The 119,432-nt window shown below is 40.3% G+C and overlaps 6 protein-coding genes across 6 annotated transcripts; 1 reads left to right on the top strand and 5 right to left on the bottom strand.

The window, feature by feature from the left end:
- Window positions 1–31,676: 31,676 nt before the first annotated feature.
- Window positions 31,677–41,036, bottom strand: LOC135627934 (uncharacterized). The gene is made up of 8 exons (XM_065134397.1): window positions 40,802–41,036; window positions 39,500–40,503; window positions 35,979–37,317; window positions 35,404–35,683; window positions 34,292–34,399; window positions 33,917–34,195; window positions 32,572–32,715; window positions 31,677–32,150 (listed from the first exon to the last, which is right to left on the bottom strand). The coding sequence occupies exons 2-8, from the start codon at window positions 40,449–40,451 to the stop codon at window positions 31,962–31,964; spliced, it is 3,291 nt and encodes a 1,096-aa protein (XP_064990469.1). The 5' UTR covers window positions 40,452–40,503; window positions 40,802–41,036; the 3' UTR covers window positions 31,677–31,961.
- Window positions 41,037–41,931: 895 nt separating this feature from the next.
- LOC135627228 (protein GID8 homolog) lies at window positions 41,932–45,454 on the bottom strand. The gene is made up of 5 exons (XM_065133242.1): window positions 45,022–45,454; window positions 44,777–44,883; window positions 44,118–44,249; window positions 43,598–43,754; window positions 41,932–42,304 (listed from the first exon to the last, which is right to left on the bottom strand). The coding sequence occupies exons 1-5, from the start codon at window positions 45,176–45,178 to the stop codon at window positions 42,183–42,185; spliced, it is 675 nt and encodes a 224-aa protein (XP_064989314.1). The 5' UTR covers window positions 45,179–45,454; the 3' UTR covers window positions 41,932–42,182.
- A 3,612-nt stretch (window positions 45,455–49,066) lies between these two features.
- LOC135627933 (metal tolerance protein 4-like) lies at window positions 49,067–78,501 on the top strand. Its single transcript, XM_065134396.1, has 7 exons — window positions 49,067–49,349; window positions 49,890–50,062; window positions 50,243–50,441; window positions 75,592–75,770; window positions 75,870–76,020; window positions 77,101–77,234; window positions 78,168–78,501. The coding sequence occupies exons 1-7, from the start codon at window positions 49,124–49,126 to the stop codon at window positions 78,345–78,347; spliced, it is 1,242 nt and encodes a 413-aa protein (XP_064990468.1). The 5' UTR covers window positions 49,067–49,123; the 3' UTR covers window positions 78,348–78,501.
- Window positions 78,502–79,127: 626 nt separating this feature from the next.
- Window positions 79,128–90,823, bottom strand: LOC135627932 (casein kinase 1-like protein HD16). The gene is made up of 17 exons (XM_065134395.1): window positions 90,667–90,823; window positions 90,009–90,548; window positions 87,962–88,090; window positions 87,750–87,823; window positions 87,582–87,651; window positions 87,371–87,426; window positions 86,817–86,888; window positions 86,618–86,712; window positions 86,374–86,440; window positions 86,141–86,270; window positions 85,827–86,045; window positions 85,617–85,747; window positions 82,725–82,899; window positions 82,562–82,652; window positions 79,853–80,010; window positions 79,534–79,722; window positions 79,128–79,383 (listed from the first exon to the last, which is right to left on the bottom strand). The coding sequence occupies exons 2-17, from the start codon at window positions 90,453–90,455 to the stop codon at window positions 79,324–79,326; spliced, it is 2,163 nt and encodes a 720-aa protein (XP_064990467.1). The 5' UTR covers window positions 90,456–90,548; window positions 90,667–90,823; the 3' UTR covers window positions 79,128–79,323.
- A 6,041-nt stretch (window positions 90,824–96,864) lies between these two features.
- Window positions 96,865–104,299, bottom strand: LOC135626640 (peroxisome biogenesis factor 10-like). Its single transcript, XM_065132085.1, has 11 exons — window positions 104,062–104,299; window positions 103,934–103,965; window positions 102,322–102,411; window positions 101,174–101,268; window positions 100,850–101,054; window positions 100,569–100,638; window positions 100,327–100,405; window positions 100,039–100,172; window positions 98,841–98,938; window positions 98,455–98,546; window positions 96,865–97,365 (listed from the first exon to the last, which is right to left on the bottom strand). The coding sequence occupies exons 1-11, from the start codon at window positions 104,246–104,248 to the stop codon at window positions 97,263–97,265; spliced, it is 1,185 nt and encodes a 394-aa protein (XP_064988157.1). The 5' UTR covers window positions 104,249–104,299; the 3' UTR covers window positions 96,865–97,262.
- Window positions 104,300–105,642: 1,343 nt separating this feature from the next.
- LOC135626386 (uncharacterized) lies at window positions 105,643–106,656 on the bottom strand. Its single transcript, XM_065131628.1, has one exon. It carries the CDS (start codon window positions 106,654–106,656, stop codon window positions 105,643–105,645), a length of 1,014 nt encoding a protein of 337 aa, XP_064987700.1.
- Window positions 106,657–119,432: the final 12,776 nt, after the last annotated feature.

The following is a 119,432-nucleotide window of genomic DNA, read 5'->3' as shown; positions in this document are numbered from 1 at the left end:
AAAACCTAAGGAAGCCAGTGGAAAGTGAGCAAAGCATCTTATCAGGAAATAAGATGGGCTCACATGTGGAAGCAATTGAAACATGCATTTTAACTTTAAGTAGTAGTTTTATTTTAAAATTGGAAAGGACCTTTTATGTACCAAGTTTCTCACAAAACTTAATTTCTGTTTCCAAACTCGTACCATTTGGGTATTCCTTTAATTTTAAAGACACATCATTTCATTTATTATATAAGTCTGATTGTGTTGGGAATGGTATTTTGTCTGACGGTCTTTACCGTATTTTATTACAAAATGATAATACTCAAGGTTCAATGCATGTTCACGCTGGCATTAAGAGGTAATATTAATGAGGACTCCTCTATATTATGACATCGGAGATTAGGACATATCTCCATAGAGAGAATTAAAAGATTAGTTAAAGATGGGGTACTTAGTACTCTTGATTTTACTAATTTTAAGACTTATATGGACTGTATTAAAGGAAAACAGACCAATAAGTCCAAAAGGGGTGCTAATAGGAGTTCAGACTCATTAGAAATAATTCATACTGATATATGTTGTCCAGACATGGACATATATGGTCAGAAATACTTCATCTCATTTATAGATGATTACTCACGATATATGTATATATATTTGCTTCATAATAAAAATGAAGCATTGGATGCCTTCAAAGTCTTTAAGGCTGAAGTTGAGAACCAATGTGGTAAGCAAATTAAAATTGTGAGATCAGATAGGGGTGGAGAATATTATGGTAGATATACTGAAAATGGACAAGCACCTGGTCCTTTTGCTAAGTTTCTTCAAGAACATGGGATAGTTGCCCAATACACTATGCCTGGTTCTCCAGACCAGAATGGTGTTGCAGAAAGAAGAAACCGAACATTATTAGACATGGTGCGGAGTATGCTTAGCAACTCCAATCTTCCTAAATATTTGTGGACTGAAGCACTAAAGACGGCTGTGTATATATTAAACCGAGTTCCAACCAAGGCTGTCCAAAAGACACCATTTGAATTATGGAAAGTTTGGAAACCGAGTTTGCAACATATGCGTATTTGGGGATGTCCGTCTGAAGTTAGGATATATAATCCACAAGAGAAGAAACTGGACCCGAGGACTATTAGTGAGTATTTCATTGGATATGCCGAAAAGTCCAAAGGTTACAAGTTCTATTGTCCATCTCACACAACTAGGATTGTGGAATCAAGAAACGCTAAATTTCTTGAGGATGATATGATTAGTGGGAGCGATCATTTCAGGAATATAGTTTCCGCACATGATCATATAGAATCTCAACCTTCCACATCAAATGATAGATTGGTTATAGTTTATAGCACTCCTCAAGTACAAACTAGTGCTAAACAATCAATCATTGAAATTCCACAAGTTATTGATAGTATTCTAATATATCAAGCAGTTCAGGAATTACAACAAGCTCCTGAACAACTAGTTGAACCACAAGTTCCTCAAGGAACCATTGGTACAACATTAAGAAGATCTACTAGAAATAAAAGATCAGCAATTCCTAGTGATTATGTTGTATATCTACAAGAATCTGACTATAATATTGGAGCCAAAAATGATCCTGAAACATTTTCACAAGCCATGAGTTGCAAAAAGTCAAATTTGTGGCATGATGCTATGAAAGAAGAGATGAATTCCATGATGAGCAATGGAGTCTGGGATCTTGTAGAGTTGCCTAATGAAGCAAAGACCATTGGTTGCAAATGAGTCTTTAAAACTAAGAAAGATTCGTTAGGCAACATTGAGAGATACAAGGCAAGACTCGTTGCAAAGGGATTTACTCAAAAAGAGGGAATCGATTATATGGAGACATTTTCTCCTGTATCTAAGAAAGATTCTCTGCGTATTATTTTAGCATTAGTTGCTCATTTTGACCTTGAGTTGCAACAAATGGATATGAAAACAGTATTTCTTAATGGAGATCTAGAGGAAGAAGTTCATATGAAACAACCTGAAGGTTTCTCCTCTAGTGTTGGTGAGCACTTGGTTTGCAAGCTTAGGAAGTCTATATACGGCTTAAAACAAGCCTCCCACCAATGGTATTTTAAATTTCATGAAGTGATTTCTTCATTCGGATTTGTTGAAAATCTCATGGATCAATGCATATACCAGAAGGTTAGTGGGAGTAAAATATGTTTCCTTGTTTTATACGTAGATAATATTTTGCTTGCAACCAATGATAAGGATTTGCTGCATGAGGTGAAACAATTTCTTTCTAAAAATTTTGACATGAAGGATATGGGTGAAGCATCTTATGTCATTAGCATTAAGATCTATAGAGATAGACCTCGAGGCATTTTAGGTCTATCACAAGAAACCTATATTGATAAACTTTTAGAAAGATTTCGGATGAAGGATTGTTCACCAAGTGTTGCTCCCATTGTGAAAGGTGATAGGTTCAATTTGAACCAATGCCCAAAGAACAATTTTGAAAGGGAATCAATGAAAAACATCCCATATGCTTCTGTCGTAGGAAGCCTTATGTATGCTCAGGTCTGTACTAGACCTGATATTGCATTTATTGTGGGGATGCTAGGTCGATATCAGAGTAATCCAGGTATGGACCACTGGAGAGCTGCAAAGAAAGTGATGAGGTATCTACAAGGAACCAAAGATTACATGCTTATGTATAGACATACAGACAATCTGGATGTGATTGGTTACTCAGATTCAGACTTCGCCGGTTGTGTTGATGCTCGTAAATCAACATCAGGATATATTTTTATGATGGTCGATGGAGCTATTTCTTGGAGAAGCGCTAAGCAGACCTTGACTGCTACTTCTACCATGGAAGCTGAGTTTGTCTCCTGTTTTGAGGCTACTTCACATGGTGTATGGCTTAAGAGTTTTATTTCTGGGCTTAGAATCATGGATTCTATTTCTAGGCCATTAAGAATTTTCTGTGACAATTCAGCTGCTGTCTTTATGGCTAAAAACAATAAAAGTGGAAGTCGAAGTAAACACATCGACATTAAGTATTTAGCCATAATAGAACGTGTAAAAGAAAAGAAAGTGGTCATTGAGCACATTAGCACTGAATTGATGATTGCTGATCCTTTGACTAAAGGCATGCCACCTCTAAAATTCAAGGATCATGTAAAGAAAATGGGACTTAGTTCCATTTTGTAATGATATTGAAACTCTTATATATTGTGAAATTTTTTCATTTATGTGCACATTATTTTGAGAAAATATATTGTTGTTGGACCAAGAATAAACATAAGGTTTATTCATAAAGTAATATTACCACATTAAGATTAAGAAACTAAATACATCGTGATACATGGATGATAATACTCGCTCTTAGAGGACTTATCGCTATGATTCATATATTTATTTCTTAATAAAGTTGTTCAAGAAAGATTAATTCAAATTATTAAGATAAACGTATGGACCAAGTGGGAGAATGTAACAGTTATTATTAAATATCTTATTTAATAATAACGTAACCGTTCTCATTAAGATTCATAATTCATTATCATGAATTTCTTCATTTATTATGGTTTAAATGATTTCAATTTTTTATTCATTATGCATGAAACCGTTATTATTAAATTAAATATTTAATATCATTAAGTTCTTCATTATGGTCCAAACGTTACAAATTTGAATTAATTCTTGAACGTTATGAGTTGGTGATGATAAATGTTCTTGATGGGAGAATATTTATATATACATGAGGATTTTGGTCCCTTGGCTCAATAATCTCTTTGAAGCGAAAGGGTTTCCTACACCATCTAAAGCGAGAGTTTAGAGCCAAGAAGTGCTAAAGTTTAAGAAGAAATATCTGTAGAAATTCTTGGCGATAATGGCTTGAGGTACGCTATTTTGTTTCCGCATTAGTTTTATTGTGTTTCTATTATAATGATTTAGAAACATAAGTTGGCTTCATTAAAATTTCTTACATCTCCTCTTCGTCCAACTCCCAACTACAGTATCTTCAGGTTCTCCATCATTCTCTTCTCGTTGAAGCTCTTAACCAGCATACAGTCTCCTTGCTCATGCACCCACCTCAAGCAGATCTGTGTACATTGCAGTGCATTGTTTGTAGATGTTTGTATTTGATTCATGCTGCTGTTCTTCTTACCTGAGCAACAGTCTTCCTGTCACATCTTCATTTTGTTATTCATACTTTACAAATAAAAAATATTTTAAATTTAATTTTTTTATCTTTATAATAATAAATATTTTTAATTAAAAATTTTATATTTTCGTAGCAGGATTTCAAATAACGAAAAGGTTTCCTCTACCGAAACCACAAATTTATTATAAAATAATAGATTATTTTAAAAATAAATATAGTATAAAAACATATCAATAACTATACAACAGAAACCTTCAAAAGTCATAAAAATAATTTTAAATATTCGTGAAACATATATAAATATTAATAATTTAATATAAAATAATAATATATTAATTTATTATAAAATTTATATATTATAAAAATAATGATAATTATTATACAGTAAACAAAATCATATATCAATCAGATTCAACACATACGTAACAATAAGATAATAAAGACATACATCATACTCGATGATGCACTCTTCTAATAGCGAATGGAGTAATATAATTTGCAGGATAAATTACTCCCAACAACAAATAGAGATAATCTATATCGCACTTCCAATAGTTGATGAAGTGATATCTCTTACTCTCCTAAGCACTGACATGTTCCTCCTAATAATAGATGGATGAACCGTCTAACCATCATGTCTAATAACCTACTAATCCTCAAAGAAGATTGCCCTACCTACTCTCGATAGAGATATAGAGTCAACAATGATTATTCATTTGTATTCATCCATTTATTCATACATGCATCAAAGAAGTAATATTATAAAATATTATAAGAAACTATATTTGATGTATGACTAGCTCATATTATGTTCATTAGTGACTCTACGTTGCGATGGACCGTAGCTACTTTCACATGTTATACTTCTAATATTGACCACTTGGTAATAATCATATTAATTTTATTAATTTAATCTTTAAAAAATTAATAATTATTTTTAAATGATACTCTCATATAAAATTTATAAGTTCATCAAATTATAAAGATAAAAGATATTGATCTCTCAATAGTCCTCCATGATTCCTATTTGAAATAGCTCAATTAACTTTAACCAAACTCAATTCAATCAAAACATAATAGAACTAATATCAAATCCTTATAGAACCAGTCTAGAATCACCCTAGACTGGTCTAATTTAGAGTTATTTTATTTTAATTAAGTTAAATAGACTTGAATCGGTCAAGTTGGTTTGGAATTACCTTTGAACCTGTTAGGATCGGAGCGGCACTAAGAGGGGGGATGAATTAGTGCAACGGATTAAAACTTCAGTTTTGATAAATCTTTCGTACGATGAAAAGCAATATCAATGGAAACCGATTTTAGAAGCTTGATAACTTAGAAACGTATGGAAGCGTAGTAACTAAGTAGAGAAGTTTGCAGTATGTAAATGGCAAGAGTAGGATGCAAACCAGATAACACAGCAGTTTTTAAAGTGGTTCGGTCAAAATGACCTACATCCACTTGCGAAGCCTTCTTCGAAGAGGCTTCCAACTTCCACTAGCAAATTTATTGTAGGGGAAGGACTAATACCCCTTTTACAACCTTTACAAGTGGTTCACACTCTTACAATTCTTTTCAACAAGATGGGAGGAGGTGAACACTTAAGCAATATGAAAAACAAGGCTTGCAAAGACTATTCTAAGGCTCTTAACTCAAACTATTGCTTTTCAAAAGGTTGTATTCTTTGCTGAGAATTGGGGGGTATTTATAGACCCCAAGAGGATTCAAATTTGATCTCCAAAATTTGAATTCCCTTGAGTTCCCGAGGCTGGCGGTGCCACCGCCTGTCGACTGTTGCACTGGCGGTGCCACCGCCCGACTTCTAGGGTGCTGGGCGGTGCCACCGCCCAGCTCTCGGGTGCTAGGCGGTGCCACCGCCAGACCCTTACAGCTTACTAGTTTGGGCTCCAAACTTGGCCCAAACCAGTCCAAACTCGGACCCAATTGGCCCATACTTGGGTTATAGGATTAACACCTAATCCTAACCATAAATAACATGCTAACTACGAATTTAAAGACATTTTCTAAGCTATTACAAAGTCTGCAAGTCAAGACTTCTTTCGACGAGCTTCCGGCGAACTTCCGGCGGTCTTCCGACAAACTCTCGGAAACCATTCTGCGGACTCCCGACAAGCTCGTAGACTTCACAATTTGATCTCGGCGAGTTCCAATGAGCTTCTTTGGCAAGCTCCGATCTTTCTCGGTGAGCTCCGTGAACTTCCGATGAACCTTTGGACTTCCGTCGAACTCTCGAACTCGCAATGAATCCTTCGTGCTTGACTCCGGCACTTTGTTTCGCTTTATGTCTTCATCGTTATCATAGTTAATCCTGCACACACAAGCAAAAACTCTACTCCGATCTAGACAATTATTATAAAGCGAATTGACATTCTATTGCTCGGCACGTCATTGGTTGGCGCTTCGTTCGATTCTTCAGCGCATCGTCCTCTCTTGCGGCTTGTTGCCCAATCGGCGGTTGACCTCCGCAACGCCGATATCCTTGGCGCAATTTCGCTCTTCTTGGTCCGATGCCCGACATCCGAAGCATTCAGCCATCCAATATCCTGACGTGATCTCTTCCAGCGCAACGTCAATTCCTCCTGCGTTAATTGTCTAATCCTGATCGAGTAGACCTACATCACTCAAAATGCAATTTAAATCATAAACACATATCAAGTGGTTTCATCATCAAAATACGAGATTCAACAGAACCAAGTTAAACCGATCATGTATGTTTGATTTAGTCAACTAACGAGCTCAAACCAATAAAGAGAGAGGAAATTAGATTATGTCGCATAGTACTAATCTAAATCGAACCAACCCACTTGAGTCTAAATGGGTCAAGTGTGTCATATATATTTGTCCCAAGTAATAGGTTGGGTTGAGATACAATAGGCTAGATAGAGAGGCATCAATATGTCTAACACCAATCGCATAACTAGGCGAGCCTAGCTCACGGACTGGGCTGAACCTCACTCACGAGTTGGGTTAAACTTTATCATTGAATAGAGTCATGCTTGGCTCATGAATTACATTGTGTCTAGCCACGTTGGGTCATGCTGGACTGCATGAGCAAGGTTATTCTTGGTCACATGAGATGAATCATACTTAACCACATGAGTTGGGTTATACTTGGATATATAAGTTACGTCATACCATGTCACATGTATTGCATCGTACCTTAATACATAGGTTGGGTCGTACTTGACCACATAGATTGGGTCATGCCTAACCACATAAGTTGTACATTGTACCTGGCTACATGGGTTGGCTTATGCCTAACTACACGGGTTAAATCATACCTAGCTACTAGTCATAGGTGTCCTGCAAGTCAATCACATATGTGTGTATGCAATGGGAATCGAATCATGATAAGATCACGATAACGAGATCGATTCATCTTTAAACACAGATCTTAAATAATCCCCATCATAGGTTACTCGATAGAGACATCGAGATAACCGAACATACTTATGTACTATATACTCATCTATATAATTGAGGCAGTTGGTCTCATAACTATTCGTGTGGGGACACTAGGGATACAATGTAGATTCTCATTGGAGAATGAGTTCACTAATTGATTTGCTCACAAAATGTTGGATGGTTGATGATGCCTTATTATCAAACAGCGATTTCGTCATCTTAGTGGTATATCTAGTCCTTAAACTTGAGACACCAAGGATGTCCTATATGAGTACTCCACTCTTTGATACTAGATTTATAAGTCTGAAAATTTTAAATATAATACAATTGGTCATCAAGAGTGGCAATCAACCTTACGAGGGCTATTAAGTGTCGATAGAGGATCATTCGCTTTCAGTGTCATGAGAAAAATATTATATATACTCTTGCTCAAACAAATCCTAGGCTATGGTCATTCAGATTGAGAGAGAAAGAGTTCTCTGGGAGAATCCAATTAGAGCAAGACTTGAGTAGAAACTATATGAGTCTGACAGCATCATGTCGGGTATATGATCTCTAAGATATTAGATAGATGAGGAACTATATATATACAGTAACCGAGGAGAGACAAGTCCAAAGGATTAGATTCCCCTGTATCATCTCGGGATTACGGCGTAGATGCATAGTACATCTGCAATCGATGAGTCGAGTGAATTATTATGAAGATAATAATTCACTGAGCCAAAAGGAGTTTTGATAAGTACAACTCATAGCCATCTCGATATTAGGCCTAGAGGGTCATACACATATGGTAAGTGTTGCGACGAGTAAAAGTTAGGATATGAGATATTCATTGGAGTCCCTATCTTATTGGATATCCAATAAGCCCTTGAATTATTGAATCATATGGATCAGATTCAATAAGAACCAATGAGATATTATTGGGTAGAGACCCACTAATCTAAGAAGCATGAGTAATTGGATGGATATCTAGTACCTACTATGGTATGATCCATTATGGTTAAGTTGACAGGAGACCTCTATAAATATGAGGGAACCAAAGGGCCAAGGGCTAGGTTTTTTTGGCTACCACCTCCTGTTCTTTTCTCTCTCTCTCCTCCCCAACCTACAGCTCCTATTTGGGGTGTGTAGATAGCAAAAAGGGGCAACCCCTTCTTGATTGTCTGGTGCATGCTGTAAGAAGGATTATGCAGCGATTTGAGGAGCATCTTTACAGCCTCTACCGTGTGAATCACCATTAGACAGGAGGACAGTTGACCTATTTCATCTTTTCCCATAGATCTACAAGAATTCAGGGATATACGATCTTCTTAGATAATATAATCTCTCCCTTGTATGTGTAGTTTTTTGATTTTATGGGTTTTTACGCACTAATTTTTGCATGATGATGAAACCTTATTTTCTACGAGAAATTATGAGATTTTGTTTTATGTTCTTTCATTGCGCATGTGATGTCATCCTAGATTTTTCTATACTAACCACATGAGTTACGTCGTACATAACCACATAGGTTAGGTCATACCTAACAATACAAGTTGGATTATACCTAATCATAAAAGATGTGTCATGCCTAAGCACATGGGTTAGGTCATGCATAACCACACAAGTTAGACTATACTAACCACATAAACTATATCATGCCTAATCAATGAGATGAACTATATTTGGCCATATAGGTTAGGTCATGTTTGACTACATAAGTTACGTCGTATCTAGTCATATAGACTGAGTCATGTCCAATCATATGGGATGAACTATACTTGACCACTTAAGCTAGGTTATATTTGACCATATGTGTTAGATCTGACTATATGGATTGATTTGATCAATCAACTTAACTCAGGTCAAACTATCGATTTGATCTTTCTTATTAAATTAAATTTTAATATTTTAAAAATATTTTTAAATATGCGCTTGACCTCTGATCTCAGCATCACCTCTAACAAAGTAACCATGTTGTTGTGGTTTGTGGATGGACATATATATATATATATATATATATATATATATATATATATATATATATATATATATATATATATATATATATATATATATACACCTCACGCCTCGATCGGCGTGACTACACCCGGTCAAACGAACCGGAACATCGGCCGAGGCGCGTTAATGCCTACTCAGGCTCGGTTCTTCACGCCACGCCAACGCCCATGTCAGACGCTACCAGCCTGCCTCCTATAGGCGGGCACATCAAACAACAGTAAACTTCTCTATAAATATCCTCTTGTTCATCAGAGAGAGGGAGAGAAAGGGACAGAGACACAAAAATACTTCTTCTCCTGAAACCCCCTCCACATCTGCTAACTTGATCGTCGGAGGGGTCGGCCCGTGTCCCCCGGCCCGACCTTTGTGCAGGTGCGAGGCCGAAGGTCCCCGCCGAACGTGCAGGCGAGGAGTTCCTGCCCGGAGGAGACGGCTACACCGTCCCGATCGGACGCCGCACCCGACTGCCTCAACGGGCTCAAGGGACGTCCCAGGGAGATCCCCGTCGTCCGGACCCGAACTGAGCCGCGTCGTGTTGGGAAATCTTGGAGGCGACATCATATGTGCAGCGGAAGAACAAGAAAATAAAATCCCAGATTCCCAAAGAGATGTTCGTCGTCGTGCGAAGATTGGTGCGCAAAATCCGTGAAACTTAAAACTGCATATAGAGTAGATTATGTTACCTAGGGAGATCGTATATCCCTATTTCCTTACAGATCCTTAGGAGAGGGTGAAGGAGGTCAAGCATCCTCCTCTCTAGCGGTGATCCACACAGCAGGGTTGCGACGACGCTCCTCAAAACTCCAGGCCTTCTCTGAGGTGGAGAGGGAGAGGAGAATAGGAAAAGCAAGCAAAGGCTCTAGCCTATGAGACTCTGAATCCCTCCTATTTATAGAGGTCCCTTGTCAAACCCTAATGGGTCCTCCCCTAGTGGGTATTGGATCTGCATCCAATAAGACAAGGGCTCCGTCGGATATCTCATATCCGAACCTCTACTCATCGCAATGCCTACCATATGTGTGTGACCCTCTAGGCCTAATATTGAGCTGGCCGTGAGTCATACCTATCAGAACTCTTTCTAACTCAGTGAATTATTATCTCTGTAAAAATTCACTTGACTCATCGACTACGGATGTACTAGGCCACTATGCCGTAGTTCCCAGACGATACAGGGGAATCCAATCCATTGGACCTGTCTGCCCTCAGTTATCGTGTACCTATAGTCTCTCATCTATCTAATATCCCAGAGACCGTATATCGAGCATGGTGCTGTCAGACCCATACGGTTTTTACTCAGGTCTCGCTCTAATCGGATTCTCCCGGAGAACTCTTTCTCTCTCAACCCGAATGACCCTGGCCAGGGATTTGTTTGAGCAAAAACACATGGGATATTCCTCTCATGACGTCGAGAGTGGATGATCCTCTATCGACACTCAATAGCCCTCGTAAGGTCGACTACCACTCCCAATGACCAGTTGTACTAGATCTGGGATAGCCAAACCTATAAGTCTGGTATCAAAGAGTGGAGCACTCATACAGGACATCCTTGGTATCTCAAGTCTAAGGACCAGATACACCACTAGGACTACGGAATCGTTGTCTGACAATAAGGCATCATCAACCATCCAGCATTCCGTAAGCGGATCAATCAGTGAACTCATTCTCCAATGAGCACTTGTACTGTATCCCTAGTGTCCCTACATGAGCAGCTATGAGACGAGTTGCATCCATCATATGGACGGGTATACAGCACACCAGTCTGTCCGGTTATCACGATGTCCCTCTCGAGTAACCTATGACCGGGATTATTTAGGATATGTGTTTAAAGGTGAATCGATCTCATTATCGTGATCTCATCACGATCCGATTCCCATTGCACAAATCCAAGGACATCACAATATATATATATATATATGCATATATACAATAGTTATAAAGTGATATATGCCAAAATATAATAAGCAAAAAGATTCTGTATCAAGTCACACGTGCCATCACTCACGTAATTGGCTTGCTGGGCACCTATGACTAGCAATCTCCCACTTGACCTAAAGCCAATCACCTATGTGTCTGATCCCTATCAGACCCCTATGACGCTCAAAGACAAAATGAGATAACGACTTTGTCAGTGGATCTGCAATGTTATATTCGGATGGAACTCTTTCCACTACTATATCTCCTCGGGTTACGATCTCTTTGATAAGCTGGAACCTCCTCAGAACACTTCTAATGAGACCCGGGTTCCCTTATTTGAGTAATCGCCCTATAATTATCGCAATATAAGGAAGTCGGCTCCTCGCTACTTGGCACGACTCCCAAATCTGTGATGAACTTCTTCACCCAGACTCCCTCCTTTGCTGCATTTGATGTAGCAATGTACTCCGCCTTTGTGATCGAGTCAGCAGTAGTATCTTGGTTGGAACTCTTCCAGCACACTACTCCTCCATTCAAGGTGTACACATACCTTGAATTTGACTTGCTATTATCGACATCAGACTGAAAACTAGAGTCAGTGTAGCCTTCAACCTTAAGGCTATTACCTCCATAGTAAAAGATCATTAGTCCTTCTCAAGTACTTAAGGATACACTTTATTGCTTTCCAATGCTCCAAGCCTGGATCCGCCTGATACCTGCTCGTGACATTTAGAGCATGCGCTATATCAGGCTTAGTACATAGCATGACATACATGATAAACCCTATTGCTGAGGCATAAGGTATCATATTCATGTTCGCCCTTTCTTGTGGAGTCTTTGGGGACATACTCGTAGAAAGCGATATCCCATGTCTCATCGGTATGAGACATCTCTTAGAATTTTCCATGCCAAACCTTTTGACAATGGTTTCTATGTACCTGGACTAGGATAAGCCAAGCATCCTCTTGGATCTATCTCTATAGATTTTAATCCCCAAGATATAGGATGCTTCCCCTAAGTCCTTCATGGAGAAGTGTCTAGATAATCAAGCTTTTACTGTGGATAACATTCCTACGTCATTCCCAATGATCAGGATGTCATCCACATATAACACCAAAAAGGTGATAGCACTCCCACTTACCTTCCTGTACACACAAGGCTCATCTTCGTTCTTAACGAAGTCATAAGATCTGATTGCCTCATCAAATCTTATGTTCCAACTTCGGGAAGCTTGCTTTAGTCCATAAATGGATCTAAGCAACCTACACACCTTATCTGGGCAGTTCTTGGACACGAATCCCTCAGGTTGCATCATATACACCTCCTCCTCGAGGTTCCCATTGAGGAATGCAGTTTTCACATCCATTTGCCAGATCTTATAATCATAGTGTGCTACAATAGCCAATATAATTCTGATGGATTTTAGCATTGCTACGGGTGAGAAGGTTTCGTCGTAGTCAACACCTTGTCTTTGACAATACCCCTTAGCCACTAGCCTTACTTTATAGGTCTCTACCTTTCCATCTACTCCGATCTTTTTTTTAAAGATCCACTTGCAACCGATGGGTACAATACCTTTGGGCGCATCAACTAGGTTCCAAACCTTATTGGAGTACATAGAATCCATCTCAGAATTCATGGCTTCTTGCCATTTCCCAGAGTCTATACTCATAATAGCCTCCTCGTAGGTCTAAGGATCAATATCCTCAACATCCTCTCCTCTGATATGTCCCACATATCTCTCAGGAGGATGTGATACTCTATCAGACCTGCGTAAAGTTGAAACTTGGGTATTAGGTACCTAAACAGACTCCGGCTGTAGAGTGGTGCTTGAGCTTGGTTCTCCAACCTCGCTCAACTCTATCATTCTCTCACTGTCTCCGCCAAAAACGTGTTCCTTCTTAAGGAACACTGCTCTCTTAGCTACAAAGACTTTTGGTCCTCGAGATGATAGAAATAATACCCACAAGTTTCCTTGGGGTATCCCACAAATTTGCATCGCTTTGTCCTTGATTCTAACTTATCGGGGTTGTGTCTTTTAAGGTGGGCAGGGCAGCCCCAAATCTTAACAACCTTAAGATCAGGCTTCTTCCATTTCCGTATCTCATATGGTGTAGATACTACCGACTTAGTTGGAACTCTGTTCAGAAGGTAAGCTACGGTCTCTAGGGCATATCCCTAGAATAAGATGGGTAGGTCAGCGAAACTCATCATGGACCGTACCATATCTAACAGCGTACGATTCCTCCTTCCAAAGACACCATTGAGCTGAGATGTATAAAGAGGTATCCATTGGGATAATATCCCATGGTCCTTGAGGAACTGAGTAAACTCTGTACTTAAGTACTCACCTCCTCGATCTGATCGAAGAGTTTTGATACTCTTTCCAGTCTGGTTCTCCACCTCATTCTTATACTCTCTGAATTTCTCAAAAGCCTCGGACTTGTACTTTATTAAGTACACATATCCATACCTTGAGAAATCATCAGTAAAGGTAATGAAGTAGGAGTAACCACCAATTGCATGAGTTAACATGGGTCCACATACATCACTATGTATGAGTTCCAACAGCTCAGTGGCTCTCTCTCCAGTTCCACTAAATGGAGAGTTAGTCAGTTTTTCACGAAGGCAAGGCTCGAAAGTTGCATATGACACATAGTCGAATGGATCTAGATATCCATCATTTCGTAACTTTTGAATCCTTCTTTCATGGATGTGACCTAGCCTACAATGCCATAGGTATGTACTGTTCATCTCATCTCGTTTCCTCTTGGACACATTTACATTCATGATATGTGGAGTAGTTTGTAACATAAATAAACCTTTATGCAATATTCTGCTCGTCAATCACCCCTCGGCTTTGCTAGAATTTATAATAAATTATAGATGTGATAAACAATAATGGTATTCAATACCAATGCACTATCACAAAAATCTGACAATTGGAGATTGATCATGAATGTACCTAAAGCTTCTCCAAGCTTCTATTTCGCCCTCTCTGCAAGGTACTATTTGCAGTTCCTCTTCCAATGCCCATCTTTGCTAGTCATAGGTGCCCAGCAAGCCAATCACGTGAGTGATGGCACGTGTGACTTGATACAGAATCTTTTTGCTTATTATATTTTGGTGTATATCACTTTATAACTATTGCATAAATGCATACATATATTGTGATGTCATTGGATTTGTGTAATGGGAATCGGATCATGATGAGATCACGATAATGAGATCGATTCACCTTTAAACACATATCCTAAATGATCCCGGTCATAGGTTACTCGAGAGGGACATCGTGATAACCGGATAGACTGGTGTGCTGTATACCCGTCCATATGATGGATGCAGCTGGTCTCATAGCTGCTCGTGTAGGGACACTAGGGATACAGTACAGGTGCTCATTGGAGAATGAGTTCATTGATTGATCCGCTTACGGAATGCTGGATGGTTGATGATGCCTTATTGTCATACAGCGATTCCGTAGTCCTAGTGGTGTATCTGGTCCTTAGACTTGAGACACTAAGGATGTCCTGTACGAGTGCTCCACTCTTTGATACCAGACTTATAGGTTTGGCTGTCCCAGATCTAGTACAACTGGTCATTGGGAGTGGTAGTCGACCTTACGAGGGCTATTGAGTGTCGATAGAGGATCATCGACTCTCGGCGTCATGAGAGGAATATCCCATGTGTTCTTGCTCAGACAAATCCCTGGCCAGGGTCATTCGGGTTGAGAGAGAAAGAGTTCTCTGGGAGAATCCGATTAGAGCGAGACTCGAGTAGAAACCGTATGGGTCTGACAACACCATGCTCGATATACGGTCTCTGGGATATTAGATGGATGAGGGATTATAGGTATACGGTAACTGAGGACAGACAGGTCCAATGGATTGGATTCCCCTGTATCATCTGGGGACCACAGCGTAGTGGCCTAGTACATCCGTAGTCGATGAGTCGAGTGAATTATTACAGAGATAATAATTCACTGAGTTAGAAGGAGTTCTGACAGATATGACTCACGGCCAGCTCGATATTGGGCCTAGAGGGTCACACACATATGGTAGGGATTGCGATAAGTAGAGGTTCGGATATGAGATATCCGACGGAGCCCTTGTCTTATTGGATGCAGATCCAATACCCACTAGGGGAGGACCCATTAGGGTTTGACAGGGGACCTCTATAAATAGGAGGGATTCAGAGCCTCATAGGCTAGAGCCTTTGCTTGCCTTTCCTATTCTCCTCTTCCTCTCCACCTCAGATCAGGCCTGGAGTTTTTGAAGAGCGTCGTCGCAACCCTGCTGTGTGGATCACCGCTAGAGAGGAGGACGTTTGACCTCCTTTACCCTCTCCTAAGGATCTGCAAGGAAACAGGGATATACGATCTCCTTAGGTAACACAATTTACTCTATACGCAGTTTCATGTTTCGCGGATTTTTTGCGCACCAATCTTCGCACGACGACGAACATCTTTTTGGGAATCGAGGATTTTGTTTTCTTGTTCTTTCGCTGCGCATGTGATGTCGCCCCCATGATTTCCCAACAGTGGTATCAGAGCCAGGTTGTTCGTGCGAATGATTGGTTTTGAACTGCGTGTGTTGTGTTTAGGAAGAATTTTGACGTTAAAATCGTTGACGCAAAAGCGAGAAAGGGCAGCAACAGTTGTTGCCCTCGATCTGCGTGCGTGAAGCGCAGTCGAAGGCGGGCAGCACAGGGGCTGTGTCTGCAGCAGCCGGCCGGCGGCCTGCTTGCAGCAGGCTTGCTGCCGGCGGGGCTGGCAGCCCACGGGCAGAGGCGCCGCAGGGCAGCGGCGCGAGCCGCCGCAAGGAAGCAGCGCCTACAGCCGCAGGGCGGCGGCGCCTACCGCCGCTGCTCCCGCGGGCGAAACCCCCCCCACAGGGGCGGCCGCCCGGCGGGACAGCACCCCCTGCGGAGGCAGCGGCAGTGCCGCCAGCGGGCGTGCCGCCTGCAGGCGAGGGTAGTGCCATCATTCGCCGCACAGGCCGTCGCCGGCTAGGTGGCGGCGGCGGTGGCGGCACCAGCGAAAGGGGGAAAGGGCATTAGGGTTTTCTGGGCAAAAGATAGTTTTGCCCCTCGGAATTTGAGAAATTCCAGTTTCTGTCTTTTGTCCAAATTATGAAAATACCCCTAAAATTCAGAAATTCCCTATATGTCCCTGATTTCAGAAAATATTAATTAATTAAAAGGTTTAGTTGATTATTATTTTTATTATTATCTAGTAGTCCTACATGATGATGATTATTTATACATGTGATGTATGAAGTGTGGACGGATGATCATGGACCGTGTGATGTGTGTACTTGTGATTATTATTATTGAGGTCTGCGAGCCTCCATTATATTTCTCGTTTATTGTCGGGCCTGCGTGCCTATGATTAAGTTGTAATCACATGAGGAGGCGCAGCGGGAGCGTGGATGCGATAGCGGGACCCACGAGACGGACGATCGTGATGCATGGATATGCATCAAGATGTCGACGGAACCGACGAGGACGAGATGGACGATCACAGGGCATGGAGATGCACCATTGCACACATAGATCTTGATGTGAGTGATTAGGCCTACTGGCTCGGGCCTAATCATATTAGGTTGTGGTCCATGATCATCTGGTGTGATTGCTTATACACATACTAGATAAGTATATATATTTGCATGCGATGTAGATATATATTAAATATGTATATGTGTGACATGTCATATTAGGAGAACAAATCATAGAAACATCTCTCGATAATATTAAGTCGGTAAACGTGAGGCAATTAGATTGACCCACGTGGCCTTCCATCGTTATAAGTAGGAACCGATTCCCGGTGTAAGTTGAGTTGGTCGAGTCCCTCGAGACTCACCTATATTGCGATTCGCTATCTTGCTTACGACATAGAGATGTCACCGGTGACCTGAGGGCATGGTATACTTGGTCGAGGCCCTCGAGGGTATATCATCAAATCAGACTCATCTTGTAACGATGGTGTTGACTTAACCGAGCATCATGGTTGGTCGAGTCCCTCGAGGCCATGGTGATTCGGAGGCCGAACAGGACGGGAATCACAAGGAGTTGTGATTGGTAAGAGTTACCTACCTTTTAGGCTTAGTGTGATTGGTCGAGTCCCTCGAGGTTACACTAAGACGCTGATTGGATCCTGATCCCCACTAGAAGTCTGCCGGAGACTTCCGTTTCACGTGCTGAGGGTGTCACGTGACTCGTTAGTAAAATAGTGGGAGCATATTAAGATAGAAGTTCATATCTTGATAGTTTATTTCTTGCAAAATCTGCATGTTTTTAATTTCTGCTGCATCTTTATTTTCAGAAAATGTCGCTTTCAAATCCCTTACGTGGCATACTTGATGTCAACCGCCTCACTGGTCCAAATTATACGGATTGGCTCCGTAACTTGAGAATTGTTCTCACAGCGGAGAAAATCGTGTACGTCCTTGATTCAGTGATGCCTACGCCCGAAGAAGGGGCAAACGAGGATGAGATCGCTCGCTACGTGAAGTACATTGATGACTCCACTCTTGCTCAGTGCTAAATGTTGGGCTCTATGACTCCTGAGTTATAGAGACAACATGAAAAGATGGATGCCAGATCCATTCTCCTACATGTCCACAAATTGTTTGAGGAACAGGGAAGGACTCAACGATATGAGATATCCAAGAGCCTTTTCCGCGCTAAGATGACTGAGGGGACACCGGTTCAGAACCATGTCCTAAAGATGATTGAGTGGATAGAGAAACTCACAGGTCTAGGAATGGTCCTAGAGGATAACTTGTGTGTGGACATTGTGCTTCAGTCCCTACCAGATTCCTTTTCACAGTTCATAATGAATTTTAATATGAACAAGCTTGAGGTGACTCTCCCAGAGCTCCTCAATATGTTGAGGAAGGCAGAGAGTACTATTAAGAAAGAGAAGCCAGTTCTCTACACTGGTGAGACCAGAAAGAAAAGGAAAGCAAAAAGGTCCCTTAAGAAGGGAAAGGGCAAGGGCAGACCAGGTAAAGCAAAGGTTGCTAAGAAAGACCCAGTAAAGGACAAAGGCCAATGCTTCCACTGTGGTAAAGATGGGCACTGGAAGAGGAACTGCAAAGAGTACCTTGCAGAAAGGGCGAAACAAAAGCTTGATGAAGCTTCAGGTACATTCATGATCAGTCTCCATTTGTCAGACTCTTATGATAACACATGGGTATTGGATACCGGTAGTGCTTATCATATATGCAATTCGTTGCAGGTTCTAGCAAGGCCTAGGAGACTAGAGAGAGGTGAGATGGACCTCAAGATGGGTAATGGAGCAAAAGTTACTGTATTAGCTGTTGGCGAGGTCTCCCTACATCTGCCTAGTGGAGCTTTTATTGCATTAGATGCATGTTATTTTGTTCCTTCTATTATCAAAAACATTATCTCCATTTCATGTTTAACAGTTAGTGGATATAAATTTGTTTTTAAGAATAATGGTTGTTCGATACTATTAGATGATAAGATCATCATGAAAGGAACATTGCATAATGGTTTATTTATGTTAGACACTACTCCACATATCATGAATGTAAATGTGTCTAAGAGGAAACGAGATAAAGTGAACAGTGCATACCTGTGGCATTGTAGGCTAGGTCACATCAATGAAAGAAGGATTCAAAAGTTACTAAATGATGGATATCTAGATCCATTCGACTACGTGTCATATGCAACTTGTGAACCTTGCATTCGTGGAAAATTGACCAACTCTCCATTTAGTGGAACTGGAGAGAGAGCCACTGAGTTGTTGGAACTCATACATAGTGATGTATGTGGACCCATGTCAACTCATGCCATTGGAGGTTACTCCTACTTCATTACATTTACTGATGATTTCTCAAGGTATGGATATGTGTACTTAATGAAGTACAAGTCCGAGGCCTTTGAGAAATTCAGAAAGTATAGGAATGAGGTGGAGAACCAAATTGGAAAGAGTATCAAAACACTTCGATCAGATCGAGGAGGTGAGTACTTAAGTACAGAGTTTACTCAATTCCTCAAGGACCATGGGATATTATCCCAATCGACACCTCCTTATACACCTCAGCTCAATGGTGTCTTTGGAAGGAGGAATCGTACGCTATTAGATATGGTACGGTCCATGATAAGTTTCGCTGACCTACCCATCTTATTCTAGGGATATGCCCTAGAAATCGTAGCTTACCTTCTGAACAGAGTTCCAACTAAGTCGGTAGTGTCTACACCATATGAGATATGGAAAGGGAAGAAGCCTGATCTTAAGGTTGTTAAGATTTGGGGCTGCCCTGCCCACATTAAAAGACACAACCCCGATAAGTTAGAATCAAGGACAGAGCGATGCAAATTTGTGGGACACCCCAAGGAAACTTGTGGGTATTATTTCTATCATCTCGAGGACCAAAAGGTCTTTGTAGCTAAGAGAGTAGTGTTCCTTGATAAGGAACACATTCTTGGCGGAGACAGTGGGAGAATGATAGAGTTGAGCGAGGTTGGAGAACCAAGCTCAAGCACCACTCTACAGCCCGAGTCTGTTCAGGTACCTAATACACAAGTTTCAACTTTACGCAGGTCTGATAGAGTATCCCATCCTCCTGAGAGATATGTGGGACATATTAGAGGAGAGGATATAGAGGATATTGATCCTCAGACCTACGAGGAGGCTATTATGAGTATAGACTCCTACGTCATTCCCAATGATGAGGATGTCATCCACATATAACACCAAAAAGGTGATAGCGCTCCCACTTACCTTCTTGTACACACAAGGCTAATCTTCGTTCTTAACGAAGTCATAAGATCTGATTGCCTCATCAAATCTTATGTTCCAACTTCGGGAAGCTTGCTTTAGTCCATAAATGGATCTAAGCAACCTACACACCTTATCTGGGCAGTTCTTGGACACGAATCCCTCAGGTTGCATCATATACACCTCCTCCTCGAGGTTCCCATTGAGGAATACAGTTTTCACATCCATCTGCCAGATCTCATAATCATAGTATGCTGCAATAGCCAATAGAATTCTGATGGATTTTAGCATTGCTACGGGTGAGAAGGTTTCGTCGTAATCAACACCTTGCCTTTGACGATACCCCTTAGCCACTAGCCTTGCTTTATAAGTCTCTACCTTTCCATCTACTCCGATCTTTTTCTTAAAGATCCACTTGCAACCGATAGGTACAATACCTTCGGGCGCATCAACTAGGTTCCAAACCTTAGTAGAGTACATAAAATCCATCTCAGAATTCATGGCTTCTTGCTACTTCCCGGTATCCACAGTAAAGGCTTGGTTATCTAGACAGTTCTCCATGAAGGACTTAGGAGAAGTATCCTATATCTTGGGGATTAGAATCTATAGAGATAGATCCAAAAGGATGCTTGGCTTGTCCCAGTCCAGGTACATAGAAACTATTGTCAAAATTTTTGGCATGGAATATTCCAAGAAAGGGCGAACATGGATATGATACCTTATGCCTCAGCAATAGGATCTATCATGTATGCTATGCTATGTACTAGGCCTGATATATCGCATGCTCTGAGTGTCACGAGCAGGTATCAGGCGGATCCAGGCTTGGAGCACTGGAAAGCAGTAAAGTGTATCCTTAAGTACTTGAGAAGGACTAAGGATCTTTTACTAGTATATGGAGGTAATAGCCTTAAGGTTGAAGGCTACACAGACTCAAGTTTTCAGTCTGATGTCGATGATAGCAAGTCGAATTCAGGGTATGTGTACACCTTGAATGGAGGAGCAGTGTGCTGGAAGAGTTCCAAGCAAGATACCACTGCTGACTCGACCACAGAGGCGGAGTACATTGCTGCATCAGATGCAGCAAAGGAGGGAGTCTGGGTGAAGAAGTTCATCACAGATTTGGGAGTCGTGCCGGGTAGCGAGGAGCTGATCTCCTTATATTGCGACAACTATGGGACGATTATTCAAATAAGGGAACCCGGGTCTCATCAGAAGTGTTCTGAGGAGGTTCCAGCTTATCAGAGAGATCGTAACCCGAGGAGATGTAGCAGTGGAAAGAGTTCCATCCGAAGATAACATTGCAGATCCACTGACAAAGCCGTTGTCTCAGATTGTCTTTGAGCGTCACAAGGGTCTGATGGGGATCAGACACAAAGGTGATTGGCTTTAGGTCAAGTGGGAGATTGCTAGTCATAGGTGCCCAGCAAGCCAATCACGTAAGTGATGGCACGTGTGACTTGATACAGAATCTTTTTGCTTATTATATTTTGGCGTATATCACTTTATAACTATTGCATAAATGCATACATATATTGTGATGTCCTTGGATTTGTGCAATGGGAATCGGATCGTGATGAGATCACGATAATGAGATCGATTCACCTTTAAACACATATCCTAAATGATCCCGGTCATAGGTTACTCGAGAGGGACATCGTGATAACCGGACAGACTGGTGTGCTGTATACCCGTCCATATGATGGATGCAGCTGGTCTCATAGCTGCTCGTGTAGGGACACTAGGGATACAGTACAGGTGCTCATTGGAGAATGAGTTCACTGATTGATCCGCTTACGGAATGCTGGATGATTGATGATGCCTTATTGTCAGACAGCAATTCCGTAGTCCTAGTGGTGTATTTGGTCCTTAGACTTGAGACACCAAGGATGTCCTGTATGAGTGCTCCACTCTTTGATACCAGACTTATAGGTTTGGATGTCCCAGATCTAGTACAACTGGTCATTGGGAGTGGTAGTCGACCTTACGAGGGCTATTGAGTGTTGATAGAGGATCATCCACTCTCGGCGTCATGAGAGGAATATCCCATGTGTTCTTGCTCAGACAAATCCCTGGCCAAGGTCATTCGGGTTGAGAGAGAAAGAGTTCTCCGGAAGAATCCGATTAGAGCGAGACTCGAGTAGAAACCGTATGGGTCTGACAACACCATGCTCGATATACGGTCTCTGGGATATTAGATGGATGAGGGATTATAGGTACACGGTAACTGAGGACAGACAGGTCCAATGGATTGGATTCCCCTGTATCGTCTGGGGACTACGGCGTAGTGGCCTAGTACGTCCGTAGTCGATGAGTCGAGTGAATTATTACAGAGATAATAATTCACTGAGTTAGAAGGAGTTCTGACAGGTATGACTCACGGCCAGCTCGATATTGCGCCTAGAGGGTCACACACATATGGTAGGGATTGCGATGAGTAGAGGTTCAGATATGAGATATCCGACGGAGCCCTTGTCTTATTGGATGCAGATCCAATACCCACTAGGGGAGGACCCATTAGGGTTTGACAGGGGACCTCTATAAATAGGAGGGATTCAGAGCCTCATAGGCTAGAGCCTTTGCTTGCCTTTCCTATTCTCCTCTTCCTCTCCACCTCAGATCAGGCCTGGAGTTTTTGAGGAGCGTCGTCGCAACCCTACTGTGTGGATCACCGCTAGAGAGGAGGACGCTTGACCTCCTTTACCCTCTCCTAAGGATCTGCAAGGAAACAGGGATATACGATCTCCCTAGGTAACACAATTTACTCTATACGTAGTTTCATGTTTCGTGGATTTTTTGCGCACCAATCTTCGCACGACGATGAACATCTTTTTGGGAATCGTGGATTTTGTTTTCTTGTTCTTCCGCTGCGCATGTGATGTCGCCCCCATGATTTCCCAACAATCTTTACCACAGTGGAAGCACTAGCCTTTGTCTTTTGTTGGGTCTTTCTTAGCAACCTTTGCTTTACCTGGTCTGCCCTTGTCATTTCCCTTCTTAAGGGACCTTTCTGCTTTCCTTTTCTTTCTAGTCTCACCAGTATAAAGAACTGGCTTCTCTTTCTTAATAGTACTCTTTGCCTCCCTTAACATATTGAGGAGCTTTGGGAGAGTCACCTTAAGCTTGTTCATATTAAAATTCATTATGAACTGTGAAAAGGAATCTGGTAGGGACTGAAGCACAATGTCCACACACAAGTTATCCTCTAGGACCATTCCTAGACCTATGAGTTTCTCTATCCACTCAATCATCTTTAGGACATGGTTCTGAACCGGTGTCCCCTCAGTGATCCTAGCTCAGAAGAGGCTCTTGGATATCTTATATCGCTGAGTCCTTCCCTATTCCTCAAACAATTTGCGGACATGTAGGAGAATGGATCTGGCATCCATCTTTTCATGTTGTCTCTGTAACTCAGGAGTTATAGAGCCCAACATATAACACTGAGCAAGAGTGGAGTCATCAATGTACTTCACGTAACGAGCGATCTCATCCTCGCTTGCCCCTTCTTCGGGCGTAGGCATCACTGTATCAAGGACGTACACGATTTTCTCCGCTGTGAGAACAATTCTCAAGTTACGGAGCCAATCCGTATAAAGCGATTTGAAAGCGACATTTTCTGAAAATAAAGATGCAGCAGAAATGAATAACATGCAGATTTTACAATAAATAAACTATCAAGATATGGACTTCTATCTTAATATGCTCCCACTATTTTACTAACGAGTCACGTGACACCCTCAACACGTGACACCTTCTAGTGGGGATCAGGATCCAATCAGCGTCTTAGTGTAACCTCGAGGGACTCGACCAATCACACTAAGCCTAAAAGGTAGGCAGCTCTTACTGATCACAACTCCTTGTGATTCCCGTCCTGTTCGGCCTCCGAATCACCATGGTCTCGAGGGACTCGACCAACTATGATGCTCGGTTAAGTCAACACCTTCGTTACAAGATGAGTCTGATTTGATGATATACCCTCGAGGGACTCGACCAAGCATACTATGCCCTCAGGTCACCGGTGACATCTCTATGTCGTAAGCAAGATAGCGAATCGCGATATAGGTGAGTCTCGAGGGACTCGACCAACTCAACCTACACCGGGAATCGGTTCCTACTTATAACGATGGAAGGCCACGTGGGTCAATCTAATTGCCTCAAGTTTACCAACTTAATATTATCGAGATAGATGTTTCTATGATTTGGTCTCCTAATATGACATGTCACATATATACATATTTAATATATATCTACATCGCATGCAAATATATATACATATCTAGTATGTGTATAAGTAATCACACTAGATGATCATAGACCACAACCTAATGTGATTAGGCCCGAGCCAGTAGGCCTAATCACTCACATCAAGATCTATGTGTGCAACGGTGCATCTCCATGCCCTGTGATCGTCCATCTCGTCCTCGTCGGTTTCGTCGACATCTTGATGCATCTTCATGCATCACGATCGTCCGTCTCGTGGGTCCCGCTATCGTATCCACGCTACCGCTGCACCTCCTCATGTGATTACAACTTAATCATAGGCACGCAGGCCCGACAATAAACGAGAAATATAATGGAGGCTCGCAGACCTCAATAATAATAATCACAAGTACACACATCACACGGTCCATGATCATCCGTCCACACATCATACATCACATGTATAAATAATCATCATCATGTAGGACTACTAGATAATAATAAAAATAATAATAAACTAAACTTTTTAATTAATTAATATTTTCTAAAATCAGGGACATATAGGGAATTTCTCAATTCCTAAGGGTATTTTCATAATTTGGATAAAAGATAGAAACTGAAATTTCTCAAATTTACAGGGGCAAAACTATCTTTTTGCCCAAAACCCTAATTCTCTCTTACTACTGGCGGCGGCCTGTGCGGCGGGGCGAGGGCGCTGCCCTCGCCTGCAGGCGGCACACCCGCTGGCGGTGCTGCCGCTGCAGGTGGGGGACCCCGCGGGCGGCGCCGCCTCTGCGGGCGGTTCTACCCACGGGGCTACGCCCGCAGGCGGTGTTGACCCGCCGGGCAGCCGCCCCTATGGGGGGTTTTCGCCCGCGGGAGCAGCGGCCGCAATCGCCTCTACCCGCGGGCTGCTAGCCCCGCCGGACGCAAACCTGCTGCAAGCAAGCCGCCGGCCGGCTGTTGCAGACGCAGCCCCTGTGCTGCCCGCCTTCGGCTACGCTGCACGCACGTAGATCGCGGGCAGCAACTGTTGCTGCCCTTCCTTGTTTTTGCGTCAACGATTTTGACGTCAAAATTCTTCCTAAACACAACACACGCAGTTCAAAACCAATTATTCGCACGAACAACCTGGCTCTGATACCACTGTTGGGAAATCTTGGAGGCGACATCACATGCGTAGCGAAAGAACAAGAAAACAAAATCCCCAATTCCCAAAGAGATGTTCGTCGTCGTGCGAAGATTGGTGCGCAAAATCCGCGAAACTTAAAACTACGTATAGAGTAGATTGTGTTACCTAGGGAGATCGTATATCCCTGTTTCCTTGCAGATCCTTAGGAGAGGGTGAAGGAGGTCAAGCGTCCTCCTCTCTAGCGGTGATCCACATAGCAGGGTTGTGACGACGCTCCTCAAAACTCCAGGCCTGCTCCGATGTGGAGAGGGAGAGGAGAATAGGAAAAGCAAGCAAAGGCTCTAGCCTATGAGGCTCTGAATCCCTCCTATTTATAGAGGTCCCCTGTCAAACCCTAATGGGTCCTCCCCTAGTAGGTATTGGATCTACATCCAATAAGACAAGGGCTCCGTCGGATATCTCATATCCGAACCTCTACTCATCGCAATGCCTACCATATGTGTGTGACCCTCTAGGCCCAATATCGAGCTGGTCGTGAGTCATACCTGTCAGAACTCTTTCTAACTCAGTGAATTATTATCTCTGTAATAATTCACTTGACTCATCGACTACGGACGTACTAGGCCACTACGCCGTAGTCCCCAGACGATACAGGGGAATCCAATTCATTGGACCTGTCTGTCCTCAGTTACCGTGTACCTATAGTCCCTCATCTATCTAATATCCCAGAGACCGTATATCGAGTATGGTGCTGTCAGACCCATACGTTTTCTACTCGGGTCTCGCTCTAATCGGATTCTCCCGGAGAACTCTTTCTCTCTCAACCCGAATGACCCTGGCCATGGATTTGTCTGAGCAAGAACACATGGGATATTCCTCTCGTGACGCCGAGAGTGGATGATCCTCTATTAACACTCAATAGCCCTCGTAAGGTCGACTACCACTCCCAATGACCAGCTGTACTAGATCTGGGACAGTCAAACCTATAAGTCTGGTATCAAAGAGTGGAGCACTCATACAGGATATCCTTGGTATCTCAAGTCTAAGGACCAGATACACCACTAGGACTACGGAATCGCTGTCTGACAATAAGGCATCATCAACTATCCAGCATTCCGTAAGTGGATCAATCAGTGAACTCATTCTCCAATGAGCACCTGTACTGTATCCCTAGTGTCCCTACACGAGCAGCTATGAGACCAGCTGCATCCATCATATGGACGGGTATACATCACACCAGTCTGTCCGGTTATCATGATGTCCCTCTCGAGTAACCTATGACCGGGATTATTTAGGATATGTGTTTAAAGGTGAATCGATCTCATTATCGTGATCTCATCACGATCTGATTCCCATTGCACAAATCCAAGGACATCACAATATATATATATATGCATATATGCAATAGTTATAAAGTGATATATGCCAAAATATAATAAGCAAAAAGATTCTGTATCAAGTCACACGTGTCATCACTCACGTGATTGGCTTGCTGGGCACATATGACTAACACGTCGGCCCCGAGGCCATGGCTCAAAGTTGTTTATACTAATATTTTTGGCGCTAGAAGGAGGGCTCGGGATGCCGGGTGATCACCCGAGTGACTCAGATGAGCCCACGGCTGAGATGTCACACCCGACCGAAGCCTCGGGAGAACATCACCCGCACGGAGACCATCGTGACGAACACCCCGCCATGACCTCCGAACAATATTGGCGAATATTCAACGACCCGGGCTTGTCGCCGCCTGATGACGCCCCAACCGACTCAACGCCTGTGTCACCCGAGGCCTTTCAGGACCTCGCCCGTCAAGTCCGAGCTCTGATGGAAATGGCGCAAACCATTATCCCGCTCGTTTCTCATCCGGCACATCCGCATGCGATCGAACCACTGCGATAATGCAAGGCGCCCGTTCGGGCCCACATGACACTACCGGAACCCCCCACTTCGCCTCGGGTCCGACCGGCCCCACTCGGGGATCCAGTGATGACAAACCCGAGCGACCGCCCGGAACCCGAGGTACTCTCTTCGGACTCCCTGCGGGCCTAGTTGCGCTTCGTCAGCCAGCGACTCGACGAGGTGCAGGAAGAGGTTCGCAGGTCCAAGGGAGTGCTCGGGGAGGACGCACACTGAGGGTCTCCCTTCACACCCGAGATACGGGATCTGACAGTCCCCTCGGACTTCCAGCTCCCCTCTCTGGACGCTTACGATGGCTCCATGACCCAACGGACCATGTAGCTGCTTTTCGTGCCCAAATGACGCTATACGAAACCTCTGATGCCCTGATGTGCAGAGCGTTTCCTACCACTCTGAGAGGGTCAGCCCACACATGGTATGGCGACTTAAAGACTGGGACTATCACTTCCTTCGACCAGCTCGCCAATGACTTCGAGCTCCACTTCGTAGCCTGTGCACGACCAAAGCCTTCCGCGGCACTACTTCTCGGACTCAAACAAAGGGAGGACGAGCCCCTCCCACATTTTGTGGATCACTTTGCCACGCAAATCCAGGGTTTGCCGGACACTCACCCCTCTCTGTTAGTGCAAGCGTTTATAATAGGCCTGCGACCTTCCAGATTCCTCTGGTTCCTCGCGGAGCGACCTCCCACCACGGTGCCAGAGATGCTCCAGCGGGCTAACCGGTACATCGTAGCGGAGGCCTGGGCGGCCGTGAGGAGAAGGGATGACTTCCGGCCGTGGGCTCCATAAGAGAGGTCAGGCACCCGCGGTGGCTACCCGATGTAGTCCTCGTGAAAAGAAATCTAAGTCCTGCCTCAGTCTCTTCCGAGCGAAGGTTCAGTATCTACCTGACTACCTCCCGACTCACGGTTAGCCCCGGCCTAAACCCTTTTGAATCTACACGACTCGGCCGTAGACTTCCGAGTCCACCTCAGCGCGGCCTGCACGCCTGAGTCATGTCCCTCGGACTGCCCGAGTTCTACCTCAGCGCAGCCTGCCCGCTTGAGTCGTGTCCCTCGGTCGTAGACTGCTGAGTCCACCTTAGGGCGGCCTGCTCGCCTGAGTCGTGTCCCTCGGCCCGAGCCACATCCCTCGGTCGCATGATGCCCGAGACCACACCTGCGCGATCTGTCCGCCTACGTCGTGCTACTCGGTCGCATGATGCCCGAGACCACACCTGTGTGGTCTGTCCGCTTGCGTCGTGCTATTCGGTCGCATGATGCCCGAGACCACACCTGCGCGACCTGTTCGCCTGCGTCGTGCTCCTCGGTCGCATGATGCCCGAGACCACACCTGCACTGCCTACCCGCCTGCGTCGTGCTCCTCGGCCGCATGATACCCGAGACACACCTGCGCAGCCAGCCCGCCTACGTCATGCTCCTCGGCTCCATGCTCCCTAAGACACACCTGCGCGGCCAGCCCGCCTGCGTCGTGCACCTCGGCTCCATGCTCCCCGAGACACACCTGCGCGGTCAACCCGCCTGCGTCGTGCACCTCGACTCCATGCTCCCCGAGACACGCTTGCAGCCCGCTTGCGTCGTGCTCCTCGGCTCCATGCTCCCCAAGACACACTTGCGCGGCCAGCCCGCCTGCATCGTGCACCTCGGCTCCATGCTCCCCGAGACATGCCTGCAGCCCGCCTGCGTCGTGCTCCTCGGCTCCATGCTCCCCGAGACACACTTGCACGGCCAGCCCGCCTACATCGTGCTCCTTGGCTCCTCGGCCCCTTGACCCGAGACATGCCTGCAGCCCGCTTGTGTCGTGCTCCTCGGCTCCATGCTCCCCGAGACACACCTACGCGGCCAGCCCGCCTGCGTCGTGCTCCTCGGCTCCATGCTCCCCGAGACCGCGCTTGCGCGGCCAGCCCACCTGAAAGCTGAAGCCATACCTCGGACTCCCGTTACAACGACCGATGCATAGCTTCTTTCCGTGGGGGAATATGATGAGGATAGTAATTATGATAAGACTCGGTTGATGTCAGCCGATACCTTACGCCTCAATCGGCGCGACTACACCCGATCAAACGAACCGGAACACCGGCCGAGGTGCGTTAACGCCTACTCAGGCTCGGTTCTTCATGCCACACCAACACCCATGTCATACGCTACCAGCCTGCCTCCTACAGGCGGGCATATCAAACAACAGTAAGCTTCCCTATAAATACCCTCTCGTTCATCAGAGAGAGGGAGAGAAAGGGACAGAGACACAAAAACACTTCTTCTCCTGAAACCCCCTCCATATCTGCTAACTTGATCGTCGGAGGGGTCGGGCCGTGTCCCCCGACCCAACCTTTGTGCAGGTGCGAGGCCGAAGGTCCCCGCCGGACGCGCAGGCGAGGAGTTCCTACCCGGAGGAGACGACTACACCGTCCCGATCGGACGCCGCACCCGACCGCCTCAGCGGGCTCAAGGGACGCCCTAGGGAGATCCCCGTCATCCAGACCCGAACCGAGCCGCGTCGGCCCCGAGGCCACGGCTCAAAGTTGTTTACACTAATAGTCGTATCTAGTCATATAGACTGAGTCATGTCCAATCATATGGGGTGGACTATACTTGACCACTTAAGCTAGGTTATATTTGACCATATGTGTTAGATCTGATTTTATGGATTGATATGATCAATAAACTTAACTCAAGTCAAACTATCGATTTGATCTTTCTTATTAAATTAAATTTTAATATTTTAAAAATATTTTTAAATATGCGCTTTGACCTCTGATCTCAGCATCACCTCTAACAAAGTAACCATGTTGTTGTGGTTTGTGGATGGACATCTCTCTCTCTCTCTCTCTCTCTCTCTCTCTCTCTCTCAATATATATATATATACATATATATATATATACATATATACATACATATATATATATATATATACATACATATATACATATATACATACATATATACACATATATATATATATATATATATCCTCACTTTCCAAGTATTTAATGCTGCAATTCACGTTAAACTAACGTGTTACAATCTCAGTAATCACTTCATGAGTTCCTTCTCCACCAAAAGCATTGTTCCGTGTTAAGATCCCTACTCTGCCGCACTCTCTGACATGTACTTGGCAGAGATTGCGACAGTCCATTTATTTATGGCCATCATCACTTGTGCTATTGAGAAAGAAAAGGATCGACACCCGATGCTGAAATCGCACCATAGGAAGTTTGGCACGTCGTCGATCTGAATGAGGTTGAGGATGATAAAGAAAAGAGTTGACGGCCAAATTTGCAGAGATCTTAAATGTCACGTCGGGCACGTCTAGTAGATTTTGGTTGGTCTTGTCGGCGCAATCACGTGATGGGAAATCCCGATGAACATAAGCCAATTCGAACACATCCACCCTTATCTGTGAGGAACACCAAGCAATTTGGGCACATCCACCGTCGTTTCGGGTATCAGATGCCTAAACGATACCAGTTAGTATGTCGTGCACGCCTGGAAGAATTTAAGCAAGCCCTGATCCACAAGTTACACCACCTTGGAATCTACTCGGAATCTCATCAACTCCATGAACACCCCTAACCACACTCACTGGAGTCTTCACCCTTCTGTTTTGCACATTCAACTAATAGTTTTCCAGCTGAATGTGATCTTGTTTACACACTTTGATCAATCTTTAACCTTGCTATCCATAGGGTTGTCAATTTTTGTAAGGCGCAAGGCCAACCCGGTTTTTGGTTCTCTGGGGGATTTCCGCTCCTTTAATTCTGACTAGCTTGATTTAATATTTTTAGTATGTGGATGTATATCATGATACTAATAAAAGAAGAAAAAAGAATGAGATGAGGAAAAAGATAAAAACAACATAACTTTAAATTATGAGAATTTTCAAATCACTTGATAAATTCCTTCATAATTTCTAAGAGCGAGATATTAGCCAAATCAAAACCGAAACCTTGTGTCTAGTTAACAGTGTGCAATCTTTGTTAGTCTTTCAATAAATTCTCACACAAACAGATCAATGTGACAGTACTCATCAAATGATTTCTGAGAGATACGAGTAACAAATGTGAACAAACAAAGGTAAAAGAGACTTAAAAGTTATAGTTTCATAAATTAATATTGGTGGAACAGTAAGTACATCGATGAGAAAACAGGCTAACGACTACTCTTTACACAAAATCTTCAAAGATTGTTGTTAATTTAAACTTTGGCATGAATTTTGAGACTGGTGCAGAACCAAACATTTCATAGGGCCTCAATAATAATCGCATCATATACAACAAGGCATGGTCCTTTTCACAGATGAGGCATCACAGAGTGTGCATGACAATTACATTGTGGCTTAAGACGCAAAACAAATTATATTACAATGGAACTCCACTCCGAAGTGCTGTTGGCCACTTGGAATGAGATTTCAAGCTTCTCGAGTGCACCACGGTTTATTTCCGTATGCTAATCTAGCTGCTCAGTGTGCTAGATGGCCACCCGGCAGATTAGGAGGCGCGAATCGAATAGAACTCAAGATGATATTGGTTCATAAGGATAGGAAAGCCATGGATGCTTCAGTGCTTCTGAGGCACTCGGCCGCTTCTTTGGATTTGTTTCAAGAATATAAGCAACAAAATCAATAAAGCCTTGATCACCCATTGGCAGCCGGTGACTTAATGATGTCTTCTTTGGAATCAAGTACTCTAGCCTATTGGTTTCCTGGAAAGAAGGTGTAGTTGAAATAGTACACCGTCATATTATGTCATAGAGCAAGCAGCAGAATTATAGAGAAAAGTCATCTTAAACATGGTTAATGACATTGAGCTAATGATCATGGCATCCAGTTATTTCTTGTATGCTAACTGTACAAGTTCATATAATCAATGACCCTGAATCAAAGTTCAATTACAACTATCCATCAGATTCCAGAGGAATCTTCCCAAGATGCATCAAACTATGCTGTCTTTATATACTTCCATACAGGGATACCGAACACGGTAGACTCTCACAGGGTCTTGTTTGTCCTAGACTAGGATGTTTTTTTATCTATTTAAAAAGATAGCAATGGACCATAGAAATGCAAAATATCATCAGTGGCTTAAACTTAGTCATAAAATATAAAATATCAGAGATCTCAAACCTGATTCCTTTCATATAACCTGTGGTTTTTTGTAAAATATTTGTATGTATCATGTCCCTTTGAAAGCATCCCTTGGTCAATGGGACCAATGATTCCAATCACACGTGCCAGAAGCGTTGCAGGAGAGTCATTTAGGAAAAGAACCTGCAGAAAATTGAACACAAATTGATATGACATGATAAATATTTCGGTGGCTAAAAAATCTAGGGTTTTATCATTAAAAACCTAGTTAAATTCAGAACAACATACAGAAGTTCTGTTTAAAGTGAATATAAACTTCCAAAACATAATAAACAACTATGTTAAGTAAGATGGAAGGCCAGGAGAAAAGATGCATATCTTTTATTCGATGCCATAATTTAGGCATGCAACCCAATATGACATTAGCACATTAAGCAGATGGAGTATTTCTTTGAGAAACAATTGCCTTGTTTTGCAGATGAAAGGAAGAAGTACAGAATATGGTGTTATACTTCGAACACAATCACTTGCAATGAATTTGCCCCAATAATGAATTATTTCTATAATATTACAATTCTTAGCTTTGAACCAACTTTCTTTTGCTTGAAGAAAGGTTGCATATCTGTTCCCTAACACTTATTATCATAGCTTTAGTCTATTTTGGACTTAAAACAATGCCATATGCATAGGAAATAAAAACCACATTCAGGCATATTAGAGTATCTCAGGAGGAGATAAAGAAGATGCAAACAGACATGAAAATGGATAAACCTTAATAGGCAACAGAGAGGCATGGTTCAATGTTATGAGAATGATAAAACTAGCAGTCATGGTAACAGGGAGCCCAAAGAAAATATATAGGTACCACATTTCTGTCACTTGATATTGAAAGTATATAATCAAAGTGTTTTATGAATGCACAGCTCAACAAAACATGACTAACACAATTCAGGATTGTTTGTCTGTCTCAAAAGGCAAGCATGCAACAAATTCTTTATAAATACACTGTTATGATGACTGAGAGGCATAAGTTTTTAGAAATTTCATTTAGCAATAGAAAGCTCCTTATGAAAGACTGACGATGTTAGTTAACCTCAGACAATGATACACTAATATTTACTAGAACCATTCTATATTTTCAGACCTCCTAGAATTAAGCAAAAAACAAAAGGAAAAAGATAATCAACACAGAGCACAAAGATAAATAACTTGATTACAAGACAAATATATATGTCGCAAGAAAAGCCACATAGTAGTTATTGCACAAACTTAAGTTTAATTGAAGGAAAAAAAATGCAGAATATCATTTTCTGGGTGCAAAGTGAAACAATTGAAACTCAATGTTTGATGTGCAAGACAGAGAAACGGTCCCATAGAAACATACATTTCCGGTGCAAAGTTCAGCCAAGATGCATCCCAGCGACCATATGTCTATCTTTTTATCATATGGGAGCCCCAAAATAACCTCAGGGGCGCGATAGGATCGTGACTGCACATAGGAACATAAATGATCTGTCTCAAAGCAGCTACTACCAAGGTCAATGACTTTAACTTCACACCTACTGTAGCTCTTTATTAATATATTCTCAGGTTTCAGATCACAATGAATAAGACCAAGGCCATGCAAAAACTGAAGTGCCTCCAGACATTGAATTGTAATTGACTGCAGAAGGAATGTAAATTGTAAATTAGAAATTTTATCGAGATGAAGAAACAGTAACATTATGATCATGAGCAATGAGATATCTTGGCATGCAACCTGCAGCCTCGGCATTGTGAAATAAACCTCCCCTCCAGATTCCCTATTAAACTTGTGAAATTCATATAAGTTGGCCTTGAGAAGTTCACAAACTATCAACAAGTGTTCCTGCATAAGTCAGAAGTATCAATCAGCAGTAACCAACTAATGTGTTGTTCAATCATCGATATAATACCAGTCGGCAGAATCCAAAAGCAATTGATGACATTTTCTTATAAATTTGTTTCCCTAGTTCAAAAAATTACTCTGAAACAGAATCTCATGAAGTCTAAGGCCTTTTTAGGCTTAGGGTTGATTTAGTTAATTAAGAAATGCCTGACTTTGTCTGATTAGATTTATTATTGTTTTGGTCACTTTCATATTGCCATTTGAAGGATCCTAGAAAGGCATAATGACAGATGAAAGAAATGCTAATTTAATTTGTCAGGGCATTATGCAAGCTGAGATTGGCAGCAGAGATTCAACAAATTCAGGCCAGCCAATAATCAGGAACATAATTCCTCAACTCTGAGCTCAAATTTAGAAATTTTACACTCAAACTAAATTAGTAAATTTAACCTTACAGCATCATGGAATATCTATGCCTATAGAAAGATTTGTATGCACTTTTTCAGCCATACTATTCCAAGTTAGATTCATACAAAAAATAATTTTTAGACTTTTAAATGTTAAGAAAGACCATTTTTGGCTGCTATCATGATTATATAAAAATAACTTAGTGTGAAGAAAGCAGAGGAAAGAAATTTAACTTTTAAAAATGCAATGCTATTATCTAAGAGAGGATGGTCTTTTCAAATTTCAAGCCATTATCTCAACCTACAAACTAGCTGTTTTACATCAGATTTTAAAACCTTATGACCTTATCTTGGTCTTATAATTAATGATTCAGCTTCATGGTGGCACAGAAATTTCTAAACCTTCTACAACAACCTCAAGCATGGTACCAAAATGACTATTCTTTTAACAAACAGCTAGAAGGAAAACTTCTTTCCCACAAAGTAGATTTAATTTGTTAAAGATACATGCAAAAGATGAGGAAAACTGAAAATTAACTATGGAAATCAAAATTAGAATAGCAATTAAGAATGAATAGTCAAAACAAAATTACTCACCCGACAATAGAAATAATCATACAGGCGTAGAATATGATACTTGTCAGCAGGATCGTTCTTATTGACAAATTTCAGAAGCTTGATTTCATCCAGACTCTGATCAAAGAAATCTTTGTTATTCTTGATAATTTTCACGCACACGTCCATGCCAGTTTGCAAGTCATGTGCTTGAATAGCTTTGCTAAATGCAGCGGAACCTAGGTACTCGGTAACATGATAGCGTCCAGCAATGACAGAGTTCAGAACCACCTGGAAATTTTTGTCTTCTTCAAAGCCAGTTCTGGTATGTGATATAAAGAGGAAAATGCAATGTCAGAACAAAAAGAAAAATCTGAGAAGAACAAACAGAACACAAAGCTCTCTCTTTCCTGACAAAAAAGAAAGAGCCAAATAAAGCATATGAACAGACACAGGATATAATTAGAAAAAGAAAAGTGGAAGGAGGGAGAAAAACACATGAACAAAACCTGGTTGTACTTTGGTCAAGTTCTTAAGATATAATTAGAACAAAACACATCAATATGATATAATTAGAACAAAACCGCTGAAAAAAGAAACGATGAAGATAAACATGCCTGTTTTTTCGATGCACTATCTTAAGATGGAAGGTCTCAAATTCTTCCTCTTGAGCTTTTATCTGTCTTACTTGTTCCTGCAATGCAGCTATTTCTTCGTCTTCTGGTGTTGCCTCAGGGTCTTCTTCCCTCGTTTCACCTGCTCTAGTGTGCCCTTTACCAGTCCGCTCTCTATCTATATAACCATAGTTTAAGGCTGATGATGGACTTGAGTTTCTTGATCTAGCAGCATCAGATGTTTTCTCATATGTGGAACTCCTTACAGGAGAAGAATCACTGCTTTTTTTCCTCCAAGTGGGGAGCATGTCCTCTGTAACTGTACCATTCGCACATTCATCAGCACTATTACCAGCTACAGCACTGGCTTTGCTTGACCACAATGATTTGCCCAGATCAGCATCCAGCATGCCCCCATTTTTCAGAGAAGGTGAGAAGGAAAAGCCCCCATCAGAGATTGCTCCAGCATGGCTTGCATTCTTTTTATATGCAATAATGTAACTGTCCTCTTTATTTTGTTTCATCTTTTCCCTCTTTCTCCTATTCAAATCACTACCAGTGGAACCATTTTGAGGATACCTTCTGCCGCTTGCACTGACATCACGATCAGGGAAGTATTTTATGTCCACTTCACTACTTCCTCTGATGAAATGCTCATCAACTTCACTGCCAAATTCAGCAGCATCACTATTTATGCCCACGCCAATTGACCTGACTGAGACATGCTGACCATCTTCTACAAGAGGATTCTCCTGTGAACTTGATTCAACCCCAGGTGAGCCTTTCCCATTTGCTGACATCAATATTTCATTGTGTTGTCCAACAAAACCCTGCCAAACAGGTTTTGAATGCATCAAACTTGGTTCTTCAGCATCTATCAATTGCTCATCATAATGACCTATTAGACTGTTCTCATCTGTTCTCCTATGCATTTTTGGCATCCTATCACACATGGGGCCCTCGAAAATAGAAACTTGTTCAGCAATTTTTGTCTGGAAATACTGCTCGCCAGACAAGTATGAGTCAGCAAAAGAATGACCATCATCTTCATCCTTTTTGGAAGCCTGGTCCTGATGATCAGGCACACTTCCACAACCTGTCCCTTTTTCGTTATCACTTGGATAATCAACTTCATGTGATAGAAACCAGGTTTCATCTTCGATGGGCTGCCTTGTGTATCCAACATCATCATCATCGTCATACTCATCAGAATCCCAATATTCATTTGGATAGTCAATAGATTCATCACCAACAGTAGCAAAACCAGATACCAAATCAGAAGTGTCCTCAGCAATACCTTGACTTACAGACAACCAACTACTTCCAATGTTTCGCCTGCCACCTGTTATAAAAACTTATATTATGAATAAATATTGGCTTACCATTACAAAAAAAATAACATCACATGTATCAATGAACTACGTATCTTAAAAGTGTGGGAACAAGACACCTTATAGTTGACAAATAAAATATTGAAATTAGTTCACAGAAAGGTGAAGAGTGCCAACAAACTTCAATTGACAGAAATCATGTGACCAGGCAATGCAAACCAAGGTTTAAGGTTTGTTGCTAAAACTTCTATTTCAGCCAAAACAGAGACCAAATGGCTCATTCTTAATCCAAAAAAATAGAGTTTTAGACTGTTTCAGCCTCTTGTCCATCCTTGCAATGGTGCCTAAAAATTCAGGCATTGTCTTAGACTTATTAATTTTAACAATTAGCTCATCAACACCACAGGGGGATATGTCATGGAGGCAGTTGTGCATGACTTTGAATTGATAGTCTCTCCATTCAATTGACTCCAAAAGGCAGCCTGAGGAAGCCAACATGGAGCTTAGAAGGGGAGAAAAAATGCAAAACAAAACCATTATTATTAAGTTATAGGCCTATTCCAGACCACGTCCTACATGACTTTAACTTATTTGGATCAGACCAAGCTATGCTTGTATAGGTTGGCTTGAGCCAAGCGAAGCAATATTTGGTAGTTGGTTCAGGCCATACATATATTTAGAGCGAGTCAACTCTTATATCAAACAGGCTTGGTTTCATCCATTCCCAACCTCACCGTGTTTGAGGCATGATATGATACATTTCTCAATATGCAATACAATGGGGTAGTTTTAGTAGTCATTACTTTGGATTGTGTTTGCTTAGGTTGCTGTATATATAACTTTAATTAAATTTAGAACTATTTCAAAACAAAAAACAATTTGTCATTTTTTTTCCTCTTCAAAATCATCTTCTCTTTCCATTTTTCTTCTTTTTTTCATTTTTTTCTATTCTTTTCTCTAATTTTTCTATTTATCTTCTTCTCTTCCTCCTCTTATCATCCTTCCTCTCCAGCAACAAGAGGGTCGCCATCAGCAACTTCCCCTCTTTCCTCACCAAGCACATGCCACAGCATGTCTTTTTTTCTAAAGCGCACACAGTTTCCACGATGTGGATTGCATGATTTAGAATGGAATTTCCAGGGTGACAATCAATCCTGATAACTATGATCTGCAGAATAAAAAAACAATTTATTTTCTAATTAAAAATAAAAAAATACAACCGTTCAGGTCCTGTACACAAAGACCTATCCTACTATGAAAAGGAAGCTAGAGAAAGAAAAGGGAAAGGCATACAGACTTCCTCAAGCATCCAAAGAAGTCTTTAGATACAATCCCTTAGGGCATCAACAGTTCTTTTTGTTTTAATCATTTCTCTTCTCTTTATTCATGTAGAACCCAGTTCACAAATAGCTTAGGTTACAACCACCTAAGACCAGAATAAGCTCCAACTGACTACAATGTTGCTCAATCTTATCTAAATTCAACAGCACATAAATAAAAGCCTAAAGACAACACATCTCCTGGAGAATAAGCTCCAATTTATTTTCAAAGAAAAAAAGGAGAGAGAATAGAGGCAAAGAAGTAAGAACTGAAAAATTATCCATAGGTACAACAAAATTTTGCAAACCGACCACCACCCACTCCTGGTCTTCCTTCTTCATTCTTTAGTTAGTAATTCATTGAAGGAACTCTGAGCTTCAAAAATATTTTAACAGAAAGTATAGGGTAATACCCAAAATCAGAAAATGAAATGCATATTGATTGATTATGCTTTCACGGGATGATAATTTTTTTTTGAGATTTAAAAAACTATAAATACAAGTTCTGCTTGTTCTTAAGCACATCAAACCATATGCTTATAGACCAAAGTGATAGGCATACTACCCATACTTATATTTTTTCTTATCCTATCATTAGTCTATTATTCATCAAAGAAATATGATTCTCAAAATTTCTGAAGTCCAAAGATTAAACTAGATAAAACTTCAAGCATGATAACAGTAAAGAATGATAGAGAAAAAGCACAGACAAAAGGGCAGATGCAATGCAACAACCATGCCATGCTTCATGGTCAGTTAAGCAGACAGCTAATGTACACTTTTCTACCACAGAATATAATGTCCTACTGAGCTAACCTTGTTTACAAACAACCCAACATAACAGCAATAACTAAATCGCTTAGCTATGACATACCTGAAGAGTTAATCTCCTGCCCAACTGGCACATCAAGGTAAGACCCATTCATAAAGGCATTATTGCCATTGTGTAGCTTAATTTCAGATCCATGGCAATTAGGCTTTTCATCCCACTGAATATTAATTAACTTGTCTTCAGACTTAAGCCGTACAGGAGGCAGTCTTGGTAGTTCCTCCCTGTAATTTTCACTAGTTACCTGTAGATCAAAGTTCTGTTCTGCACTTTCTTGAGACTTCCCTGACTTTCTGGAGGCTGCATTATCCAAGGGATATGGAAAAACCGTCTCCGCGGTGCATCCCTTCAATGGGTCCTCATTTTTCACCCACAGGTCATTGAGAAAATGGTCTCGAGAATATGCATTTTTATCCTCACAATCGCTATCTAGGTTAATATCAGGCGTCACTTCAACTGCAGCTTTGTCTTTGCCCTTAGCACAAGAAACCCTTTGCTCCAATGGCTGATCAGGCTCAGTTCCAACAGCACGATCTCTCTTCTCTAATGCAAAAGAACTGTGTCGATGCATTGGTTGTTCTGGTATCAGGAGGTGAGCAAAATTGTTGACAGTGGCACCAACCTCTTTTGAAGCTGAATTAGAAATGCTGCTAGTGGAACTAAAATTCCATGGGTACAGATCTACCGAGCCCGTGTCCCTACCCTGAGAAGAACCAAAACTCTTCTTGCTGTCGAACCCATTCCCGATGCCGCCTACTTCAATCTCCTTGACAATGAACTCTTTCGAACTCTCCGCATTCCGTGTGCTCGCGCTTTGCTGCCATACACTGCTAACCTCTTCAACGGCTCTTCCCGCTTCTTTCTCGTCGGCTAGGTGCTTCTGAAGAAACCCGTTCAAATCTGACCGCGCGTTGAGCTCCCCTCGCAGAGCAGCCTCAGCCTTCGCAAACCGATTCTTCCTAAAGAATTCCAACACCACATCCACCGAGTCCACCATCTCCTGAAAAGAAGAGTCCCCTACGACGCTAGAAAATGGAACCCAGAAAAGCCTGCATATCAACCAAACAAGAGAGAAAAAAAAAATAAAAAGAGTTCTTTCCCCCTGCATATCAACCCAGAACGAAATAAAAGGCAAACATTTGCACCGCAGAACACATAGAGACACAATAATTTGCAGACAAAATCCTAGCCCTAGCTCCATACGCCTAAAGAATACATCAAAGGCCGGCAAATCCAGAAGCCAATCCACCCCGAAGCAAAACCTAATAGGCCCCATCCGAAACCTGGCGCACGAAATCAAACGACCCAATCTTGAACAGAGGGAGGTAGAAGGAAGAGGAGACTCACGGATCGAGCGACCTTCGGCGGCGATTTCCCGCGGCGGAGGGCGGCACATTCCGTGGACATCAGGAGCCGGCGGAGGACGGCAATCCGGGGTGGGGTTGGAATCCACCCGATTCGAGGGGAGCTGCAGCACCACCAATGCCGATCCACCTACCGGCAGCAGCGGCAACGGAATATTCGCCCAAAGAATAGTAGATGTCTCATGGGAAGCATGTAGGAAACAAACAACGACTAGTTTTCAGACGGATGGATATATGCGCGTGTGGATTTGCTCAAAGATGCATGACGTTATCTCACAAGTCACATGTCAAGGCCTCAAGATGAAAATATTGTACCATCAGGGTTTGATTCCACTACCTAAAATTGTACATCATATTTATTTTCTGTTTTTAATTGGGTAATGACTTGTTCACTTGTCAAAGTAATGAACCATTGACTTTTTGAATATTATTGTAATGTCATTTTCAAACGTGATTTTGCCTTTTTTTTATATATATGTGCATCCCAACCTGTGATTCCAACGGTGCGGTTAACGTCTTGTTGTTCTTATCTTATTAGCCACGTCAGCATTAGTTGATTCACTCAATGCTTAGTAAATTATTTTAAATTTTGTTTTTAAGTATTTTAACCAAGACATGTCTTCAAGGGCCTGTATAATGAATGGATCACAATGAGTGAGGAAATGGTTTTACTTGTGATTTGAATGGGCAATTAAAATTAGGTGTTGCCACCCAATTTAAATGGCATTGATGTGAGAGAAGAATAACCAACACATAAGATTTCATGGTTGTCAAGTACAAATTACAGGGTGGGGCTTAAATGCAGTAAGTACCATGTCGCATTTTGATGGTTTAGGATCTTCTCATCCATGTGACAGTGCTATATATATCATGAACACAAAAAGGAGAACATAACATGCACAACTAACATAGCATAGCTACAGTTCATGTGCCCACCTAATTTAGACACACCACATATATGGAAGACAGAAGCTAGATTCCACAAGACAGACTCCTAAAAGAGAAAACCAGAACCAGAGAAAAGGAACCATGGAGATGGAGAATGGCAAGAACAGAGACCATAGCAACATGGAGTGGGGTGGAAGAAACACAGATTGGATGAACCCAAAGAAATTGGCAAAAGGTCAGTCCATCTAATATAACCAAATAAGATGACAATCAAAATGAGCTTCCCAGTGTTTACACACATCCACGATCTACAAAGCTAAACTTTGCCAAGCAACCAAAGGCATTGCATATTGAAGCTATTCATATGATACCTGAGTCAGTCTCTTACAACATGAAACAACAGAAGTTGGCCTATTCTCTAACAACATGAAACCACAGAAATTGACCTAGTAATAAATGTGAAATTCTATTAGTATTTAGACCGCTGGGTCTTCCAAGACTGCTGCTGTTATATCATTGATTCTTGGATAAACAGCCTTCTCATCCAGCTGGTTCTGAGCCAATATCAGCATCTTCAGCAAAGTTGGAAGCTTTGGATCTGCCAAAATTGTAAATCTTATCCACATCAATCGACAACAGTATCTTGAGTGTTTAGAGTGTAGAACAAATGGGAAGTGGACAGGAACCAGACATCATAAGATCTGAAACGGCACTGAAGATTATAAGGTTGAATTTGCTAGATATCAGGATGGTTATGTTTGGACCCTCAAAATAACAGGAAAGTTCAAAGAATTTTGACTGCATATATACCATCTCATAAGAATCTTATCTAAAATTTGCTTTTATATTTAAAACTCCTTGACAAGACTTTCTTGTTCGTGCAAGCCTCGTTTACTTGTTAAAAACAGATTTGATACCTAGAATCAAATATAAAATCAACTTTAATTATAGGAAATAATTATTAAACTAGCTTAGAGTTACAATGGAACAAAAGAAGCAGAACCATACCAACTGGGGCAAACTGAGGATCCTGAGTTGGACGTGCTGTAAAGTTGAGAGAATAATAAAAAAAAATGATAGCAGCACCAATGACAGGAAAATTCACAGGGGGAAGTTATAAGAAATGAGCTTGGGATTACAACCATAAAGCAAGATACACATTGAAAGCTAATAGCTCATAGTTCATATACAAAGGATTAGAAAGGAAAGAGTAGAAGATGACAAAAGATAATAGCAATGAATTTCTTGGAGACCTGGAATTGTAACATATGAAGTCTTTGAAAGAGCCAACAAAACTACTAGCCTAAGAGGCAATGGTTGCAGAAATTCAAGGATTGCATTTGTGGTTACACAAGATTGAGAAAAAAAAAGAGCCAAACCAGTGGAATGAGGTATAGATGAAGATCGACTCAAACTAAGATATCTTTGGACTTATATTCAGAAACCACGCTTAAATATTGACCGCAACAGGATTCTGTCATAATTACTACTATACTACACAGACCTGTCATGTTAAAATATCAATGACACATTTGATTTACAAATTCTGGTAGACCTCGGCCTATTTTGGATTTCTAGTTGAAGCCATCTCTGAAAGAAAGAATAAAAAGAAGAGAAAATAATAAAGAAGTGAAGCTCAATTTACTCTGAAGGGAAAATTAACTATACTAGAAACAATGCAAGTCTTCATTTAGAGATTAGCAATATGGTAAATACACAGTGGAGCACCAATTTGAACCTGTTTTACCCATGCATCTGGAGCTCCCCATCAATTCACAGATACACTACTCTTTTGACTCTTGAATTGCACTTAATAATATTTTGAGTGCTTATAAGCCATAACTTTAACTCCTAGAAATCAAGAAGGCATGAATTCAAAATTATCACCAACCTTTCTCATGACTTTGGCTTGTTAGTATGGCAGCATTAAGCTCACTTGCAGTTTTCAAGCGTTGTGAAACATCTAGAAGTTCTCCATAAGGACAATTCTTTACATCATCAAACGCCAGAAGCGCAACTGTCCTCTCCAATTCTTCAAGAAAATTTTGCTGCCAAGTCCAGAATTTAGTTCCATTAGGTCATGGGTTAGCACATTGAAATCTCTATTTAACTAAGGAACCTCAAATTTAAAAGAAAACCTCATCTCAAATTCCAACTTATGAATCATCACATTCTACTTCCAACCAAACCCCTACATACAGGAAGGCTATTCATCTGACACTTGACACCCACCAGGTTGAGTTGAAGCAACCTCAACATGGCACCAACACATGCAGTCACAGGCTACTTCAGGTACAGGTAGGGTATATGCAAGCCAGATAAGAAAACATGCCATCCTAGCTGACAATTGGGAACAAAATGATTGGCCAATACCGGTAGATGTCTATGAAAATATGACAAGGAGGGATTACATTTTCTTCTCCCCTTGGCGCAAGCTCCTCCTGGGCAAACTCTAGAGCTTCTTCTACATTGCCAGTGCGGATCAACTCAATCAATCGCTGTTGCTGTAGATGGAAATAGAGTTGGGGATTGGTATCTAGAATCTGCAAATTGAAAAACACAGAGTCAGGAATGTGGCAAAGATTTTTGTTTCAGGGTCAAAAGGTTTCTTTTATTAATAAATAGCCTTCATAGACATATTAAAACACAACAATATTGAACAATAATGTCAACATACACACTGCCAAAGCCCACAGATGAAAATCAGATTGCACTTATTGTTTAGATTGGATTAAGTCAAGCCACATCATAACAAAAAACTGAATTATTTCCGGAGATCATTTCCAAGTGCTCATTGTTTCAAATGACCAATATTACATTCTTGATAACGAAATGAGAACATAAAGAACTTTAATTCATACTCTAATATCCCACTAAAGTTTCAGCCAAGGTTGTGCCCCGTACGTTACCTGGGACCCTGGTAATTTCATCAGCTACAAAACCCTTTTCTGACCTAATTCACAAAGTCATTAAGCATCATGTTTAGCTATCATTAGAACATGCCGAACACAAGCCTAAAAGAGAAGTGCCATGGTTTCACCTATTGCAGCGTGATGAGATTCTATCTTACCGTAGGGTTCAAATCATTAACTTTCTCGATAGCATCTTCGACGTTGCCAGACTGCAGAGCCTTCTTGACAGCCATGCGATCAGTTATCGTGGCGAGGTCAATGTCCGCTAATCACTCATAAGGAGAAGCAATTCACACGCTACCAAATCAAGATTTTCCATCAAAAAGAACTCAAGAGATCAAGAAAAGCCTGAAAAAAATCCCAAGAAATCTTCTCTTCTTGGGGAAAAAGAAGGGAAGGATACGCTCGGTGCCGGACTCAATCCGGAACTTCTCGGCAGCATCTACATAGCCTTCAGTGACAAGAAAGTTCATTACGAGCTTGTTCATGTCCTTCTTACTAATCTTGACATCCTTGAGCTTCCTCTCCCACTCCTCTCTCGTAATTACCTTCTTCGACATTGGCTCCAAACCACAAGAACGGGAACGACAAAATCCAGCAATCAAACCCTAATCGGCCTCCGAGGAGCGAAAAGAGCGAGGGAAGGGAAGATCACCAGGGGTTCGATGGGATCGAATCGGCCGAGAAGGTAGTGCAAATGGGTCATCACCAAATCACTGCGGCCCAGTCGAGCCCATCGGTAGTGGGAGAAAACGACGACGACGACGACGACGACGACGGTGGGCTTCCAAGACGGCGACGGAGGAGGAAGATTAGAACAGAGCGAAGACGCTAACTCGGCGAGCCATATAAATGCAAGCACCATCAGTCCCATTCATCTTCTAAGTCTTACATCTCGGCCGTTCAATCCACAGACACGCTTTTTAGCGTCGTCTCATCTCACTCAATTGACGACCGTGATATGATTTGGTTGGTGAACATGTGTCGATGATTGTGATCCAGTTTATGGAATCAAACCCACCCTCATCACTTGCACTAATCCGATCTCGCATCTGATTGAGCATTTCTTCGTCCAATGATTAGGCAGGTGGATCAACTGGTACATCAAATATGATTCTTGAATTATGTCCTTCAGTTTCATTTTCACCAAAATATTTTTATTTATTTTAATCTTTTATTTTTTACTATTAAGTTTAAAATGAAAAGATGATCAGAAAAATATCCCTGAGAACGAAAACTGAGTATGGGTAATTATGGGCTAATTATAGATTTTTTTTTATTTTTAGTATGTTAATTTTTATATTTTTAAAAATTATATTAAGATCTTTATATTTATAAAAATAAAATATTTAATCATATTTTTCTTTACATTGTCAAACTCTATTAACAGAAATATCATATAGTATATCGATAAGCATGTGTTGGCTATGTCTCATTTCGATTTATCATTGAACAGTATTTTCGTAATCGACGAAACGAAAACGAGATTAAATGTTTCACTTCATATGAATTCCAACATAATTTTAAAAAGTTTAAAAACCAAAATACTAAAGATAACTAATTATTATAATTATCTTATTAATTATATATCCTGATAACCTTTTTCTAGCGACTTAGGATTAAGACTAACTATCATATCCGAAGCAATCGCTTTAAGTAGTACTTTTGGCAAGTAGCATTAACTGAAATTATTACACCTTTTTAACAATGTTTTATGCATAATCTGTTCCAAGAAATCGCTTTATACGGTTCATCTAAACGCATCGATAAATATTGAAATCCATAATCTTCAGAATACACACAAAACTTTTACAATGATATTATGTGCGTTGCTGACATCTTGATCAGTCCGATGTGATTCGGACATATATGTATAGGATTATTTGATGTGCCTCCAATGTGGAAACACCATGCTCCCGAAGTATTATTGAGATAAAAAAAGATTTTATATTCGGCTCCTTCGATACTCAATTTAGTAACCTTAAATATATGAGTATGAACAAGTGACCAAAAAAATATAACTTCCTTTTTAATTATGTTGAAAATGAACTTTTATACTCATAACCATATGCTTTGGACTCTGGCTCACGTAAGTAGATGGGTGGGGGTAATATTCGACTTCTCTTTCTATCCTGGATATCATATGATGATTAGATATCACATAACAATTAACTAACTGTGTACTCCTTATCAAATATATTATATAATTAAAATTAAAAATATTTTTAGTATGTTATACAATTGAGTGTAAACTTACTAAATATTCAACAAACAAATTCAAACTTTTACAAAATCAAGTAATGAACTAATTCAAACTTTCACTAACCTATCTTATTATGATACTGAAACAACTAGTATTATTTTTCAAGATTTTATGATAATTAATAATTAAAATTAAAATATTTTTAAATATGTTATTTCATTACGAGTAAATTAGTTCAATTTGAAGTGTAACTCGATCAACTTTCATTAAATCAATTTAAAATTTTATTGAATCAATTAAATATTATTATAATAGAATCAATTAAATATTTTTTAATATAACATGATCAAGTTATTTAAATAAAAATCTAAAAATATTTTTATCGAAATGAAAAAAAAAGATAACCTTGATAAAAACAAATATGTGGGACACCATTTGATAAAAAAAATAAATTAATAATAATTTGTTTGGATGATTGTTTGAGAATATATATATATATATATATATATATATATATATATATATATATATATATATATATTGGATGTTTTCTGAATGGTACATCTTTTCATATTCCCAAACAGTCACCCATAATAAAAAAAATTAAAAATATCTCCAAAAATTGTCATGTGTTTTTTTTGCTCATTTAATGGGTCGGACCACTCCAACCGTTTATAATGTTTTACGTGTTTTTATCTAAAAAATAGTGTAAGACTAGTCAAAAAATATTTTTAAAGTAACTATTGATTTCACGGTATTTTTATTTCAAAAATATTATGAAATCAATATTTAATTCAAATGTACAGTATTTTTTTGATTAAAAATTCATAAATACGATAAAAGAATGCAGAGGCCAAGGAACTTTGTAAGATCAGTGCCAATGAACTTCTCATCAAGATAATTGAAAGTGAAAAACTTCGGATCATGTAAAAGTGCACGATCAAAAAACGAAGCAAGTAGTATGCGATGTTGTATCTTTGCTACTCTATGAAGTAGGTGACAAAATTGATAAAGAAGATGGTACAATCCTAAAGGTGACTAAAACTATTAAAAAAATAATAACTTTTGAAGAAATATTTTCAGAATATTAGAAATATAGAATGACTATCTAGGAATTATAAAAAGAAAATTCAAAAAGCTGATTTTTTTCTTGTAATCGCCTAACTTTTTTGGATAAATATCCAAGATTTTTTTTTTAGAAAGTTTTCTTGCCATTAAAAAACATTTTCCTTTTCGGAACAAACAGTGTCATTTGGCAGTTCCCCAAAATTATGGAACAAGAAATAGAAGTTGGGCTACCAGCAGACCTGACTAAGGCCATTGAAGTCTCGCAGAAGCTTCATCATGTCACTCCTGGAAAGACTCACATATGTCTCCAGAAGTGGAGAAGGAAACAGATGTCTCTTCCTATTTTGTCTTCTTTCTTACTCGGATCATAACACTGGCATTAAATGGGTTTGGCAGGAGGAATCTTTCATGTCTTGCAACTGCGACTCACTGCTCTCACCTGCCAAATGGAGGCAAAAGACCATTATAATATCAGGCGCAGCGGATGAACCCCATCTCCATTGAGGTGACACATGAGTCCATTAAATATACTATGAAGAGAAACACTGACTGCCACCGCTGGTGTGCACTCTGCAGGCCGTCGGTAGTGCATGAGTTGGTCTCTCAGACTGATACAACCACATCTGATGCTGTGAAACCCATGTCATCGTCATGAATCATGTAGACACCACAGAAAATAAAACCTACCCAAGCAGCTATCCGCCTTGTGGTTGCACCAAAAAGTGGGTCCCGAATACGAAGAACGACACGTATGCCAATATATCGGACCAAAAACGCGTGCCCCATAGATAAATTTTTGAGGGGGTTAATATTTCCATGAGTTATGGTTGAATAAATAACTAATACAGTAAACAGATATTGGATTATAATTTATTTTTTAAAGAATTATTCAACCAAAAAACACACCTCCTAAAACAGAGCGTTGGCATCTCCTTCACCTTTAGTCTGCCCATAAATTATAACGATTGCAGTATAATTATATTTCTAACCTCTGATTACTGTCTAAAATCTGAATACACATCACTACATTTATATACCAAATTAATTAATGAAAGAAAAAAAGGACAAATAGGAGCGACAATAGCGAGAGGCGGGATTTGTGCTATATCTATATCTATATATATCCTCGTCGATTATTGGGGAGCTTTCTTCGACGTTTGTATCGGATCATTGGTCTCATTTAGCTCGGAGACACAGAGGGAGAGAGAGAGAGAGGTGGGAGGGGGGAAGAGAGATGGAGGGAGGGGAGAATGGGAGAGTTGCAGAGGAGGTGAGGGTGCCGTTGCTGGTGGCAGATCGGGGGCGGAGCGCCGAGGCGGCAGCCAGGGTGGCGCGGAAGAACTCGGTGCACTTGATGAGGGGCGAGTTCGTAGCCCGGCTGCCGGAGAAGGTGAGGCTTGGCGTCGACCCCGAGAGGCCCTTCACCATCGACGTCTCCCGGACCAAAGACCTCAACGAAGGTCAGGAATCCTTCACCAGTGTCCTCTCCCATTGCTTAAAGATCGGCTTTTCCCTCTCCCTCTTTCTCTATATATATCGTCCAGTTAATTTCAGTCAATGTCGATATTTCTTTGGAGTTGATTGCGTTTTGAAAGATCACCGCAACCATTTATCTTCCTAATTATGAGTTTTTTGTAGCTGATATCGATAAGATTGGCTAAAAGCTTCAGCTTTTATTCCTTTTTCTTTTCGCTCTGGATGCAACGATGGCATGAGCTATACAGAAACTGTAGCGGTAGTTCAAAGATATATCTCTTCTGACATCAACTGAGATGATTGACTTACATATCCTATTTGATTCATTTATCTTAAATCGCGATTCCTAATCATTTCCCCTTTTTGTTTCCAAAATTTATTGTCATTTTCTTATATCCCTCAATTTTGACAAGTTGTTGACAGAAAATGATGGTTACATCAAAGAATCAAGAAGTTGATGCTGGTCTCCAGGTTGTGTGTTCCAATGCTTGCTCAAATGTCCTCTTTCTTATTTCTCATTGCAGGAGAAAAGGAATACTATGAGAAACAGTTTGCCACCCTGAGTTCTTTTGAGGAAGTAGATTCGTTAGGAACACCTAGCAACGTTGATGAGGCTCAGGATATTGAAGAGCAAGTACAGAGTGAATTTGCAATGAAGATTTCTAATTCCGCAAATGTAGCTCTCTTGGCATTAAAGGTGATCTTTCATTTTTAGGTTTTAAATGTGATTGATTTGTATAGTTTCATCTTTTGCTATTGTCATCTCCTTGGAAAGGAAATAAAACCAGAGAAATTTTTGTGTGACTGTTTGAGCTTGTTAAGTTCATCATGGATATCTCATGTACAACTTGCAAATTGAAGTGGATTTTGCCTACAGATTTATGCTACCATACGAAGTGGATCGATAGCTATTGCTGCGTCAACGCTGGATTCATTACTAGATCTTTTGGCGGGTGGTATCCTCTGGTTCACTCATCTATCCATGAAGAATATCAATATATACAAATACCCAATTGGCAAGCTACGCGTTCAACCAGTCGGGATCGTCATATTTGCTGCTATCATGGCTACCCTTGGTGTGCATCTGGCTTTCTAATTTTATAGCATTATGGTTAATTAGGCCTAATTATTGCTTTATGGACAATTCTCATGAAGTTTTATTCATAATCAAGAACAAGGATTGTTGTTTGTTTCTAAATGTTGTGGAATTTTTGGATATACAAAATTTTTCATGCTGGGTAAGGCACAGTATTTGCAATGGGTTGTTTTGCCTGTCTCAGTAATTATGCCTATAGCATGCTGAATCATTTGCATTGGCATGGAGGCAAGCACCCATACCTAGTGTCAATACCCACCGGTACTTTCAACAAGTGTAAAGACGGAATATGAAGAAGCTCACTAGGTAAAGTGAACTTTAATCACAATGGTTGAGAAAGCGAAGTGAGACTTGGTGATCAAGGGCTATTAACTTGTTGCCGTATTGTCACGAATAAATATATACAAAGGGTGTTGATATAATGTTTAATATGTTTGTGTCTTTTGGTTTTGTTCATGCTTTACACACCATGTAGAGGGCTTTAGTAGACTTGACAGTTCCATTTTGGTTGGATTTTATGGTTGTTTTAGTCTTGTAAACGTAAGTTGTATGCAGTGGTTGCATAAAAAAAATTTGTCCAAAAACATATCATCTAGGGAACCATTTTAGGGGCTTTCTAGCTCCGCCGAGTAGTGCAGAGTGTCAGCTAACATATCACCTTGGAGCTACCCAAGTGGCATGTGGTTGGATGGGCTTTTAGGGTAGTGTCTAGGATTAGTTCGTTGTCTTGTTGTACAGTAGTGTCATGTTGACGCTTGTGAGGACTTTTAGCCGTGGCGGACCACCTTGGACCATTTATCGTATGATTGTTTAGAGCTTACAAAGTCTATGTTTGTAATATGTATTATATATCAAGTGTTTGTTAAAATATCTGCTTGTGAGATCCATAGTTAAATACTCCTTTTAACCTGTCTTTTCTTTTGCAAGTCTTTAATGGACTATAAGAGATTTTGAGGAGGTCGACCCTTTGCGAACAAACACGCAACGGTGCCACATGACTTAGGCAAAACATGCTAAGTCTGTGACATACTGTCACGGACAAACTTCTAAACAAGGTGTTTGATGTAATGCTTATGTATGTCCGTGTCGTTTGGCATGTTCATGCCTTGTACAGAATGTAAAGGGGCGGCCGAAGGCTTAATAGTCTCATTTTAGTTGGGTTGGTGGCCTCTTTAGGCTTGTAAATAAAGGTTGTGTCATGTAGACACGTGCGAGAGCTTTTCGGTCTGTAATGGACCATTTTACCCTTTGTTGTGCCACTGTTCAGAGCTTGTAAAGTCTGTTTGTATTTTGCATTGTCTATAAAGTGTTTTTCGGACATGTTTGCTTGTGGATCCCGATTGAGGCGTTCTCTTTTACCCGTTCTCTCTTTTGTTGGTCCTAAGGGACAATGGGAGGCTTCGGGGAGGCTGACCTTTGCGGACGGACGCGCGAGGGTGCCGCACGACTTAGGCAAAACCAGCTAAGTCCGTGTCATATGGTATCAGAGCGGGACAAGCACTCATAGAAACACTTGATATGCAAACGTGGGGGACCTAGTGGGGCTGCATGGAGGGCAGTCAGCAACGCGCGACCGTTTGAGGGAAAACGGGCATGGAGATGTAGGGAAAAGAGTCGCTCAGAGGAGCGGGCATCTGACATTGGCATTCAGAGGAATGGCCAACCCTTCGCGCGAGAGGCACCACGAGAACAGGCAAGCTTGGAAGAATGCGGAGCGCACAAAGGTTGGGATGGCTGAGTTTGAGCTACGGCTCAACGTTGACAACTATACTTGATGGTGCTCTAGGCAAGCGAGGCGCTTGGCAAGAATGAGACCATGCAAGGTGGAATGAGTTGCGCAACGACCAAAAGAGTTATGCAAAGCTCACAGAGGTGAGGGGAATTGCTAACTCGAAGAATTTGGTACTCATGCATGGGCTTGTATGCGGACGACGGAATGTTCGTGGCCATCCCAAGGCGACCGAAACTCGGCGCCATGGAGCATTGAAACTTTCTCTTCGGCATGTGAAGGATACGTCCGTCGGAGGCTAAAGTGTGCAACGAGTTCAGCATGTTGCTAGGCCTTGAGGGGTGCAGCGGTGGCTGTATTGACGTGGAGGCGCAATCTAGCAAGTGCGTTTGCAAGAGGCAAAACAATGCACAGTTTGTTCAGCAGATCGGAGTAGTCCAAGGGGATGGTGATCTCCGAAACGAAGAGAGATGTTGCTCCAACGGGACAGTTATCCAGGAGGGATAAGTCTCGGCTGTCCAGAGGGAGAATCATGTGAGATGGACTTCACATGTTGAGGAGGAGTACCTCACAAACAACAACTCCACGAAGCTCAATGGACCGAGCAAGCAGCGAGGAGTTGTCGCATGATCTCGCTCGAGAGAATGCATTGGTGGATGCATTGCGAGATCAAGTGGGGGAGCGACCTAAAGCAACTTAAATGAAGGCACACTTGGAGTCGATGTAGAGATCGGACTCAAGGGAGGGCTGACCCGTGGAATGGTGGGCACGAGAGCCACCATCGACTCAATGCAAAAACGAGGAGCGGAGCAACTTGGGTGTAACTTGGCGAAGTACTCAAGCCGCTTGAAGGGAGCCAGCATAGAAGTTGGAACATGGAGCAGAGGCACAGTGCTTTCCTTAGACAGAGGTCAAGGACATGAACTCTTGCAGAGGCAAGAGTAAGATCATGTTGTTCCATGGGTCCTTCATTCTGACGGAGCAGACTCATCTTGCATGGTGCCAAAGACGAAGGGAGCTTCGGGGCACATGCACCTTATCTCGGAGGAGCATTTGATGGAGGAACTAAGGCGGCTCAATTTGCGGAGGCGAAGTTGAGTTCAAAAGGCCTTAGCACGGGGCAAGAGGACGCAGAGGCAAGTACTCTTGAAGAATATGCCACAGTGTTGCCATTCGAGTTGCTATGAAGGAAGCGGTGCACAGTGGAGATTGTGCTGGTAGGGGCAGAGGCCCAGGATCCAGACAATGGTGCACAACTCACAGTGAAGTCGGTGGACTTCGGGAGCTACTAGGCGACGGACTGTCCTAGAGCGGTGCTTCATCTAGGTGTGACCCAAGAGTGGGTGGATGAAGGTCGATTGCCAAAGGAGCGAACAAAATCGAAGGTGGAGGAGACCCTGCGATGTATTGGCAAAGGCCATACATGGAGGGTTCACAATTCGAGTTTATTCCACAAGGATCAGAATGCAATGGAGATGTCACCAGGAGGCGACATGGTGCAGCGGATCGTGGTGGAACAGTTCGTGGCAATGCGATACACACAACATAGTCCCGGGAGGGACTAGATCATATGGAGGTATGATCGGGAGCTACTGGGAGCTCCGCTTTGGTGAACAACACGACGGTAAGAAGGGCTATGGATTCAAGGAGTGAAGGCCATGGTACCGCAGAGGCGGGTCTTCCGGGCGTGCACGAAATTTTGCATCAGATGAAAACCTTGGTCATCAGCATATGGGGGCTGAGTTCCACCAAGGGAAAAGTTCGAATGCAAGTACCAGTGAGTCCCATGAGAGGGACTTGATCATGCAGAGGTATGATCGAAGCAGCTGGAGAGTTGGACTGCTCCAGAGCTCATATTCGCTTAAGGGAGCCCGACAAGTCAGAGGACAAGGTCGAGTAAGCGAACATTGCTACCAAGGAAGCTAAGGAGAACAGAATCGGTGCAAACCCTACAATGTGATGGCAGAGGCCATGCATGGGAGTTGCAGTCTGTCTTTCCATCGACAAAACAGACTGCTTGGAGAACACAGAGGTGTTGAAGCAGGAGGTCGAAAGGGGCGAGGAAGCGACGACGAGTCCAGAGGGACTTAGCTACCCAAAATCAAGCATCAGTTAGAATGGATGTGGACTCAGAGGAGTGCCACGGAGACATATCTACTGATCGTGAAGAAAAGGGATGCAGATGCGAGGCGACGGATAGTAGGGCCATGGGCATGGCAGCGCCATGGTACCGCAGAGGCGGGACTTCCGTCAAAGTCATTGATCCCTTGCTCTCACGGAGGGAGAGCGCTTGGTCGTGAAAGGGGCCGAGGAGGTGGAGCATGCAGAGGCAATCTCCAAGTACCGAGACAAGGCTGAAGGGCAGAGGCCAAGAAACTTCGTAAGACCGGTGTCAACAAGTTTCTCATCAAGATAGCCGTAAGTGAAGGACTTCGGGTCATGCATGAGTGCACGACCAAGGAACGAAGCAGGCAGTACGTGGTGCTGTACCTTTGCTACTCAGTGGAGTAGGCGGCAGGGTTGATGGAGAAGACGGTACAATCCCAGAGGCGACCTCATCTATCAGAGAATTACTCCAAGTTGGGGTGAAAACTTCCTGCATTCCAGAAGTTCAATGGCATTGAGAAGGTGAATCACAGTAGCTAACTCAACGCAAGGAGTGCAAACACTTCAAGTGCTTCAGAAGTGTGAGCAAAGAGCAGGCGAAGGCCAGTAACCAGCTCGATGCATGAAGTACAACCTCGAGGAGGCGGGCGAAGTCAAGTAACCTTTGCCTTCTCAACTCTTAAGAGAATGGGCGAAACCGAGTACCCCAGTTCTCTTATCTATCCAGCAGAGGAGCTCTGCACAAGTTCAAAGACCCTTCGAAGATAATGGAAGACAATAGTTGTCAAATCCTCACCAACGGTGATCAGTGCTACTGAGAGTAGATTGTCCGCTTCATTTCCCAACGAAATGCCAATCGAAAGCGGAAGTAATGCGAACCTACTTGGATGTGACAACTAACTGAAAGAAGAGTCAATGAGCAGATTTTGTGGAGGAAGGACCCAAAACTTCAGAAGTTTGCGAGGCGATGCTCGTTAAAGCTCCAACAAGCATCCACCCAGTTCAAGCAGCATGTGGAAATTTTGAGAAACTGGCGCAGTAAGAATGGTCTTTTCCTTCATTTGGTGGATCCGCAGGAATCAACGAGGATCAACACAACTCAGCCAACCCCACACCAGAGTCAGAGTCATTGGCGAGTTGAAGTAGCATGGCGGATCAAAGGTTCGACTACTCAAAAACAACAGCGGTGAGCAGCTGGGAGCCAGGAGGCGCATTGCAGCTGGAGCAGAAGATTGAAGACTCAGCAAAGGCGAAGAGTTGCAGTGTTCACAAAGGCTTCGACGAGGACGTCGAAGGGATAAGTGGGGGAGAATGTCACAGACAAACTTCTAAACAAGGTGTTTGATGTAATGCTTATGTATGTCCGTGTCGTTTGGCATGTTCATGCCTTGTACAGAATGTAAAGGGGCGGCCGAAGGCTTAATAGTCCCATTTTAGTTGGGTTGGTGGCCTCTTTAGGCTTGTAAATAAAGGTTGTGTCATGTAGACACGTGCGAGAGCTTTTCGGTCTGTAATGGACCATTTTACCCTTTGTTGTGCCACTGTTCAGAGCTTGTAAAGTCTGTTTGTATTTTGCATTGTCTATAAAGTGTTTTTCGGACATGTTTGCTTGTGGATCCCGATTGAGGCGTTCTCTTTTACCCGTTCTCTCTTTTGTTGGTCCTAAGGGACAATGGGAGGCTTCGGGGAGGCTGACTTTTGCGGACGGACGCGCGAGGGTGCCGCACGACTTAGGCAAAACCAGCTAAGTCCGTGTCAATACGGTATTAGAGTGAGACAAGTACATTTATGAACACTTCGCATGCAAATGTGGGGACCTAGTGGGGCTGCGTTGAGGGCAGCCAATACATGTGATCGTTTGAGGGAAACTAGCATAGAGACATTGGGAATAGAGTCACTCAAAGGAACAAATATATGATATTTGCATTTAGAGGAATGAACTAAATGCAAACACCCTTCACACAGTGATTTAAAAAGCGCAAGGCGCCAAGGTCTAAAAACGCCCGAGGCGCTAGGCGCTCGCCCGAGCGAAGCGAGACACTAAAATATAAAAATATATAATATAATTAATAAATATAATTATTTAAATAAAAATATGCTATTAAATTAAGAAAATCAAGTATAAAATCATAATAAATAAATAAATAAATTATAATTTTTTTAAAAAAAATATACTATTAAATAAATAAAAATTAATAGTATTAAAATTAAAATAATATATTATTAACCTAATAAATAAAAATACTATTATTAGTGTACAGTTAGCAGTATACTGTTAATATACTGTTAACGGTATAGTGAGAAGAGTGTGAGAAGACTGAGGCTGCTGAGGCAACGACAACGGTAGCAGGCGACAACCGTAGTTGGAGTGGGAGCGGGAGCGGTAAGCAACGGCGACAGCGGGAGTGGGAGTAGGAGCTGCGAGTGGCAGCAGGAGCGAGAGCGGGAGCGATAACGGGAGCGGCAACAGCAGTGGTGAGTGACGACAATAGTGACGAGCAGCGATTGTGGCAGTGGCGAGCAATCGGCGAGCAACGATTGTGGCAGCAACAAATAGTGATAGTAGCGGCGAGCAATGACAGTGGCAGCGGCAGTAGAGAGCAGCGACAGCGGAGAAGAAATCGCGATCGCAAGTGTTAGGATTGGGAAAGTCGGGGAAATCGTGAGAGGGAGCCTGATATCGGTGATTTAGTTGGTTTGATTGAACCAACTAAAGCTCTGGAGACCAACCATACCTAAAAATCTGGTTCGGTCGCCTGTTTTAACCCAAGCGCTCACCCGAAGCGCCCGGCACCTAGGCTCGGGCGAGCGCCTAGGCCTCTTTGAAGCGAGGCGCTCGGGCCTCGCCTCACCCGAGCGCCTAGGCGAGCGCCCGAGCACCTGTTGAAATCACTGCCTTCACGTGAGAGGTACCACAAGGACAAGCAAGCTGGGAAGAACGTGTAGCACACAAAGGTTGAGATGGTTGAGTTCGAGCTACAGCTTGATATTGGCAACCAAACTTGACGATATTCAAGGCAAGCAGGGTGCTAACCTAAGGTTGAGATTGTGCAATGAGGGATGGGTTGCTCGACGACTAAAAGAGTTGTACAAAGCTCATAGAGGTGAGGGGGATTGTTAACTCAAAGAATTTGGTACTTATGCAAAGGCTTGTATGCGGACGATGGACTGTTTGTGAGCATTCTAAGGCGATTGAAACTAGGCGCCATACAGTATGAAAACTTTTTCTTCAGCATGGGAACGATACATCCATAGGAGGTTGAAGTGTGGAGTAAGTTCAGTATATTGCTAGGCTTTAAGGGGCGCAATAGGGGTCGTATTAGCGAAGAGTCTCAATCTAGCAAGTGCATTTACGGTGATGAAAAATGCACAATTTATTCAGTAAGACGGAGTAGTCCAAAGGGATGATGGTCTTCGAAACTTCCAAATGAAAGGATGTTAAGAAAAAATTACTTCAATATGATAGACATCTAATAGGGATAAGTCTCGATTCTCCAAAGGATGAATCATGTGTAATGAGCTGCACATGTTGAGGGGGTACCTAAAGATGACAGCTCTATAAGGCTCAATGGATCGAGCGAGCGATAATGAGTCGTCACATGATCTCGTATGAGGTAATGCATTGGTGAACGCATTGCGAGATCAAGTGGGGGAACAACCATAGATAACACCAAATGAAGGTACACTTAATGCTAATGTGAAAATCAGAACCGACGGTTGACCCATGGAATGATAGACACAAGGGCCACCATCATCTCGATACACACCAAGGAGAGGGGCAACTTAGGTGGAACTTGGTGAAGTGCCCAAGTTGTAGGGAAATCTTAGGGGGCGACATCATATGCGCAGTGGAAGAATAGAAAACAAAATCCTTAATTCCCAAAGATATGTTCGACATCGTGCGAAGATTGGTGCACAAAAATCCACGAAACAGAAAATCACGTGTGAGATAGATTATGTTACCTAGAGAGATTGTATATCCCTGAATCCTTGCATATCTCTAGGAGAGGGTGAAAGAGGTCAAGCGCCCTCCTCTCTAGCGGTGATCCACACAACATGGCTGCGACGACGCTTCTCAAAACTCCAGGCCTACTTTGAGGTGGAGAGGGGGAGGAGAATAAGAGAGGCAAGCAAAAGGCTCTAGCCTATAAACCACTGATTCCCTCCTATTTATTAGAGGTCACTTGTCAACTTAACCCTAATGGATCCTGCCCTATTGGGTATTGGATTTCCATCCAACTACCCAAGCTTCTTAGATTAGTAGATCTCTATCCAATAATCTCTCGTGGGTGCTTATTAGATCTTATCCATATGATCCAATAATTCAGGAGCTTATTGGATATCCAATAAGATAGGGGCTCCGGCAGATATCTCATATCCGAACCTCTACTCATCGCAATGCCTACCATATGTGTGTAACCCTCTAGGCCCAATATCGAGTTGGTCGTAAGTCATACCTGTCAGAACTCTTTTTGGTTCAGTGAATTATTATCTCCATAATAATTCATTCAATTCATCGACTGCGAACGTACTAGGCCACTACGCCGCAGTCCCCAGACGATACAGGAGAATCCAATCCATTGGACCTGTTTGTCCTCAGTTATCGTGTATCTATAGTCCCTTATCCATCTAATATCTCAAATACTGTATACCGGGTATGGTGCTGTTAGACCCATACGATTTCTACTCGAGTCTCGCTCTAATCGGATTCTCCCGGAGAACTCTTTCTCTCTCAATCCGAATGACCCTAGTCAGGGATTTGTTTGAGCAAGAACACATGAGACATTCCTCTCATGACATCAAGAGTGGATAATCCTCTACCAACACTCAATAGCCCTTGTAAGGTTGATTGCCACTCCTAATGGCCGGCTTAGCTAGATCTGGGACATCCAAACCTAGAAGTCTGGTATCAAAGAGTGGAGCACTTATACAGGACATCCTTGGTGTCTCAAGTCTAAGGACCAGATATACCATTGGGACTATAGAATCGTTATCTGATAATACGGCATCATCAACCATTCAGCATTCTGTAAGCGGATCAATTAGTGAACTCATTTTCCAATGAGCACCTATATTGTATCCCTAGTGTTCCCACTCGAGCAGCTATAAGACCAGTTGTATCCATCATATGGACGGGTATACAGCATACTGGTCTGTTTGGTTATCTCGATGTCCCTCTCGAGTAACCTATGACCGGGATTATTTAGGATCTTTGTTTAAAGGCGAATCAGTCTCAATATCGTGATCTCATCACGATCTGATTCTCATTGCACAGATCGAAGGACATCATAATATATATATGCATATATGCAACAAGCAATATAAAATGATAAATGCCAAAATATAATAAGCAAAAAGATTACGTGTCAAGTCACACGTGTCATCTCTCACGTAATTGGCTTACATGATATATATGACTAGCAATCTCCCACTTGACTTAAAGTCAATCACCTATGTGTCTGATCCCCATTAGACCCATGTGATGCTCAAAGACAATCTTAGACAATGGCTTTGTCAGTGGATCTGCAATTTATCTTCGGATGGAACTCTTTCCACTATTACATCTCCTCGGGTCATGATCTCTCTGATCAGGTGGAACCTCCTCAGAATATGCTTAGATTTCTGATGAGACCTGGGTTCCTTCGCTTGAACAATTGTCTCGTTGTTATCGCAATATAAGGGAATCGACTCCTCACTACTTGGCACGACTCCCAGATCTGTGATGAACTTCTTCATCCAGACTCCCTCATTTGCTGCCTCTGCTGTAGCAATGTACTCTGCCTCTATGGTCGAGTCAACAGTAGTATCTTGCTTAGAACTCTTCCAGCACATTGCTCCTCCATTCAAGTTGTACACATACCCTGAATTCGACTTGCTATCATCGACATCAGACTAAAAACTTGAGTCTGTGTAGCCTTCAACCCTGAGGCTACTATCTCCATATATTAGTAAAAGATCCTTAGTCCTTCTCAAGTACTTAAGGATACATTTTACTGCTTTCCAGTGCTCCAAGCCTAGATCCGCCTGATACCTGCTCGTGACACTCAGAGCATACGCTATATCAGGCCTAGTACATAGCATGACATACATGATAGACCCTATTGCTGAGGAATAGGGTATCCTATCTATGTTCGCCCTTTCTTCAGGAGTCTTTGGGGATATACTCCTAGAAAGTGATATCCTATGTCCCATTGGTATGAGACCTCTCTTGAAATTTTTCATGCCAAACTTTTTGACAATGGTGTCTATGTACCTAGACTAGGACAAGCCAAGCATCCTCTTCGATCTATCTCTATATATTTGAATCCCCAAGATATATGATGCTTTCTCCAAGTCCTTCATAGAGAAGTGTCTAAATAATCAAGTCTTTACTGTAGATAGCATTCCTACATCATTCTCAATAATCAAGATGTCATCTACATATAACACCAAGAAGGTGATAGCGCTCCCACTTACCTTCCTGTACACACAAGGCTCATCTTCGTTTTTAACGAAGTCATAAAATCTTACTACCTCATCAAATCTTATGTTCCAACTTTGGGAAGCTTGCTTTAGTCCATAAATGGATCTAAGCAACCTGCACACCTTATTTGCGCAGTCCTTGGACACGAATCCCTCGGGTTATATCATATATACCTCCTCCTCAAGGTTGTCATTGAGGAATGTGGTTTTTATGTCCATCTGTCAGATCTCATAATTATAGTGTGCTGCAATGGCCAATAGAATTCAGATGGATTTTAGCATTGCTACGGGTGAGAAGGTTTCGTCATAGTCAACACCTTCCCTTTGACGATACCCCTTAGCCACTAGCCTTGCTTTATAAGTCTCTACCTTTCTATTTACTCCGATCTTTTTCTTAAAGATTCACTTGCAACCGATGGGTACAATACCCTCGAGCATATCAACTAGGTTTCAAACCATGTTGGAGTACATGTAATCCATCTTAGAATTCATGGCTTCTTATCACTTCCCGGAGTCTATACTCATAATAGCCTCCTCGTAGGTCTGAGGATCAATATCCTCAACATCCTCTCCTCCAATATGTCCCACATATCTCTCAAGAGGATGGGATCCTCTGCTAGACCTACGTAAAGTTGGAACTTGTGTGTTAGGTACCTGAACAGACTCGGGCTGTAAAGTAGTGCTTGAGCTAGGTTCTCCAACCTCGCTCAACTCTATCATGCTCTCATTGTCTCCGTCAAGAATGTGTTCCTTCTTAAGGAACATTGTTCTCTTAGCTACAAAGATCTTTTGGTCCTCGAGATGATAGAAATAATACCCACAAGTTTCTTTGGGGTATCCCACAAACTTGCACTGCTTCGTCCTTAATTCTAACTTATCAGGGTTGTGTCTTTTAACGTGGGTAGGGCAGCCCCAAATCTTAACAACCTTAAGATCGGACTTTTTTTCTTTTCATATTTTATATGGTGTAGATACTACCGACTTAGTTGGAACTCTGTTCAGAAGGTAAGCTTCGGTCTTTAGGGCATATGCCTAGAATGAGATGGGTAGGTCAGCGAAACTCATCATGGATCATACAATGTCTAGCAGTGTACGATTCCTCCTTTTAGATACACCATTGAGCTGAGGTGTATAAGGAGGTGTTCATTAGGATAGAATCTCATGGTCTTTGAGGAACTGGGTAAACTCTATACTTAAGTACTCACCTCCTCGATCTGATCGAAGAGTCTTGATACTCTTTCCAGTCTGGTTCTCCACTTCATTCTTATACTCTCTGAATTTCTCAAAGGCCTCGAACTTGTACTTCATTAAGTACACATGTTCATACCTTGAGAAATTATTAGTAAAGGTAATAAAGTAGGAGTAACCACCAATGGCATGAGTTGACATGGGTTCACATACATCACTATGTATGAGTTCCAATAACTTAGTGGCTCTTTCTCCAATTCCACTAAATGGAGAGTTGGTTAGTTTTCCACGAAGGCAAGGCTCGCAAGTTGCATATGACTTATAGTCGAATGGATCTAGATATCCATCTTTTAGCAACTTTTGAATCATTCTCTTATGGCTAGGTATGCATTATTCACTGCATCTCGTTTCCTCCTAGACACACTTACATTCATGATATGTAGAGTAGTGTCTAACATAAACAAACTATTATGCAATATTCCTTTCGTGATGATCTCATCATCTAATAATATTGAACAACCATTGTTCTCAAAAACTAATTTATATCCACTAACTGTCAAACATGAAATGGAAATAATATTTTTGATAATAGAAGGAACTGTTGGGAAATCATTGGGGGCGACATCATATGCGCAGCGGAAGAACAAGAAAACAAAAATCCCCGATTCCCAAAAAGATGTTCGTCGTCGTGCGAAGATTGGTGCGCAAAAATCCGCAAAACACAAAACTGCATATAGAGATTGTGTTACCTAGGGAGATCGTATATCCCTGTTTCCTTGCAGATCCTTAGGAGAGGGTGAAGGAGGTCAAGCGTCCTCCTCTCTAGCGGTGATCCACACAGCAGGGTTGCGACGACGCTCCTCAAAACTCCAGGCCTACTCTGAGGTGGAGAGGGAGAGGAGAATAGGAAAGGCAAGCAAAGACTCTAGCCTATGAGGCTGTGAATCCCTCCTATTTATAGAGATCCCGTGTCAAACCCTAATGGGTCCTTCCCTAGTGGGTATTGGATCTGCATCCAATAAGACAAGGGCTCCGTCGGATATCTCATATCCGAACCTCTACTCATCGCAATGCCTACCATATGTGTGTGACCCTCTAGGCCCAATATCGAGCTGGCCGTGAGTCATACCTGTCAGAACTCCTTCTAACTCAGTGAATTATTATCTCTGTAATAATTCACTCGACTCATCGACTACGGACGTACTAGGCCACTACGCCATAGTCCCCAGACGATACAGGGGAATACAATCCATTGGACCTGTCTGTCCTCAGTTACCATGTACCTATAGTCCCTCATCCATCTAATATCCCAGAGACCGTATATCGAGCATGGTGCTGTCATACCCATACGGTTTCTACTCGAGTCTCGCTCTAATCGGATTCTCCCGGAGAACTCTTTCTCTCTCAACCCGAATGACCCTGGCCAGGGATTTGTCTGAGCAAGAACACATAGGATATTCCTCTCATGACGCCGAGAGTGGATGATCCTCTATTGACACTCAATAGCCCTCGTAAGGTCGACTACCACTCCCAATGACCAGCTGTACTAAATCTGGGGATAGCCAAACTTATAAGTCTGGTATCAAAGAGTGGAGCACTCATACAGGACATCCTTGGTGTCTCAAGTCTAAGGACCAGATACACCACTAGGACTACGGAATCACTATATGACAATAAGGCATCATCAACCATCCAGCATTCCGTAAGCGGATCAATCAGTGAACTCATTCTCCAATGAGCACCTGTACTGTATCCCTAGTGTCCCTACACGAGCAGCTATGAGACCAGCTGCATCCATCATATGGACGGGTATACAGCACACCAGTCTATCCGGTTATCACGATGTCCCTCTCGAGTAACCTATGACCGGGATTATTTAGGATATGTGTTTAAAGGTGAATCGATCTCATTATCGTGATCTCATCACGATCCGATTCCCATTGCACAAATCCAAGGACATCACAATATATATATGCATTTATGCAATAGTTATAAAGTGATATACGCCAAAATATAATAAGCAAAAAGATTCTGTATCAAGTCACACGTGCCATCACTCACGTGATTGGCTTGCTGGGCACCTATGACTAGCAATCTCCCACTTGACCTAAAGCCAATCACCTATGTGTCTGATCCCCATCAGACTCCTGTGACGCTCATAGACAATCTGAGACAACGGCTTTGTCAGTGGATCTGCAATGTTATCTTCGGATGGAACTCTTTCCACTACTACATCTCCTCGGGTTACGATCTCTCTTATAAGCTGGAACCTCCTCAGAACACTTCTGATGAGACCCGGGTTCCCTTATTTGAGTAATCACCCCATAGTTGTCGCAATATAAGGAAGTCGACTTATCGCTATCTGTATCGACTCCCAAATCTGTGATGAACTTCTTCACCCAGACTCCCTCCTTTGCTGCATCTAATGCGTCAATGTACTCCGCCTCTGTGGTCGAGTCAGCAGTGGTATCTTGCTTGGAACTCTTCCAGCACACTGCTCCTCCATTCAAGGTGTACACATACCCTGAATTCGACTTGCTATCATCGACATCAGACTGAAAACTTGAGTCAGTGTAGCCTTCAACCTTAAGGCTATTACCTCCATATACTAGTAAAAGATTCTTAGTCTTTCTCAAGTACTTAAGGATACACTTTACTGCTTTCCAGTGCTCCAAGCCTGGATCCGCCTGATACCTGCTCGCGACACTCAGAGCATGCGCTATATCAGGCCTAGTACATAGCATGGCATACATGATAGACCCTATTGCTGAGGCATAAGGTATCATATTCATGTTTGCCCTTTGGAATTTTCCAAGCCAAACCTTTTGACAATGGTTTCTATGTACCTGGACTGGGACAAGCCAAGCATCCTCTTGGATCTATCTCTATAGATTATAATCCCCAAGATATAGGATGCTTCCCCTAAGTCCTTTATGGAGAAGTGTCTAGATAACCAAGTCTTTACTGTGGATTGCATTCCTACATCATTCCCAATGATGAGGATGTCATCCACATATAACACCAAAAAGGTAATAGCGCTCCCACTTACCTTCCTGTATACACAAGGCTCATCTTCGTTCTTAACGAAGTCATAAGATCGGATTGCCTCATCAAATCTTATGTTCCAACTTCGGGAAGCTTGCTTTAGTCCATAAATGGATCTAAGCAACCTACACACCTTATCTGGGCAGTTCTTGGACACGAATCCCTCAGGTTGCATCATATACACCTCCTCCTCGAGATTCCCGTTGAGGAATGCGGTTTTCACATCCATCTGCCAGATCTCATTATCATAGTGTGCTGCAATAGCCAATAGAATTCTGATGGATTTTAGCATTGCTACGGGTGAGAAAGTTTCGTCATAGTCAACACCTTGCCTTTGACGATACCCCTTAGCCACTAGCCTTGCTTTATAGGTCTCTACCTTTCCATCTACTCCGATCTTTTTCTTAAAGATCCATTTGCAACCGATGGGTACAATACCTTCGGGCGCATCAACTAGGTTCCAAACCTTATTGGAGTACATAGAATCCATCTCAGAATTCATGGCTTCTTGCCACTTCCCGGAGTCTATACTCATAATAGCCTTCTTGTAGGTCTGATGATCAATATCCTCAGCATCCTCTCCTCTAATATGTCCCACATATCTCTTAGGAAGATGAGATACTCTATTAGACCTGCGTAAAGTTGAAACTTGTGTATTAGGTACCTGAACAGACTCGGGCTGTAGAGTGGTGCTTGAGCTTGGTTCTCTAACTTCGCTCAACTCTATCATTCTCCCACTGTCTCCGCCAAGAATGTGTTCCTTCTCAAGGAACACTGCTCTCTTAGCTACAAAGACATTTTTGTCCTCGAGATGATAGAAATAATACCCACAAGGTTCCTTGGGGTATCCCACAAATATGCATCGCTCTGTCCTTTATTCTAACTTATCGGGGTTGTGTCTTTTAACGTGGGCTGAGCAGCCCCAAATCTTAACAACCTTAAGATCAGGCTTCTTCCCTTTCCATATCTCATATGGTGTAGACACTACCGACTTAGTTGGAACTCTGTTCAGAAGGTAAGCTGCGGTTTCTAGGGCATATCCCTAGAATAAGATGGGTAGGTCAGCGAAACTCATCATGGACCGTACCATATCTAATAGCGTACGATTCCTCCTTCCAAAGACACCATTGAGCTGAGGTGTATAAGGAGGTGTCCATTGGGATAATATCCCATGGTCCTTGAGGAACTGAGTAAACTCTGTACTTAAGTACTCATATCCTCGATCTGATCGAAGAGTTTTGATACTCTTTCCAGTCTGGTTCTCCACCTCATTCTTATACTTTCTGAATTTCTCAAAGGCCTCGGACTTGTACTTCATTAAGTACACATATCCATACCTTGAGAAATCATCAGTAAATGTAATGAAGTAGGAGTAACCTCCAATAGCAGGAGTTGACATGGGTCCACATACATCACTATGTATGAGTTCCAACAACTCAGTGGCTCTCTCTCCAGTTCCACTAAATGGAGATTTGGTTAGTTTTCCACGAATGCAAGGCTCACAAGTTGCATATGACACATAGTCGAATGGATCTAGATATCCATCATTTAGCAACTTTTGAATCCTTCTTTCATGGATGTGACCTAGCCTACAATGCCACAGGTATGCACTGTTCAACTCATCTCGTTTCCTTTTGGACACATTTACATTCATGATATGTGGAGTGGTGTCTAACATAAATAAACCATTATGCAATGTTCTTTTCGTGATGATCTTATCATCTAATAATATCGAACAACCATTGTTCTCAAAAATAAATTTATATCCACTAACTATTAAACATGAAATGGAGATAATGTTTTTTATAATAGAAGGAACAAAATAACATGCATCTAATGCAATAAAAGCTCCACTAGGCAGATGTAGGGCGACCTCGCCAACAGCTAATACAGCAACTTTTGCTCCATTACCCATCTTGAGGTCCATCTCGCCTCTCTCTAGTCTCCTAGGCCTTGCCAGAACCTGCAACGAATTGCATATATGATAAGCACTACCGGTATCCAATACCCATGTGTTATCATAAGAGTCTGACAAATGGAGACTGATCATGAATGTACCTGAAGCTTCATCAAGCTTTTGTTTCGCCCTTTCTGCAAGGTACTCTTTGCAGTTTCTCTTCTAGTGCCCATCTTTACCACAGTGGAAGCACTGGCCTTTGTCCTTTGTTGGGTCTTTCTTAGCAACCTTTGCTTTACCTTGTTTGCCCTTGCCCTTTCCCTTCTTAAGGGACCTTTCTGCTTTCCTTTTCTTTCTGGTCTCACCAGTGTAGAGAACTGGCTTCTCTTTCTTAATAGTACTCTCTGCCTCCCTCAACATATTCAGGAGCTCTGGGAGAGTCACCTCAAGCTTGTTCATATTAAAATTCATTATGAACTGTGAAAAGGAATCTGGTAGGGACTGAAGCACAATCTCCACACACAAGTTATCCTCTAGGACCATTCCTAGACCTGTGAGTTTCTCTATCCACTCAATCATCTTTAGGACATGGTTCTGAACCGGTGTCCCCTTAGTCATCCTAGCGCGGAAAAGGCTCTTGGATATCTCATATCGTTGAGTCCTTCCCTGTTCCTCAAACAATTTGCGGACATGTAGGAGAATGGATCTGGCATCCATCTTTTCATGTTGTCTCTGTAACTCTGGAGTCATAGAGCCCAACATATAGCACTGAGCAAGAGTGGAGTCATCAATGTACTTCACGTAGCGAGCGATCTCATCCTCGCTTGCCCCTTCTTCGGGCGTAGGCATCACTGTATCAAGGACGTACACGATTTTCTCCGCTGTGAGAACAATTCTCAAGTTACGGAGCCAATCCGTATAATTTGGACCAGTGAGGCGGTTGACATCAAGTATGCCACGTAAGGGATTTGAAAGCGACATTTTCTGAAAATAAAGATGTAGCAGAAATGAATAACATGCAAATTTTGCAAGAAATAAACTATCAAGATATGGACTTCTATCTTAATATGCTCCCACTATTTTACTATCGAGTCACGCGACACCCTCAGCACGTAAAACGGAAGTCTCCGGCAGACTTCTAGTGGGGATCAGGATCCAATCAGCGTCTTAGTGTAACCTCGAGGGACTCGACCAATCACACTAAGCCTAAAAGGTAGGCAACTCTTGCCGATCACAACTCCTTGTGATTCCCGTCCTGTTCGGCCTCCGAATCACCATGGCCTCGAGGGACTCGACCAACCATGATGCTCGGTTAAGTCAACACCTTCGTTACAAGATGAGTCTGATTTGATGATATACCCTCGAGGGACTCGACCAAGCATACCATGCCCTCAGGTCACCGGTGACATCTCTATGTCGTAAGAAAGATAGCGAATCGCGATATAGGTGAGTCTCGAGGGACTCGACCAACTCAACCTACACCGGGAATCGGTTCCTACTCATAACGATGGAAGGCCACGTGGGTCAATCTAATTGCCTCACGTTTACCGACTTAATATTATCAAGAGATGTTTCTATAATTTGGTCTCCTAATATGACATGTCACACATATACATATTTAATATATATCTACATCGCATGTAAATATATATACATATCTAGTATGTGTATAAGCAATCACACCAGATGATCATGGACCACAACCTAATATGATTAGGCCCGAGCCAGTAGGCCTAATCACTCACATCAAGATCTATGTGTGCAACGGTGCATCTCCATGCCCTGTGATCATCTATCTCGTCCTCGTCGGTTTCGTCGACATCTTGATGTATCTCCATGCATCACGATCGTCCGTCTCGTGGGTCCCGCTATCGCATCCACGCTCCCGCTGCGCCTCCTCATGTGATTACAACTTAATCATAGGCACGCAGGCCCGACAATAAACGAGAAATATAATGGAGGTTCGCAGACCTCAATAATAATAATCACAAGTACACACATCACACGGTCCATGATCATCCGTCTACACATCATACATCACATGTATAAATAATCATCATCATGTAGGACTACTAGATAATAATAAAAATAATAATCAACTAAACCTTTTAATTAATTAATATTTTCTGAAATCAGGGACATGTAGGGAATTTCTCAATTCCTAAGGGTATTTTCGTAATTTGGACAAAAGACAGAAACTGGAATTTCTCAAATTCCGAGGGGCAAAACTGTCTTTTTTCCAGAAAACCCTAATGCCCTTTCCCCTTTCGCTGCTGCCACCGCCGCCACCCTGCCGGCGGCGGCCTGTGCGGCGGGGCGAGGGCACTGCCCTCGCCTGCAGGCGGCACGCCCGCTGGCGGCGATGCCGCTGCGGGTGGGCGCCCCCTTCGGGCGCCGCTGCCTCCGCAGGCGGTGCTGTACCGCCGGGCGGCCGCCCCTGTGGGGGGGGTTTCGCCCGCGGGAGCAGCGGCGGCAGGCGCCGCTGCCCTACGGCGCCTCTGCCCGTGGGCTGCCAGCCCCGCCAGCAGCAAGCCTGCTGCAAGCAGACCGCCGGCCGGCTGCTGCAGGCACAGCGCTTGCGCATGCGCCGGCGCTGTGCTGCCTGGCTGCGGCTGCCGCTGCAGGCATGCAGATCGAGGGCAGCAACTGTTGCTGCCCTTCCTCGCTTTTGCGTCAACGATTTTGACGTCAAAATTCTTCCTAAACACAATACACGCAGTTCAAAACCAATCATTCGCACGAACAACCTGGCTCTGATACCACTGTTGGGAAATCATTGGGGGGCGACATCATATGCGCAGCGGAAGAACAAGAAAACAAAAATCCCCGATTCCCAAAAAGATGTTCGTCGTCGTGCGAAGATTGGTGCGCAAAAATCCGCAAAACACAAAACTGCGTATAAAGATTGTGTTACCTAGGGAGATCGTATATCCCTGTTTCCTTGCAGATCCTTAGGAGAGGGTGAAGGAGGTCAAGCGTCCTCCTCTCTAGCGGTGATCCACACAGCAGGGTTGCGACGACGCTCCTCAAAACTCCAAGCCTACTCTGAGGTGGAGAGGGAGAGGAGAATAGGAAAGGCAAGCAAAGACTCTAGCCTATGAGGCTGTGAATCCCTCCTATTTATAGAGATCCCGTGTCAAACCCTAATGGGTCCTTCCCTAGTGGGTATTGGATCTGCATCCAATAAGACAAGGGCTCCGTCGGATATCTCATATCCGAACCTCTACTCATCGCAATGCCTACCATATGTGTGTGACCCTCTAGGCCCAATATCGAGCTGGCCGTGAGTCATACATGTCAGAACTCCTTCTAACTCAGTGAATTATTATCTCTATAATAATTCACTCGACTCATCGACTACGGACGTACTAGGCCACTACGCCGTAGTCCCCAGACGATACAGGGGAATCCAATCCATTGGACCTGTCTGTCCTCAGTTACCATGTACCTATAGTCCCTCATCCATCTAATATCCTAGAGACCGTATATCGAGCATGGTGCTGTCAAACCCATACGGTTTCTACTCGAGTCTCGCTCTAATTGGATTCTCCCGGAGAACTCTTTCTCTCTCAACCCGAATGACCCTGGCCAGGGATTTGTTTGAGCAAGAACACATAGGATATTCCTCTCATGACGCCGAGAGTGGATGATCCTCTATTGACACTCAATAGCCCTCGTAAGGTCGACTACCACTCCCAATGACCAGCTGTACTAGATCTGGGGATAGCCAAACTTATAAGTCTGGTATCAAAGAGTGGAGCACTCATACAGGACATCCTTGGTGTCTCAAGTCTAAGGACCAGATACACCACTAGGACTACGGAATCACTGTCTGACAATAAGGCATCATCAACCATCCAGCATTCCGTAAGCGGATCAATCAGTGAACTCATTCTCCAATGAGCACCTGTACTGTATCCCTAGTGTCCCTACACGAGCAGCTATGAGACCAGTTGCATCCATCATATGGACGGGTATACAGCACACCAGTCTATCCGGTTATCACGATGTCCCTCTCGAGTAACCTATGACCGGGATTATTTAGGATATGTGTTTAAAGGTGAATCGATCTCATTATCGTGATCTCATCACGATCCGATTCCCATTGCACAAATCCAAGGACATCACAATATATATATACATTTATGCAATAGTTATAAAGTGATATACGCCAAAATATAATAAGCAAAAAGATTCTGTATCAAGTCACACGTGCCATCACTCACGTGATTGGCTTGCTGGGCACCTATGACTAGCAGGAACAAAATAATATGCATCCAATGCAATAATAGCTTCACCAGGCAGATGTAGGACGGCCTCGCCAACAGCTACTATAGCAATTTAAAGTGATAAATATCAAAATATAATAAGTAAAGAGATTGTGTGTCAAGTCACACATGTCATCACTCGCGTGATTGGTTTGAAGGGCACATATGACTAGCATAAGTCACATAAAGGGGGTCGACATAAAAGATGAAATATGGAGCGGAGGCGCAAAACTTTTTTTGAATAGAGATCAAGGATATGAACTCTTGTAAAGGCAAGAGTGAGATTATATCGTTCCTTAGGTCCGTCGTTCTGATAGAGTAGACACATCTTGCATGGTGCCAAAGTCGGAGGGAGTTTCGAGGCATATGCACCTTATCTTGGCAAAACAATTGACGGAGGGACTAAGATAACTTAACTTGCAGAGGTGAAGTTAGGGTTAACAGGCCTTGGCATGGGACAAAAGGACGCAGAGGTAGGTACTCTTAAATAATATGGCGTGGTGCTACCATTCGAATTACCACAAAGGAAATTGTGTACAATGGAGATTGTGTTGAGGGCAGGGGCCTACGATCCAAATAATGACACACTAATTTCGGTGAAGTCGATGGACTTCAAGAGCTGCTAGACGACGGACTATCATAGAGCTATGCTTTGTTTGTGTGTGACCCGGGAGTAGGTAGACGAAGGTCGATTGCCAAAGGAGTGAACACAATCGAAGGTGGCGGAGGCCTTATGATGTGTTGATAAAGGCCACATATAGAGAGATCGCAATCCAAATTCATCTTACAAAGATCAAAATGTAATGGAGATATCACAAGGGGGCGACATGGTATAGTGGATCGTGGTGGAATAGTTCGAGGCAATGTGACATACACGAGAGAAATCCTATGAGGGACTTGATCATATGGTGGTATAATCAATAGCTACTAGGAGCTCCACTTCGGTGAACAACATAATGACAAGAAGGGCTATGGATTCAAAGAGTGATTGTCATGGTACCGTAGAGGTGAGTCTTTCATGCATGCATTGAATTTTGCATTAGATGAAAGCCTTGGTCATCAACATATGAGGGTTGTGTACTATTGAGGGGATTCCAAGTGTAAGTACTAGTGAGTCTCATGGGGGGACTTGATTGTATAAAGGGATGATCGAAGCGGTTGAAGGGTTGGACTGCTCTAGAGCTCGTATTCACTTGAGGGAGTCCGGCAAGTCAGAGGACAAGGTCAAGTGAGCAAACGTTGCTACCAAGGATGCAAACGAGAATAGAATCAATACAAGCCCTGTAACATAATGGCAAAGGCCATGCATAGGAATTGCAGTCTACCTTTCCATCGACCAAGGAGAATTGCTCAGAAAACACAAAGGTGATGAAGCAAGTGGTCGAAAGGGACGAGGAAGCGACGACGAATCCAAAGGGACTTAACTATCCAAACCAAGCATCGGTTACGATGGAGGTGGACTTAGAGGAGTATCATAATCCTGCAGAGGCAGATTTACCGATCACAAAGAAATTGATAAAAATGCAAAGTAATGGATAATAGGGTCATAGGCATGGTAGTGGCATGGTATCGCAAAGGCAAGATTTTCGTGGAGTCATCGATCTCTTGCTCTCATAAAGAGAGAGCACATTATCATGAGGGAGGTGGAGAATATAGATGCAAACTCCAAGTATCGATACAAGGCCAAAGGGCAGAGGCCAGGGTACTTCGTAAGACCAGTGTCGATGGGCTTCTCATCAAGATATCCAAAAGTGGGGGATTTCGGGTTGATACAGGAGTGCTCGACCAAGGAATGGAGTAGACAGTATGTGGTATTGTACCTTTTCTAATTAGAGGAGTAGGGACAGAAATAGAAGAGAAGACGACATAATCCCAGAGGTGACCAAAATTATTGGAGACTTGCTTTAAATCAAGGTAAAATTTTGCTCTTTTCGGGCAAAACTTCTTGCATTCAAGAAGTTCGATAGCAATGAGGAGGCGAATTACAATAACTAACTTAATGCAAGGTGTGCAAACACTTTGGGTGCTTTAGAAGTACGAGTAAAGAGTAGCGAAGACTAGTAACTAACTTAATGCGTAAAGTACAACCCTTGAGGAGACGAGCGAAGTCAAGCAACCTTTGCCTTCTTGACTCTTAAGGGAATAGGTGAAATCGAGTACCCTAGTTCTCTTATTTATCTAGTAAAAGAGTTCTACACATGTTTAAAGACTCTTTGAAGAAACTTAGTGGAAAACAATAGTTGTCAAATCCTCACCAATAGTGATTGGTTCTGTCGATAATAGATTGTTCGCTTTATTTCTCAACAAAATGCTAATCGAAAGCAAGAGTGATGTAAACCTACTTGAAGGCAGCAACTAAGTAAAAGAGGAATCAGTGGGCAAATTTTACGAAGGAAAGACCTTAAAAACTTTAAAGTCTGTGAGGCGATGCTCGTTAAAACTTCAACAGGTATCCACCCAGTTCAAATGGTGCGAGACATTTGAGAGACTAGCACACAACAAGGAAGGTCTTTTTTTTCATCTAAAGGATATGTAGGAAGTAACAAAGATCAGCACAACTTGACCAACCCCATACCAGAGTCAAAGTTATTGATGAGTTGAAACAGTGTTAACGGATCAAAGTTCGACTACTCAATAACAGTTGCGGAGAGCAATTGAGAGCCAAGAGGCATGTTGCAACTGGAGCAGAAGATCGAAGATTCAGCAAAGGCAAGGAGATGCAACGTCTGCAAAGGCTTCGACGAGTATGTTGAAGAAATAAGTGGGAGAGAATATCACAGACAAATCTGTACAAAGGGTGTTTGATGTAATGTTCATGAATATCCATGTCTTTCAGTTTGGTCATACTTTGCATAGCTTGCACAGGGCTTATAGTAGGCTTGGCAACCCTATTTGGTTGGCTTTTGTGGTCATTTTAGTCCTACAAACGTAGGTTGCGTACAATCATCGCATAGAGGCAAAACTGTCAAAAAATATACCATCCAAGTAGCCATTTTGGGGGTATTCTAGCTCCGCAGAGTGGTGTAGAGTGTCTAGCTAGTATGGCACCTTGGAGATATTTAGGTGGCATATGGTTGGATGGACTTTCGGGGTAGTGTCTAGCAAGGATTAAAATATCATACCATAATGGAGTTTCGACATTCGCTCGGTACAGTACGGTACTATATACCAAGCGGTATATCGTTCGGTATATATATATATATATATATATATATATAATAAAATGAAAATTCGATGACATCGCCTCGGCAACGTCGCCTATATATATAAAAATAAAATAAATCTTATATATATTTATATGTAAATATTTATATATAAATATATATATTTATATATAAGATTTTTTATATATAAATATTTTTATAAAAGGCGAAGTCGCGTCACCGACGTGACATTGCCTTTTATAATATATATATATATATATATATATATATATATATATATATATACCACCCGAAAACGGGCGATTCGTGTACCGGTCTACTGACGGACTGATACGTACGGCTCGTACCGGGTAGTATTATTCAAAATTGAAGACCTTATTGTCTAGGGCTAGTTCACTATCTTATTTCGCAGCAGTGTCATGTGGACACTTATAGTGACTTTTGGCTACAGTGAACCACCTTGGACCCTTTGTCGTGCGATCGTTCGGAGCTTGCGAAGTATATGTTTCTAATTTGCATTATCTATCAAGTGTTTGCTAAAATGTCTGCTTGTAGGATTCCGAGTTAAATGCTTCCTCTAGTCTGTCTTCTCTTTTGTAGATCCTTAAAGGATCATAAGAGGTTTTGGGGTGATTGACCCTTTGCAGATGGACAAGCAAAGGTGTCACACGACTTAGGCAAAACTAGCTAAGTTTGTGACTGTAAGTGATTTAGCAACACCCATATACTCCATGTATATTACAATCGCGATTTGTAGGCGATATATCTTTTCAAAGTTGACAATCATCAAAGTAAGTTATCATGAAGGGGTTGCTAGTTGCAGGTATCTGCAATTGCTCAAATTTGCTCAAATTCTTGCTTACTAAATGTCAAAATGTTCTGCGTAGAATAATCAGACTTACTATCTTATACAAAATATTTGGATTCTGGACATGGAAATACTTTATAGTGCCACTGAAAAACTTTATACACGAGGAAAATGTTATACTATTATCCAAAGGTTTAAATCTTGATTGCAAACTGATTTCAGTAACCAATCAAACCAGTATGGATCATCGGAAAAATAACAAAAAAAACCTAAATACTAAAGGGTACCAACGTATATGGTCCAATACTAGTTCATTCTCAGACCGATAAATACCAGTTGGTAAGTACCAGTCTGACCGGTGTTTGAAACCTTGTAACTGCATATATTGTTTTTCTGAGGATGCTCTGTTGTTATCTGCATTTATGCTATGAGAATGCTACATTAGCTTTGTTGTCTCTATCAGGATTTCAGGTTCTGGTTCAAGCTCTTGAACACTTGTTGGTAAACAAGTCTGCTGACAAGATGACTTCATCACAACTGGTGTGGCTATATTCGATCATGTTGACTGCCACTTTTGTAAAACTAGCTCTGTGGCTCTACTGCAGAACCTCAGGAAACAAGATCGTTCGTGCCTATGCTAAGGTTTTGCTACTGATTTTCTTGAGTTTATGATTTATGGATTTGCATTTGATTTCTTGAAATGAATTGTCATGCTGATTTCGAAGGCTCAGTGACATCCAGGATCATTATTTTGATGTTGTTACCAACTTGCTTGGCCTGGCTGCTGCAATTCTTGGTGATAAATTCTACTGGTGGATTGATCCTGCTGGCGCTATTATACTTGCAATCTATACAATTTCAAATTGGTCAGGAACTGTCTGGGAGAATGCAGGTTTGCCTTTCTTAACCTTATTTGAGTGTTCTGATAGGATTTCAGATATTTTATGCTGAGAACAGTCATGTAATGGTTCTCGGTGAATGTGAAGTATCAGCAGGAGTTGCTTTAAATGCCATATGTTGTCATCTCTGGCAGTTCTATTTTAACATTCTTCTACCATTTAGTCAATGTTGAAGCATATTGGATTTGAGAAGTGATAACATTTAAATTGAGGCTATTGTTATCTCAACAATTTGTTCAAATGTTTATATAGAGATTGTAATGAAAATATATCATACGATCATGAATCATCACACAGAATAGGAAAAAGATGCCATCATAGCAGAAAACACAAAAACACATTATAATGTCACTTTTTTATCCATAAAAGGAAAGATATATTAGGTCATTATAATGTCACTTTTTTAAACATCATAATGTCTCTTTTTTTAAGATATATCTTTCCTTTCCAGAAAAGGGAAGATAAACATTATAATGTTACTTTTTTTAAAGAAAAGGAGAAAACTGGTAAATTCTATCTGCCAGCTTAGTCTAACCTTCTGCTATAAACCTATCTACCAAACTGGTGACACAAGAAGAAGAGCAGAGGTCTTCTGAAATTCAGACCTGGAATACTTGACCGCTAGAGAGTGCTTTTCAGAGGTTGGATGTGCTCATTAATCTGCTGAAAAGAAGAGAAAAAACGAAAAATGTCATCGGCAATGTTGGTCAAAACATGCAAGATAGCATGTCTACAGTGGTGAAGCCTTGCATTTTCTTTATCAATTTGTAATTAGTAATTATCTGGTTCTGTTTAGCCATGTCAAGCAAAATAAGGTTCTGCAGTATGATCAGCCAAACTAAATAGCATTACCAAGAGAAATATAACCGCTATAAGCAGGATCCAGAACATGTTGTGCAGCTGTTGGTTGTATAATCCTTAGATTAAAACTTTTAGGTGGCCGAGTAATCATCTGGTCTTTTGACCTGACATTTTCTTCTTCCTATTTTTCATGTCTTTTACAACCACCTCTCACACATTGTTTATCTTTGACTAACTTATTTTCTGCATCTTTTTTTTGGCTCTATGGGCAGTCTCTTTGGTTGGTCAGTCAGCTCCACCGGAGATGCTGCAGAAGTTAACTTACCTTGTATTAAGGCATCATCCTCAAATTAAACGTGTTGATACGGTCCGTGCTTATACATTTGGTGTTCTTTACTTTGTGGAGGTCAGTTAATTGGTGCATTTTTTTCCCTATAGTAAATAGTGGATAGAGCTTTTATATTAGAACCACAATTGTAAGCGTAATTTTTTTATCTCAAACTCACTATGCATGAATTTTTCGGATTCATTATATTTGATTAATGATGCACTAAGATGATTAAGTCATTGTGCAGTATCATTTTTGACAACTTAACACTCTTTAATGGCATCATTGAAGCATCAACAAGATCTCTGTTTATTCAGTTTTTTAACTTAGCAACCTCCATTCTGACCTGCAAGCTTTTGATTGACAATGGATTCCTTTCTTTATTTCATTTTCTTAATGCTAGTAATTCTGTGGATGCTTTATTTTTTACCTAAACAAAGCTCAAGAGAACTTTGTGGATGTGTATTGGAGGCTAAACTTTAGTTTAACTAAATTTAGCTTTCTCACTAGCAGCTTTTTTGTTTTTGCAAGGTATACACTTATGATTTGCCTTTGCAGATTAAAGACATTAAAAACTGTAAGAACACTAGAGGTGAGGTAGTGTTCGAATGTGATGAGAAGCAGATACATTTATCAATTACACATCATATATACTTTATGATGTAATACAGTCATGATAGAAGAATACTTCACTAAATTACCAACTGAATACTATCATATGTAGGAAAATTTTTCAAATTTGTTTATTTATTAGGATACTTGAATTCAAGGAAAATGTAGTCTACCTTTCTTTTCTTTTCTTTTTACTAGAAAGAAAAGCTACTTGTTTGCAATTGAAATCAGTTGACCAAAGGTTAATGAATGCGATATCGTGCAGCAAGAACAGACACTAGGAAAAGTTACCCGATGAGCGCTTGCAACATCATAGTGGCTTTGAGACATACGTGAACTGCAGCATATTGCTTCATTTAGTAGTTCTGCTGTGTATGATGTGGCTCTTTTGTTGTACAGGTCGACATTGAACTCCCGGAAGACCTGCCTTTGAAAGAAGCTCACGCGATCGGAGAATCCCTGCAAATAAAGATCGAGGAGCTTCCAGAGGTTGAACGGGCATTCGTGCATCTCGATTTCGAGTGCGACCACAAGCCGGAGCACTCTATTCTCGTCAAGCTGCCCAGCAGCCAACCTTGAGATGCATGATTGGCCTCATTGCATTCTTGATGTTAGTTTCAGGATCAACGACTTTTTTCGGCCTTTAATGTGGTGTGGTAGAAATTTTGGGGGTGTATGAAGCCACACAGGTCTTGCGATGAACTTACCGTACGCTACTGTGGTTCTCTCTTTGTACTTATTCTCATCCAGGGTGGTCGGAAAGTAACAAAAAGCAAAATGCCGCCACTAGCCAGAAGAATGTTTAGGCCTCAAATCCCTGATCCAGAAGCAACTACATCTCTTCGACCCTCTACCTGCTTTCTTTCCCCATTTCCTTCAACGAGTGTACCTCCGGAGGCTTTCCTGTTACAAAGAGGGGAAAGAAGGGCCTCCAGATAAGTTCTTCCGGCTAATATGGTCTAAACACGGCACCCACAGTAATAAATACTTACCTTGATGGTTTTCTTTCTTATGCCAATAGATACTACTTTCGAGCCAACTAAAAATACACGGACCGTAAATAAAAGATAGAAATGCAACTAACTGATGGTAAAGGAAACGGCGGCCCATCACCGTGATGATGCCAAGGATCGTCCTCTTCCCACAACTTTGTCACGTCGGCTCACCTCTAAAATGTCGTAGAGACCACTAGACCTCTCAGCAAATCAGCATGCCCGTCTCAAGCTTTTTCTGGTTAACTCTTCGGTCGCTATGGTGGCAGAGGCAGGCCGCCAGTGTTCGTACTTCATCAGAGTCTGCAAGAAAATTTTCTCATGGACTTGCAGCAAGCGCATGCGTGTAGAAAGGGGAAAGGAAAGGGAAAGGGAATGGGGGAGCCCAGGCAAACACATTTACAATTAAAAAAAGGGAAATAAATACAGTGAAACAGCCTACACAGACTGCTACGATCCAAACAATTTTGATTGATGTACAAACTAAATTTATAACATCGCCTACAAGGCAGGGAAAAATGTTGCTCCCGGACATTTAGGATGTAGGTTAGCTGAATCAAGTATCACGATACGGTGCGCCCATAGCAAATCGAAGCCAGGTACAGATTCTTTGCCCATTTGTCCTGCACATCAAAATCAAAAGATAAGAAACAGGTTGAACTAAAAAATCAAGCAAGAGCACCATCCACAAAATACGAATAATATGGGGGTCAAACTCAGTGCTCATGACATGTCTCGTTGGAAAAGAGCCAATAAAGAATTCATTCATGTACCTTGACATGGGCACTCGGGAATGCTGATGTCCGAAGGGTCTCCTGAGTCTCATCACCGGGCTTCCGCTTGGGCACACTAAGAATAAGAGCAGCCTGATCCCAAGTGGCACCCATAGATGTAATCCGATATCCACTGTCCCAACGCCTGTGGATGCCCTCACTTGGATACAGGAAGTCCAATTCAACAACCTGCAAAAGCAGTGGAGCAGTGGAACAAGAAGCAAGGCATCTTCAGTTCAATCATATTCTAACAACCATCAAATAAAATCTATACAGACAATTTAGTAGGATACTAGGTCACTAGGAAGTTGCATCAGACCTGATCACTAAAACCAGCATTGCGTGACATGACAATGCCCCATCGACTCCCAGCTGTTGCCATCGATGTGACATGAAATCCTTCTTTCCACTTCTTGTTTATCCACTTGAAGGGGAAAGATTCACTTACTTTGTATGACTGCTGGGTGTATTGGGTGCCTGAGTTGAACAGGAGATGCAGTTAGAAATCAAAAAATAAATTGTACAAGAACCACATGGAAGACACTCATAAAACTTCTAGGATTACCAATTCTTGATGCTGCAAGTTCAAAATATATTCAAGAACATTTGTCTCAGTTACAACGATAGCTGAGTTCTAGTGATGCAATGTTGAAGCATATCAAGGTATAAGCATGAAACAAAAAAACAAAAAATCAAGTTACAAGACGTGCTACATTCCAAACTAGTATACCAACCCAGAGCCAAAGGTAGTCACAATAAGCAGATCAGAGTCACATGATATAGCTAAATTTTCAAGCTGTACAAAATAAAGGAAACTACAATCTGACCTACCATGGGCAGACGAACCAACTTATTTATTGTATAATATAGATTAGTTAAACCACATAGAGCTTTTAAGAGTAGGAAGACATGGTTGTCTCCTCCATGGATCAAAATAAACATCCTAAAATGTTGAAATATGGGCAAGGATCGCATTGGAGAAAACCCAAAGTATGTGAAATACTGAAAGGAAAAACAATGAACCGCCAATATTGTAATTTTAGTTATATTTTTTTATCGGTTCTGATTGCTTGCTAAATGAAAAAATTTAGTTGAAAACCTCATGCAAAAAAAAATAAGATTTTACATCAAGATATATCATAAATTTAAAAGATCACTTCGTCATGATGAATCATAAATTTGTGTGACCACTTTGTCTTATTCAAGTTGGTAGTCAATTTGAGAGGATATCGTGACCAACAAAAGGATCTCAGCTTGTGTTTAGAATGTTCAATATATGAATGTCCATCCCTATAACAGAATATCCACAACAATTCCAATATCCTGAATTCCAGCACAAACATCATAATGCGCATAACCCAGTAGAAAATTGTAGAGTAGTTTCATTTACAAAAATCAAGAGTATACAAAATTATAAGCATATCGTACACAACCAAGTATAGTTTCATCACCATCGCAATAAATGCCACATGTAATTGTCAACCAAAACAAGGTAAGCATTGCAAAATAGGTGGCTTTGCCAACCTCAAAATTTCTCGGTAAAAAATATAGCATCCATTAAAATCATAAAAGCAATAAAGATTAAAATCCACAAATTGATATTAACAAATAAAACCTTTCTACTCATATGTTTATATGCTTATGATACACCTGCAACTGGTGGTCTCCTAATAATTAAATGATTCATTAAAATCCCTTCACAAACTTTTTCTTATTTATTTAGTGTTTCATTTCTCCTTTTCTCTCCCACTTCTCTCTCCCCAAACCGTCACTTTTGTTCATGCTCTTTCCCATTAGGTTAGGGGGAGGTGAGCATTGCGAAAACTTCTGCAGAATCTTGTGGCAATTTTTATACTTAATTAGATCACAAAATATGAAGGCTTCTTTGTCCAGCACCCCTCTCATTTCTACTTGTGCAATTCTCTAATTACTCCTCTCCGCTTTTCCTCTGACCTCATAACCTTCTTTGTCTATTGTATGTTCTTTTAGCATCTCTTCACTGTCCATATTCGGCTGTTTTCCTATTTTCTGAGCAATACACTTGCTGAATCCTGCATCTAAGAATGGCTTATAGGAAAAGGCTAATAATCAATTATAAACAATTTTACATATCAATTTGTGCATAATTTTCTCAGCCTGAGCAGAGACCAACGTCTTTTCTTGATAAATTGAATTTAGACTTATTAACCTTAACAAACCTTACCAATTTGAAATCCAATTTTCTGATGGAGGGAAAGTTTTCTAAGCTCGAGTCAGAATGTAAGGCTTGCTAGAATAAGCAGACCCATTATTTTGTTTCATAATCATTTTAATTTTTAACTACCTAAATATAAGATTCATCTGTCTAGATGTCATCATGTACATCTGGAAAGCCATATGCTTTGGAAGAAGCTTGTACAGATTGGAGAGGGATTTTTATTGATAAAAAAAAGAATATACTTCAGCCGATGTGCCCTTGGGCACGGCCATACATAACATAGAAATCACACTTGGAAAGGGTGGACAATTAGCTACCGCAGCAGGTGCTGTAGCAAAACTGATTGCAAAAAAGGATAAATCGGCCACATTAAGATTACCATCTAGAGAGGTCCCTTCGATATCCAAAAACTACTTAGTAACAGTCGAACAAGGGGGAAATGTTGGGGTGAACCAAAATAAAGCTCAAGCCTTCCAAGCTGTAAAGACAGGCTGTGAGACTTACTAAAGTAAGCAGACTCATTATTTTCTTTTCAAAACCATTTTAACAACCTAAACCTTACCATGGCCAAAAACACAGTGGTCATTAAATTAAAATAAGAAGACTCATTATTTTCCTTTTCAAAACCAATATTAACTACCGAAATCTTTACCAAGCCCACAAACACAGTGGTCATCGAAAGTTCTATATGACCATTAATTTTCAGTTTACACTATACATTATGGAATAACCAATATATGCTGGAATTCTGCATAATTGTTTAGTCTTGGATTGCTGAGTAGTTTTAAGTATGTAAAAGACAATAATAAATTTCCAACACAAGAAACAAACCTTTTGACATTACTACAAGAGAACTTCCATTGTTGGAACCAGCAAGAGAGGTGATATAGTAGTTTTTCTCCCATTGTTCCATGATCCATTCCTACATCACTTCTCTGAATTGATAATGGCACCTTAAATAATAACAAGAGGTTCGCCTATAATATCATCATACCTTGTGAAGGAAGAATGGTGATAACTCATAAACTTGAGATGTAAAACCAGTTCCTGCGTCCATAATAATGGCCCACAAATTGGAGCATGATGCAACACAACTAATAAGCAGACCATCTTCATTTCCCCTCTCTATATGTTGTGCCAACCGTGCATCCGCCACATTGTAGTGGTACCTAATTACAAGTTACAACATCAAGAAGGCACACTGTTAAACAACACAAGCAGAAAAAATTATGATACATTGCCAAAAGTACAAACTTCTGAAAAAATTTAAAAAACCCAATGAAAGACAAATAAATGAAGATCTAAATACCCATGATTTTTTGGTAAAAAAACGCAAAATGAATTCCCAAGAAGATCATACTGAGGAAAGCCATTTTCCATCCTTGTATGTGACTATCAATATTAAGTGCTCTACCATAGAAGTTGGAACTTGAAACTACTAACAATCAAAGTAGAATTTGCAGCTTAAATCCATAATTTTTTATTTTTTTTATCTACAGCAATTAGTATCATCCTACTTGAGCAAAATCTGCAACCTTAACAACCAGTGAGCCATGAGACAAGGATAATTTTAATTGACATGGCATAGCTTTGATTACATGTTGGATACAACATTTCAGTATAGTTCTTAGATATGTTTAGGATACTTCTTCAAGTATCCATTTTCAATAAATGGACTTGGGAGACACTTGCCAGTACTTCTCAAGAGAACTTTGTCATTCTCAAATGTTGGATCTTTGGAGTTTACACAAGAAAAATATATGTTTAGACATATTGTTTTATTTTCATTTGTATTAAGCATTAAATAAGGATTAATGAAATTTCATATGATCTTAGTTCATTTATCAAAGTTATTGAAATCTTCTCTATGTTAATGAAATACTATGTTACTACAAACAATTAATTTCATGATGTATAAGATATGGATGCTAGTTTATTAATTGTTACTATCTATCATGACCTAAATCTTCAATATTCTAAAACTATAAAGAAAGTAGCTCAAATGCACGTGCTAAGCACAGCAACTTAATGAGGTCTGAAACAATAGTTTTGAAGTGGGAAAAAATTTCAGTTGGCCATGCAAATATCCTAAGAAAGCCAATTCTACCAATAACCTAGACTTCCTTTGAGGAACCCATTGTCTTCTCACTTTCCCTCCTAGACACTCCATTTCCTTCTACTCTTTAGCTTCTTACAGCATGCGTCTATATTTTCCCAAAATGTCCGAGGAAACCCCTGTCTGTCATGGGCTGAAGTTCTTCATCAATTTTATATACTTAACAAATCACTCCTGGAGCCAAACCTGGACCAGCAGACCTACACATCCACCCTCACCCACCTGACTACAAGCCTGGATGGCTACTGCATCAGCCCCATCAAGTCAACCAAAGAACCCCGAATTACATTAAGAAGAGTTGCTTCAAAAATCCCAATAGGACCCAGTTCAGATCAAGAAATTCGAGGAAGGGCTAAAGAGACCTCATGCTAGGGACTGCAGACCCCTAGTTTGGATGGAAAAGGGGTCATGGCTCCGTCCCAAATCACATCAACCTCTAAGGGCTATCAGTAACTCAAGAATCCACATCTGGGTTCAGCCAGAAGGTAGAATGAGGGCAACAGCTTATTACAAGGGTATTTAATCCTAATTTAGTATTTGTTTATTGTAATCAGGTTTTTAGCATCAGCAACCTATATATATGAGCTCCATTAGCCACAAAAATATTCTCGGTTATTTGATTTCTGTTTGTCCAGCAACAAAGAACTTTAATTTTACATTAGATTAGTGTCTTGGACATCTTGCTCTCCCTCGATGAAGAAAAGCGCTAGTCAAAATTTTTGACTAAAAAAGAAAAACTCCTAACAATATAGGAAGATCTCAAGCTTTTCATATATAGATATGTTTAAAATAGTTGTCATTGTCATATCTGTCATAGACTGCATCAGGATTCACCGAATCAACATATTGGTACTAGCCATATTGGTAAATAACATCCATACCCATTGCTTTATAACCAACAAGCATTCTCTAAATGGTGAACCCTTTACTGTTCAAACCCATATAACCTTAAATTAAACCAGATCACATGAGTACAGTATAAACATTAAAGAAGCCTAACAAATACTTATTTCAAAATCTTTACAGTCAAACCTCTAAGATCTAACCCACAGAAACTGGCGTCCTCAACCTAAAACCAAATCTCAAACATGAAAGTTTTAACCTCTAGCCTTAATCTCATTATTTTTTTTAGCTAAAACTGACTCTTTAAAGTTTCTTTGCAACACAATTAGAGCACAAAGACAAAATTGCTCTCAGATCTAATAAGAGGTTAATCAATAAGTTAGAGAACAAGCGAAAAATGAGATGAAGTCAAATAGATAAGTGCAAGTTGATTAGAAGAGAGTAACTCCTAAAATTACTTTTAGTAAGTCAATTTCTTAATTGCTTGGTTTTTACATTGGAGGTCTTAATTCTTTTTCATAACAATCCACAGTTCCATTCACAATAACTTAATTTTCCTTTGTGAATCGCATCAAATTTTCATAAATGGGACAACATCAGAGAAAATCAAAAACAAATTACATCCTAAACTTTAAAGGTCATCCAAGATTAATAGGGATCGACTATATTTTATCGACATTTGAACAACACTTGATAAACAAGAAAATCAAATGTGCTATCTGCATATGAAAAACTATTGCAAAATGTTTACCAACTATGTATTAGTTTGTATGGCTACATCCATGTGTCAAATTGTCAATCATAGAGGCAACACGAATAAAACAACAAACTTTACAACAGTATCATGAAGCTCAACACAGTGTGGAGAGCTGAATTTACCTTGGCCTGAAAACAACAGTAAGCAAACTAGAATCAATGAAAATCTACCTTTGTTTCATTGGAAGCCTAGCATTATATACAGAAATCCACTGGGTGGCAGGCACTCCTAAACGGATCTTCTTCCTTTGTTGGCTTTCGTCTTCTTCATCAATAGTCAATCTGCCACGTTTTTGACCAACCTAATAGATAATCTGTCGTGATTAGCTTGCAACTCGTGAATTTGATAAAAAAATCAAATTATACAGGTATAACAAAGACCTTTTGAGCACCATCAGTGTTGATTGGCCTAACTGCTGGATTTGGTCCAATCAACCCATCAAACAAAGAAATAAGCTTAGAGTAGTTAGGTTCCTCATCAAATTTCATGTTAACCACAATCTCAAGAAATTGCTTAAATGGTGGAGGACAGATGCAACATAGCATCTCTGGGGACGTTGCCATCTTTTTCTTGCAAACTAAGAATGACTTATTGTCACCCTGTGATGGACAGACATACAAAGAAAACAAAGATCAACATAACCATAGATAGTCAATCAGACATTTGGAAAATTTTGTGCCTTGCCCTCAATGACCTGGTATCCTTGCCATGGTAATCTGCCTCGATGAAGAAAAATTAGTGTATATGCAAGAGATTCCAGATCATCTCTCCTGCTTGCAGTTCTTCCTAGATGTGCATGAACACTTGCATATCGAACAGTTCCTCTACAGAATATAAACTGCTGGTATTAATAATGATGACCAGAATAGTCCAAAACAGGCATCAAGTTCATTATTGGAAATTGTATAATGTGCAAAATTAGAATACCTGAACACATCTGGGCGTTGGTCATACTCAACATGATGACCACTGCTAGCATCTTTCCATCTTGTGGCTAAAAAAGGTTACAAAAGGAATCTAAAATAAGGTAATAAAAGGATAATTAAAAGCAAAAGTAAAGTCGTCTGTAAAAATCTAAATGCAAATGCATAGAAAGAAAAAGGAAATCATAAAATAAAACAAAATGCAAGGCATGAGGTGTTGCCCAGCTACCAAGAAACTCTTCACTCACCTAATCCAAGATCAACAAGAAATAACTTCTTTTCCTGAGGTGTTGCTGGCTGACCAAGAAGGAAGTTTTCTGGCTTTACATCTCCATGGACATATCTGGTAAATTTTGTTCAATTGGTTAGGCACAGAAAAGCTCTGAGTGAAAGGAACACCTCTTTGAAAGATAACATATACAGGTGAGTGGATGACTTTATTCTTACCCTTTTGTATGCATCTTCTCAAGAATTGATATCGACTCAACAGCAATGCAAGCAACCATTTCTGATGACATCCTGAGAAATTTCAAAACAGCCTTTCAAAAGATAATGATGAATGCCATAATTTTTGTCTTGAATGATGAGTATTTTTCCCCTAGTAAGAGGTCTGGGATAGCATGTCCCTCTTGCACAAGTTGCACATTTTCCCTTCCAATGTTATAGATGATTTGCCTTTGAGAGTTGTAGGCTTGAATATGCTCGATGGTCCTATATCATAATTGCGGTCTAGTATAACCTTATGAAGCCTTATAACCCTATATAGTAAGTAGGGTTCAGTGCCCCGTTTCAAAATAAGAAAAAGCATAACCACTGAAGGCCATACTTATGGGAAGCTTTAGCAGTCTTACCTAACATTATTTTAACTAAATGTCGTGTACATACATGTGTGCATAAGATCACACCTAGTATGAATTGAAAGGTGCCGCACAAATAGGTAACTAAGAATACTCAACTATGGATGTCATTTGCTAAAAAATGAACTTCGACAGGATACTCACGTTTGACCTGAAGAATTCCAAGCATCCCAAAGGCTGGGACCTAGCATGTCCATTACCTGAAGTTACAAAGAGGTAAGTGAAACAAGTAGGTCAACACAGGATCTGAGGAAGTTTGTATGCTGACTAGATGTATAAAGCAAGTGACAAAGGTAGCTGCAAGCCAACCATCTGATTGGAAGGATGCATAAGAGTGCGTAAGAAGAAACCATACCATCACATAGTAGTCACCTTGCCGACCTTTATAGTGTACCCTAGGCACTCCATAACTGCCACCAAGAGCACTAAATAAAAGCAAAAGCAATAAGTCAGAGCTACCACTACAGAATAAAAGGATCATCAGAATCAAAAAAGCTTTTTCAAAGATGATATCTAGACGAACCTGTAAACTTGCCATTCATAAGGAGGGCCATAATTACAGCCTTTACTGTTCCTGTGCTCGAATTTGATAGCAACCTATTAACAAAGGTAATATCAGAAGCACTCTTATTCAAAAAGAAAACTAGATAATAGCCAGACATGATAAACCTCTTACAAATGCCTCCGCTCCTACAACTTCGTGATAAACAAAAAAGTGTGCAGATTAAATAATACCTCCAATGCACCAGGACCCATTGCTCGATCAATGCCACCAGAGACTCGTCGACCAACAAACACCTGACCAAACCCACCCTTGCCCAGCTTCCTCTCAACCTTATATACAGGAGAACCACCAACTTGGACCTAAAATTATTTTGAATGAAGATCAATCTTTTATTCTCACACTAAGGTAACCACTGAAAAATTATAGTGAACAAAAACAAGAGAAAACCTTAAGAGATCCACACAAGCTCCAAATACGTCTAACAAAACAAAAAACGGACAAGACATGCTTAAACACAAGGTAGATGTTGCTTTCAGGAAGAATTGACATAATTTAAGAACTGCATATACCACATACAACATTAATATAAACAAACAACCAGAAGCAAGACCCTTCGTTAAATTGATGGGTCCATATGACAATTGTCAGAACTCAGAAGATGAGATTGAAAAGAGAGAAATCCTGCAGTGAATAAATGAAAAGCAGATACAATTTGGCCTCATCTAATGATGGTCATTCTTGCAAAAAGCAATGGTTGTATGGGGGGGGGGGGGGGGGGGGGGGGGGGTGGGTGGGGGTGTTGGGGTGGGGTTTGGAAATGCAGCCCATTGCACAAGACCCCCACAAATTCGGGATCTCTGGAGAGTCAATATACACAGCCTAACCCTACAAGGGTTAGGTCACCTAGATCTCGAAAAGTTAACTTTACCATGACACCAAGGCACATACTCTGATGGTTGTATAGACAATGCCTTAATTATTGGACATCAATGATGTTAGGATTAGGGTTAAAATAACATGCACACAAGGATAGATTGTACAAGGAAGATCGAACAACAAAATAGAAGAATTTTTGGATTTGTGAAAAAATTGTCCTTTACAACTTGTATAAGATGCACTTACAGTTCAGGTTTCAAAATTAATTCAATAGACTTAAGTTTTCCAGTTGACAAATCAAAAAATGAAGTTCTTATTGACCTCTAGATTATATAACGTCAATAAGATAACAAGAGAATATGGTAATAACAAGCATCGGAAGGACAAGAAGGGAATCTATGTAGACATAAGAAGAGAGTGCAATATACAACAACAGCAATAAGCCATAATATCACGAGTAGTGTAGATGCAAGGCATACAATCATCACATGATGAACTAATAAGTGAAGCAATGATGCCATAGTAGAGAGTCAGCGAAAAAGAAGGAAACAGTAATAGGTAGAAACAATTAAATCAACTGCTGACAATGCTTAAACTCAGAAGACAAAGAACTAATCAAAGAGGAAGAACTTAGGAAATGTTTTTGCCAAAAAAAATTTAAAAAAATCTAATTATGGTAAGCCTGCTACTTGCCTAAATTATGCATCAGGTCCTCAGAACAAGAACTTAAATAATAACAACTAATATGGCCAGAGAAAAAAATAATTATAATGTATCAGATTGTAAATTGCAAAGAGTAGCATTTTTTACGGTAGAAAATGCAACGATAAAATAAAGCATTACTACTTTGGTTTTATTCTATAATAGGTAGAAATGCAAAGCTAAGGAGATAAAGATAATATGCATACAATTTGCCCATATATCACATAGGTAGAATAGGCTAAATAAAATAGATCAAAACAATATACATAAGATTTGCTGATATATCACATTAAGAAAGAAACATAACAATTCCATGAAATTTCCACCAGAAAGTAAAATTCAGTACAGAGATCAACTAGTGGTGTTCTGACCCGTTGGAAGATGAAAGTATGCAAATAGTACAAAGTAGGATGCTTTAGCATATACGATTCACAGAGCACTGCAAAGTTCATGAGACTTGATAATTTGCCAAGTATGACGACAAAATATCTGAAGCAAGAAGAAAAGCTCCATTTGTCGTTGCATAAATAATTAAAAACAAAAGAAAAGAGAAAATATAACTGAGTTAAAAAAAAAAGATAACAATTAGCACTAATGACGTATAATTCAGATCCAGCTACATATAAGAACATGATCTGCAAAGAATAAAACTTCCTCTAACAATTGCAAGCAAAGGTATATGAACAGACAAGAGAATACCTTTTCGGGAAAGGGATTAGTGTTCCCCTCCTCCTCCTGTCTCGCGGCCCTATTAGCGCTCAATCCGCCGCTTTCATCACCCATCATCTCCTTCCCTCTTGCTTCCTCCGCTTGACTTACAAGACCCTTTCCTCTTTTCTCTTCCTCCACCAACACCACGTCCTTCAATCGATCCGACTCTCTCCCCTCCTCCTCCTCGACCAAAATCTGCCTCCCCTTGGCCGATCTCACCCTCTGCCTCCCCTTTGCCGAGGCCGGCCGCGGAGCCGCGGCCCTGGTCCTCACCCGCCGGCTACCCCCGGCAGCAACCCCTGCAGGCTCCGGCTTCTTGGCGGCGGCGGCGGCGGCACGCGCCCTCGTGTTCCGCAAGGGGCGATCTACCGCCGGCGGTGCCGGCGTTGGTGGAGAACGACCCCGTCGACGCACCCCGCTCCGCAGCTCTGGCATTCTTCACCCATGCAATCGCGCCTCCGCGCTCCCAATCCGACCATTATCCCCTCAATCCCACCCGAAATTACCACCCATTCTGTCCCAGAAACCCTATAAGACGCCAAAAAAGAAAAATCCCCGTCAGCTCGCAATCGCCAGAAATCTTTCTTTAATCTTTCGAGCTACGAGGGGATCGAAGCGATCGAGGGAGAAAAGATCGAGGAACCACCTTCAGACAGCTAGAGGAGAAGGATCGAACCGGACTACTCCTCCTTGGCGGATCGTTGGATCGATCGAGGGTTTCGTCGACGCGCCTGCGAGCGAAAGAAAATAGAGAGAGAGAGAGAGAGGGGGGGATCGAGATAAACGACCCAATGGGTTACGGATGGTGATTGACGCGACCCGAGAGGGCACTGGGTGAACAGCACGTGGTATCCACACGTGTGACGAGTGTGCGAATTCCAAAGGAAACGAGCACTCAATAGAGAATCGGGAAGCGGATGCCAAATTTGACGGAACCGCCTTCTTACTCGTCTTCACGTTCTCGATTTGGTACCCTACCGACGATTGGGTGTCTCTGTTACCCCACGTAGGGCTACTAAGTGCTAGCTCGATAGATCGTAGTTTCCGTTCGCGGGGTAGAAGCGGGTCGGATCCTATCCGCCCGAATCCTATAAGCGGTGTGTGTCTCTCTCACTCTCTCTGTGTGGCTTTTTAACATCTTTTATTGAGTTAATATTATAAATTTATACGTCTAATAAGCCTGCAAACATGGGGTTCGCTTGGTCCAGACGATCATATTGGTCTGAACCAATATTTCCTAATTATCCTCTCTGTATCTAAATGAAATTTGTTCCTGAGTTTGAAGATGTGAAGATTATTTTGTTTTATCAGGGTTTTTATTTTGTAATCATTCGGTTCAGAAACAATTAACCTTTAATTAAAATCAATGTAACTTATCAGGATATTATTATTATTCGGGACATCAATTATACCCGTAAATATAAGCATCCATATAAATTTATCCCGGATGGAAAAAAAATAAATAGGAATGATGATATTTTATATTATTCATGTAAATATTAGACAGAAACAGATAAAGTGCTCCCCATCTTATACTCGTACATGTATTTATATTCGTACTCGACTTATTAATATGTAGATAGAGATATTAGGCGAAACATGTTAAGCTTTCGTTATTCAAATTATATTAAATAAATTTTAATTAAATCGATTATAATTTAATTAAGAATCATTTGGTTCAATTACACCAAATGAAATATCTCCTCATTTATCATGATGACTATTTAACTTTATCCTTATTGGTTCTCTCCATCTTTTTTTATACATAAATTTTAGTATTGATATATTTTTATATTTAATATATATATATATATATATATATTATAAATTTAATATTATTAATTAGATTTTAATATTTTTTTTATTAAATAAAAATAATTAAGGATGATAAAAAAAAACGTCCGAGTTTCCATCCATATCTTCGTCCCATCTAAATAGAGAACGAGGGAGGAGACGAGAAAAACTTAAAATTTGAATTTATATAATATATATTTAAATTTGCATATCAAGTTAATTTATTTTCTCACATTTAATATGTATTATTTTACACATCTCAAATGGCATGGCATATAAAAAACACGACCTAGAAATCAAGGTTAATGCTCCAACAGCAACCTCTTTATACGTGAAAGCTTGCTTTGATGCTTTTATTCTTGCATGCATAGTGGGGGCTGGCTATGTTGGTGCCCCCTCATCCTAGCCTTTGGGTTTAATACCCTCATCAACTGGTGCCTGCAAAAGTGTTAATAAACAATGCCCCTATTTATGAGCATCTACAATCTTAACTCAAACATTTTGGGTCCATTCTACTGATACTGAAGCAAATTTTAAGATGCCTAAGATATTGACCTCTGTATGAATTATTGAACCCACAACACTGACACATCTGTAAGAAGATGATGTTTTTTTTGTCTTTTGTTTGCATGTTAGAATTTTAATGATCTTCTCAAGACATGAAGTGAAGTAAGAACAGATCCTCCGACGGACGACCACTCGGGAGTGTGATCTAAAAGCTAAGATCATCCTAAAAGAAATTGTGATGTCCTCCGAGACAAGTCAAAAGACAAAAAAAAAAAAAAAAGGATTGTGAGAGTGGCTCTTTTCACATGTCCAATGAGTGATAGTGAGAGAAGGTGGAGATTGCTTTGAGCCTGAAATATTAAAAAGGATGATTCCACTCTCCCAGGCTTCCTCCCATTTAATGTGCCTAACAAAGGTAAAATATGATGTCAGTTGTGATCAGAGGTCTGCAATATTCTATCATGAGAATTTCATATCAGGTGTTGTCTTGAAAGGATTATAAAATGACACAGAGAAGAAGACATTATTGTTCTAAAGACTATGATGATGACTGTGGAAGTTGGATTGCATTATCTTGAGAAGTCGACAGCCATCAGCTTAAGAAGAAGGCATAATTGTTCTTCTACTCATGTCAAAGCCACACAAAGAGGGGAAGAAAAAGGACTCAGAAATCATCAGCCCAGCATAAGTACATAATGATGAGTTTGTGACATGGAAAGTGCTTCATTAAATCAAATTACTTCACCCCAGCTACCACCATTTGCTCTAAGTGAAAGTAACATTTTGGCCACTACACCTCCTCCTTGTGGTTGCTTACTTCCTTCCTCTTCCCACCACCGTTTGGCATCATGCTGAGTGGCCCTCGAAGAAAAGAACAAAGAAAAATTCTCCTGATCTTATGATTCTCACTCCCTTCCATCGACTATACGCATGTGTTCTGCAAAGCAAGTTGTGAAACAGAGTAATAAAACCATGTAGCTGATTGATGTGTGAGCATCGAAACTTTCCTTGTCTTGGTTCCAAATTGCAGCAGCAGCAGCAGCAGCAAATTTGGCTACTACCAAAGGCAAATGGGAGATCATCACAAGATCTGCTAACGAGAAAGAAGCTGAGAATTAAACATCTCAAAAGAGCATCCAGTGTATTCATCCATAGCTTCCATTGTTTCCGTGAATCAAACAAGTAATCCGTCCAACCATCCATCCATCCAACCAAAACAAAAAAGGAAGATCGCAAGAAGCAGGTACAATTTCAGAACGTCCAAGGGTTGAAGGTGAGGCAGTGTCAGAATCTTTAACCATACACATCCACAACTAAATGATGCAAAAGCCTTTTTCAGTGTCTCTTAGGAGGACACAGTTCGGCAAGTGTCAAACAATGAACCACAATGCGCACACTGCCGTGCCGACACACCCCCATGGTGCCATTCTCCACAGTACTCCTTCCACCTTGAACATTCGACGTGGCATGGGAGTGGTACTCGGGGGAAGAACAGCCAAACTCATCCTGATGCCGAAATAATCACGGTGTTGGGGCTGAGGAGCTGATGGGACCACCGTCGAGACAGGGTTTGGAACCTGAGGCATTCCGGCACCATCAAGGCCGAGCATCAAAGTTATTGTCGTTAGCATAAAATCTGTAATTATGTTATTTATAATATAAAAATAATCTTTTATTTCAGAATTAAAATCAAATAAAATTAAATATAATAATATCTAATTTTATTTTTATTCAGAAGAATAAACATTATCTAATGACGTAATCGTCGAATCTAAGATATCAATCTGCAAAGAAAATTAGATCCTTCTTCTCTCTTCTTATACTTTCATAAGACCACTTAGATTAATGGATCAAGATTGAAAAAAAAACCTTAATCTCTCTTGTGTTAAGGAAGCGTCCCCCGATCCTCTTGCTAAGATGTCGCGACTCATGAAGGTATGATTATGATGGTGCAAATCAAATCAGTAAACTAAAGTTTGACTTTGCATATCTCGATAGAGAGAGTATAGTAGCAAAGACTACAAAGATCAGAATGTTTTAGCCAAGTCAAAATTTCAAGCTAACTAAAAACGCATGCAAAAAATAAATGTCCTTATTTTCTAAGCAGACACGCATGCAAGAGAAGATATCAAGAAACATCGATTGATTAAGTACTTGGGATGCAATGAATATGAGCAAACAATGTCACGATACTGCTAAACCAGTCTAAAAAATTTCATTTTCAGAGAAGAGGCGAGACTGAGGAAATTTTGCTGTACCGATTAGGAATTTAATATATGATGGGGGCATGAAAAACAGAGGTTACAGCATCTGTGATGAACAGAGGCCATTTATAAGATAATATTATTACGTGAAACTGTGATGAACAGTGAGTCTCAAAAATTCCTAATTGCTGTACCAATTAGGAATTTTGCTGTACATGAAACTGTGATGAACAGAGGCCATTTATAAGATATTATTACGTAGGGTTCGTACCTTTTGAAACTAAAAGAAAGAGAAAGACCAATCATAAATGCTGTAATAAATTTGTACCTTTCGAGTCCTCACAAAGTTTGAAACGTAGGAACACTAAACTAAAAATATAAATGGTCAATAATAATAATAATAATAAACTAAAAGTATTAATGAACCTTTATGCAATGATCGATGTGTCAATATAGATCGGTCCAATCTCGAATACGCATGGTTGTCCATACGGATACTCGGGTGAAGGAAGCGAGCATAGGGTCGGGTTGAGTATGAGCCTCATCTCCCGAGTGCAGTCTTCTCTCTAAGCGAGTGACCTACTTCTTCGTCGTCGAGCTCCTGCACGTAGGCCGAGGTCGGGATGAGGATTTTCCGACTTAACCCTTCCGAAGATTAAGTTAGTATTGAGTGGAGTTAGGGAGAGTTAAGGTGTTCAAACTCCAACTCTGACGGTGGCCAGGAGATCAAAGTTGACCAAGAAAATTAATGAAGAAATTATCGCTTTAGACGATGACATTGACTTAAGTCGTGCCACTTGTTGTACTATGACCAACGTCCTTCGAGCTTTGTTTTTGTTTTCGGATGTTAATAAAAATAATAACATCAATATGTGTATAAAAAAAAATTATTTTTACATGTTTGAAAATGGTTTTTAGTATAACAGTCGACATCCATTCAACAAATTTATGAGTTTATAAAAATATAAAATACTTGAAACACTCCTTAACTTATCAAGTTTTTAAAAGATATTAAGGTTTTAGATTAAATTAAGGTTTTTCTAAAAGAAGAACTTTGAGGTAAAATATGTTTCTTGTAATATGTTTTTCTTCTTATTATAATATTGTAGCACTAAGCACTATATGTAAAGGCATCGATGTGAGCTTCAATGCCATGATATCCAGAGAAAACTATTCGTAATGGGCCAATATCATCAATTTGACCACTAGTCTGCCACATTGTCTTTATTTAATCCAAGTGGGATCATTATTCTCACATGTCTCCAACACTATCTTCTAGAGAGAGAATCGATGTAAGCTTTGCTTGGATTATTCTTTGCTAAAGAGAGATTTCTCTCATTTTTCTTTTACATTAAAAGAACAGTTGCAGTATTATTATATGAGCATTAGAAATGTAGGGATCCAACTAGGAAAACATATTCAACAATTTTGAACTTGAAGGTGAAGTTCTTCTGTTTTTTTCTGATTTCTTGCATTATTACCCAAAAAATACCCAAAATGGTGAAGTTTTTCCAAGTCATTTGTGTGGTGGGTTTGAGTTCTACTGTTGCAGTCTTACCATAGTGTTTTGTTCCCATTGTCAACTAAAATATAATCGATTATATGGATGAGAGTTCGTCCAATAATTATTTCTTTGCTTGTTTGACTTCCGACATGGATTTGGCATCTGCAACAGAAAACAACAAAAATAGTCGACCATTAAAGCAAAAAGAGGAAATGTTTACGAGGACTTTTGACTTTGGTGCATGACATACGCCAATGTGGTCCATTCGACACAGGAGAAAATGTAATCGCCAACAAAATGTTTGTTGACGGATGGATTAGAAATCAATGCTATGATACTTTAAGATGAATTAAAAACCACAGGAAGATGGTAATTAACATGACAAATATTGATTTTTTTTTGCTTGATTGTTTTGAAATGTATAGGAAGGGATCAATGTTGAGCCATCTTCCTCAGATGTGCACATCAGAACATCTATTTCTTGTCCTCACTATCCTCATTGCAGTACTTATCTAGATGTTCCATGTGTTTGTATTTGCAATTAATATAGCATTTTACATGTAAAATAATATACTCAAAGCACAATATTTCATGACAAAGTGAACAACATACCAATAATTATCTTTTATCCTTTTGAGATAAAAAGAGTTCTATCTATTACTGTTTTTCTTTGATTCCCTTGTTGGGGAGTGCCATCAATGCATAAAAAATAAACAATGGGAATGTTATTGAAAGAAGTCAATAAAAAAGATCTTTTTACTCTTTTACAAAAAGATGGCACCAGTCACCATTCATCAGATAAATGCTCGATAAATCTTCTCATAACAAAAGTCAATAAAGCAGATAGTTTTTATGCTTTATTTTAAAAAAAAAATGCACTAGTTACATTTATCAAACAGTTTTGTTATGATTGCAACACTGAATCTTTACTAGTACATGCAAATGAATCCACATTTTTATAAAATTTATGAAGACAATCATCATCCAAGCATAGTGACCTTTTGTCGATCTGACTGGAGATGCAACTTTGCCTGAGTGCCATCAGCATGCTTCTTGAACTGCACCAAGTCAAAGCTTGCTCAAGTTTGCACATCTTTGAGATAACTCTACCATTGAAGTGGTGATTGGCTTGTCTCATCTGGTGACTGGTGTTCATTGACATCTTCCCCCAGTTCCCTCGAATACAAAATTGAATTTTTACCTTCTCCAAATTCCATTGTGGACCGATTGGTGTTAAAAGTCAGCATGATATATGCAAACTAAACTTGAGTGAGTTATGGGAGTTCGGCAGAGCGGGCATTCAGGCTTTTCATTGCACCATTCCATGATGCAGTTCCTGCAAACAACATACACAACAACATGAACCACTGGATACACCAGCACTCAAATATGTTGGCTCACCAAGCATGAATACAGCTAATTCAAAAATATGTGAAAATTCTGAAATTTCGCTAGAATCTAACAAAGTTGCAATTGTCTTTAATGAGCAATAGCAATCAATCTCTAAAGAAACTACTGCACAGGAGATGCTTTGTTACTTCAAAGAGAACTTAGTTTTTGAGAACAACAGAAGCATCAAAGTCGGTCACCATTTTCTCGCAAAATTTGAAAATAGAATGCAGTAAAAGCAAATCCCAGAAGACCCCACAAAAGGTGTCCCCAGAATAAGGTCATTAGAAAAAAGAAAACTGAGGGGAGTAGAAAATAAAAGATCAAGTGGAAACCTTGAATCTCATAACTTTCATTGCACATAAACACACAATTGGGAACTGGTAATTCCCATAGAGGAAAAGAAAATCCAAGAATCATCATATCAATATTTTTGTTTAAGTTTATCTACCTCAATAATGTATAGAGCAGGGCAAGATTTAAAGTCTTGGTCTATCCATTTTGACACCTTATGAGACTGACACAATGCCAATGTACTTGGCAATATATCTACTTGTACTATGTGATATCACTGAAAAAATAAAAAAAAAAATCAATACCAACTGATTCCAAGCCATATAATCCAGTTTAGTCATTGTCGAACCCATAAACATAGAAAAATTTGTCACATGCAGTGCTTTTATTATATTTGTGTAATAAGTGTTCAGATGAAAATAAATAATAATGTCATTACAATTAGATCATTAGATATTACAGCTACTGTCAAATTAACATACCATAAAAGAATACACCCACCTGTAACATGCCAAGCCTTCCCACAAGTGAATTGGTTCAAAAAAGAATTCTGTTAAAGATGGTCCCACATTTATAACCCTACAATATCTCTGTCCCTGAGGTAAACCACCACAGGGTAATGAACTCATATGTTGGATGTCTATCAGATATGTTGATTCTTACAAGAATGACTATCTAATATCCCTGAGAACACAAAACAAGAACTTTCTGGATAAGTTAAGATTTAAGATATGTGGAGTACCAGCAGAAGACATGGCCACAGGGTGTTGCCGTAGGATGTTGGCGTGAACTGAGGCAAAGGGTACATTTGCTCATGCCACCTGATGACTGGGGCTGAAACCAGAAAAAAAATAACTTATTATTACTAACAATATCTCTCATATCATTAGATGCAAAAGAAATTCTGTATAGTTCTTTAGAGACAACACCAAATGTAAATAGCAGCACATAATTGATATTAATCACAAATATCCTCTGTCAAGAGTCAAAGTATTTGTGCTTTCTGATGACCAACTTAAAAGTTTATTGTACACCAATATAAAGTGCACTGCAAGAGATTTGAGATTTATTGCAAATGTGTATTTATGCAAGTGCTGGCATACATAACATTGCTTGAAAGAATAGTACCTCCGAAAGAGCAAAGGAATCAGTGGCCCAACTGCCTTTATTAGAGTTATTATCAGGTATCGGATTGCCATCTTCATTCAGAACAGGCAAATCTCGACCTGCAGTACATTAATATGTCAAAAACTACCATAGGCAGATGCACAAATGGACAGCTAAAAATTCCAGCTAAGTTGAACTGATCATCTATTTATTTCTTAAATTAAGTACTGGTCAAACATACAGTAAAAAATAATGAGAATTATTTGGAGAAACTTTGGTTACAAGAGAACTAAAAGAAAGCAAGACACTGAAAATGGTGATGTGCTATTAATGTCACACTATCAAGGACACAGACATGTTTCCCTTCACAACACCTAGTTCAGTTAGTTGTTCTGCTATCAGTAATGATAAGATACCTCTTTTCTAATGAAAAACACACAAATCACTATTTGGTTATGTTTTTTAAAGCACTCCGGTCCCCAAGTCCGTGTTAGTGTCTGGAGGATTAGTTTCACAAAGGGCCATCTAAAACCATGTTAGTATTGGCCATCTAAAACAAAGGGCCCCTAGCAAAAAATCATGAAATTTTTTTTTTCACTATTACACTAAAAGTCATCTTACAATCTACAAATTTCTTTTTAATAACAGTACATTTTTTACAATAAATTAATGAACACGATCATCATGTTAGTATTGGTATCATCATGTTTATCTTGTGAATATTCACTTTCAGCACTCTCCATCTTAATATTAACATGATTATTATGTCCTTTTATTTAATTATATTATGAGTCTTGAAGAATTGGACCCTCCAATTCTTTGGACAAATTCCATCATCGCACAATATTCACACTGAATTGTCCAACCTTAGAGTTTTGGACAATAACATTTAGATATTTAAAGCTTGAGATTTTGCTCACTACCTTCCCATCTTCAACCTTTAAGATGTAAAATAGAAAGATAATATCTCTTCTCCAAATTCTCCTTAAGTGTTAAACTTCATGGTGTCCTAAGCATATGAAGAAGATGCATGGATTTAGTGTCTGCTTTTCCTCCCTCAAAATGAACTCTTAACACTCAGCACTGCTTGAGACAACTAAGACCTTTTCTAGACCTTCTGTTGAACAGCATATAAGTTTGCATTAAATGAGTAAAACCAATTATAAGTTTTATCAGATGACTTTTAAAAACAGAGATAATCAGAGAACAGATATCCTACCTGAGGATGACTGGTGGCTTCCAAGAGATGTATGATGAACAGAAGTTGTAATTGAAGACAGATTACTTCTCCGTAATCCTTCAGCTCCAAGAATACAAAGCTGAATTAACAGGAATACACCCAAAATTTGGTATCTGCAGAAGGCATGCCAGGATAGTATTCTCTAAATCATAATCACATTTAAGAAAAATGCTGACTACATTTTGTAAACAAAACACAAAAATATTAAAAAAAACCACTGAAAATTAGGGCATATTAGAAAGCATCTTAAATTCAGTGGCTTGGTACCTAGGCCTTTGGTTTGATGGCTTCCCAATAAAAACGTAGCGGATGCCTGCTGCACGTTTTGACACATGATAATACAACCCTGAAAAACACACATGATAGAAAGAAAATTAATTGCATGAAGTTGCAAAAACACATAAGCAGAATGTAGAATTAAATTATTTGTTAGCTAGTTCGCTTTAGAACTAAATATTTGAGACAAGCAAATTCTGATTGGTTCAAGTATTTGTGCAACATGGAGTTACCTTCAAAGTAAAAAAACATTAGGTTTGTACGAAGAGCCAACTGTAGAACCTCACGAGCAAATGGAAGCACCTACGTTTTATAGAAATAATGATTTCATGCTTCATATAAAAAAATATTCAGTTAAATGTTTAACCCAACAATTAACAAGAGCAAAAAAAAACCCTCAGTACATGTTGTAAACATATTGTCGTCTGACCGAATATATGATAAATGATACTGCTTAAAAAATAAAAATGAATTAGCAATATCAGCAGACAGCTAGGATGTGTTATTGATGTACCGACGGCCACTTCTGAAGTATCCACAACCATAAACCATGGATATTCTCTCTCAACCTTGATATAGTTGATAAAGACACAGTTGCTGAAGATGAGCTCTCGGGAGTATCAGAAATTTGCACTTGGGCTCTTCTTGGGTTGTTGTTTCCGTAAATCTCATCAAAGTGTGATTCAGCCAAAATGATACCACGGGCAGCCATCCTAGAGCTGTAAGATAGTTATGGATTAGTGGGACAAGTAGCCTAAGGAAATTTTTACAACATCAAGGATTGTGTAGTCCAATAAGCAAATGCAACAAAAAAGGAGAAAACAGAACACCACCAGACCTGATTCTTTCTGCAAGATAAGGAACTGCAGTCTGGTATACAATAAAAAGCATTCGTCTTGCTGGTGTCGGTGACAATCCGTATGAACTTGCAACCTAAATGATCCAATTACAAAGTCAGGATTAGCTCATCTCTTAAATATCCACAAATACCAAATTTGTTAATTACTTTCGGATATGCGAAAGCACGGTTCTACTTTATAATTTAACTTTGTAAGTACATTTTACTCAACCAGCTTTGCAAAGTCTACTAGGCATCGTTTGCATTAAATCTCTTAAATCAACAAAGAAAAAGGCAGTCCTAAAACATTTCTCTTGGACCAAATAAGGACTTCTTCTCATTCGAGATATAGTGTCATAGGCAATTAAGCAACCCATTACTGTACTGAGTCCAATGAGTTAAAGTAAAGAAAAGGTAAATAGTACAAGCTGTTTGTTCCAAAATAGATTAGATCCTACTGAAAAAGAAAGGAAATGATTATTCTTCCTGGACATTCAAGAATCATATCTTTAATCAAAATGCCTTAGCAGAGTCTAAGAACCTAAAGAATGACTAATTCACAATAATTTAATAAGACAAAATCATTATGATCAACTAGAGATACGTAGCAACTGTTCAGATTTTATCTTAACAACTTTGTTTTCATGTCCTCGTTAGAAAGATTAAACATCCAAACCAATTGACTAACCTGTTTACAAGGGAGGCACGAGTGTTATCATCTCAAAAGCATGAACCACACATAAGAAAGAACTAAATATCTATAACTACATTCTTCTAAAATCTGAAAAATAGGGTTCATGTGAAGAGTCAACTGAGAAGCCGGAAACGTATCTCTCATATAATATATTTGTATTATTTTCCTCTCAATCAAAAATAAAAAATTTGACTGGACCATGTGTCATTTCCTGTCTTTAAAAGTGAATATGAATATCAAATAGAGAGAGAAGTTCACAAAGTAATCTATTTCTTAGCCCTTGCTTATAAATGACATTTTGCTCAAATATTCCTGTGCTGAATGATAAATGTATATGGTGTCACACTGTGAAGAGACTCTCAAAGTATTTATTCAAGTAATAAAACAAGTGCCAATTATTTGCCCAGCAAAACAAAAGAACAAAATTATCATCAATGCAGCAAGATGCATATACCTGACAAACATCACAATACTCTTCCCCCAGAGTCTGCTGTCCAGAACCAGTTGTCAATATATAATAAAGTGTCTGGCCTAATAGCTTTATCTGCAGGATATTTAACAAAGATAAACAGTGATACCCCTTGCAATAATGAAGAGAATGGAATGGAGTAAAGTACTATCACAGTATCATCCAAATTCCAAGGAATGAACTCCTTTATTTGTTTTATGACGATTTGTAGTAGTAGCCTAGCATAAGAAAGAGGCAACCATTGTTCCAGGCATTAGTATGTTGATTGTCAACATCATTTCTCAAACACTGAAAACAACTACATAGCCATATAACTAAATTACTTGTCACGGTGTTGATTCTGGCCAGACGCTTGGCATGCTTAATTTAAAATGAACAAAGTCTAGTGAGTTATGGATCTTCTTGTAAGGCATGAGATGATAAACCCATCAGCCATGATAGACAATAAAAAAGGAAAAACTGTTTAACTTACATAAACAAAATCCAAAGTATTTAGGTAAATCTTCTTTGTGAAATGGGATGATGATTTTGGAGAAGCCTAAGATATAACAGAACCTGATGAGTATCTCGATTCATGTATATGCTTAATTTAAAATGAACAAAGTTTAGCGAGTTACGGATCTTCTTGTAAGGCGTGAGATGATAAACCCATCACCCATGATAGACAATATAAAAGGAAAAACTGCTTAACTTACATAAAAAATCAAAGTATTTAGGTAAATCTTCTTTGCAAAATGGGATGATGATTTTGGACAAGCCTAAGATATAACAGAACCTGGTGAGTATCTCGATTCATGCATACAATCGCTTAGGAGGTTCTATATATTCTCTTCCATTTATGTTTTGATAACACCATTCTAAATAACAGATGAAGTGATATTAGGTTAAACTTACATTAATAACTTCTCTTTATATGATAAAGCAGCCCAAAAGCAAACTGACAGTAACTCAGACAAGAAATTGACTGATTAATTAAAAACTTTGTGCCATGATTTCTGCAAAAGTACATCATGCAGGTACCTAGAATGTCAAGTCCAAATCTACTACATATGATAAACGATCTTGGATGAGGGATAGGAAGATTTACAACAGGAGCCCCAAGTTTTCGGAACTCACATGAGCCTGTAGTGGCCTTCCTATATAATAACCACGTAATAACTTGAGGAAAACAAACCCGATGGCATTAGATGAGCAAGAGATTATAAAGATGAGGATGGAAGGCCGCAGAGCAGTCTCAAGGCCTCCAATTTTTCTATCGTGCATCCAAACTTAAATAATCATCTTTCTTTTTTGGTGAGCTAGAACTGGAAGTTCACCGGTGAAGAACCGCCAAGGTGAATTTCGTATAAGTTGTTTTGTTTATACTTGTTCACTGTGCAAACCCAGATTCTTTGTCAAATCAACAAAGAGAATTTATTTCAATAGATGCACAAACAACAGGTGAGTAAGAAATCTATTTTTTGATTTGTCATCCAGTACATGTTGCAACTTTTGTTCAATTCATTCTTTCTATAGTATTGAGTCCCCTAATTTGAGCTAACAATGAGAAAACCGAATAAACGAAGAAAAAAGGGCATCTTTTAGCAACGAGACTTGCCTCGCTCTGGTATGCCACAGCAACCCTGGTGCCTAAACAAGAGAACAACCACACAAATAAGCAACGACTGACTTAAAAGAATGTGGAACGGCGGGGGGATTGAGGAGAGGAAGGCAAATCCAGCTGACCGAAGAGGTGGCGAAATGCGTCGCGGCAGGCGTCGTGGACGTACGCGGCGTAGTGATCATCCTTTTCCGCGGCCCGCATGATCTCCGGCTGTGCCGCCGGGGTGAACCTCCTCTCCCCCACCGCCGCCGCCGACCGGGAGCTCGGCCCGGCCTCCCCGCCTCCACTGCCGCTCGTTTCACCTCTCATGTTCTCTTTCCCTTTCCTTTGCCCTTACCCTCGCTTGTGGCTACTGCGATCGGAAACCCCAAAACACTATATATATATATACATACATACATACATACATATATATATATATATATATATATATATATATATATATATATATATATATATATATATATATATATATACATACATATATATATATATGTATATGTATATGTATATATATATATATGTATATATATATGTATATATATGTATATATATATATATACATATATATACATATTTATATATACATATATATACATATTTATATATATATGTATATGTATATACATATGTATATTTGTATATGTATATACACATCATATGTATATACATGTATATATATATATGTATATACATATACATATGTATATATATATATATAATATATATATAAACGAAATATATTTTATTTAGATTTTCCGACCGGCGTTCTGTTCTTTACTTAATTCCTACTCCCTTTTGCCTCCCTTTTTCTCTTTTTATAACATCAGTTATGTTTTTTTGATATTATTAAAAATACATAAGAATAATAAGCATTTTTTAATATTTCTCTAATTTATTTTTGTTGTCTTTTATTAGAGTTATAGTTTGTTGAAAATATGTCAAAAACACTATAAGCATATTGAAAAACACCGTAGTTAAATTATTTGAATGCCTATTTTATTAAATGGATAATCATATTCAAAAATGATATTTTCTTAAATATTTTTATTTAGAAAAAATAAATATTAAAATAATTTGACTTCTACGAGAGTTATAATATTGTTTTCGAGAATACTATAATTTTATTATAAAATACTATAGTGGAAGAAAATAGATTAAAAACAAGTAAATGGAATTAGAGACATATGATTAGAATTTAAGGAGCTCATCCCATTGTATGGAGTAGAGCTAAAAAAGGGTTAACTCAAATGGTATCCATCTATCTTCCAATGTTATGACTTCAAATCTACAGGTCAACAACCTTAATCAAAATTCTATCAGATCTCTAAATATCTTATCCAAAATTATAGCACGATATAACCAAGAACACGTCAAAGACAGCATGTGTTCCATCATCAACACAAGCTGACGATGGCCTCCATGTTTTGACTTAGGTCAATGAGTTATCGATAGCATTTGTCAACCTGGAGAAAGGAATAAGTCAACATAACGTTATTTCAACGAGATCATAGCAGCATTGCCCTTCTCTCTCTTTCTCTCTCTCTCTCTGTCTCTCATATTAAGCAAATAACCAAAAGGATCATAGAACAGTATGAAAAAGCAAGATTACAAGTACGAGTTGGGGTCTTTTTATTACACCAAACGAGGAGAAGAGAGTGGGACAGAGAACAAACACCTTGCAAGGACAAGGCTAGGAAGAACTACTTGATGAGAAGGTTCCCCAGCGGTACTCCGACGTTGGCACCTGCTGCGTTGAGCCCAACTCTCAGCACAAACTTGCCCGCGACACGGCCCCGTTTGGTCCACTGGCGCTGCAACTGGCGGCCAGAGCTGCTGCCAGTGTCCTTCTCCTGGTCTTGGATCTGAAGGCTCCCTGCGCCGACTTCTATGGAAACACCGGCGCACTGTGGGTGGAGGTCGACTCGGCACGACGCGCATCGGTAACGCCATATCTTGATGTCCTCCTTGCACGCCTCGCAGACGCCGGGGAGATGCGGGACGAGCGCCAGCTCATGGTCAGGGTGGAACGAAGCGCCGCTCGCCGTGGGCGGCAGCAGCGCGCACATCGGGTGGTAGTTCACCAGGCACGACTTGCAATGGTAGAACGAGGCACCCAGCTTCGTGAAGCAAAGCAGGCATTTGCCCTCTGATCCCTGCGCTTCATCAGCTCTCGAGGATAACTTCAGATCATGCTGCGGGTGGCCGAAGAAGGAGACGGTGAGAGGTAAACCGGGTAAGGCACACTGCGGGTGGAGGTCCACTCCGCATGGCGCGCACCGGTAGCGCCATAACTTGATGCTCTCCTTGCACTCGAGGCAAACGCCGGGGAGATGCGGGACCAGCGCCAGCTCATGCTCCGGGTGCGACGCTGACTCAGTCAGCGTGGGCGACAGCTGCGCGCACATCGGATGGTAGCTAAGCAGGCACGCCTTGCAGTGGTAGAACGTGGCATCCAGCTTCTCGAAGCAAAGCTTGCACTCGCCCTCTGATCCCTTCACTTCGTCGACCTTGGAGACTAACGTCAGATCATGCTGCGGGTGGGCGAAGAAGGAGACGGTCTGGGGTAAACTCGAACAGGAGGAATCGTTGTGGTCGTCGACGTCGCAGGGGGTGGAAGCCGGAGACTCGGAGCTGTCATCGGTGGAACCGCCGGTCGTGCTCATCTCGGCCGGGGGTTTCTCGGCACGACTACTGGAACGGAGTATCTTCTTCATCTTTCCCTCTTTCTTGCACTGTGTTCCTATTCGTATTACGGGATCAAACACATACACACACACATATAGAGAGAGAGAGAGAGAGGGAGAGAGAGAGAGAATTATATTGTGATCATGTGATCGAGGGATAAAAATTCAGCATTTTCTTTAACTCCTTTTCATTTTTGTGTTTCCATTTTGTTCTCTCTTTCTTTCTTTTTGGTCTTTCCATTTCAGTTCTAAGTTGACCATTTTTATTTAACCTAGTTTAATGTTTTTTATGGTTTAACTCTTATGGGTTACTAATTCATTGAGGACCTAAAACAATCGCTTATATTATATTTTATATGATAATATTTTTCTTTATTACTTCTCTCTTTCTCGCGTTTACCAATCAAGCTCGAAGTATAGTACATCATCATCATATTAATGTTTATATATTAAAATTTAACGGATGATATTTCAAACCCTTAATCTTTTGTAGGTGGATAAAATAGATTATAATCAAACTAATATTTTAAGTATAAAAAACTATCGAATATATTTCAAATCCTCAACTATTATTATGTGAATTCGACTAATATCCTAAGTGTAAAATTAATTGATAAGTGGATATAATATACTTCTAATAGACTAATATTTTAACTCTAATATTTATTGAATGAGTATTTCGTTAGTATATCACCAAAAATGCCTTTGATGTAAAAGATTATTAGATGAAATTTTAAATCCTCGATATTTAATAAGTAGGCATCAAATATTATTATCGGTTCTTGGTATAAGCATATTATATTGTATGAGGTTTGAAACTCTCATTGGATCAATTGTCTTAGAAAGCATCCAACACTCGTTGGAATTTTATTACCACAACTTTCTATTTTTATTTTTTATATTTTCATTAGAATTCTTAATTAAATCTGATCGGTCTTAATTTTTTACTAAAAATTCGATTAAAAATCTAGCGAGCAGCTAATCATCTTAAAAATTAATCACAAATATTGACATTATGTATGAATGATTAATTGTTTGATAATTGTCATGAAAAATTAATTGTGCACCATTCTTTATAATTTTGATATTAACTACGTTGCACTTCATAGTTATTTATTTGTTAATATTTTAGTAATTATTAGTTTTTTGTAAATTAATATTACCTTTGTGTATGACATTTACATGATTGTTTGTATGTTTAATTAAACATAACTAAATTATTTCCACTAACAAAATAAGATTGATGTTAAAAAAACAGAATATATGTTTTTTGCAATTCCTTGTGAGTGTTGCTAGAACCTAAAATTTGTGTTTATGATCGATTTTCAAATCGGAATTTGAGAAATCTTATTTTATTATTTGTTTATTCTAACATAAAAAAATTTAAATTAATTTTAAACTTTATAGCTATAAAACAACTAAAGTACAATATTTTGGATATTTTTTTTATTTTTAGAAACTTTAATTCTCAGAACTTTTAATAAAAACTTTCTAGAATTTAATTCCTCGATCTTGCCATATATTTTTTACTTCATAAAAATCAAAATATATCCTATTTCGAAATAAATAAATTTAAGAATCTCAAATTTTGGTGAGCCAAAAAAGAAAAGTGTGAAACGTGAGATGATATTTTGTTTTAAAAGAAAGTTAAAAATAAATAGAATAACTTTAAATATACCGAAGTGATTGACCAAGGCACTATAGCCCTATAAAGCATTTAAATGTTCAATACGATAATTATGATCAATCAAAATATCTCATTATAATCATTGTGTTCTAACCCAAGTAAAACAATTGAAGCATTCAATGCTAGTAACATGGCCTATCAAAGCATTTTCTTTTCCTTGATATCTATAGTATTTTGTATTTGACATGACATGTATGTTTTTAATTTTGTATTCGATAAAAACTTTAGTTATCTACGGATGAGGGTCGTACCATAGAGATGGATTTTTTAAGTGCTTATACGAGTGAGCTGGCGAGAGACCTGATTATACAGATGTTTGGTAGAAGTTGTAAAAAGGAGGACTATTCCAAAATTTATATTATTAGACAAATCAATAAATAAGCTAAGACAAGCTAACATTATTATTAATGATGCAAATGAGAATAAAATAACTACGAGCCTTATAACATGATAGCAGAGGCCAAATCAAAATCCTCTCTCTCTCGATAATATTAAGTCGATAAACGTGAGGCAATTAGATTGACTCACGTAGCCTTCCATCGTTATAGATAGGGATCGATTCTTGATGTATGTTTAGTTGATCGAGTCCTTCGAGGCTCACCTATATCGCAATTCGCTATCTTGCCTACGACATAGAGATGTCATCGGTGATTTGAGGATATAGTATGCTTGGTCGAGTCCCTCGAGAGTACATCATCGAATCAGACTCATCTTGTAACGATGGTGTTGACTTAACCAAGCATAATGGTTGGTCAAGTCCCTCGATACCACGGTGGTTCGAAGGTTGAACAAGATGAGAATCACGAGTTATGACTGACAAGAGTTACCTATCTTTTGGGCTTAGTGTGATTGGTCGAGTCGCTCGAGGTTATTTATTTCTACTATATCTTTATTTTTAGAAAATATCACATTTAAATCCCTTACATGGCATACTTAATGCCAATCGCCTCGCTGGTCTGAATTATATAGATTGGCTCTGAAGCTTAAGAATTGTTCTCACCGTGAAGAAAACATCGTACGTCCTTGATACAGTGATGCCTACGCCCGAGGAAGGGGCAAGCGAGGATGAGATCGCTCGCTATGTGAAGTATATAAATACCTCTACTCTTACTCAGTGTTACATGTTGGGCTCCATAACTCCTGAGTTACAGAGATAACATAAAAAGATGGATGTCAAATCCATTCTTTTCCTTGTCCGCAAACTATTTGATGAACAGGGAAGAGCTCGGCGATATAAGATATCTAAGAGCCTCTTCCACACTAGGATGACTGAGGGGACACCAGTTTAGAATCATGTCATACAGATGATTGAGTGGATAGAGAAACTCATAGGTCTAGGAATGGTCTTAGAGGATAACCCGTGTGTGGATCTTGTGCTTCACTCCCTACCAGATTCCTTTTCATAGTTCATAATAAATTTTAATATGAACAAGCTTAAGGTGATTCTTCCTGAGCTCCTCAATATGTTGAGGGAGACAAAGTGCACTATCAAGAAAGAGAAGTTAGTTTTCTATACTCGTGAGACTAGAAAGAAAATGAAAGCAAAAAAGTCCCTTAAGAAGGGCAAGGGCAGACCACGTAAAGCAAAGGTTGCTAAGAAAGACTCGGCAAAGGACAAAGGCTATTGTTTCCACTATGACAAAGATGGGTACTGGAAGAGAAACTGCAAAGAGTACCTTGCAGAGAGGGCGAAACAGAAGCTTGAAAAAGCTTTATGTACATTTACGATTAGTCTTCATTTGTCAGACTCTTTTGATAACACAAGGGTATTATATACTGGTAGTGCTTATTATATTTGTAATTCATTGCAAGTTCTGGCAAGACTTAGGAGATTGGCGAGAGGCGAGATGGACCTTAAGATGGGCAATGGAGCAAAAGCTGCTATAATAGCTGTTGATGAGGTCACCTTATATCTGCCTGATAGAGTTATTATTGTAGGGAAATATAGGGGCGACATCACATGTGTAATGGATAAACAAAAACAAAATCCCTAAATTTTTCAAAGATGTATTCGTCATCGTGTGAAGATTAATATGTAAAATTCGGGAAACTTAAAAGTCATATGTGAGATAGATTGTGTTACCTAAGGAGATCGTATATCCTTGAATCCTTATAGATCTCTGGGAGAGGCTAAAAGAGGTCAAGCGTCCTCATCTCTAATGATAATCTACATAATAGGGCTACGATGATGCTCTTCAAATCTCTAGGCCTATTATCTGAGGAGGAGAATTGAGAGAAGAATAAAAGATGGTAACCTATAAAGGCTCTAATTTATAAACATTTGGTTTCCTCCTATTTATAGAGGTCCCCTATCAACTTAACCTTAATGGATCATGCCCTATTAGGTATTGGATCTCCATCCAACTACCCAAGCCTCTTAGATTAGTGGGTCTCTATCCAATAATCTCTCATTGACTCTTATTTGATCTCATCCATAAGATCTAATAATTCAGGGGCTCATTGGATATCCAATAAGATAGGGGCTCTGGCAGATATCTTATATCTGAACCTCTACTCATCACAACGCCTACTATAGGTGTGTGACTCTCTAGGCCCAATATCGAGCTGGTCGTGAGTCATACCTATTAGAACTTCTTCTGGCTCAATGAATTGTTATCTTCACAATAGTTTACTCAACTCATCGACTCCGAACATACTAGGCCACTACGCCACAATCCCTAGATGATACAGGAGAATCTAATCCATTGGACCTGTTTGTCCTCAATTACCATATACCTATAATCTCTTATCCATCTAATATCTTAGCAACCGTAAACCAAGCATGGTGTTGTCAGACCTATACAGTTTCTACTTGAGTCTCACTCTAATCGGATTCTCCCGGAGAACTATTTCTCTTTCAATCTGAATGAGCCTAGCTAGGGATTTGTCTAAGCAAGAATACATGAGATATTTCTCTTATGACACTGAGAGCAGATAATCCTCTATCGACACTCAATAGCCCTTGTAAGGTTGACTGTCACTCCCGATAACCAACTGTGCTAGATCTGGAACATCAAAACCTATAAGTCCAATATTAAAGAGTGGAGAACTTATACAGGACATTTTTGGTATCTCAAGTCTAAGGACCAGGGTACACCACTGGGACAACAAAATCATTATCTGACAATAAGGTATCATTAACCATCCAACATTTCATAAGCGGATCAATCAGTGAACTAATTCTCCAATGAGCACCTGCATTGTATCACTAGTGTCTCCACACGAGTAGCTATGAGACCAACTGTCTCCATCATATAGACGGATATATAGCACACTAATCTATTTGGTTATCTGGGAAGTCTATGGGGGCGACATCACCTGCGTAGCGGAAGAACAGAAAAATAAAATCTCAAATTTCCCAAAAGATGTATTCGTCGTCGTGCAAAGATTAGTGCGCAAAAATCGTGAAACTTAAAACTATATATATGAAAGATTGTATTACCTAGGGAGATCGTATATCCCTAAATCTTTACATATCTCTAGGAGAGGGTGAAGGAGGTCAAGCGTCCTCCTCTGAAGCGGTGATCAATACAGCAGGGCTGCGACGATGCTCCTCAAAACCCCAAGTTTGTTATCTAAGGAGGAGAAGGGGAGGAGAATAGGAGAGGCAACCCAAATATACTCTAGCCTATGAACCATTGATTTCCTCATATTTATAGAGGTTCCTTATCAACTTAACCCTAATAAATCTTGTCCTATTTGTTATTGGATCTCTATCCAACTATCCAAGCCTCTTATATTAGTGGATATCTATCCAATAATCTCTCATTGACTCTTATTAGATCTCATCTATAGGATCTAATAATTCATGGGCTTATTGGACATCCAATAAGATAGGGGCTCCAGCGGATATCTCATAGCTGAATATCTACTCATCGCAATGCCTATTATATATGTGTAACCCTCTAGGCCCAATATCGAGCTGGCCAGGAGTTATACCTATTATAACTCCTTCTGGCTTAGTAAATTACTATCTCCATAATAATTCACTTGACTCATCGACTGCAGACGAACTAGGCCACTACGTCACAATCACTAAACGATATAGGAGAATTCAATCCATTGAACATATTTATCCTCAGTTACTATGTACCCTATAGTCTCTCATCTATTTAATATCCCAAAGATTGTATACCGAGCATGGTATTGTCAGACCCATACGGTTTCTACTCGAGTCTCGCTCTAATCGGATTCTCCCGGAAAACTCTTTCTCTCTCAATTCGAATGACCCTAGCTAGGGAATTTATTTGAGTAAGAATATATGAGATATTTCTCTCATGACACCGAGAGTGGATGATCCTCTATTGACACTCAATAGTCCTCGTAAGGTTGTGCTATATCTGAAACCTTTAGACCTATAAGTCTGGTATTAAAGAATGAAGTACTCATATAGGACATCCTTGGTATCTCAAGTCTAATGACCAGATATACCATTGGGACTACGGAATCGTTGTTTGACAATAAGACATTATTAGCCATCCAGTATTTCATAAGTGGATCAATCGGTGAACTCATTCTCTGCTAGTCATTCTTTTTGATTATTATATTTTGATATATATCACTTTATAACTATTGTATATATATATATATATATATATATATATATATATATATATATATATATATATATATATATATATATATATATATATATATATATATATATATGTATTGTGATGTCCTTGGATTTGTACGATGGGAATCAAATCGTGATGAGATCACAAAAATGAGATCGATTCACCTTTAAACACATATCCTAAATAATCCCGATCATAGGTTACTCGAGAGGACATCATGATAACCGGACAGACTGGTGTGCTGTATACTCGTCCATATGATGGATGTAGCTAGTCTCATAGTTGCTCGTGTAGGGATACTAGGGATACAGTACAGGTGCTAATTGGAGAATGAGTTCACTGATTGATCCGCTTACGGAATGCTGGATGGTTGATGATGCCTTATTGTCAGACAGCGATTCCGTAGTCCTAGTGGTATATCTGGTCCTTAGACTTGAGACACCAAGGATGTCCTGTATGAGTGCTTCACTCTTTGATACCAGACTTATAGGTTTGATTGTCCCAGATTTAGTACAACTGGTCATTGGGAGTGGCAGTCGACCTTATGAGGGCTATTGAGTGTTAATAGAGGATCATCTACTCTCGGCGTCATGAGAGGAATATCTCATGTGTTCTTGCTCAGACAAATCCCTGGCTAGGATCATTCGGGTTGAGAGAGAAAGAGTTCTTCGGGAGAATCCGATTAGAGCGAGACTCGTGTAAAAACCGTATGGGTCTGACAACACCATGCTCGATATACGGTCTCTGGGATATTAGATGAATGAGGGACTATGGGTACACGGTAACTGAGGACAGACAGGTCCAATGGATTGGATTCCCCTGTATCGTCTGGGAACTACGACATAGTGGCCTAATACATCCATAGTCGATGAGTCAAGTGAATTATTACAGAGATAATAATTCACTGAGTTAGAAGGAGTTCTGACAGGTATGACTTACGGTCAGCTCGATATTGGGCCTAGAGGGTCACACACATATGGTAGACATTGCGATGAGTAGAGGTTCAGATATGAGATATCCGATTGAGCCCTTGTCTTATTGGATATCCAATAAGCCCCTAAATTATTGGATCCCATGGACGAGATCCAATAAGAGCCCATGAGAGATTATTGGATAGAGATTCACTAATCTAACAGGCTTGGGTTATTGGATGCAGATCCAATACCCACTAGGCGAGGATCCATTAGGGTTTTACAGGGGACCTCTACAAATAGGAGGGATTCAAAGCCTCATAGGCTAGAGCCTTTGCTTGCCTCTCCTATTCTCTTTCCCTCTCCACCTCCGAGCAAGCCAGGAGTTTTGAGGAGCATCATCGCATCCCTGCTGTGTGGATCATCACTAGAGAGGAGGACGCTTGACCTCCTTCACCCTCTCCTAAGGATCTGCAAGGAAATAGGGATATACGATCTCCCTAGGTAACACAATCTACTCTATACGCAGTTTTTCAGTTTCGCGAATTTTGCACACCAATCTTTTTACGACGATGAACATCTCTTTGGGAATCGGGGATTTTGTTTTCTTGTTCTTCCGCTGCGCATGTGATGTCGCCCCCAAAGATTTTTCCCAACAGTGGTATCAGAGCCAAGTTGTTCGTGCGATAGATTGATTTTAAACTACGAGTGTTATGTTTTGGAGAAGCTTTTGACGTCAAAATCGTTGACGCAAAAGCGGAAAAGGGCAGCAACTATTGCTGCCCTCGCTGCCGTCGCAGATGGCAGCACTGCCATCTACGTGCAGGCATGCAGCCTATAATAGCAACTGTAAGGGCAGCGGCACTTACGGCCATTGCTCTTACGTGGTGACGCGCCGCAGGGCAACGACGCATGTGGTCGTTGCTCCCGCGGGCAAAAACCCAGCAGGGGTAGCGCCGCCAACGGGCGTGCCGCTTGTAGGCGAGGGCAGCGACCCCACCCTCCGCCGCACAGCCCACCGCCGGCAGGGTGGCGGAGGCGGCGGTAGCAGTAGCAATAGGGGAGGATGAGGGCATTAGGGTTTTCTGGACAAAAGATAGTTTTGCCCCTCGAAATTTAAGAAATTTCAATCTCTATCTTTTATCTAAATTATGAAAATACCCCTAGGAATTAAGAAATTGCCTATATGTCCATGATTTCATAAAATACTAATTAATTAAAAAGTTTAGTTGATTATTATTTTTATAATTATCTGGTAGTTCTACATGATGATGATTATTTATACATATGATGTATGATGTGTTGACGGATGATCATGGACCGTGTGATGTGTGTACTTGTAATTATTATTATTGGGGTTTGCGAGCCTCCATTATATTTCTCGTTTATTGTCGGGCCTGCGTGCCTATGATTAAGTTGTAATCACATGAGGAGGCGCAGCGGGAGTGTGGATGCGATAGCGGGACCCACGAGACAGACGATCGCGATGCATGAAAATGCATCGAGATGTCGACGAAACCGACGAGGACGAGATGGACGATCACAAGGCATTGAGATGCACCGTTGCACACATAGATCTTGATGTGAGTGATTAGGCGTACTGGCTCGGGCCTAATCACATTAGGTTGTGGTCCATGATCATCTGGTGTGATTGCTTATACATATACTAGATATGTATATATATTTGCATGCGATGTAGATATATATTAAATATGTATATGTGTGACATGTCATATTACGAGACCAAATCATAGAAACATCTCTCTCGATAATATTAAGTCGGTAAACGTGAGGTAATTAGATTGACCCACGTGACCTTCCATCGTTATAAGTAGGAACCGATTCCCGGTGTAGGTTGAGTTGGTTGAGTCCCTCGAGACTCACCTATATCACGATTCGCTATCTTGCTTATGACATAGAGATGTCACCGGTGACCTGAGGACATGGTATGCTTGGTCGAGTCCCTTAAGGGTATATCATCAAATCAGACTTATCTTGTAACGAAGGTGTTGACTTAACCGAGCATCATGGTTGGTCGAGTCCCTTGAGACCATGGTGATTCGGAGGCCGAACAGGACGGGAATCACAAGGAGTTGTGATCAGCAAGAGTTGCCTATCTTTTAGACTTAGTGTGATTGGTCGAGTCCCTCGAGGTTACACTAAGACGCTGATTGGATCCTGATCCCCACTAGAAGTTTGCCGGAGATTTCCGTTTTACGTGCTGAGGGTGTCGCGTGACTCGTTAGTAAAATAATGGGAGCATATTAAGATAGAAGTCTATATCTTGATAGTTTATTACTTGCAAAATCTGAATGTTATTTATTTCTGCTGCATCTTTATTTTCAGAAAATGTCGCTTTCAAATCCCTTACGTTGCATACTTGATGTCAACCGCCTCACTTATCCAAATTATACGGATTGGCTCCGTAACTTGAGAATTGTTCTCACGGTGGAGAAAATCGTGTACGTCCTTGATATAGTGATGCTTACCCCGAAGAAGAGGCAAGCGAGGATGAGATCGCTCGTTACGTGAAGTACATTGATGACTCCACTCTTGCTCAGTACTATATGTTGGGCTCTATGACTCCTGAGTTACAAAGACAACATGAAAAGATGGATGCTGGATCCATTCTCCTATATGTCTACAAATTGTTTGAGGAACAAGAAAGGACTCAGCGATATGAGATATCCAAGAGCCTCTTCCGCGCTAGGATGACTAAGGGGACACTAGTTCAGAACCATGTCCTAAAGATGATTGAGTGGATAGAGAACTTCACAGGTCTAGGAATTGTCCTGGAGGATAACTTGTGTGTGAACATTGTGCTTCAGTCCCTACCATATTTCTTTTCATAGTTCATAATGAATTTTAATATAAACAAGCTTGAGGTGACTCTCTCAGTGCTCCTCAATATGTTGAGGGAGGTAGAGAGTACTATTAAAAAAGAGAAGCTAGTTCTCTACACTGGTGAGACCAGAAAGAAAAGGAAAGCAGAAAGGTCCCTTAAGAAGGGAAAGGGCAAGGGCAGATCAGGTAAAGCAAAGGTTGCTAAGAAAGACCCAGCAAAAGACAAAGGCCAGTGCTTCCACTATGGTAAAGATGGGCACTGGAAGAGGATACTGCAAAGAGTACCTTGCAGAAAGGGCGAAACAAAAGCTTGATGAAACTTCAGGTGCATTCATGATCTGTCTCCATTTGTCAGACTCTTATGATAACACATGGGCATTGGATACCAGTAGTGCTTATCATATATGCAATTCGTTGTAGGTTCTGGCAAAGCCTAGGAGACTAGAGAGAAGCGAGATGGACCTCAAGATGGGTAATAAAGCAAAAGTTATTGTTGGCGACGTCGCCCTACATCTGCTTGGTGGAGCTTTTATTGCATTAGATGCATGTTATTTTGTTCCTTCTATTATCAAAAACATTATCTTCATTTCATGTTTGACAGTTAGTGTATATAAATCAATTTTTGAGAATAATGGTTGTTCGATATTATTAGATGATAAGATCATTATGAAAGGAACATTGCATAATGGTTTATTTATGTTAGACACTACTCGACATATCATGAATGTAAATGTGTCCAAGAGGAAACAATATGAGATGAACAGTGCATACTTGTGGCATTGTATGCTAGGTCACATCACGATAATATATATATATATATATATATATATATATATATATATATATCATAATGATAATCGATAAAAAGATCACGTGTTATGTCACATGTATCATTACTCACGTGATTGGCTTTCAAGGCACCTACGACTAGTATTATTAAGGTAACAAACTAACGAATCCTCAAAGGCCTTAAGAAACGGATCATTGGTGCAAAAGGAATGTGGGTTAATAAGCTACCTAACATCTTATACGCATTGAGAACTATATCGAATATCATATCGAAAGAGTCTATCTTCGGTGCGACCTATAGAACGCTTCCAAAGTCATCCTCATGACACCAAGGATGGAGGGTTTTTAGGCAGCAACATATAAGCATAGATTTTAAACTAATATATGCCTTAACAATGGTGTTAAATCTTATGTGCACTTAAGAATATTGAAATATAAGAAACATGTAACTAAGTTACACAATTAAGGTGTTTAGCCCTAAGGCATCAACTTGGGTGACTTGGTCTTCTAGAAAGTCAAAGTTAGTGACCAAATTTACTCAAGAAGAATACCAGTATGAAACTGAGAGGGACCTTATAGAGTCATCAAAGTCGAAGCCAGTGACCGAGTTATTTCCTCTTCACTATGATATCGTTTTTCCTTTGCGATGACTTGGTTATGAAACTACCCCATGCAACAACTACAAAGGGAGTTGATATGACTATAATAATTAACTCTTTGATTAAGTCAATTGAGACAACCAAAATAGAGAAGTCAAGCATTGAGACAATAATGTGTGAAGGGAAAAGAATTGAGATAATTGAACATACACTAAGGAATCCAGTTTAGGCTTGGCTAAAGAAGTGGATAAAACATTTGACAACTAAAGTACATGATCCTTCTCCTTAGTGGATAGGAAAGAGGGGGTTGGAGATGTAATGAGTCGACTAGTCGAGATTGAAATCCTAATACCAACATGTTTCAATAAAAAAATTAAAATATCACTTCTAACCTTTGTTAGTTATCGGAGTATCCTTGATCTTAAACCTCTCTTAGGATGTAAGATAGTATCCTAACTCTCCTATAGACCTAAAAATAGATATTGAAAAATTTTATGAGATGAGAGGATGGAGGGAGAATTGAAGCTCACCCTCTTGGGAATCGATATATAAATACTAGTATTGACATGTCAACTTATAGGGACAAATCTCATATACAGGTATCGACATTTGGTACTAAATGAGGATTGAGTACTTGAGCGCTAATACTCTTAAGTGCTTGGAGTTCAATGTGGAGTCCTAGTCATAGAAACTCTAAAGGTTTATGGTGACTTTCAAATCAACCCTGGTTGTTCCCTTTAAAGAAGAAGATGATGATTAGACCTCTCTCGACTTTGGAGTATACGAAAACATAAATTTGATCCCTTCAACCATATGTTGGTTAGGGTTCAAGATTTAGATGAAACGAAAGATGTCATTTCCCGATCTAAGGTGGAAGAGGATAAATGCTTTTGAGGTTTCAGAGATTGAAGATTGGATGATAAAAAGGCGCATGAAGGTTTAAAATATGAGCGGGTCTCTTATGCTCCTATGAGGCTTCTTTAGAGTTCTCTTTGTATACGAAAATACTTTTTCATCTTCTTTATACATAATCTTTCTTGTATTGACTTCCCACTTAAAAAGTCTTCTATTAACTTCTCACTCAAGAAGGATTTTCCACTAGGTAGTTTCCACATCGACCAAAAGGTTGATTGGTATTTGAAGGCTTGAATGACATATGTGATGATTTTTGATTCCGTTATTAAATCAAACACCACAAGAAAATTACCTAATACACGTGATCAAAAGTAGAACCATAAAATATATTAAGTCAACCGAAAACCCTAATAGAATATATTCTCAAAATACTTTTTATACATATAAAATAATTTTCTAATTGCTTACGCTTACGATTAGATCACGAGAATGATTAACAAGGTCTAATAATTTTCTCTCTACCTAATCTATTTTGGGAGTTTGA

The sequence above is a fragment of the Musa acuminata genome, chromosome BXJ2-11 (assembly GCF_036884655.1).
Source record: "Musa acuminata AAA Group cultivar baxijiao chromosome BXJ2-11, Cavendish_Baxijiao_AAA, whole genome shotgun sequence".
NCBI lineage: Eukaryota > Viridiplantae > Streptophyta > Magnoliopsida > Zingiberales > Musaceae > Musa > Musa acuminata.
This window is presented reverse-complemented; position numbering and strand designations above follow the sequence as displayed.

Excerpts from the sequence above, each read along its gene's own strand:
- LOC135627934 (XM_065134397.1), bottom strand. The coding sequence starts at position 40,451 with ATGGTGGACTCGGTGGATGTGGTGTTGGAATTCTTTAGGAAGAATCGG. Across the intron at positions 34,400-35,403 it reads ATGATTATTTCTATTGTCGG|GAACACTTGTTGATAGTTTG; the intron begins GTGAGTAATTTT and ends TGACTTATGCAG. Across the intron at positions 34,196-34,291 it reads TCACAATGCCGAGGCTGCAG|TCAATTACAATTCAATGTCT; the intron begins GTTGCATGCCAA and ends TTCCTTCTGCAG.
- LOC135627228 (XM_065133242.1), bottom strand. The coding sequence starts at position 45,178 with ATGTCGAAGAAGGTAATTACGAGAGAGGAGTGGGAGAGGAAGCTCAAG. Across the intron at positions 43,755-44,117 it reads CGCCAAGGGGAGAAGAAAAT|CAAAATTTTCTTGAAGAATT; the intron begins GTAATCCCTCCT and ends TGGACTTGGCAG. Across the intron at positions 42,305-43,597 it reads AAGCCAAAGTCATGAGAAAG|ATCCAAAGCTTCCAACTTTG; the intron begins GTTGGTGATAAT and ends CAATTTTGGCAG.
- LOC135627933 (XM_065134396.1), top strand. The coding sequence starts at position 49,124 with ATGGAGGGAGGGGAGAATGGGAGAGTTGCAGAGGAGGTGAGGGTGCCG. Across the intron at positions 50,063-50,242 it reads TAGCTCTCTTGGCATTAAAG|ATTTATGCTACCATACGAAG; the intron begins GTGATCTTTCAT and ends TTTTGCCTACAG. Across the intron at positions 76,021-77,100 it reads AACTGTCTGGGAGAATGCAG|TCTCTTTGGTTGGTCAGTCA; the intron begins GTTTGCCTTTCT and ends CTCTATGGGCAG.
- LOC135627932 (XM_065134395.1), bottom strand. The coding sequence starts at position 90,455 with ATGCCAGAGCTGCGGAGCGGGGTGCGTCGACGGGGTCGTTCTCCACCA. Across the intron at positions 86,713-86,816 it reads GAGAAGATGCATACAAAAGG|ATATGTCCATGGAGATGTAA; the intron begins GTAAGAATAAAG and ends AAAATTTACCAG. Across the intron at positions 82,900-85,616 it reads AGGCTTCCAATGAAACAAAG|GTACCACTACAATGTGGCGG; the intron begins GTAGATTTTCAT and ends ACTTGTAATTAG.
- LOC135626640 (XM_065132085.1), bottom strand. The coding sequence starts at position 104,248 with ATGAGAGGTGAAACGAGCGGCAGTGGAGGCGGGGAGGCCGGGCCGAGC. Across the intron at positions 102,412-103,933 it reads CTGTGGCATACCAGAGCGAG|ATAAAGCTATTAGGCCAGAC; the intron begins GCAAGTCTCGTT and ends AATATCCTGCAG. Across the intron at positions 100,173-100,326 it reads CCATCAAACCAAAGGCCTAG|ATACCAAATTTTGGGTGTAT; the intron begins GTACCAAGCCAC and ends TGCCTTCTGCAG.
- LOC135626386 (XM_065131628.1), bottom strand. The coding sequence starts at position 106,656 with ATGAAGAAGATACTCCGTTCCAGTAGTCGTGCCGAGAAACCCCCGGCC.